At 36.2% G+C, this 122,319-nt stretch overlaps 9 protein-coding genes across 12 annotated transcripts; 7 read left to right on the forward strand and 2 right to left on the reverse strand.

Moving 5' to 3' along the window:
* Nucleotides 1–16,096: 16,096 nt before the first annotated feature.
* Nucleotides 16,097–22,614, reverse strand: LOC122303768 (probable plastidic glucose transporter 1). The gene is made up of 12 exons (XM_043115714.1): nt 22,370–22,614; nt 22,150–22,279; nt 21,097–21,297; nt 19,930–20,029; nt 19,045–19,157; nt 18,442–18,535; nt 18,203–18,359; nt 17,804–17,950; nt 17,634–17,707; nt 17,217–17,305; nt 16,720–16,834; nt 16,097–16,515 (listed from the first exon to the last, which is right to left on the reverse strand). Exons 1-12 carry the CDS (start codon nt 22,554–22,556, stop codon nt 16,318–16,320), a joined length of 1,605 nt encoding a protein of 534 aa, XP_042971648.1. The 5' UTR covers nt 22,557–22,614; the 3' UTR covers nt 16,097–16,317.
* Nucleotides 22,615–24,228: 1,614 nt separating this feature from the next.
* Nucleotides 24,229–24,678, forward strand: LOC122304604 (protein FAR1-RELATED SEQUENCE 2-like). The gene has a single exon (XM_043116863.1). It carries the CDS (start codon nt 24,229–24,231, stop codon nt 24,676–24,678), a length of 450 nt encoding a protein of 149 aa, XP_042972797.1.
* Nucleotides 24,679–24,948: 270 nt separating this feature from the next.
* Nucleotides 24,949–25,815, forward strand: LOC122304605 (protein FAR1-RELATED SEQUENCE 5-like). Its single transcript, XM_043116864.1, has one exon. It carries the CDS (start codon nt 24,949–24,951, stop codon nt 25,813–25,815), a length of 867 nt encoding a protein of 288 aa, XP_042972798.1.
* A 22,482-nt stretch (nt 25,816–48,297) lies between these two features.
* On the forward strand, nt 48,298–52,126 carry LOC122303769 (endoglucanase 11-like). The gene is made up of 5 exons (XM_043115715.1): nt 48,298–49,044; nt 49,170–49,382; nt 49,469–49,669; nt 49,826–50,080; nt 51,420–52,126. The coding sequence occupies exons 1-5, from the start codon at nt 48,799–48,801 to the stop codon at nt 52,071–52,073; spliced, it is 1,569 nt and encodes a 522-aa protein (XP_042971649.1). The 5' UTR covers nt 48,298–48,798; the 3' UTR covers nt 52,074–52,126.
* Nucleotides 52,127–62,888: 10,762 nt separating this feature from the next.
* LOC122303770 (protein NRT1/ PTR FAMILY 6.4) lies at nt 62,889–65,704 on the forward strand. Its single transcript, XM_043115716.1, has 5 exons — nt 62,889–63,053; nt 63,155–63,275; nt 63,359–63,576; nt 63,650–64,197; nt 64,571–65,704. The coding sequence occupies exons 1-5, from the start codon at nt 63,051–63,053 to the stop codon at nt 65,463–65,465; spliced, it is 1,785 nt and encodes a 594-aa protein (XP_042971650.1). The 5' UTR covers nt 62,889–63,050; the 3' UTR covers nt 65,466–65,704.
* Nucleotides 65,705–65,807: 103 nt separating this feature from the next.
* LOC122303774 (50S ribosomal protein L30-like) lies at nt 65,808–68,861 on the reverse strand. 3 transcript variants are annotated; one of them, XM_043115720.1, is made up of 4 exons: nt 68,721–68,858; nt 67,520–67,724; nt 66,232–66,438; nt 65,808–66,143 (listed from the first exon to the last, which is right to left on the reverse strand). In XM_043115720.1, the coding sequence occupies exons 2-4, from the start codon at nt 67,553–67,555 to the stop codon at nt 66,021–66,023; spliced, it is 366 nt and encodes a 121-aa protein (XP_042971654.1). In that variant the 5' UTR covers nt 67,556–67,724; nt 68,721–68,858; the 3' UTR covers nt 65,808–66,020. The 3 variants fall into 3 exon arrangements, with proteins under 3 accessions (XP_042971654.1, XP_042971656.1, XP_042971655.1); XM_043115722.1 differs by lacking the exon at nt 67,520–67,724 and adding an exon at nt 66,523–66,579 and having other exon boundaries at nt 68,721–68,812; XM_043115721.1 differs by lacking the exon at nt 67,520–67,724 and having other exon boundaries at nt 68,721–68,861.
* On the forward strand, nt 68,818–71,463 carry LOC122303772 (glycine-rich RNA-binding protein 4, mitochondrial). 2 transcript variants are annotated; one of them, XM_043115718.1, is made up of 5 exons: nt 68,818–69,098; nt 69,218–69,286; nt 70,038–70,144; nt 70,245–70,336; nt 71,110–71,463. In XM_043115718.1, exons 1-4 carry the CDS (start codon nt 68,969–68,971, stop codon nt 70,326–70,328), a joined length of 390 nt encoding a protein of 129 aa, XP_042971652.1. In that variant the 5' UTR covers nt 68,818–68,968; the 3' UTR covers nt 70,329–70,336; nt 71,110–71,463. The 2 variants fall into 2 exon arrangements, with proteins under 2 accessions (XP_042971652.1, XP_042971653.1); XM_043115719.1 differs by having other exon boundaries at nt 70,047–70,144.
* Nucleotides 71,464–71,615: 152 nt separating this feature from the next.
* Nucleotides 71,616–75,214, forward strand: LOC122303771 (plant UBX domain-containing protein 3-like). Its single transcript, XM_043115717.1, has 4 exons — nt 71,616–72,483; nt 73,606–73,894; nt 74,355–74,450; nt 74,543–75,214. The coding sequence occupies exons 1-4, from the start codon at nt 71,954–71,956 to the stop codon at nt 74,933–74,935; spliced, it is 1,308 nt and encodes a 435-aa protein (XP_042971651.1). The 5' UTR covers nt 71,616–71,953; the 3' UTR covers nt 74,936–75,214.
* Nucleotides 75,215–95,837: 20,623 nt separating this feature from the next.
* On the forward strand, nt 95,838–101,039 carry LOC122303775 (homeobox protein SBH1-like). Its single transcript, XM_043115723.1, has 4 exons — nt 95,838–96,691; nt 97,156–97,408; nt 100,255–100,481; nt 100,747–101,039. The coding sequence occupies exons 1-4, from the start codon at nt 96,416–96,418 to the stop codon at nt 100,954–100,956; spliced, it is 966 nt and encodes a 321-aa protein (XP_042971657.1). The 5' UTR covers nt 95,838–96,415; the 3' UTR covers nt 100,957–101,039.
* Nucleotides 101,040–122,319: the final 21,280 nt, after the last annotated feature.

A 122,319-nucleotide genomic window follows, 5' to 3' on the forward strand; every position in this document is an offset into this window, starting at 1 on the left:
AAATGCTCAGACCATACCTCTTAGTTGAACTCTCCAACCGAAGAGACATAGGCACATGATCTGATGATTTTCGATGTAAATATTTCATCGACACCATTGGACATATATCAAGAAACCTGGTATTACACAAAACCCTATTCAACCAAGCCCAGCTACGAGCCAAACCACCATGCCCATTGCACCAAGAAAATTTGTTTCCAGAAAATGGCACTTCAATCAAACCACCATTAAGAATAAAAGAAGAAAAATCTTCCATTGCCCTTGGAAGTCTCGGGCACCCTCCTCTTCTCTCCCCATCATGACAAATAGTATTAAAATCACCAATAATCATCCAAGGCATCTATAAAATTCCAAATGAAAGAATACCATCCAGAGTTACCTTCTCTCAATATATGTACATTTTGCATAGATCTTCTGTCTTTTCTGCAGTTACCATTGTTATCATATTGTAGTAAGAAAATAATAATTTAGCTAATAAGTCAGACTCTGATGCTATCTACACTTGGTGAGTCTTGGGACTAGCTATTCCTCCTCTATAGTTGCTTTTTTCCAGCGACTACAAGTCAGAACCCATGATGTTGAAAATCTTAATGAACAAATTGTTGTACTCCAGTGAATTATTCAAGAGTCTCACACAAGAGAATGAATCTTTCGGCTTAAGAATAAACAGTTGAAGTCCTTATTAGACTCTTCGTTCCGCTTGTCAGTTCCTATAGATAGGGATAGCATGATATTATATAAAGATAATGAGCGTCTCAAACATGAGCCTAAAAACCTCAAGTTTATGTAAAAGTATTTATAAAAATTCTCTCTATTTTCATTGACTTTGGTATATCTTTTAAGAGATATTCATAGCACGCATCATACATATTTCTCTTCTAATCATGCATAGTCTATCTTCTAGCAAAGGTTTTGTGAAACTATTTGCTAACTGATCTTGTATACTTGTGAATTCTAGTACTATATCTCCTTTCTGTACACGATCTCAAAGAAAATGATATATAATTTCAATATGCTTAGTTCTAAAATGTTGTATTGGGTTCTTTGAAAGATTTATAGCACTTATATTATCATATTTAATTGGAATATGATTATACATGAGTTTAAAATCTTCAAGTTGTTGCTTCATGTAAAGAACTTGAACATAACAACTATATTTAGCAACATATTCTGCCTCAGTAGTAGATAATGTAATAGAATTTTATTTTTTACTAAACCATGAAATAGGTGCATGACTTAAGAAATGACATGTTCCACTAGTACTTTTTTGATCAACTTCACAACCAGCATAATCTGCATCTGTGTAGCTGATTAGATAAAAAAATGGGTGCTTAGGATACCATAAATCAAGTTCAATCGTATCAATAAGATATCTAAGAATGTGCTTAACTACAGTCAAATGAGATTCTTTTAGAGATGATTGAAAGCTTGCACATAAGCATACACTAAAAATAATATCTGGTCTACTGGCTGTCAAATATAATAAGTTACCAATCATACCTCGATATGATGAGTTGCTGAGTGGTCGCAATCTGAGGCAAAGAGCTAAGAGCGGTGATCGATGCTACGGCTAGTGATCGTACGGCCGGCCTTCGCTGTGGAGGTTGCTGTGGTTCGTATGCAAGCTGGGTACTCGTGCCGTTGGGGCTCGTGATGCCGATTGCCTATGGAGGGTGTGCCGCCGGAGCTCATGCCGTGCTCGTGGTTTGATTGTTTTTGTTGGTTTTCTGGTTTTGTGGGCTGTCTGGTTATTTAGTTTTAGTATATGTATATGCTATTGAACTATTTGTTCATAATAATTGTCTCTGCATTCTGCCTCCTTGGAGGTTGGAGGGGCCATCAAGTCTTTGGTCATACAGAGCGTTTACTCTATCTTTTGAGAGTTTTAGAAGTTTTAAGTCAATGTCCGTCACTTTGTGTGCGTGGAAGCTCCTGAGTAGTTGCGTTAGTTGATTTATAGTCCGATTCTCCAGATTTATAAGTCACAGTTGTAATTTCGATTACTGAATGAATGCAATGAAGCATATTTCCATAAAAAAAAAAAAAATCATATCTCGATATACCTTCGAGTCAACTGATTTACCGGTTTCATCGTTATCAAGTTTAGTGAATTGGCTCATTAGTATTCCAATTTCCTTAGCACCTTCCATCACAAAATTTTTAAGTAATTCCTCAATATATTTTGACTGATTAATGAATGTTCTACTTTTTGCTTACTTGATTTGCAATTCAAGAAAGAAAGTAAGTTCTCCCATCAATCTCATTTCAAATTCTTCCTATATACTCTTAACAAAAACTTGGCACATATTTTCATTTGTAGTACCAAATATTATATCATCAACATCAATTTGAATCAAAAGAATATCGTCATTTTTATATTTAATAAAAAGAGTTGTATCGATTTTTCTTCTTGAAAAATTTTTTTCAATAAAAAAACTACCGAATCTCTAGTACTGAGCTCCAAAAGCTTGTTTTGAGTCCATATAGTGTTTTTATGAGTTTGAAAATATGATTTGGAGAAATATGATTTTAAAACCTGAAAGTTGCTCAACATATACCTCTTTATTTATAAAACCATTTAAGAAAGTACTTTTAACATCCATTTGAAAAAATTTGAAATCTTTATAACAAGATTTCAATAAAATGTTTGAATAGTTTCTAATCTTTCGACTGGTGCATATGTCTCATCATAATCAATTTCTTCTTCTTGATTGAAATTTTGGGCTCCAATTCGAGCCTTATTTCTAATAATGACTCCAAACTCATCTTTCTTGTTTCTAAAACCTCATTTTGTTCTTATAATAGTATGATTTTTGGGTTTAAAATCAAGTATCTAAACATCATTTCTTTCAAATTGATTTAGCTTTTCTTGCATAGATAGAATTCAAGATTCATTAAGAAGTGTTTCATCAATATTTTTGGATTCAATCTAAGATAGAAAAACAGTATGATTGCAAATATTTCTAAGAGATGATCGAATACTTACATTTCTTGAAGGTTCTCTCAAAATTTGTTCCACTGGATGATCTTTCACAAATTTTCACTATTTAGTTGCCCCTTCTATTAAATTTTGATGATCTTTCCTAGTATCTCCATGTAAGACTTCATTTACTGTGTTCTTTTTGTTGAGATTGAGACTTTCCGTGTTATTTATACCTCTGTTTCTTCATCAAATACTACATATATAGATTCTTGTACAGTCAAAATCTTTTTATTGAATACTCTTAAAGCTTTACTGTTAGTAGAATACTCGAAAAATATACTTTCATCAAATTTTACATCAAATTTGTCTAAATTATTCCTATAATTCAAAATAAAACATTGGCATCTAAATACATGAAAGTAGCCATTGTTGAGATTTTTTTCATTCCAAAGCTCATAAGAGTTTTTATCTAGTTTAGACCTTAGCATAACTCTATTTATAACATAACAGGTAGTACTTAACACTTCGGCCAAAAAATAACTAGATAAGTTGTTCTCATTGAGCATTGGTCTTGCCATCTATTGAAGAGATCTATTTTTCCTCTCTACTCCCTCATTTTGTTGAGGAGTTCAAGGAGTAAAAAAATTATGGCTAAAACCATTTTCATCACAACAAGTTTCAACATTTTTATTAACAAACTCTTTCCTCCTATCACTTCAGATATTTGAAATAGTATAGCACTTTTCATTTTGAATTTTCTTGCATAATTTGATAAAAACATTATGTGCCTCATCTTTATGAGTAAGAAATATAACCCAAGTATATCTAGAGAAATCATTAACAATAACAAATGCATAATATTTTCCTCCTATACTTGCCACTCTATTTAGTCCAAAAAGATTTATGTATATCAGTTACAGTGGTCTAATAGTGAAAATCTATTTCTTGGTTTTAAAAGAAGTTTTTCTTTATTTACCAAATTAACATGCATCACAAATTTTATCTTTAAGAAAATTTACCTTTGATAAACCTCTTACAAAATCATTTTTTGAAAGTTTCGAAATAAATTCCATGTTGGCATGACCTAGTCTTTTATGTCATAGTCAACTAGTTTTGTTTTGAGCTGAAAAATAAATAACATCTTGTGAGACAATTTCTTCAAATTCGATTGTATAAACATTGTTACTTCTAAAAGTAATAAAACAAATATTGCAATCATGATTATTTAAAATAATGCACTTATTATTTTTGAAAGTAACTGTCAATCTTTTATCACATAATTGACTTATGATCAAAAGATTAGAATTTAAACCTTCAATAAGTAGAACATCTTCAATTATGATAGAAGACCCATTACCAATTTTACCTATTCTCACGATCTTCCCTTTCGAGTTGTGTCCAAATGTTACGTGTCATTGTTTTTTAGATTTAAGATTAAAGAACTTAGTCTTGTCTTCTATCATGTGTCTTGAACATCCACTATCTAAAAACCATTTATTTTTACTTGTGAAGGACTTCATGTATACTTATAAAAATAATTAAAATGATTTTTCTTGGTAGCTAAGTTATTTGGATCTTTCAGTTATTAGTATTAGAAAAAACAAGATTTATAGGTACCTATATGACCCTAATAGTTATTGTATGTTTTTTCTAATAGGACAAATATAATAATTATGACAATTTCTATTACAAAAATTACAAATAGCATGTGGCATATATAAAGAACTTGAGTGATTATAATAGTATCTTTCTTTGACAAAATTATTTTTATGAAAAAAATTTTGAATACTGGACTTTGATGTAAGAGGATTATTAAAAAAGTTTTTATAAGATTTGTATTTTTGTTTTGGCATGTATCCCAAGTCTGTCATGTTAAAAACACATCTTTAACTACTAAGAAATTTTTTAAAATTTCTTTTTTCATTCATAAAGTTTTCAACAATATTTTCTAAAGAAGTTATTTTCTTCTTCAACTTAATATTTTCATCTTTCAAAACGATATTTTCTTTTCTTTAAACATCAATTTCGTTTGTTAAAGAAAAATTTTTCTTTTTCAAAGTAGTATACTTGACACCAAATTTTTCAAGTTCCTCATATACCTCTTCCAAAATATTTTGTAACTCTTCATATGAAAGATTTTCATATTATCGAGATTTGTTACCTCAAGGTCATCTTTAGCCATAAGACAAAAATTTCCTGATTTTTCATTGCTTATTTCACTGTCGGAGCTACTTGAATCATCATCCCATATAGTTTTTATTGCTTTGTTGCCATTGTTTCGATCTTTCTTTGGTAGAGGACAATCTGCCTCGATATGTCCAGACTTATTGCATTTATAATAAATTAAAGAGTCATTTTTACCCGAATCTTTCTTAGAAAACTTTTTGAACGATTTCCTTGGAGGAGTTTTATTTTTCTTTATGAACCTCTTAATTCTTCTTGTTATCATCGCAACTTTTTTATCTTTGTCATCACTTTCCTCATTTTCATCACTTTCACTTTCATTAGGAATAACTTTAAGTGTTAAGTACTTATTTGACTTTCCTTCTTCTCCTCCTCTTTTTAATGTGTACTCATGGGTTGTAAGTGACCCGATGAGTTCATTTATTTTGAACTTCTTGAGATCTCTACCTTAAAGAATCGCTGTTACTTTTGATTCCCAACATTTTGGTAGAGAGTTGAGAATTTTTCTTACTATCTCTACTTTGAAATAAATTTTTCCGAGAGTTGTCAAGCTGCTTATGATGTTAGTAAAATGAGTGTACGTATTAGAAATAGATTCATCATCATTCATTTTAAACATTTCATATTCATGAATTAGAATATAAATTTTTGATTCCTTGACTTGCGAAGTTCTTTCATAAGTAACTTTCAAGTTATCTCAAATTTCCTTTACCGTAGTACAAGCCATTATTCTATTGAACTCATTTCCATTGAAAACATTATATAGGAAATTCATAACCATTAAATTCAATGTATAAATTAAATCGTCTTTACGATCAAACTCTTCTTTTTCATTTTTGACATTTACTCTATCAACCACTTTTGTTGGGATATAAGGTCCATTTACAATACATTTTCAGATTTCTTGACTTTGAGACTAAAGGAATATTCTCATTCTAACTTTCTAAAATGTGTAATTGTCTCCAGAAAAGAGTAGAGGCCGACTGCTAGATTGACATTCACCAAATGTAACTGCAATGTTAGTCATAAGATTTTAACTTAAAAGATAGTTAATTTTACAACAAAGCCATTGCTCTTATACCAATTGTTACCCAAATGACTAACACAAGAATGAGTGAATTTGGTTGTAAAAAAATAACAATTATAAATCAAATAGACAATATAAAATATGAACAAAATACAAAACAACAATAAATATAAAGAGTAAGGGTAAGAGAGAAGCAAATTCAATATGTTAACGAGGTTCGGCCCCACTGCCTACGTCCTCGCCTCAAGCTACTCTTTGAGAATTTTCAAATTTACTATTTAACCTCATTCATGTGGAGATAGAAACCTATTATACATTTGAACAACACTGTTACAAAGAATCTATGTAGAACACCCTCTACACTTACAATCACCCAATATATAGTGATTTAACTATTCTCTATATAGAATACATTCTACACGTACAAGGGTTATACACACATTTCTACTCATACAAGAGCTGATAGTGGGTAGGTTATCAGAGAACACTCCTCAATGAGTGAAATAAGAACAATATAACGCAAACTGTATCTCTTTCAAAATGAACAAGGGTTAAGGCTCAATACTTAGAAAAGAGAGATTGAAAATTTTGAATGAATGTACAAAACTTGCAATGATATGCATATGCTATTGGTGCTGTGAATTTGAAGATATTAATTGAACTATTTATAGGCATATGAAACTTCATAAATCAATTTTGAAAAGATTCACGTGTCAAAGACAACATCATTCACTTTTCAAAAAATTCAAATAAACTTTTTTTTTTCAATTGTTAAAGACAACATCATTCACTTTTCAAAAATTTCAAACCTAATCTTATTAATTTTCGCATATATGACAAAAGGAGTATTATTTACTTTTCAAAATTTTAAACAAAATTATATACCTTTTACATAAGTCAAAAAGAGTATCAATCACTTTTGAAAATATTCAAATAAAATATATACATGTGAAAGATGACAATCAATCATCTTTAATATTTTCAAAATTTAAACTTTTAATCATGTCATGCACATATGAAGGATGACAATCAATCATCTTTTAAAAATATTATGTACATATGAAAAATGTAATTTATTGTTTTATGAAAAAATATTCATTTTGAGCCTTAATTCTAATTTTGATTTTTTCAAGAGATATATAAAATTACTCTATGAGCTTTAATGTGAACTTATTCCCTTTCTTGGTCATGCTTAGTTCATTGATGTGCTTGGCTCCATTTGTATAGAAAACTTGAGGTTGAGACTTCTTTATACTTGAATTCATCTGTTATCATCAAAATTCATGTGTAGATATATAATTACATTAAATTTGAAATCTTGGGTTCAACAATGGGACTAAGCCTTGTCCCCCACAATTCATGCCTTCTCAAGAAGCATCTACACCAACTCTAAATCCATAATATATTCTCTGGAACAAGAAGGATCAATAACGTCTAAGTTGGATCAATGCAACTCTAACTGAGAGTGTCCTTTCCACTGTGTTTTTTGGACTCAATACCTCACGCCAAGTTTGAATTTCCTTGGCCTCTCGGTTTGCTTCTCACTCTAGATCTAGAGTCAATAATCTAAAGCGACGACTTCAAACCCTCAAACAGGATTCTAAGTCCTGTACTCAATATTTGCAACTAGCCAAATTTTGGGTAGACCAACTTGCTACTATTGGCAAGTCTGTGGATTATAAAGATTTAATATTATTCATTATCAGTGGATTGCATCCTTCTTACACTCCACTTGTCACCTCATTGTCCTTTGCAACTCAAATTGATCCAATAACCTTTGTTGAATTTCAAGCAGAATTACTAAACCATGAAATTCTACTTGAATCTTAACACAAAAGCACATCACCTAAAGCTGGTTCTTTTGCATTTTTTCACAAACAAAGGCAATAAAACTTTCAATCCTCGAAAGTTTAAATAGTCCACAAGTTCAAAATCTTTCCCTTCAAAGCAATCAAATTAGCAAATTTATCCAAATTCTTCCAATCATTCTCCTTCACCAAAAACTGCATCCATATTTCAAAGCAATACTTGAGTTCCGTATCAAATTTGTGGAAAAACTAATCATCAAGCACTTGACTGTTTTCACATGATGGATTACTCATTTCAAGGTCGACATCCTCTCCACCAGTTAGTAGCAATAGTTGCTCAAACAAATGCTTAGGTTGAAGAAACTGATCCTTGGTTTGCAGATAATGGAGCAAATCAACACATCACTACCTTTCTTGAAAACTTGAGTTCCCAATAGCCTTTCCAAGAAAATGAATTTGTAGCTGCGGGAAATGGATCTAATGTTAGCATTACAGACATTGGTTCTGTCAATTTTCAAGCAAATGGTGCATCTTTTAAATTACAGCATATATTATACTGGCAAAAAACTTCTGCAAATTTGCTTTTCATTCAACAATTTTACAATGACAATGCTTGTTTCTTTGTTCTTACCTCTGATCATTTCTATGTTAAGGACATTGCAACAGGGAAGATTCTTCTGCAAGGAAGGAGTGAGAATGGCCTTTATCCAATCCACATGGGCAGAATTTCCAAAAACAAGACCAGTCAAATCACAGTTTTACTTGGCATCAAAACATCCACTTCAGTATGGCACAATAGAGTAGGCCATCCTCATATTGATGTAACACAAAAAATATTGCAACATTTCAATCTTCCAGTTCAGAATATCATTAATAAAATGGCTTTATGTTCATGTCAATTTGCAAAGCACAAACAGCTTCATTTTACTCATTATACTCACCAAACTTTTGCACCACTTAGTTAATACATTCAAATGTGTGGACATCACCCATTCAATCAAATAGTGGCTGCAAATACGTTGTTCTATTCGTAGATGACTATTCCAGGTTCACATGGTTGTTTCCAATAAATAAAAGTAAAATCTGATATATTTGCTAGTTTAATCAAATTTAAGTGTCTAGTAGAAAATCTATTATCGCATAAAATAAAAATCTCGCAAATAGATTTTTTTTGTTGGGGGGGGGGGGGGGGAATACACCTCTCATTAGTTTAAGATTTTTCTTGAGAATCATGGGATTCTTCCTAGAATATCTTGCCCACACACTCCTCAACAAAATGGTGTGGTAGAACACAAGCAGAGACACATTGTGGAAACTGGTTTAGCACTCCTAACCATTGCTGGCCTTCCAAAATCCTACTGGGTTAACTGTTTTCTCACTTCTGTCTATCTAATCAATAGGCTTCCCACTCAAACACTGAATTTTACTTCTCCATACATTAAACTACTAAATAAGGATCCAGATTATCTCATTCTTCGAGTTTTTGGTTGTGCTTGTTTTCCTTTGTTAACACCTTATAACAAGCATAAATTAGACTTCAGAACAACAAGATGCATATTTATTGGTTACAGTTCCAATAAAAAGGATTATAGATGCTTAGATACTTCAACCAACAGAGTTTTCATTTCCAAGCATGTGGTCTTTGATGAGAATTCTTTCCCAGCTTGAGATGCAACCATTCTCTCCTCCCAAACAGAGAAAGAATCTTCCTCAGGTAATGCTCTTCTAATTTCTCCACCATCTTTCAGTGTTCTCTCTACTACAGTGTCAACCACCTCAGAAGTATCCTCTCTAAAGCCCACTTTACAATCTAATCATCACAAATCTCCTAAACCTCCTATTCAACCCTCTCATCCAGTGGTAACTCAAGCACAAACTAGGACATCTAGACCTAAATCCTTTCCTGGCTATCATCTATGTTATTCTAGCAAGCACCCAATAATGGTTCTTCATGCCCCATTGTTGCTAACTGAACCAAAAACATTCAAACAAACATCAAAACTACCTGAGGAGGTTATTGCCATACAATCTGAGTTCACTGCTTTGCAGAAAAATTCTACATGGATCTTATGTCCAAGACCTTCCAAACAACATGTCATAAGCTGCAAATGGGTGTTTAAAGTGAAGCAAAAGTTAGATGGATCACTAGATAGATATAAGGCTAGACTTGTTGCCTGAGGGTATGAACAAAGAGATGGTATGGGCTACACTGAAACATTCAGTCCAGTCATTAAATCAGCCATCATCCGTGTGGTTTTGGCAATTGTAGTTCATCATCAATGGCCAATCAAACAATTAGATGTCTCAAATGCCTTTCTCCATGATCATTTAAATGAGGAAGTCTTCATGGAACAACCACCAGGCTTTATAGATAAGCAGTTCCTAGATCATGTTTGTAAACTAAAAAAGTCCCTCTATGGCATTAAATAAGCTCCTCAAGTTTGGTTTCACAAACTTTCTGAAGCACTCACTGATCTTGGCTTCCATGAATCACAAGTGGATCATTCTCTCTTCACTTTTCACTTTAACTCCATTCATATATTTGTGCTTGTCTATGTAGATCATATCATCATCACATGAACACATTTACATCACATTGAGTAGCTTATTTAGCATCTCAGCTCAAAGTTTGCAATGAAGGTCTTGGGTCTTTGTCATTCTTTTTTGGCATTCAGGTGATAAATGACAATGATGGCATTCATTTAAGTCAAGCCAAATACATAATGGCGATTCTCAAAAAAGCCAAAATGGTTGGCTTGTCATCCTACCCTATTCTTCTACATTGGCTTTACAAAACAATAAGCTGTCATCTGTAAAGAAAAGGTGGGATACCCTCATTTGTTCATGAGCCATCGGTACCCCATGTATTAACTCCTTCTATTTAGCTTTGCATATCAAATTACTTAAAGCTTCAGCACACATTATGAAAAGGTAAGGTGATAGGGGATCACCTTGCCTTATGCCTCGTGTGGGGGAGAAAGTTTTTTGAGGTTCACCATTCACCAATAAAGAGTAGTTGACTGTTTCAATACAATGCATCACCAAGTCCACCCATTTTTTGCCAAAACCCAGCTTGATAAGAACTGCTCTCAAAAAACACCATTCCATTCGGTCATAGGCTTTACTCATGTCTAGTTTCAAAGCCATATAGCCTTCCTTGCCTGCCATTTTACATTTTATAGTATGCAATGCCTCAAAGGCGACAATAATGTTATCTGAAATAAGTTTGTTAGGTACAAAGGCTGATTGAGAAGCAGATATTATACTAGTGAGCACTTTTTTCAATCTGTTCGCTATAACTTTTGAAATAAGTTTATAGAGGACATTACATAAGGATATAGGCCTGAACTCTGTCACCTTTGTTGGTGCCCTCTTCTTTGGTATCAATGCAATGAAAGTGTTGTTGATGCTTCCCATGCTATCCTTCCCATTCAACACATTCAATACTGCTTTACATACTTTAGGTCCCACTATGGACCAGTGTTTTTGGTAGAAAATTGCTAGAAATCCATCTGGTCCTAGCAAGCTTAGCCCATTCATGCTGAAGAGAGCTTCTGCCATTTCCTGAGTACAGTAGGGTCTGGTGAGAAACTCATTTTGGGACTCAGTCACTCGGGTCTCTAAGGAAGAGATGCAATCAGAAGGTTGAGTGGGGTTTGAGGAAGAAAAAAGGTCAATGAAATAGCCTTGGAACATTTCACAGATTCCTTTTCTCGAGGTTACTATTTGGTCATTGCTATCCACTAGCTTCTTGATCAAGTTTGTTTTTCTTCTCTGTGATGCAGCTTGGTGGAAGAACTTAGTGTTTCTATCACCCTCCTTTAGCCACCTTTGCTTGGTCCTTTGTTTCCACTTAATGTTATTAGTCTCTAATATTTCCTCCATCCCTCTTTGTTCTCTCTTAATTTCCTTAGTTAGATGGCCTGTGTTTCTGTCCTAAATGTAGGATAGATGTGCCAGCTGGTCTTGGATCCTTCTCTTAGAGTTACCAAATTTTTGTTTGCTCTACTGAATAAGCTTCTGTTGACAGTGCTGCAGGCTTTTTGAGGTGAGGTTCATTGTGTTGCTAGCCAAGGGTGGGGCCTTCAGGTCATTGCTGTTCTTATGGCCCAAAGTTGTGTTGTGGGCCTTTCCATGGTTAGTGTTCTCTGGTTTGCAGCTAAGGGGTTCAAATACCTCAACACCTTACATCAGACAAGCTTCTGTAGGTTGAAAAGGCTTTTCTGGTATGTCCCAAATCAGACTGCCATCTGTTTCCTTAAAAGGTGTCTGCTTGCACTTTACTTTTTAGTTGATGGAAAGTTCTAATTTAGTTGCCATATTGGAAGCTGAGTTGTCCCCATCCCGCAAGCTAGCTTTCTGACCCTCTGTACTGGTCCCATGCTTCTTGGATGGAGAGTCATCCCTGACCTCTCTCTCTCTCTCTCCTCCCATGGCTGCTTCTCTGGTTCTTCAGGTGAGCCTTCTGAACCATATTTCTTAGTTGAGAAATCACTTTCTCTAGCTGCTGGGGCTTGGAGCCAACTCCTATATTGCAGCTTGTTGCTGCCTGAGATTATAGCAGAACATCCCTTTTGTGCATGCTTGATAACCCCACACTTAAAACAAAATGAAAGCAAACGTTCATATTTGAGGGGGATCCAAGTTTTCTTACCTTCAAAAAACAAGAAGAGGCCTCTCTGGAGAGCTTTTGAAATATCCAACTCCACCTCTATCCTCAAGAATTTGCCCCAACCAATACCCCTTTCGTCCGCTTAGACCATTAAAATTTTTCCAATAGTATTACCAATCCTGGTTCCAACATCCTCAGTCATGCTTGCTAAAGGCATGCCTGCACCCAGAATTTCTCTGTGGAGAAAGGAACTTCATTAATGGAGCTATTCCCTTCATACAGGTTTAGACGTAATAGCCACCTATCAAAAGACCATGGCCTTCCACGTATAACCTGTTGGAGGTCCCTCTCAAGGTGGAACTCTACTAAGTATTTGTTTGTTCCCACTTCTGTAAACTGAATCTAGCTCTTGCACCTCCACACCTTAGATGTTGTGGTTTTGAATGCTTCTCTATTCACTGGTCTTCCAGCAATGATCATGACCAAAATATAGAAATTGCTTTGTTTCTTTACTTTGGCTGCCGAGTTTGAAGGCAGAACAACCTCCCCTTTTTCCTTCTCAGTTAAACTGAGTCTTTCCCATTGTCTAGCTAAGTCTTCCTCCATGTTTCCTTTTCAAACCAGCTGAAGACTAGTTTAAGAGACTAGACTCTCCTAGAGAGAAAAAACCTCAACCTTCAAAGGAGAGGAGTTTGGTTGCTGTTCGAATCTGAAATAAATTATTCGAACATTACATAAGAAGTAACATTGAAATAAATATCTCATATATTGATATACACCCCATTCAGGATTGTACTTAATTAATATATGTCCCTATTTATAAAGAGAAATAATATTTGCAGTCGTAGTTGTGCAAACACCGCGCAGTCTCTTTGAAAAAAGTGAATTAATACGGAACTCACATGAAAAAAACAAACTTTTTAATTGTGGACCTCACTCATTTTAAAAGCGATTGCACGACGTTTGCACATTCCACGATTGTATATAGTATTATTCATTTATAAATGAATGATTACACTAGAGAAAAAAGTTGAAATACAATAATCAATTATACTAACTGATACCAATTGATTTACACAATAAATTAAATATAGTAAAGAATAAGTCATGTTACCATACATACTAGAATATTATGAATATATTCTATAATAAGTAGTTATACTTTTTATGATTTGCAATAGTTAATTTGTCTGAAATGCCAAACTTTTTTGAGGTTTCCATCAATTTTGATATTAATTTGATGATCTTATCGAAGTTTACTACATATTTTAATCTTGCATCATCTTCCTCTTCAGCCGGCCTTCTCCCTTTTAAGAACTTTTGATGTGTATCTTTTGCCTTGTAAACCTTACCCCACCCTAGTAGTGGACTCAAACTCGGTGATCATAGATCAGGTTGAAAGAAGGAGATAAGCAACCATCAAGCCAACTGGAAAGCCTCCCACATGACCTCATCCATTATGTACTCTCAAGGGTTCCTACATCATCTTTGGTTCAGTTCAAGTCTGTATGCAGAGGTTGGCGCATGTTAGCACAAGATCTCGATGTTAATAAGCATAGCACATGCATGGATGAGAACAGTCCATGCCTCATTTCCATAGTGATTGTACCACCAGAGACCAGCTTTACTTTGTTGACTTTCCTGCTTGCAACCACGAGGACAAAAAGGTGAAAAGGTTTCACGTGCTTTTGGAGGAGGCAATGCCCGAGTTTAATGTGCTAGGCTCATCTAATGGCTTGCTATGCCTATCTGATTCGTTACAGAATGATGCACTCTACGTATACAATCCTTTTATCGGAAACTACCAACATCTGCCCAAGTCTGCACAGTATCGGGATCAACGGGTGGTTTTCAGATTCGGGTTCAATTCCACAACCAATGAATACAAGGTGCTTAAGATAATTTACTATAGGAAAGCATGTACAGCCTCTGGATTTAATGGTATAAGAGATTCAGAGGTTCAAATCCTTACTCTGGGTAGCTCCACCTGGAGAAGTCTAGGAAAGGCAGGTTACCACCTTTATCAGTGGCCATCATAGGTCTTCATTAATGGAAGACTCCATTGGGTGACTTGGCCACGCAGACTCCACCGAGGGACCAAGATCATCTCGTTTGACTTGGAAAACGAGCAACTTCGGGAGGTCCCAAGCACAACTTTAAAGGGGTATGATTATCATCTGGTTAGTCTAGGAGGATGTCTTTCTGCTGCAGTTTATTTTAACCATTGCAAATTGGAGATATGGGTAATGAAAGAGTATGATGTGGACGAGTCTTGGATCAAGAGGTTCAACATAAAAGCTTACGTGCCTATGGGACTTGAAGAAGAGCCAGCAGACCAATTCTACAAGAATTCAAAGATAATTGAGAAATGAGAATTTGTTCGAGTTTTATGCCTTTTGAAGAACGGCGAGATCTTGTTGGAATACGAAAGCAGAGCTCTAGTATCTTATGACCCAAAAGGAGGAGAGTTTAAAGACCTAATGTTTCAGGGAATCCCAAGGTGGTATCAAACAGTTGTGTATATGGGTAGTTTCAAGTGGATTGATACCTTCACTGATGCATGAAGCGCCACAATGGAAAACGTAGATGCTTCTTTCCTGGTGAGTTTGCTTAATTCATAATGAAATCAAGCATTTATTTTTCACATAATTCCCGCCTCTTCTCCTATGGTTTTCGGTTTCCATCACCAGAGCCCCGAAGGTATGTGGTTGTAAACATCTTCTACATGTGAACTGAAGTCATAGACTCATATATTTGTAATTCGATTGTATTTGAGAAAATCTACCGGTGCTACATCACCGGAAAGTGAATTTCCTTGTGCTTTTTATGAAGATCACCACCTTTATCAGTGGCCATCGCTGATGTTGGTTGATGGAGACTTCATTGGGCCACTTGGCCATGCAGAGATCACTCAGGGAAATACATCATCTCATTTGACTTGGCAGACGACAATCTCGGGAGGCCCCAACACCATTTAAAGGATTGTGATTAGCATCTGGTGGTTAGAGGTTGTCTTTCTGCTGCATTTTATTGCAGCTATGGGAAATTAAAGGTATGGGTAATGTGAGAGTATGATGTGGAGTCATCTTGGATAAAGAAATCCACCACAAATGCCTTAAACGTATGTAATTGTGAATATCCAAGGTGATATTAAGTGCTCCATCATTGTATTGAGTGAAAATCTGCATCATCACTGGAAAGTGAAATGTTTCCCATAATGCATTTTATAAAGATTTAATACATTAAACCATCCTATTGAACCACATCAACCGCCAAACCCAATGAACAGGCCATAGGTCACAAAATTTAGACCATCATTCTTTGTGAATGGGATATTTTGCAAGCGTTAAAGATGAAAGCCAGGGTTGATGCTTCTTAGCAACTAAGATTTTCCCATGTTATGAAAGCAATTAGGTACCATATATTATGTTATGAAGCTAAGGATTGAGGTTAATCTCTTTTCACAGCTTATCTTGTAACAATTTGGTAAACAAGCCACGGACATCATAAGAATGGCGGTTGTCAAGAACAAGAATGGAAAGTGGGATGCAAAATTTTCTGTTTACTAGATATTCAAATATGTGAATGATGATGGGAAAATAAATAAATAAAAAAATTGCTTACATACAGTCAGGAAGAAAACATCCAAGGTCACTATCTGAAAATTCTCGTCACAGAATACGAGGGATCTTCCAAGCAAAACCAGCACTGCAGTTAACTGCATGACAGGTTTAGCTTTGCAGTTCTCTTGGGTCTGGGTCGTTCACTTGTCTCTAGCCTGGAAATTGGGGTTCAACGACATTTCAATTTCCTCAAGAGAACGCCCTCTAGTTTCGACTATGAAATATTTGGCAAATATTGCTGCTAACAAGGAAAATCCACCAAAGCTAGCATAAACTGGAGCAACACCAAATTTCTCCACCAGGTCGAGGAAGAAAAGACCCACCAAGAAATTGCAAACCTGATCAAAAAGCATGTAACATGTTAAAACTTGTCCAGAATTCAGTAGAGCCGTTATGAAGCAGATAAGTGAAACAAAATATGAACATACAAACATTTTAAAACACAAATAGCATGAATCAAAATGACCACAACTGACACTGTTAGATGACCATGCAGTTCTTAAGGAAATAAAAAAGTGGACTACACTTGTTTTAATACCTACCCAATGAGATGTAAAACTGAATCCCATTATCTTCCCACGCATCCTAGTGCTGCTTAGCTCCGGTATAATGAGACCAGTCACTGGGCCAGCTCCAATTGCGAAGGTAAATATGTACCTAGAGAAGGAACAGACGCAAAAAGATAAATAAATAAAAAATAAAATAAAATCCATGAGTGTCAATTCTGAGTATTTTCTAGATAACAGAAAAAGCATTCACTATCAATTAGAAAGAAGAAGAGCAAGATGAGTTTGGTGACCGACGCTGGCCCCATGAAGGTGCATAAGTTTGGTGGAAGAGCAAAAGTAATCAGATAATGAGTATAAGTTTGGTAATCATGATATATTTCTCTATCAAAAGTGAGGGTTTTAATAAAATTGGAGTACCATCCTCTGCATTTAAAAAAAAAAAAAAAAATCACGTTTGACTTTATCTTTTTTTTTTTATTGGTAAAAAGGTTTGCCTAGTCTTAAAGGTTGCAAAATGAGCAAATACTTACAGTACAGTTCCTAGTATTGATAAGTTGTGACTGAGTGATTCATCTAATGGAAAACTGATTGCGTAGACTACAAGAAACATAGAAACTGCCTGCATGGAAACAACCCAGTTGTAGCCAAGTATCATAAGCCATATGGAAAAACTGTCGTAGAAATTTGATACAACTATGGAGAATACCAAACATGAATAATTTTCTGTGACAATTTTCAGATCTCAGGAAACAAAAAAAAAAAAAAAAAAAAAAAAAAAAACTTTCTTATCTCTCAAAGATGTAAATAAACCACCACCCCACCATCCCCCATCCCCTCCCCTCCTATGTGCAGTTTTGTTTGTATGTGACAAAACAATATCGTCTCTCACTCCCCTCCCCAGGAAGTCATTAGCCTAATTTCTTGAATAAGTGCTTATGCAAACTAACCATTCCTAAGTAGCTTCCAATCAAGAGCTTCCGTCTTCCTTGCTTATCGATCAAGTATAAAGCAGTGAGTGCACCTGGAGATGATCAGCAAATGAAAAAGAATGAGAAGCTGTTCTAATTAGATTGTTATTCTAAATGCAGAGACATGTAGATGCAGCTTAGATCTCAACCTGCAAGATTGGTTAGTCCAACAACCAAGCTTGCTAAAGCACCATTTGTAACTCCAACATCTTGAAAGGTCAATGATGAAAAATAAAGAACCCCATTTATGCCTGCAAACTGCTGAAGTACAAATAGAGCACCTCCAATAAATGCAACTGCAGCCAGACAAGATGAGTCTTCCATAAATGAGGATTCATTTGGGATATAATGTAATGCTAGGATACAATACCACTTTCAAATTAAAAGGGGAAAAAAAAAAAAATTCATAACAAGCTAGCCAGTGTACCAAATATTAAAATGTGCTTATATTTCTCCCAACTTGACCCTCAATTAAAATAATTAAAATGGCCAATTTTGATGCATGACTTTAAAATTCCTTTCATGTCTAAACACCACCTTGCTACAACCTCTAGAGTGTGGCTCTTCCAGGAGTTCAAACCATCTGCTGTTCAAGTCACATCCATCATTTTTGCTGACTGACTGAAATTCTTTAACTGCTTTCTCAACTTCAGATGCCCCCCAAAGGTCACATACAACTGATTTAGCATCATCCAATTTCCCAGCCTTCATAAACAACACAAGGCAGTACTGAGAGAAGCCCAATGAGAAATAAACACAAGATTGTGAATAAATGAACGAGTCCTACTTTACAAAGCCAGCGGGGGCTGTCTACGGCAAACTGCATGCCAAGTGTAAGAATAAATCCAGGGACACTTGCAATGTAGAGCATCATCCTCCACCTGAAAGGTATATTATTGAAGTTTATCCAAAAGTTCCCCAAAGACACAAATTATATGCTTTAAAAAGTCACATCCAGACTCTTCAATAACAAATTATTATTTTTTGATAAGTAAGAAGATATTTTATCGATATGAAATAGGCATAGCCCAAGTATGCAGAAAGAATACAAGAGAATACACATATTTAGGGGATCTTCATTAAAAATTCTTACTTTCTGCTTTGTTTTAAATGACATACAAACCATAATCTGACAAAAGGCATGCCTTTATATGCGGGGTAAGAAATAACTGGTGAAAAAGCATTCACATACATGATAAACTGATAAAGAAGACATCGGTATATGGATTCAGAATCATAAGTGGAAAATCCTAGAAGTTACTGAAACTTTTCAGAACCCCGATTTTATTCTTTAAATATTCTCAATTAACAGAAAAATGTCAATATATGCAAGTAAGATACAACAAGAAAATTAAGAATTTCCCCAAAACAAAATTTATCAGAACCTCACCAATGTGGATCATTGTCAGAGGGAATTGCCAGAAACAGTGACGAAATAATCCCAAGGCAGGTTCCAATTTGACACAAGGTTCCTAGTGAACCTCTATATTTTGTTGGAGCAACCTACCACAAAGATAGACAAAAAGAGATGAGCAAAAAGAATTAACTTTTGCTGCCATTTAAAAATTGCTAAGTCCACATCCGCAAAAGATGCAATGAGCACACAAAAGTATGATCACTGTGTAACAACAAGAAAGAAAAAAGTCCATCCTAATATTAACTTTGTGTTTGAACATTATCTAGGATAAAGTCACAACCCTCCAGAAAAGGTGTGCAGAGCCTACTAATTTTTTTTTATAGGTAATCAAGAATAGGCATAGCCAAGTACACATGATGTACACATAAGAAATACCTAACTAGGATTTACAATCGAAAAGGAAATTCCTGAACATTAAGCCCATTAAAATCTACCGCCCCTGCCCAAAGGAACAAGATTTCAATCCATCCATTGTCATCTCGCAGTCCTCAAAACTTCTATCTGCCTATTATTTAAGATATTAGTTGTATCAAAGGCACTGTTAAAACACGTTATAAGGAACTCACTTTAAAGCATTTTGGAGAATTCCAGTCACTTCATCTCATTGTTTCCAACCACGTCAATCATTAGTTGCTTCCCATACTTTTTCTAATATATTCTGAATAATAAATGCTCAATATAAGGCAACCCATCATATCTAGAGAAAATATATTGAAGTTCTCCTATGCCAGACCTTCTCCAGCTGCCTAATTTTAAAAGGAAACCCATTATAATTATGATTAAGTTCAAAATTACTAGAAACTGCGTTTGGAACAAATGAACCTCGAAGATATAGCATAATTAAATACATAATGGCACCTCAGATATATAAATTGGAACAAGAACTGTGTTCACGCCTATACCAAGCCCAACAAGAAATCTTCCCCAAAGTATTTCATCCACAGAGTGGGCTTGTGCACTGTAACAAATGTAAAAGAGTCAAGATCTTTTCTGATAGGTAAAAGAGTCGTAAATTAAAAGTTGATTGTAGTGGTAAAGTCAAAATGAAGATTTGAAAATTCAGGGAAAAAATTGTTTATTGGGTGTAATATGCACATATGTAAATCATGTCATGCTCAACACTACATGTTTGTCACTCAAGATTGCCAAATTGCTATGAAGAGATCAGGAAATGCATCTAAGAAATGAAAAAGGGGAAACAAACGTTAATAATTAGTAACATAGTCAACAAGTACCCGTGATACAGTGAAGTTCCAGTATATACTTGTTGAAAAGAAGGTAAACAGCAGGTTGAAAAGAATGGTATTTCAGTGAAGGCATGAAGACAATGATGGGAAGAAATCTTCTCTAGACAATGGAACTTGCCAATGAAAGTTAGAACAACAGCAATTATAACAACAAACCAAATAGAGCAAAGTGGGTTTAGATTATGCTGATAAATATTGATTGAGGCCTACTAGAAACCGCGCTGTACTTAAAGAGGAGCCACCCGGGGTTTATCAGCATATTCTTAAGAGAAACAAGTTTCGAATTCATTTTTGCAATGAGAACAATCCCGCAAACTCAAATATGTTCAAAAACTTAACAAGAAAATGTGTAAATAACGACAAGAGAATAGAGTGAAAGAAGCAAGAGGGAAATAAACTTGGATTCATTTTCTAATCTTTCTCACCAGGTACATGTTTCTACAACCAAATTGATTTGGCTTCCTAATTGATGTTGTGTTGCAGAGTTCGTATACCACTAAGAAAATTTTAAAGCCAAACTTATAATTGGATATAATGAGCTTTAGAAAATGATGGTTTAGAAATCCATAGCATGTGATCCAACATATATATGGCAATAAATTAGGAGAACCTATTTCAATTGAACCCATCATAGAAGCTTCAAAAAGAATTCACAATAAAAATAGACTTGTATGCTTTGTCTAGAGGTTCACAGCCAAACCTAGGCATTCCCTGGCTAAAAATCAGAGATCAAACAACCAAATTGGGTCCTGTAGTGATATATATATATATAGATTACCTTAATATTGCACCAAGAATCAAGGGTATTGTGTCAATTTGAAAAGTGCGTCGACAACCAAGTTTATCAACCAACGAACCAGAGCTTATGCTTCCAACAAAGGCACCAGCAATAAATATACTAACAACAAGGCCCTCAAGGATTGAGTTTCCCTCAAAACCAAGCTCTCGTGCGATAGAAACAATAGGACCATTCATTACTCTGCAAAACACACGTCAAGTTTATCCACTGATTTTCCAATTTTCTGTTGATAACAATTCAAACACTGGGAAACATTCAGTCTAAGTTGATTGAATTTAATTGTTGATCTAATAAACCTTAAGCAGCTATGATCAGTTGCGTTCCCAGAAACCTAATAAAAAAGCTCTCAAGTGTCAATATTATCATAGTTGAGTATTTCATTATCTTAGATACTGTTTTTCAGGAAGGAAAAATACTGTATTCATTTGATATTGTTGTACGATGCTTGCGAGAATTATCTATTAAAAAAGAAAAGAAAAGATAATATCAGTTCTTCTTACTACTATGGTTATCATTATTCCTAAGCAAATCGACAATACTTTATGTCCCACAAATTCAACATAAGAGCAGCACACAATGAAAATTTTTTTGTCTGAACTTAACTAAATGGAAGTTAAGAAATTAAAAAAAAAAAAATATTTGTTAGCTAGATGGCTATCATTAAAATAAAATTGAAAGAAAAGAGCATAATTTCTTCCATCCTATGTATATATTTCCATGTAAACAAGGTTGGGGGCACTAACCAATAGAAAAGCAAAGATAGTGTTATTCGCTCAATTTCTGCGCACTTCTCTTATTTAGTCATCATCGCGTCCACTTGTTTCATCTATTAACTTTAACTCATAATTAACGTGCACAAGTGATGTGCAGAAGAGGTGTAGACCAAAAAAAAAAAAAAAAAAACAATTTTCATTCATCTGAATCATTTGCTTCATGGAGTTGAGTCTTTCATTCAATCACAAAAGTGAAAACAAAAAAACCAAACAGCAAGTTCGCCCAAAACAAAAAGGAAAGAGAGAAAAAGAGACTGACCCTATGTGATAACCAAATAGGAAATTGGACATGGAAGCGATCAACACGTGAGGAAAAGCAGGTAGCCATCCAAAATCAGAACCTTCACCGTTCTTTTCACTTGCTGAGAGCTTTTCACTCTCTGGAATATCTGCATATCCAAATAATGAATACAAAATTAGTAAATATGATATTAAATCAATCATAAATGAACAAGATTGTACGAGGTGAGTGGGATTACCTGGTTCCCGAGTTTCCAAGTCTCTGAGCTGCTTTTTTGCTGCCGGAACCTTTAACTTCCCAACCCGAAAACGATCGTCGAAACGACAAGATATAGGTGCGGAAAGAGAAAGGAGAAGTTTCGGGTTTCGGCGAGCGTTTATTATCGCCGGAAATGGACCCACCGGATTCACAGTAGCCACCCACATCGGGTCACGGCGCGGGGGGGGAGGGAGTTGTCGAGAATCGAGGAGTTGAGATGATCATCATCATCGAGAAGAATCGAAAATGTAAGCCACGTGGAGGAACATGGTGGACCAGCCACGTGGAGGAACGTGGTGGACCAGCAGTAGGATCCACAGCTGACATAATGGGGTAGAGTACCAAAAATCTTACACGTTAGAGTCCGGATGGATAAGTGCGGGGTCCACTTACTTAACAAATTACGACGAAAACACGGGCGGATGTGTTGACTGGGCGGCGTTAAGATTCAGAATCTTGTCTCCTATGGCCGCGCTCACCTTTAATTATTGCAGTGTTTTATATACAGTCGCCGGATGTAATTGAGATGCAGTCGCTGCGCCACGTCAGCCTTTATTTAAAAAAATAAAAAATAAAAAATAAAATACAAAATAAAAAGGAAACCAAAACCAGTGCAGGTTGAAAGCATTTTTGAAGGGATAGATTTCCCGCTTCTTCCATTCGCAAGTCTCCCAGAACTGAAAGGAGGAAGACATCCGATCGGCATGGGTGCAGAGAGCTGTTGTCGTTGGGTGGGTTGATTTCGGGGTGGTCCGGTCTGCATTGGAGTGGGTCAAAGGCCAGATCTTGTTTGGGTCAGGTTGGTTTCAATTGAGATTGGGTCAGATCTGTGGGTTATCTGCTCGGGTCCTGTCTGTGGGCCATCAGCTCGGGTCAGCTGAGTGGGCCATCTGCTCGGGTCAGATTCGCGGGCCAGCAGTTCAGCCCAGCATCTCGGGTCAAGGACGTGGGTGGTCAGTTTCGTGGGTCAGCACCACCACGACCAAGTTCTGGTTATGACATGGATCCATATCTGCATGCTTCAAAAAAATTGAAACAGATTTTCATAATTTGTTTGATATATATGTGGCTCTGTTTTGTGGAATTTGAATGAACATGGTAAATATATATTGTTGAACGTGAATCCATAGAGGACTTTGAAAATGTTGTATACAAATGTGGTTTGGTTTTGCTCGAGTTTGTGTCGTGTAGGAGGCCAATGATATTGGTTTGATGTTGTTTTTTACGTTGGTTGATGACTACAAAATGTAAAGTTGTGATTCAAGTACAAAACCGTGGCTTTAATATTCGGTTATTGATGGCTTTAATATTTGGTTAATGATTTGAATATATATAAATTTTTTTAAAGAAATATTTGCACCATTTTTTATTGGCACTTTTCTGTTGGATATGATTTAGTTTAATGAACTTGTTATGCAACTACTTGGTTAAAGGAGTTTATGTTACAGATTTTACTTGTTGATCGCCATAAGAGAATAAATTTTTGAATGGAACAATGCAGATATTTAATCAACCAAGATATAGCTTATTTCATAGGAAAGTTACTAATTCCTCATCGTTTACTTCCACTACCTAAATTATAAACTATTAGCTTCAATATATAGATTTGATTACCTCAAAAGTGGGCTGAATACATCAATCTCTGGTAATGAGTTTAATGAGTTTCTATTGTGGTGAAGCTTACATACAAAATTTTTATTTATTTGGTAGTGCCATAAAATGATACCAGATTTATTATTTTGTTATGGTCAATTTTTGTTTTTTTTTTTTTAATTTAGTATGCGATTACCAAGTGTTTTTTCGTAATGTGGAGATAAAAGTGAACAACTTTTACAGGGCATGGGAGAAGGGGAAGAACATGCATTTGATAGACCAGAAGAATGGGAAACTGAAGATGGCAGTCCAGGTGAACGGGAAATCGACGATTGCACTCCAGGTACATCACATGTAGTGCCATCGCCGAAAGGTGATGATATGATTGAGGAGCCAAAGTCGGGCATGGAGTTCAATTCATTTGAAGATTTGTTTAGCTATTATAAGCAGTATACTAAGAAATGCGGGTTTGGGGTGATGACACAAAGGAGTGAGAGGTTAGAGGATCAAAGTGTCAGATATGTTACTCTTGGTTGTGCACGGGGAGGGAAGGCACGGATTAAGACATCCAATGTTGCCAACCCACGTCCGACAGGAAAGACAAACTGCAAGGCAAGGATAAATGCGTTGAGAGTCGATGGAAAGATGCGGTTGACAACAGTCAATAATTCACATAATCATGTTATCAGCCCATAGAGATCTCGCTTCTATCGATGTAACAGAGAAGTGAGTGAGACAGTTAAAAGAGTCCTTGACACCAACGATTTAGCTGGTATCCGACTGAACAAGAGTTACGGATCTCTTGTAGTTGGCGCAGGTGGCTTTGAGAACCTGCCATTTCTGGAAAAAGATTGTCGCAATTATATCGACAAAGCCCGTCATCTACGACTTGGTGTAGGTGGTGCTAGAACACTTCGTGATTATTTTTTAAGGATGTAGTACCAGAATCATGGATTTTTTGCATTGATGGATTTAGACGATGACGGGAGGTTAAAAAATATTTTTTGGGTAGATCCACGTAGTCGGACAGCCTATAAGTATTTTGGTGATGTCGTGACATTTGACACCACATACTTGACTAATAGGTATGGGATGCCCTTTGCACCATTTGTTGGTGTAAACCACCACGGGCAGTCGATTCTTTTGGGAGCTGCGTTGATTTCCAGTGAGGACACGGAGACATTTATATGGCTTTTCCAAACCTGGTTGCAATGTATGGACGGAGTAGCTCCAAAGGTGATTATTACTGATCAAGACAGAGCAATGAAAAATGCAATTGCTATTGTCTTTCCGGAAACTCGACATAGATTTTGCCTATGGCATATACTGAAGAAGGCACCTGAGAAGCTTGGGGCATATGCTGCATATAAAAGTGGGTTGAAAACTGAGTTGATGAAATGTGTATACGACACACAAACTATTGAGGAGTTTGAAAAATGTTGGTCCGTGTTTATTAATACATACGACTTACATGAGAATGTGTGGTTGAAAAGTTTATATTTGGAGCGTGCGCATTGGGTACCGGTTTTTCTAAAAGAGCATTTTTGGGCGGGAATGAGTACCACTCAGCGTAGCGAGAGTATGAATGCTTTCTTTGATGGTTATGTCCATTCAAAGACAAACCTGAAAGAGTTTGTCGACCAGTTCAACAATGCGCTAAAAAGGAAAATTAAGAATGAAAATCAAGCAAAGTTTCTTTCCTTTAGTGGCACCATTCCCTGCGTATCTAGATCGCCAATTGAAAAGAAATTTCAGGTGTTGTACACGAACGCAAAATTTAAGGAAGTTCAACAGCAAGTTATCAGTGTGCTTGATTTGGATCCATTTTTATAGACAATGGATGGTGTAATGAAGAGTTATTTGGTAGAAGATGAAGTTCGTATTCAGGAGTTCACAAAATAGGTTACATATTTTGTAGATTTTAATGTCGATGACTGCAATGCAAAGTGTTCGTATGGTTTATTTCAGATGAGGGGGATACTGTGTAGGCATATTTTGGCTGTATTCAAGACAAAGGGTATAAAATCATTGCCAGATTAGTACATTTTAGACCGATGGCAGAAGGACATCAAGAGAAGATACACGTTAATCCGATCTAGCTACGATGCGCAGGATGAGAGTCCAAATGGTAATAGACAATCAATTCTTCTGAATATGTGTTATGAGATGATAGATTATGCGGTGGAATCTGATAAGGACTTTGAAGATGCAAAGAAGAAGATACATGAGATGACTGGATTATATCGTCAGAACCATCGACCCTTATCTAGTGGCCAAACAGGTTTAGGCCACCAATAAAATTTGTTTTTGTATTTATTTTTTTATTTTGTATTTTGTATTTACAATTTTGGATTTACAATTGCTATTTATTTTGGAATGACACAAAGTGTTGCTTACTTTTTTTATTATATTTTTGCAATGCAAAGTTTCGGAACCTGGGGTTACAATACTAGATGGGGCTGTAGTTGGTAGCTCACAACAAGTCAAGAGTCCACTTATTGTCAGAGGAAAAGGAAGACCTCCATCTCTTAGAAGAGCATCCAGGATGGAGACAGAAATGCGGAAGATTAAAGCCAAACAAAAGAAAGCACAAGTGGGAGGAAAACGCAAACAGGTGCATGTTTTAGCAAGCTTTAATAAAAACTGGTCTATTTTCTTTGGTGTCATTATGATAAAGTTTCACTTATTTCTAATGACGTGTTATAACTATTTACTCCACTTTTAGTGAGATGACAATCATACAGTAGCTATGGGCACATATAGGAATTTATTTGGGCCATCAGAAGCAGATATAACCAATGACGGACAATTTACGGTATCATGTTTAGATATAAGCAGGATTGGCATATTTTTTGAAGGAGGTCAATATTTGTATTGTGATAAAATTCACTTATTGTTTAACAGGTCATGGACAGTAGTGGACCACGCAAAGTGTTCAGCCTATGTTTTTTAGTAGTCAAGAAAGAGTAAGATTTCTCACTTATCTAGGCCATTTTTGTAATATTATTTATTATTTGATAAAGATTTGTTTATTTGGATCGAAATAGATTTTTCATGATTGGATGACACACAACCAAAGCTCCCTGGGTGGAGATGGGTCAAACGCATGGATGTAATGATTTTGTATATTTCACAAAAGAATTGTATTTACAAGAAGGAGGCAAGCTGGTGCATATTTTGTACATCACATGATGTGGTCTATTTTTCCCCTTCTTACTTATTTGGGCAAGTTGCCTGTAATTTGTATAGAATGAAATCATATTTTGTATATTTGATCTGAGAATTTAAGTGGATGAAAGGAGGAGGCAAGCTGAAAAATGTTTGATGTTAGATTCGGATGTATATATATATAGATGACAGGAGAATTTGTGTTTTCTAGGAGGACATTATTTGATGCCAAAAGAATATAAGCAGTTATTTTTTTGTTGATGTGATCAAACGGTATAAAACTGATTCTTCACGTCTTTTGACTTGGTGCAACGTATGATTCCATGTGTATCCAACAGGTGCTTATATTTTGCAATCTTTGTTAGGTGATGCCCAGTAATTATTGTGGTGAAAGATGATTGGGCAGGATTTGTCTTATAATCGTTGGTCTATCAGGAGTTGTCTTATATGCGTTGGTCTATTTTCAGTGTTATACAAGGTAATTTGTAATGAGAGGCCAAACGTGTAGCATTGTAGTTTCTTGTAATCTTCTGTTGCCAGCCGATATTGACTACTAAGTATTCAATTGTTGTCAAAAGCTGGTATCCAATAATTCACTGCCTCATGGGATTTGGATTTTGCAATATGCTGATTCGAAACCCAAATAATCATGCTAAAGATACTGGGACCACATAAAGAAATGGTCTATATACATACAAAAGTGGTTAAAGTCCCACAAAATTCACCTGAAATTTCAAATACATACACAAGTCCCAGGAAATTGGAAAAGAAATTTTAAATACATACAAAAGTCCCAGGAAATTGGCTACAAATTTTAAATACATACAAAAGTCCCAGGATGAAGAAATTACATATGACACATCTAATACATTAACTGATCAAAGTGTCAAATACATCAAAAGGGGTTGAGTTACATGAGTTGAAGCATTGGCCGAGAGACATTACAACCATTGAAGATGGCAAAAAATACAGCACAAACTATTACAAAAAAAAAAAAAAACATGAGACTTTTAATACTTTCAACGCTCCCTTGTACTTCTTCTCCAATGCGGTAAATTTGGCTTCCTCCATGCGCAACGTGTCATGAAGTACCCTTTTGTGCCTCATTTCAGCTAACTCCAACGCCATCTTACAGCAAGTGTTTTGCTCACTTTGAAGATCAATCCACTCAAAAAAGTCACATTGTTTATTCATCTTATAGTTTGGACAATTGAAAAATCTTCTACCAAAAGATTTTGCTTTTCCAGAAATCCGTAGTTTCGCTTGGGAGCCACAATAGCAAAGTGGTCTCTCCAAGCTTGACCCGGAATGAGAAGCAGAACTCATTTTCTATCATAATATTGAAGTAAAAACAGCCCCTAGTCAAGAGTATATATTAAACAGTGTATATATGCATGGGAGAAGAAATATACACGGGAGGTATGGCATAATATTTTGCAAAGAGATAAATTGTCTAACAGAAATATGTATATAAGATTTTGCAATTGGGTGATAATTTTACATGGGAGGATATGGCATATTATCCTGCAATGAAGATATATAGTAACTGATATTTCCATCCTAAACAGAAAATAATATATAACATTGAGCATCTGTTACACCAACATGTCAAAAAATACACAATATATAGTGGCACCATTCCCAATTTAATGTGCTCATAAACCCATGCACTTCAGTTCACAAAAAAACACCACATTCCAATTACCCACCAACTTAACCAAAGTGTCACAATAGACCACATAACAGAGCACATAAACTAAATTTCACAAACTAGGAACAGATATTAGATTCAACGCCTCTACATGGTAATTCAATCCCACAAAAATATGTATATAAGATGTTGCAATTGGGTGATAATTTTACACGGGAGGATATGGCATATTATCCTACAATGAAGATATATAGTAACTGATATTTCCATCCTAAACAGAAAATAATATATAACATTGAGCATCTATTACACCAACATATATGGCACCCAATTTAATGTGCTCATAAACCCATACACTTCAGCCAGTTCGACAATGCACCACATACCAATTTGGGCCAACTTAACCAAAGTTTCACAATAGACCACATAGCAGAGTACATAAACTAAAATTCACAAACTAAAAACAGAAATCAAATTCAACGCATCTACTGGGCAATTCAATAACACAAGATGAACAAAATTATTAAAAAATTATAGATCTATTAACTGAACAAGACTCATTATACGCATAAAAATTAAAGTACCATACAGTATTATGATGAACTAGTGGACAGAGAAATCTTACCTGAATGCGAACAGACCGAATAGAAATGAATTTAGGGTTTCCACTTCTGAGGGGTGAATCGATAGAGAAGCAGAGAGGGAGGGAAACGTGAATCCATACCAACAGATTCCCGTTCGACAACCAACAAAAATAAATGACAACCAAACAAAAATGAAAAGTTGTAAGCAGAGGGATTTAGGGTTCGGAGTTCTCGGGATGAATTGAGAGGGAGTTTTGAGGGAGGAATCGAGAGACAACTAGACCAATCGCAGAGAGTGAGAGAGGGAATCGAAAGTGCTTCGAGAGAGGAGAAGCAGTCTAGGGTTTGAGAGATCTAGGGTTCTAATCGCAGAGGAGAACCAACAAGAAACTGGTTCGAGAGGATCTAGGGTTCCAATCGCAGAGGAGAACCAACCAGAAAAGCCATCTCTAGATCTAGGGTTCCAATCGCAGAGGAGAACCAACCATAAAAGCCATCTCTAGATCTAGGGTTCCAATCGCAAAGGAGAACCAACCAGAAACTGGTTCTCTAGATCTAGGGTTCCAATCGCAGAGAGGGAGAGAGGGTCTCGACCAGAAACTGGTTCGAGAGGATCTAGGGTTCCAATTGCAGAGAGGGAGAGAGGGTCTCAACCAGAAACTGGTTCGAGAGGATCTAGGGTTCCAATTGCAGAGAGGGAGAGAGGGTCTCGACCAGAAACTGGTTCGAGAGGATCTAGGGTTCCAATCACAGAGAGGGAGAGAGGGTCTCGACCAGAAACTGGTCCGAGAGGATTTGGGATTCCAATCGCAGAGAGGGAGGGTCTCATGATGATCTAGGGTTCGAGAGGATTTGGGGTTCCAATCGCAGAGAGGGAGAGAGGGTCTCGAAAGTGGTTTGAGAGAGGAGAAGCAGAGAGTGAGAGAGACTTAGGGTTCCAATCAAAACGGTGAGTTCTGTTTACAATCAAAACGGTGAGTTTTGATTTCTCATCCATGTCAGCAGCCGACTGCACGCCGTTTACACTAGGCGACTGCACTCAACATTTTTCTAATTATTGTTTTAATAATTTTTATCTTTTTAATATTAAAAATAGTTATATTTAATTTTTGTAATATTATTTAGATTTGTGATGAAAATATTCTACTCTACTTGAAGAAAATATTATACTTTATAGCTTTGGATGAGGGAACAACTGGATGGCTCAAGATCATCACAGAATGCAGCGGAGTCGTATGGGCTCGTTTGCTAGTTCCCGGCCCCCCCGCCCTGGGGGGTGACGACAGTACAAACTAATAAAATATTATATTATAGACAACAATACAAACTAATAAAAGAAAAAGAAAACGAGATAAGAATTTCTTTTTGTTAGAAAAGGATTGACTTCCGCTCCAATGAAACGCCCAGCAAAACCGGTGACCATCAGGGTAAAGGGGAAGAGAGGAGAGAGGGGGGGGGGGGCGGGAAGGCGGGGGACGACATGGATGGTCACATCTCGACGATATGACGATATGAGGTGGATGAATTAAATGGAGTGGTGCATGAACCTCTAGTTGTGTCTAAAATGGGCAACCCATGAGGCCCACACGCGTATCCGAATGATGCAGACTCCTATTTAGTTTTGAATGAGTCATGTTAAGAGTCATCGCTTTCTGGAGCTACCGTTAAGTTTTAGAATATTTTTTTAGTCAAATTATTTTTTAATATTTTTAAATATTTAAAAAAATATAAAAAATTTATAATGATATTAAATAATTTTTTTATTATTAAAAAAAAATCAACCCCAATGAAAACTAGTTTGCGCTGGTGGCCTATGTATTTCCCTTTATAATAATATATGGGCCCTTGGAATCTAGTGGTAGGGCAATATATTAGCCCTTTCCTACTGTATCAAAGTAAAAACAAGCAAGTGCTAAATTCTAAAATAGTTAAAAAATGCATAGTGAGAGAAATTCTCCCTTCTCTCTAAGAAAAAAGTTCAAGGAAACCGTTTGAGGGAGGTATGAGTCCCGGCTCCTACCTGTACTTTTTCTCCTTTCCAGTTAGCACTAGGATGGTTTTATCAGTGTTGTTTTTGTTTTTTCAATTTGATAATAAAAGTTGTGACCGTGACTCTGATGGGATAAATGGCCTTTACCAGGCCGGGTTCCTGAATCCTTAACCTCTATTATTCATGTGGTTGGGTAGGGAGGATTTACACGTCGGTGGTGGAGGATCTCAGTTGCATTCGGCAATAGTTTTGGGCAGTTTAAAAACCCATGACCCAGTCTAGTCCCTGACCGATTAGTATTGGGTGGTTTACATGACGGGGATGAGCTAGCTCTCAGACGTATAAAATGAAGAATGCATGCTTGAGGGATGCATGTGGGGATGAGCACGATCTGGTGTTAGCTGCTAAAAGGATGGTCTACTGAGGGGACGGTTTTGGAGGATCTACGATGGGAGCGAGGTTAGTGCGGCTTGCTCTCAGAGGTGATGATTTGCGTGTGGGTTTGGGATGCATTCCGGCGTGGTTAGAGGACTCTGTTTCATCCATGAAAAACAGAGGAGCCTTTCGGTTTGCATGCTAATGTGCATGGGGGGATAAAGCGCTTCTTCGAGGTGGAGCCTAGCCGTAGCTCATGGAGTTTTTCTTCATGGATGGTAGTCGGAGAAGGGGATCGGCGACGGTTATTTACAGTCTAGTTTTAGTCCCTTTTTATAATCTGTTTTATTCTCTATTTTTTCATTTGGTTTTACAGTGATGGGCGGTAGTTTTCATTCTGTTTGGTTTTCTGGTTTTTATTTAGTTTGGAGGTGGTGCAGTCTTCCGTTTTTGTTGTTTAGTTTTCTGGGTTTTGTTTAGTCTGTAAATAAGTGGCTTCCGGTGGTTGTGTTATGGAGCTGAGTACTTTAGTGGCAGTAAAGATTTTATGGCCATGAGCTTTTCGGTGGCAGTAGTTCTTTCCTGTGGCGTCCGTTGCATTCTGAAGTTGGCTCGCATTCTGCTTGATTATGCACGCTGCATGTATGCTGTTATGAGATAGTTGCAGGACGAGTCAGGAGGGAGAGTGGGCTAGGGTAGTATTCTGTTAGTTGCTCTGTCATGTACGGGCAGAAGGACAGTGGGGGACAAAGTGGGGAGCCTAGGGTTTTTTTGTTTTGTTTTATTTCTTGTTTTGTTACGTGAATAATTTGAAATAGAAATTCCCTTTCCTCTTTTGGATGAGAAGGGTAGTGAGTCTCTATCCTCCTTTAGAGGATGAGGATGGAAGATCCCCCTCCTCCTTTGGAGGGTGAGGGTGAAAGGTGTTTGTTTTCTCATAGACAAGTCGAGATGGACATTTCTGTTTTTATAGAGCCTTCCATCTCATAAGGGTTGTGTCGTTAGAAAGTTTTAGAAGTTTTTAGACAGTGTTCAGCACAATGAAAGTTGTGTGCGGGAGTTTATAACCAATGAGCAGTTTGCTAATTAATCGGGGTTTGTACTCAGATTTTTTTTGTCACAGCTGTAACTTCCTTCATTCATGAATTGAATTGAAGTCTATTTCAAAGAAAAAAAAAGTAAAAACAAGCAAAAGCTTATCTTTAAACCTTGGGAGGAGAGACGGGAAGGTGCAGAGAGGGAGAGAGAAGCATGAGCTCCTTCCCAACTCAAATCGACACAAGAAATGAGTTGTTTCAAGTTTGTATGGGTTTTTACAGGGAGAAAAGGGGTAGAGTGAGAGAGAGAGATATGATGTGCCATTTTTAAGACTGTACATCCAACCTAAATCGAAATACATTGTTCTAACCCGAAAACAGAATCAATGCCAAACAGAAATTTCTAAATTTTCACTCTTACATGCAGTTTGTTTAATAAACTGGTACTCATATATAGTTATATACATGTGAATTCATATACCCTTCCAGATTATTCATTCAAGATGATCTGACCTGTGATGGACCAGAGGTCCAGGCAATGGAAAATTTTTCTTAGAAATTTACTAATGTCTTTCATGATCATCTATGATAAAAGCAACCATTTCACTAGCATTTGCCACTAGGAACATCACTTGCATTAGCCTTGATCTTTTACAAGAGACAAGCCAGTAGAATATCAGTAATATTTCCAAATTACTTTACCCAAAAAAGAAAAGACATTAATTAACCATAATGAATCAATGATCATTGTTTCATCCCACTAATTAATACAACCCCCACATCCCAAAATGGTAGAAGAAAATCGACCTTACATAGCAGAGCACATACTGCAAAGACAACACCAAAAGAGCCTTATGAGTCAGTGTATTAATAGCAAGATATGAACACTGCCAATCACCATCATCCCCAATATTTCACTACATTACTTGCAAAACTCCTCCCTCCACCACCACAAAACATTATCGCTTCATCATCCAGTATGTCAAACGACTCACCAAGTGATGATCATCATCCTGCATACCTCCTTGATACCAAAGCTAATCATGTCAACACATTTGTCATATTACCATTTCCAAGATTATCATTTTAACTACAGCCAATCAGATAAAGCAAGCATCATTAACAATTTAAAGAACAAAGCATCATGCAACAGAACTACAACATGTTTTCAGACCATAAGGAAAACAAAAGCATGTGAAAAAATTATAAGAGTATTATAAGAGACTATATCTATTGGAAAAAGAGATATTATAACACTAGCCCTGGAGATCGGAAAAAAGAAAAAGAATGATTTTTCAGAAGCAATACAATGAAGTCATGCATCTAATTGTACAAATCTGCCCATGTAAAGCTTTTGGAGTAGATGTTAACTTTTTCTTTCTTGTAAGTATAAAGCCTAGAAACTAACTTAAACTTTACATACCATGATCAGTTGTTTGCTGGAAATACTATATTAGCAATGGACTTGTACTTGAAGCTATATTTCTAGACAACACACATAACAAAGGATGTGGAAATACCTCGTGTTCTTCAATTGTCTATATTCAAAAAATTATTCAAAATCATCTCTACATGAAGAAAAAAAATTATGTTAAAAACATAGTTATTAAAAAAACACATGAAAATATATGATATTTCAAAATAGGTCTTACCATTTTCTAGTTTATAGCTTTCAGCATCTTCTATCAAGTCTTAGGAGTCATAATTAATGGAGCGAGCTTTCAACCAATGAGTGCAAATAAGAGTTTCAACTATTTTTGGAGCCAATGAGCTTCAAAATGAATCTAACACATGACTCCCAATGCTGAATGTCGATTCAGAAGCAATAATAGAGATGGAAATAGCCAACACATTCCGTGCAATATTGGCAAGGACCAGATATTTGCTTGAGTTCACCTTCCACCACATTAGAATATCAAAGTTGGGTGTTAATCCTTCAAGGCCTCCCATGAACTAATTATTCAATTCTTTTTTTTTTTTAAATAACAAAAGGACTTTTTATTCATCAAACTCAAACATTACAAATTTGAATCAACCCAGATAGCTTGGGAAATATATTCCGGATTTGAGTCCCACCAAATAATAAGATCATCAATGTTCCATGCAAACCTAGCTAATGCATGAGCAATTCCATTAGCTTCCCGTCCCTTATGATGAAGAGACCAAGTCGGATACCTTTGGAGCAAGTTTTTGATTTCTTGAACCAAGCCACCCCACAAAGTTGTAGAATATCCTTCTTTTTCCAACTATTGGACTGCTAACAAGGCATCAGACTCTACTCTTAGATTTGTAATTCCAAGAGGTATACACAGTTGCAAGCCCCTTAAGATAGCTAGAAACTCAATTTCCAACGAATTAGCCACAACAGGTTCTGATTTACTAGCAGCAAATAGCACTTTCCCTTCATGATCACGTAGCACAGCACCAACTCTAGACTTACATTGAGCACTAAATAGGGAGCCATCAACATTGAGTTTCAACACACCTACAGGGGGGCTGCCAATTGCACTTGTTTTTTGTTGAATCTTTATAGCCTCTGCTGCTGCATTATGTTCCTAATAGAGAGTAAAAGCATGCTCCATGACTTGCTGAGTTGATAGAATATTTCCTTCATATATTCTTTGAGTTCTTCTATACCACAGCCCCCTAGCTAGAAGGGACAACCTCTCCAATTCTCCTGCTTTTCTTCTTTTAATAATATATATATATATAGTCATTTGTGTAAACTACATCCCGGTTGTTGCTTCTTTTATCGAAGGAAAAAACTGCATCCAACAATCAATGGTATAAGAATAATAGACCAGTGCATGGTTTAAATCTTCATCTTCTGTTTGACATCAATGACAACTAGCCTCTTCTATTACTCTTCTAGTCTTTAGATTCTTAAAGGTTGGAAGGATATTTTTACACACTCTCCATGCAAAAACCTTGACTCTTTGAGGAACATGCATTTTCCAATTCTGATTTGAACTCCACAATACATTTTGATGCTTGATATTGGTGATAGCTACTAAAGAGATCATCCAAATCAACATAAGAGGTGTTGCTTTGAGTCTCACTAGCACTTGATTGGCCCATACTTGAATATTGATTATACAACCACTCAATGATTCCCCTTAGTCAAGCAACAAGCTCATATGCTCGCTTGGGGCCAAGAAAGTCAATAAAACAAAACTCCAAAACTTCCAATTTGGAGCATGGGTCAAGCATAGTTGCAATGAACAAGATTTTGTTCACCTTCTCAAAATCACCACAAATTTGTAATATTTCAATAGCATCCTCTCTAACATGGTTGTCAACTTCTTCTCAACACTTTTAGAAAATTTGTTCATATGATTATATAGTGTAGCAACTTCTTTAATGAACAAATTTGAAGTTACATAAGTTGATCCTAAATCCATAAAGTGACATCATAGAAAATCTTCAAAAACTGTACAAAGGCCTCATTCTAAATTGACCGTCTTCATCTTGCATTAGGTCAAATGTTGCATGATTCTTCAAAGTCGCAGTTAACATCGGATTTGTAGAGTTTCACCTTGTTGGAACATTAAGACAAAGTAGCCCGCCACCCAATATATTTTGCTTGTTGGCACACAACTTGAATTTATCAAGTCTTGAGAATGAAGACTTCACATACTTCATTGCATTTCATACCTTCACAACCGATGCATCAACTTCTTTCAACCCTTCATTGATAATGAGATTTAAAATATATGCACAACATCTTATATGCTCAAACTCATTATCTAATATAAGACAATTTTTAACTTTGGCCCTTCTCCTCAAATAATCGATGGCAGTTTGATTGGAAGATGCATTATCGATAATGATGGTAAATATTTTCTTTATATCCCATTGAAGAATAGATGACTCAATCTCTCATCCTATTGTTGCCCTTTTATGATTATAAACTTTCATAAAATTTATTATTCTCTTATGTAAGTTTCAATCATCATCAATGAAATGAGTCGTTATGAACATATAGTTAAGATTTTGAATCGATGTCCAGAAATCAATAGTGATGCAAATCTTATTACTAGATGTGAGATGAAGAGTCAAGGAGAGGGAACTGAGCGTTGTGTGTCGGGGACTGAGAATGAGAGGGAAGAAATGAAGAATGAAGATTGAAGATGGGGAAATGAGAAGAATGAAGCATGTTAAATTACCTTTCAATTAACGGGTAATTACTCGACCCGAACCACTTTCAAACAGTCAGAAATGGAAATACCAATTTTCAAATTTTTTTCGGGTCAGTTAAAATTTTACGAATCGGACTGGAACTATCTGGTCGGACCAGGTGGCTGGTTTAAATGTTCACCCTTAGCCATTTTTACAACCATATTGCTACTGTGCATGTCCACACATCATCATAAGCTGGCGTCTCCCAGGCGCTACCACCCAATAACAGTATATCTTCTGCATAATTATTCTTTAACTTATCTCTCCATTTTTAAATGTCTCTCAATTGTAATCATTATTTAATTAACCTATTAAGGGTAGGTCTGAATAATGAGTTGAGTTAAGATGAAATGAGATGAGAGTTGAAAGTTAAATAAACTATTATTAGAATATAATTTTTTAATATTATTTTTATTTTGATATTTGAGAAAATTAAATTATTTATTATATTTTGTTTGAAAATAAAAAAAAAACTAAAATAATTAAATAAAATGAGATGAATTGAAAATATTTGAATATTCAAACCACCCCTAAATTAATTTTTCATATCAATATGGTTTGGGTTAAAATGAATGCGATAATTAAAGCCCACCAAATAGTTCATAGAGATTGACGGCCCAATATGCAAGGGTATAAAAGAAAAATGGAGTTAGGGAAAGTGACCAACTAAGGCACAACTAAAAAATATATACTAGTATGTAAATATAAGCATTTACAGAATTTAGAATGTATAACAAAATATTTTTATTTTCAGAATACAAAATCAGAACTTGTTATAAAAAATATTAAAGTGAAAGTTCATAAATATTCTTATTCAAAATTCTTTTGACATAGCATAACTGAAATATCACATCAGAGCATAATTCCAAGTTTAAACTCTGTGGTAGGATTGTGCAAACTCTGATGACCAACCGAGTAGAAATAGAATGTAAAATATTTCCCTTATTATTCTCAAAGTCCTACATGTGCACATAAGAAAGACTACGTAGAAAACTACTTTGCTTTCAAAGTGGGTACAACAGAAATAGAAAAGTTGGTTCCAACTCAAATAGATGTCACAGTTTTACATCCGTAGTAAGGTTAGAGCAGAGAAGAAACAGAACCATATACAGAGTCAGAATGTCATGCCAAAAGTTCAAATACCACATCTTATCAAAATAAAATACTAAACAGAATCATATCATCTTCATAATCAAAATAGATTCAGAGCATCTTCACATAATCATGCATAAATTTCATATTTGCTCTCTTTGCACAATTCAGAAACATGATGCCAAGATAGTTCATATCTACACTAATCATGACAAAAATACTTTTCTTTTTTTATACAAATTTCATGACGAATGTAGAACAAATAACTGAGTTTGTTTCAAATTTCTTTATTATAAAAAAACTTGCATGTCTTTTTTTTTTTTTTCAAAATCAATCTCAGATTATTTTTTTTTTATGCAATGTCTAGTATAGAAACCTAACTTACCTGTCTCTGAATTTTTTCACAACAGTACCAAACGAAATCAATCGTAACCTATAAAATAGATATATAACTTTCTTAAATCTCTAATTAATCATATATTTTGATGTTTAAGCCTGAAATGCTAAAATAAACCATTTTCTTAAAATTCTAAAATTCTCATAAGCTTCAAATAAATTAACAACTACTTAATATCTCCGACTATTACATCAAAAATCTAAATTATTTTCCTCTTTCAAGCACCTAATTTCTCCTATCAATCATATCGTAAAATATAAATCCTACACTCTTAACACTTTTTGGCAAGGTAATTTAAACAAGTGGCATTTTTGTAATAACGCTAAACTTGGCATATAGAGTTATATTACAAAAATAACCCAAAAGGGAGTATTGTTTTTTGAGAATAACAAAGTGGAGAGCACCACGCTAGGAGGTCTTAGACTCACCAAGAGAGCAACACGTGTGGTGTCAGCTTGGGTGAATATCGATGACGGCGCGGTTGGGAGTGGTCACTAAGCACTGTGTAAGGAAGAGAGAGAGAGAGAGAGAGAGAGAGAGAGAGAGAGAGAGCACGACATGAGGGAAAGAGAGATTACCAAGAGATAGCAAGGAGGCGTGAGATGGGTCTGGGGTGATGGGAAGCTTTTGGCGGCAGTTTCTGTGGAGTTTCCGACGTGGATGGTGGCTTAAGGGTGAAGGGTTGGTTAAGACCCGGTTTGGATTCAGAAATGAGATGAGATAAAATGAGATAGTTTTAAATAAAAAATAAAAATTAAATAAAATATTATTATTATTTTACGATTTGAAAAAATTGAATTGTTTATTATATTTTGTATGAAAATTTAAGAAAGTTGTAATGATGAGATCAGATGAGTTAAGATCACCTGCCAATCGAAACAATGCAACTAAACTACTTTATTTCGAGGAGCGAAAACAGAGGCCTTTAGTGTGTGCCACCTACTTAGATTTGGGTGATGGCGATGGATGTGTGGTAGGGTGCTAAGGGGAGGAGATGGCAGTAATGTGGTGGGTGAAGAGGGCAGCAATGATTACAACGTGATGGCTAGGGGAAGTGGCTTTGACTTCACGTGGGAAAGACGTTCTCAATAGTAATAGCTTGCTATTGCAACTGAGGTCATGCAAGGGGAGGCTTGTCGTGTGTGGGGTTGCAGCATGGAAAAGCTTGACAGTGGGGCTACCTTTCGATGGTGGTGGTACAGGGACAGCAATAGTGAAAGGCTTGACTTTGGGGAGGAGGCTACGGCTAGAAGATGACGTTGTTGAGCATAATAGAGAAGAGGTCTAGAATGCGGCAACCCTAGTCCTTGGTTGAAGATGATTTACGTGCAAAGAGGGTGTGTGTGTGTGAAGTGTGTAACGTGTACATATATGGTAGAACCCTAGTAAAAGTGAAGACATGCATGGCATGGAGCTGTGCATGGTGTAGGGTTAGATCCTTAGTTCTCACTGGCTTTGGCTTTTTACGTCCATTCCAAAGTATCTAGGCCCACGTCTTGGATAGTATATGTGACACCCCTGACCCCCACATATGGAAACTTGGGAATCAAGGCGTCCGGGATGATAACAACATAGGTCACGCATCACATCGCTAATTGAAAAGTGTGTATACATGCAATAAGTGTACAACGAAAACAATGCAGCGAGTAATAAAAGTTAGTTGACTAAGTACCAGAATTTGTTTAAACACAATCTCACTTAAACACAAGCGTATCAAACTATTACAAGTTTCTAGTAATATCATAAAACCAAAATATATAATTTAAAGATAAAGAAATAATTTCCAATAAATAAGCAAGAGCACCAAATCAATTATCCGGTGGAGCCGCAACCTCAGGTCCAACCTTCTCATCATTTGTATCAAAATCTACGGTACCAAGAAACGGTACCTCAGGTAAGTAATAATCCAAGAAACCCACAAGATAAAAATACATTCAAGCAATAACAATATGCATGAACATGATGCTATATGCATGAGATCCAAAAAATACACATTTTTCCCAAAAATAAATATTTTTCAATGCACACCAAAAATCCAGTCCATTAAAAAAATCGCCATTTTTCTCGAAAATGGCCCAACACAAAATCTACAATTTTTTCAAAAAATGGTCCATGTAAATCCAATTTATCAAAACCCGTCATTTTCTCAAAAAATGACCCATCATCCAATTTATCAAGACCAATATCCAATTTTATATTTATGCACCATGATCTCCCTAAAGATCATCCGCACACCCTGACTCTCAATGTCACACCGCAGGTAACGATTACACATGTGACATCATAACGAGTGATACCCAACTCCGCTCCCAGCATGTACCATGACCAGGCATCGTCTAACCCCCACCAGCAGATGAGCCATGAAGTCGGCATGATAGCATTACCGTATCGTCCGAATCTGTTGTCGCCCAGCGACAACTTAGGGGACATCACTTAGTATATTTCACTCCCAAGTGACCAAATGAGCTCCACCGAGATAATGCCACATCTCAACTTAGGGTCGTGATACACACGCACCTAAAAATCTATGTAACACATGAAAATTCAGTTTTCATTTACAAACATGATCATGAATGCACTATGCAATGCATACGACAAGATACAAAAATATCCAACAAATCTCAATATCAACCAAACATACAAACAACTCCGTCCTCTAATCCATCCAACTCCCGAACTCCTCGAGCTCCGCCACAACAAACCAATCACAAAGTATTATTAAAGCAAAAATATATTTAAATTTTAAAGGTCATTTGGGAAAACACTTACAGCGCTTTAAAGACAATATTTGGAAGACTACGCACCCAATTTAACTCCCAAAAGGTAACTTGAAATAAACCACCAACAATTACAATTTTTGGGGCTAAAATGGGTTTTCGAAAACAATGGGACTAAAATCTCGGCACAACTAGAAACTACCAAAAGAAGAGAAACCAGAAAAATAAAAATGAAGAGAAAAAGGGAGCAGGTGCGCTGCAGGAGAAGAAGAAAGGAAGCAACAGCCGACATAAAGAATAAGAAGATTGGAGCTGAAATAGAGGAGAACAAAATGTGAGGAAGAAGAGTAGTCGGCGCAGGGAAAGAAGAAGAAATTTAGTTTTTAGGGTAAAACAAACGACACCGTATTGAGATAAAAGATGGGCTTGGCTTAACTGGCTACGGGCTAGGCCCAAATTGAGATGATTTTGGCCCAAAAACAAGAGTAAAACCCATTAGGAAGAGCTTAGTTTGAAAATTAAAGAAAAGACCCAATAAAAACATTACAACTAAACATTAATAAAATAAAATATTTAAAGCCCAAAAATAAATTTAACTAAACCAAAGTGCAATTTAAATGCAAAATAATAAATAATATCAAGCAGACCTTTTAAAATAAATTTCACAACTTAAAATCTATAAAATAAATCCAACAAATATCACATTAAATTTAAAACAAGAGAACTAATAATTATAATTATTTAAATAATACTCCATTAAAATACACGTAAAAACAGGATATTACAGTATATGGAATTAATAAATGGGTTGGGCCAGTTAGCATAGTCCAAATAATCTATTGGGTTTAACCGTATTTTCATGGGTCGAGTATTTAACCAACACTAATGGGTCCTAGTTCAGCTTCTAAAGTAATCCATCTTGTCCCATAAATTTTTTGGACCAATTCTCACTTAGTCCATAAAAGATTTTAACCTAATTATCAAACCTAATAAAATCCATACTCTGCCAAAATAAATTTGAGGCTTGTAGCCTATTCTAAAATTACTCATTAAATCTTAAGTGAGATTTTCATACATATTAATCCAAATAAAAGAAATTTTTGAACACGAGCTACGTGCTGAGCTCGGGTGTTACACCATAAATAAGAGTTCTGAACACATTACCGTTGCGAACTATCATGTGAGAGGAAATGGTCATCCGATCATACATACAATAGACATTCAATAGTAAACAAAAAATGCATCAACAAATACCATAGGAGATAGTCTTGCCTTCACATTAATATTTTCTTTTGTACCCCAAAAGATAACACGCGTTCAGACTCTCTCTCTAGAGAACAAAGCCCGATAGTCCTCCCAAGAGGGGGAGGCCTTGGCCTCCCCCTCCCTCCCATCTCTCCGTTTATTTTAGGTTGTTTAAGTACTAAAAATAAGGCTTGAGGTGGTTGTTTTAACGGTGGCTTAAGGGCTGTTTTGGTGTTTCTCTCACGCAGTGGATCTAGAAACCACCTCTGCTCCGGGGTGGTGGTTTTTTGTGTTGGCGTTTGGTAGGCATTTGAAGCCAGGTTTTGGCATAAGCTCACGAGCTCTGTTTTCATCTAGAAAACATAGAGGACTGTTACACGTCCTAGACACAGGAGGATGGCGGCACGAACAAATTGATCCAGCCAAACCAAAGCATACTACCAGCCTTTCTAGGATGGTGGTTTGCATGTTGGAGTTTGGTTGGCATCTGAAGCCGAGTTTCAGCATGAGCTCACGAGGTCGGTTTCATCTAGAAAAACAGAGGGCTATTTTACGTCCGGGACGGAGGAGGAGGGCGGCATGAACAGATCGATCCAGCCAAACTGAAGCACTCTACCAGCCATTCTGAAGCATGCTATTGGTCAATCTGAAGCCGTCTGCGAGGGGTTCAAGAAGCACATACGCCAGATTGCTTTTGGATTTCTTGCGCAGCGATCCAAAACTTCGTCTGGGGCAAAAACAGGGCAAGAGACGGTGGCATGCTCAAGTGTTGGTGGAGGGGAACTTTGTAACCGGGAAGATGTAAAGGAAAAATGAGAAGAAGATGGGTGGTAGCGGCAGAAGAAAATTGGAAACCCTAACAGGCTAGGCCCCCACGTGCACACAAGCTGGGCCTTTTGGCTTAGTTTGGACCCACTTGTTTTTAGAGCCTATTTCCATTTTATTTGTTTTATGTATTTGCAATTGTTGTTTTTGTTTTAGTTTTTAATAATAAAAAAAAAAATAGGTTAGTGTCTCACTCCTCTTTTGGAAGAACGTGGGAGGTTGTCCTACTCCTCTTTTGGAGGAAAGTAGGAGTTTGTACTCTTCCTCCTCAGGAAGAAAGAGTGTGGTTGTACTCCTCCTCCTTAGGAGGATGGAGCGTGGTTGTACCTCTCTTCTTTAGAAGAAAGGTCGTTTAGCTCTGTTTTGACATAGCGCTTTTTCTACTGACTGTTGTCAGGAGAGAAGATATATAAGTTTTAGACAACGTCCGCCACAAAAAAATTTGTTGGCAAGGGAGCCCCTAACAGATGAGTAGTTTGGCTGATAATCTGGATTTTCCTATATTAATTAGTCATAAATGTAACTTCGGTTTCAGTGAATGAAATTAAATCTATTTCAAAAAAATATATATTTTCTTTTGTACCCAAAATCTTGCTCATTGAGAAAGTTTTACTTTAAAAGTAAAAAATGGGCAAGTTGGACATTTCATTTGTATTTTTTAAAATATATTTGGGATACATTCTCACCCACCCTGTGTAATATTTTGCTTTGTAGTAGTAGAATGAAAATTGGCTGGGGGTGTGGGCCCGTTCAATTAATTGAATTGTGTAGGGATGAAAACTAATAGGTTAGGCATAGTTTCGGTGCCAAATCGACGCCGCACCAACGTTGGAGAATGGTGCTTAAAACCAGCCAAAACTGGTCGATTGGGGGAGAGAAAACCAATAGTCTCGGTCTTGACGTGCATCGGTTCGATTTTCTGTTTGTCGTTGGCATCTCTGTGATAGAGGAGGGAAGCCATGCCGTCGTCTGTCATGAGTCTGGGAAGAGAGTTGCAGAGGAGAAAACCTAGGACTGAGGAAGAAGAAGACAGAAAGAAAAAGAAGAAAGGAGGTGGGGATGGTTTATTAATCGTATTTTGAAACGGCATCGTTTGGCTTGTGTCGTTCTTTTATATTTTTTTTCCCTGTTTCTAGGACCTAAAACGACGTCGTTTCACTCATTTAAGTAAAATGACACCATTTTAATATTGGTATAAAATGGAAAAAAGTAAAAGTAAAATTGGTCGGCGGTTCAGCGGTTTTTCACTGGGTTGAACCGAGATTGAATCGGCTGACGTCAGTTTTGCTTATTTTCCACCATCGGCTGACCGGTTCTCTACTGGTTTTGGCTGGTTCCCTGCTCCAGCAACCGATCTAAGTCAATTACGGCCGATTTTCTCAGTTCCCGTACAACCTTAGAATTGTGGAAAGAAAAAAGATAACAATATAACGCCTGAGACTCTAGAGATGTGATCAATAAATAAATTACTATTATCACTAGGCTTTATTCATCATTAAAAAATAAAAAATTTTACTTATTATTTTTACGCTACATATCACATATTTTTTTTTTTTTACTAAATATATAGTGGATTGATGATGAGTAGAATAATTCCTTTAGTTTAGCAAAAATAAAACAAAAAAATAATATAAAAAAAAATAATTAAGTATGATATGTAGTGTAAGAATGATGAGTAAAATGACTCTTAAAAATACTCTAATCATAAAAAAAATTACATAAATAATAGTGCTTAGTGAACCGATGATTATGTCTCCTAGATTTAACCAATTGTGTAATTTTATTTATTTTTTCTTAATGAAGTGAACATTAATGAATTTATGTATTTTTTATATTTTAAAATTTTTTAAAAATATATTTAAAAATATTTGAAATAAAAGTTAAAAAAATAAAAAAGTTCAATTGCATTTATGGGTCAAAACTAGAAGCGTGCGATCTTCAGTCCTTCTGGCAGTCTTTATATAAAAATAATCATATAAATTAATATAACTTGACATAGTTATTTAATTATAAATTTATTTGTATTATAATAAATCTAACAAGTCATATAAATAATTATCAAAATATAAAATTATTTTTAAATAATTTTTTAATATTGTAACACTTATCTTTCTAGCCGCCAGGTGATAGTGTCAATTTTGAAATTACATATCCGTATACACGTAACACATAAATTAAATTAACAGTTATAAATCTGAAACCCAAAAAACAGAAAAAAAAAAACAAAAAATCCAAATCGAGTGTGGGCCCGTAGAATGTTTTTAAAATTACTTTACACTTGAGATATGTTTATTATAAAACTGGAAGATATTTAATATAGTCATAATATTAATACGAACTTCATATTAATTCAGACAGTAGGGTAAGATTAACAGATTTATGCGATTTGATTGCTAATGTTAACATCAATTTATAATAATGTTTTAGGGTCATGCAGGACACTTTCTTACCATCATGAGTCGAAATTTAGAGTTGACTTAATATCATTATTTACTGAAATTACCTACCGACAATATCGTTTCTACTGTCTCCTTATTAATTAATTCATAAAAAGATCAGCTTGCTCAATGTGTCCAACTCTTGCCACTGATTATGTTCCGAGCAACATCAAAGACTCAAAAGGCTGGCCAGTGTTGTTAAATATTCAATAAGAAACTTTAATTAAAAGAATAAATTTTTTAATTTCATAAATTATTAGAGTAATGTTAAATCTAGTCATAACAGCATACAAGTCACGTGAATTTCATTTAAAAAGAGTGAATCCAATATTTAAAAATATGTTTTCATTTTTCATGTAAATTCTAAATTTACTTTTATGTTAAAATAAAATATGCGAAACTTATGCATTTTACGACATTACAAATCATTTGCGTTATAATAAGTGACATAGATACTATAATATATTTTAAATATAAATTTCTTATCAGTTTTTCATATAATATTAAAGTACTAACAAATATTATTATTAGTATATAGTCTATTTTTTTTTTTTTATTGTTTCTTCCATATTCTCTCAACTTTAAAGCTCTGCTAGAGATTTGAGGAACATCAATTCGTGGAGAATCCATAGACTTAATTCCTCACACGCGGTGGTTACACCGACAATGTATGTAATATCTCAATATATTGCATGTGGGGTTAAGGTATCATTCAACTGAAATTCGACAAGTGTATTTTATATTGGAAAATAAGATAAAATATTTAGGTTTAAGGTTGATTATGTTATTTTAGTTTAGAAAAACGAGAATTTCTAAGTTAATATGAAATAGAAATTGAACTTTAGTTTGGTGGATTAGCTTAATGTCTGAAAATATTAACGACAAATCGCTCGAGGCAGTATATGAATACGAAGCTCAGCCACACTGCTCACTTCTAAGAATACGGCCATCTACTTTTAGGTACACGGATGGTAAAAAGTTTTGAAATTTTCAATGTAACCACTGTGCCATAATTGCATTGCTTTTTACTAATCCGAGACCATGATTATGGCAACAATACCAATCTTAATTGGGTTCATGATTACTATAGGAGAAATTGAGAATTATCATGAGGTTTTTTTTTTTTTAATTTTTTTAATTTTTATATATATATTTCTTTTAATCCTGAGGGTGGGCCAATTCATAATGTATTAAATTATGCTTTTTTATTTCCAAGATCAGCGATGAATAAAAATTGAGAAATGTTTTATTTATTTAGATTTTATAAAAATAAAATTACAAATTGACATGATTCGACGTGAAATATTAGATTAAAAAGTTATTTTTATTATAAATTAAATCTAATATATTATATAAAATTATATTTATTTGTGAGTTTATTTTTATAAAAAAAAATTTACCTAATACTTATAAGGATTTTTAAGTTTTTATTTTTATTTAGATTAATGATCCTTATATATATATATATATATCGGTCTTGGGTTTAGGAGTGTGCAAAACTTCCAACAATTCATACTCTGGCCAAAGTTTAACTTCCTATATATTCATCTATTCCTTTCAAACCCCATGAAGTTTTCTCTTCCCTCGTTTTCTACTTCCTTTGTTTTCTCCTTCTAGTTGTTTTCTCTCATCCAACTTGCAAAGCTTGACGAAGGCAAGGGAAGGAGTGCATATACCAACTTTTTCAATTGCAAGGCTGTTGGATGTTGTTGATTGTTGTTTGGAACCTTTGGATGTTGTTTCAATGATGGGAAAGTGGTAAGAAAATTGAAAAAAAAAAGAAGAAAGAATACAACTCTTAGTAGACTAAAGCTTTGACTTTGACTTTGACTCCAACATCTTCAATTGAAATCAAAATCCGCTCTGATTAGAGGTTGGACATTCTAACTCCATCATAATTGGAGCCCAGCCCTACTCAGCTGTAAATCACAAGAATAAAGAAGTTGAGGTAATGGGTTGCACAATTGAGGGTAAACACCCTTTCCGTATTTGGAATTTGTATTTGTTTTTCATTTAAAAAAAAAATCCCTAAAGTTTAAAAAAAAGTGTTAAAAAATGTCATTTCATCTACATGCTATCTCATATTAATGAAACGCCATAATAATAACAAGTGTCCTCAAATCAAATCAAGTGTATGTTGTTGTTTTCACTCGAATGGAATTATGATCTTCGAATATTTATTTTTGATTGATCAGACTTTGCACGGATTTTCCTTTATTTCATTTCCGAATCCAAGGTGTTTGGTCCCGTACGTACGTAGTCGGAATTCCCGAGATCGGAACCAAAATAGATTAAACATTGTCATCAAATGGTGGCAAAGGCAGCAAAAACGATCTCTGCTATCAGTCTCGATCTGGTCATGCATTTTTTTACTTTCAAATCTTTTCTTCCATTGCTCAAATGTTCTACTAATTAGAACGATCGGCCTGTCAACATAGTATCTTGCATACGACTGACATTTTGGATTTGATACCTTAACCCCGCTTCCCTTAAACCTCAATCTAACCTCTGCATAAAGACAGAATGGTTTACGTGAAAGAAATTAGACAATCTGCTGCCACGAAGCATTATAAATGGAGACAACTTGGGAGGCAGGTCTCTTCCAAGATGTACCCAAAATTAGTTGGAGAAACTTCTTAGCTATAAGCTATGTCCCGGCCGGCATCACCTAATCTTTGACAGCAACAAATCATGCCCCATTTTGTAAACCCTTTCATATCTAAGTCTCTGATCAAAGTAACCTCGAAAAAAATCATTGGCATTTGGGTTTACTTTTTAGTTTACATTTGTCGGTTTAGGGATCATGGTTGGAGAGAGCTAAATCCCAATCCCAGAAGGCCCTGCCACAGTCCAGTACACTGTTTTCCATATATTCAGCACAGCAAACATGTTAAAACTGTGGTCCGGTGCCAAAATGGCGCTGGTGTAGGACAAAAAGTACTGAGGGGAAGAGCTCCACATTCTCATGTGTGAAAGTCACAGGCATAAGAGACATCTTATTAGTCAAGTAAGTTTTTCGAAGTAAATACACACACGCACGCGTATATATAGCGGTGAGATAGAGGCCACTTTTCCTACTCCCTTCACTCCTAAGAAGCTCTTTAGGAGGGAAGGGACTATGGAGGAGGAGCATAAGAAAAAGCTACACCATTGTGGAGCTCCAAAAATTCCCAGATTTGCACAAAGTTGGTGTCTTCTACTATCCATCTTTGCCATTTCTGCCGGTGCTCGAGCTTTAGATTATGCAGATGCTCTCAGAAAGAGCCTGCTCTACTTCGAAGCTCAACGCTCCGGGCGGCTACCATACAACCAAAGGGTCACTTGGCGCGATCATTCTGGCCTCACTGATGGCCTAGAACAAGGAGTAAGTTCTCGAACCCCAATGATCCAAAATTGATGCATTCAATGTCTGCCTTTTAAGTTAGTTTTGTATTATGCTACAGGGATTGAAATGTGGTATTTGGTTTTTATTGTTTTATTTTTGTATAGGTGGACTTGGTAGGAGGATATTACGATGCAGGTGACCACGTGAAGTTTGGGCTACCAATGGCATTCACCGTGACAATGCTCTCCTGGGGTGTCATCGAATACCGGCAACAGATTGCCGTTGCCGGCGAGTTGGAGCATGCAATGGAGGCCATTAAGTGGGGAACAGATTATTTCATCAAAGCACACACTAATCCTAATGTATTATGGGCAGAGGTACGCATATAAGTACATGTCGACCATAATTATGATGAAATTGAAGCTGTTTCAAATTCATGACATCATATATATCCCACATGCAGGTGGGTGATGGCGACACTGACCATTATTGCTGGCAACGCTCAGAGGATATGACGACATCAAGGCAAGCGTACAAGATCGACGAGAACAATCCTGGGTCGGATCTAGCCGGCGAGACAGCAGCAGCCATGGCAGCAGCATCGATAGTATTCAAGAGAACAAACCCACATTTCTCACACCTGCTCCTGCTCCACGCCCAGCAGGTACACACACCAAAATCTCTATTTTGAATACAGAGATCTTGTGGGGTTGTGCTCTGATTATGGTAGGATTAGTTCTATACCAAAAATAATATACCATTTTAATGTGTGAAGTTATATAATATAGTGTTACGAAAATGTGTTTGGAGGATGTTGCAGTTGTTTGAGTTTGGAGACAAGTATAGAGGAAAGTACGATGAGAGCCTGGGGGTAGTGAAGAGCTACTATGCGTCGGTGAGCGGGTACAAGGATGAGTTGTTGTGGGCAGCTTTGTGGTTGTACAAGGCCACCGACAATGAACAGTATTTGAGGTACGTTGTTGACAATGGTCATAGCTTTGGTGGCACTGGATGGGCCATTACAGAGTTCAGCTGGGACGTTAAATATGCTGGTCTCCAAGTTATTGCCTCACAGGTAAAATCCTCCCCCCCGGGACCCTCCTCCTTGTCTCACTCTCTGTCAATATATGTCTCCCACGTACAAATCTGGAAATTTTACCTTAATTTGTTTGGTACATGCTAATTTTCGTGCATCACACCGACCATTGGGTTTATAAATATCTCTCTCTGTTTCGTCTTCCCCCCCCCCCCCCCTCTTCCCCCTTTTTTTTTCTTTTTCCAATTGGAGTGGACTAGATTTGGGTGTCGTGATCCTACTCTCCCTGATCTGTTTTGGGATTTTGCTTTTCCTTAGATTCAAATATGTTATAATAATTTTTACAGCTTTAAATGTTATTTTCTTTAAGAGGTGGTGGATGAAGTATGTCCTAATTAAGGTATCATCAATAGGGTGAAAAAAGAGAGAGAAACAGAGAAAAAAGAAAAAAAAAGTAAAGGGTAATCTGGAGCACAAAACCATGTGGAGCTGATGCTTTGACATGAATGATGAAACTGCTTTCCATGTGGCATTCGAGTCAAATCAGTGCCACTTCTCACAAAACACATGGTTGTAAAAGCTCCAAATGCAAGGTTATTCCATTCGAATATTATAGCACACGTAGTTAAATGAACAAGGCGAAGATTTTTTTTTTTTTTTTTTTGGGGGGGGGGGGGGGGTTAGTATGTCTTTTGAGGACCACTCAATTTTAAGTGAAGCATTTAGATTGATATGTATTTCACACACACTCAACTCTTATGTCTTTTAGGTCAAGATACGCAAAATTTTATAAAGACAATATCACAAATTGAAATAAATTAACGTAATAAATTATAAAATTCTTATATGATATATAAGATTTACACATGTAACATAAAGAAACATATTTATTCTGATAAAATTTCTTTTATTAATGAAACAGTTCTGTTAAAGTCAAAACTAACGCCAGACCAGTCCTTGATATTAGTGAGATTGACATCAGAGTACAAATCTGGTGTGTAAGTTTCAGGAGACCTGTCAGTCATGCATCATGTATCACTGACGATCTTATTGGTTTTTGTCTGGGCTTTCTTTGAAGTGGGACCTGATATTTCAGTGTGGCCCACTTGCTTAAACCTAGTGAGCGGATGCAGTTCTTTCATTTATGGATGTTAGATGAAGCACAGCTTCACAAGTTCGTTTTATTCGTGTAGAGCCACACATGGTGCACATGCCTGGTTTTGTACCAGACCAACCAGTCACACGTACCATTGGGCAAGAATCTGAATATGGGTCCTTTCTTATGCTTCTAATGAAGATATGATCAACTATTGGTGGGTTAATTCATTTTTTAATAACAACTATTATACATTTTGTCTTGGATCAAAACCCTTTGCAGTTGCTTATTGAGGAAGAAAAGCACAAAGTGCATGCTCACATACTCGAACAATACCGATCAAAAGCCGAGTTCTACATATGTGCATGCCTGAACAAGAACAATGATAGCAACGTGGAGCGCACCCCGGGGGGTCTCTTGTACATCAGGCAATGGAACAACATGCAGTACGTTTCAACAGCAGCTTTCCTTCTCACAATATACTCCGACTTGCTCCAAAACTCAAACCAAAAGCTCAAATGCCATGACAAAACGGTGGATTATGGAGAAATCCTGAGCTTTGCAAAGTCACAGATTGACTACATTCTGGGCTCTAACCCAATGAACATGAGCTATTTGGTGGGGTATGGCTCGAACTACCCCACAAGAGTGCACCACAGGGGGGCCTCGATCGTGTCATACAGAGAGAGCAAGGGCTTCATAGGCTGCACCCAAGGTTATGACCACTGGTTTAGCCGGCAGGAGCGTAACCCCAATGTTCTGGTTGGGGCCCTGGTGGGAGGACCAGATTCCCACGATAATTTTGTGGACCAAAGAAACAATTATATGCAGACCGAGGCCTGTACATATAATACAGCACCACTGGTTGGAGTTTTGGCTAAGTTGTTGGAATCTGAGGACCAGAATCATACCTCACCTTTGCTTGCTTCTTTTTAAAAGATTTATATCAAATGGATAAAAAATAAAAAATAAAATAGTTTTTGATTTTATACATCAATCCCTCTCTCTCTCTCTCTCTCATCATTATATATGTTTGGATGAAGTAGGTGTACCATTCCCCATGTTTACGTTCATTATTTGGTAATATTTTTAAGATCATACAGTGATACAAGTAACAAAAGATCAGAATTTCTCTGCCTTAATCTTTTAAGGACACTGCTACTATGTCGTCCATCGGTGACCTCTAAGTTTGTCCCTTGTGTAAATTATATATATGTGTATATATATATGTACTACTTTTTTTAAATATCTTTAAATATTTTGTAAAAAATAAAAAAATACATCAATACACTAATAATTATTTTTTTAACCATTAAAAAAAATAAATAAATAAAAATTAAATATATAAACTGTCAAAATAAGGGAGCAAAACCATGAGACATATTACCATTTTCCATCTTTTAACTTCGATATGCTAAAGTCATAAATAATGGACTAACTTGACTAATCTATATATTTCTATACTACATAGTTTTTAAAAACATAACTCTCATGAAGCCACCATATCTTCTGCTTTCCCATTTTATTATTATTAATGAAAATTACTTCTATATATAAAGCCACACCATCTCACCAATTGTATTATTGTTATTATTAAACAAAGTTAAATAATGTCTGCAATTAAGCGAAGCTTATTAAATGAACAATAATAACTCTAATTAAAGCAATAATTTTATTTAAAATCAAATTCTTAAATAGATAATAGTACTATATTATTACTCAATTTACTAATTTTCACTTAAAATTAGCATTTAGCAGTCTTTTAGCTTAATTTAACACGCATCGACTTTTAATTAAAGAGAAAAATATACGTGACTAACTTTATTATACGATGACAATGCAGAAAAATAGAGTTACTCTACTTGCAAGTTGGTGTGAAAGACAGTCTAATTGTTTATGTGGTAACATTTATAATATGAGATGAGTTGAAATGAAAGTTGAAAGTTGAATAAAATATTATTAGAATATTATTTCTTAATATTATAATTGTTTTAGAATTTGAAAATTTTGAACTATTTATTCTATTTTATGTGAAAATTTGAAAAAATTATAATGATGAGATGAGATAAGATAAAATATTTATTGTATCCAAACGGAACATTAATTTACAAGATTCAAACTTTTTAAATTTCTATTATAAATTAATTATATATCTAATGTGAGTATTATAAAATGTGTCATTCATACTAACTTATAAATATATTTAATTATGTAAATAAGATCACAGAGATAGGATCCCAACGTTTGCAATGAACCTGTTTGGCTGTTTCAAAAATATATTGGCCAATGCAAAAATTATCGAAGGGAGAGAATTTTCTCTCTGTAAACAATTTTTTTTCCCGTACACCTTTTTTTCATGTAAACTCGTTTTGATTGTGATCGTGGATGCTTGAGTGTGTGAGTTTGATCATATGGGAAGGAAAATGGATTTTTCAAAAGCAGTTGTTATAGAACTAAAAACATTTGAATGTGTTAAGGTAAGGCTGATGGCTAATCCTTACTAAAAGAGGGCGGAAGTTTGTGAAAAATATAAGATTGGAGTTAGCCACGACACGTTGGTTCACCAAAGTTCTGGAGGATGGTGTGAATGTTGGGAGAAAGGGGTTTTATGTAGGCCATCGGGAAGGTGATAGGAGCTTTATAGCGCAGAGGTGCTCAAACTCCCAAGGAGTGTTCGTGGCATTGGTAGAGCACTGAGGGGGTGGGTGCCGAAACTGTATTTTCATTCCTGAAGACAAAGATGGAATGAGATGATGAAAACTGGCAGAGGTGCTAAGGGAGGTTGGTCGAGAAGGTTGTTTTGTTGGGTTGGAATCACCAACGACAACAATAGGGCCATTTCAGCTTTCTATCCAGTCGTACATGAAGGCTCTCTAACAACCAAAATTTTTAGACATGTCCCATCAACATGTTAGGCAAGATGCTAGTTCTGAAAGTGGTGCCTCTTCTGCAAGGACATGAGGGTCGAGGCAGGGGGAGTTGTTGGCCTACAAAAGGAAATGATCCTTCAGGCTATGACCAAGATGCAAAATCAGCTGGGTGATCTGCAACTTAATTTAAACTACATGAAATGGTGCGTTGAGGAGGATAGAGGGGTGGGAGTGGGCTCGGGTCTGGGTGATGGGCATTTTAAATGAAAAAGGACACTCTTCATCTATGGATAAGTAGAACACCAATGGAACTTATAAGGGGACAAATGCTGGGCCACAATACAATGGGCCTAATGGGTTGTCTAATAAAGGCAAGGAACCCGTGGGTTTAAATTTGACCCAATAAAAAGGGCCTTATAAGGGGACATGCATTGGGCCTTCTAAGGATAAGCAGATCTCTAACGGGCACAAGCCTTTCAACATATTGGATGGAGACCTTACCCTTCGAGGTCAGGCAAGTAGACCCAATGGCCCTGTTCGAAGGAAATGAAACCCACATGCCACAGTGGGCACTATCGTAGGTGGTGGGTCTTAGTCCCCTATGTCGATAAAGAGGTAGGGGGCCCTAGCGAAGGTAGCAGAACCACTGATGAGGGCTGTGTAGTCAGAATCTGAACTTGCAAAACCATGTGGTGCAGTTTTTCATGCCATTCTTGCCTCCTACATGCTAGTTCTAGAACAGATCAGTTTGAGGGAGGAAGCTAGTCCTTCGACTACAACAATAGCTTCGTTCCGATCATTGGCAGTTGTATTTCCAATTGAAGGAGTCCTGATCGAAGCTTTGCTCGAGATGGGTGGTCAACCATTGACAAAGGAGATCACACGGGAAAAAAATGAGTTAGGCCCTCAGGGAAATCTTGCAGAGATGGACAAGGAAGACCTTGAGTTGGACTTCAATCAAGGCCCTGGTTCAAACTCGAGTAGAAGGGACTCAGAAATGTTAGTGGCTATTTGTGACAACAAGCACCCTGGGGAATAGGATGATGAACCAACTCCTTTATGCACACTTCACCCTAGCCCTAACCCAAAATTGTTTGTATTAGAGTGGGTGTTCAAGAAGGTAGGGGAGATACAAACATGCATTGGTGTTTCTTGTGTAGGCTTTGAAGAACAGTAGAGTTCTCCTTGTAGCCAGTGAAGATGGTTGCTTGAAGTCAACAACAAAGCAAGATAGGGAACTCAAAAGGTTCACTTGTTCTATTAATTATGAAGCAAATGAGGGGGGTAGAAGGGATAGATTGAAAGGAAAGGGCACTCTTTGTACTTATGAAGCCTAAGATCCTTTCGTGGAATGTGCAAGGGACTTAATGATCACAATAGCATCTTTGCATAAAATTCTTATTGCAGTCTTGGAAGGTCGATGTTGTGTGTTTTCAAGAAACAAAATTGCAGATTGTCGATAGAAAAATCATCCGAAGTTTGTGGGCTGTTCATATGTGGGTTGGTCCTATTTGGCCTCTTTGGGTGCTTTCAGTAGTGTTCTTTTAATGTGGGATAAAAGTGTGGGAAATGTGTTGGGAATTTTTTGATTGCTAGTTTATTTAAAAATATTGTAGATGGATGGGAGTGGGCTTTTGAGGGCACATACGAGCCAAACTTGGATAGAGAGATAGAAGAAGACTATGTGAGGAGTTGGAAGGTTTATATTATTTATGGGAGGTAGGGGTGCTACCCGCATATGCGGGGGCGGGATGCGGGAAAGCGGGGCATGGTTGAGCCCTGCCCGCCCCCCACCCCTGCTTAGTGTATTGCATGCGGGGCGGGGGACCGCGCCCCGGCATGTACGGTGCGGGGTACCTCGTCCGCCCATGCGGAGGTGGGGCGGACAGGGGCGGGGGGCAGTCCCCCGTTGCCCACCCCTAATGGGAGGTGTCGTTGTGTATGGGAGGAGATTTCAATATTATTCGCTTTCCTAGTGAGTGTTCGAGGAATTATTGCAACTTGTTAGCCATGGAAAAGTTATCTAAGTTTGTATTTGATTTGGACCTTATGGATCCCCCTCTTCTTAAGGGCGAGTTCACTTGGTCAAATAGCCAAGGATGGTCAAGCTTGGATAGGTTCCTCGTCTCACGGTCGTAGGAGGCCTAATTTCTAGAGCTGTCTCATAAGCGGTTGCCCCGAGTGTGCTCAGATCATTTTTCTATTGTGTTAGATTGTGGAGGCTCTATGGAAGATGCGAGTATTTCAAGTTTAAAAATATGTGGCTATCAATTGATGGTTTTGTAGAGATTGTGCATTCTTGGTGGTCTTCTTATCAGTTCACAGGTACTCCTAACTTCATTCTTACATGTAAGCTTAAGGCTTTGAAGCAAGATCTTAAGAAGTGGAACTTGGAAGTATTTGGTAACATTGACAATCAGAAGACTATCCTTATGGAGGAATTACAGAAGCTAGAGGGAAAAGAAATTGATAGGAGACACCAAGGATGAGGCCTTATTGAGGAAGAGTTCGATTGTGACTAAACTAGAGAGGGTATTATTGATGAAAGAGACTTTGTGATGACAAAAATTCAGAGCCCTTTGGTTAAAAGAAGGTAATAAATGTACAAAATTATTTCATAAAGTGGCTAATTTACACAGACTCAAAAACGCTATTTAGAAACTTTAATTAGGTACTCTAGTACTATCTTTCCTTGATGAATTAGAAAATCATATTGTGCATTATTACGAGAACCTCCTTTCGTAATCAGCCTGTTGGAGGCCGAAACTTGATGATTTGTTGTTTGATTCTATTGATTCATAGACTCACAAAGTGCGAGTTGGTTAAAAGACCTTTTGACAAAGATGAGATTTATAAGGTCATTTGTGGTATAATTAAGGACAAAGTATTGGGCCAGATGACTTTTTTATGGGATTCTTTCAAGCTTGTTGGGATGTTGTGAAATATGATGTTATGCAGGTTTTCATGGAATTCCACTCTTTCAAGAAGTTCGAGGAAAACCTTAATGTGATGTTCATCGCTCTTATATCGAAGAAACATGGGGCTACAACAGTTGAGGATTTCCGTCCCATAAGTCTTGTGAGCAAAGTATACAAGATCATCTCGAAGGTCCTTGCTAATCAACTTAGCCTAGTTTTGGAACAAATTATTTCTAAGTCTCAAAATGTATTTGTTCATAGAAGACAAATCCTTGATTTGGTTCTTATTGCCGATGAGTGCTTGGATCATAGGTTGTAAGAAGAAGTCCCAAGTATTCTTTGCAAGCTTGACATAAAAAAAGCATATAACCATGTGAATTAGGATTTTCTTTTATACTTGCTCAGAAGGTGTGGTTTTGGTGATGGCTAGATTTCCTAGATTTGACATTGTGTCTCTATCGCTCGCTTTTTGGTGCTAGTTAATTGTAGTCCTATTGGATTTTTTAACAGTTCACATGGATTGACGCAAAGGGATCATTTGTCTCCTCTTCTTTTTGTTATTGTTATGGAGGCAGTTAGCCGTATGGTAAAGGATGCTGTTAAACGATGGTTTATTTCCAGTTTTTTGGTGGGTAATGACACTAATAGCTCTAACATAGGTTCACATCTTTTTATTTGCAGATGATAGACTCCTATTTTGTGAAGTGGATCATGGCCAATTCAAACTTTGCCAGTACCTTTGTTATGTTTTGAAGCAATGTAAGGGCTTAAGGTGAACCTTAGTAAGTCTAAGATGGTTGCGGTGAGTGTGGTGCCCAATATCAACAGTTTGGCGCGTCTCCTAGATTTTAAAGTGTCTTCTTTACTTATGAAATATTTTGGACTCCCGTTGAAGGCAACTTTTAAGGCTCGAGCTATTTGGGATAGGGTTGTAGAGAAAGTAGAGAAAAGGCTTACTGGTTGGAAACAATTGTATTTATCAAAAGGGGGCTGACTCACTTTAATTAAGAGCACTTTAACCAACCTCCCCACCTATTTCCATTGCCTGCAGGGGTGGCGACTATGACTGAGAAATTATTTCAGGCTTTTTTGTTGAGGGGATTGGGGGAGGAAACAAAATTCTATTTTATTAATTGAAATAAAGTTTGTTTCCCAATTTCGTACAGTGGCTTGGGAGTAAGCAATTTGAGGACTTTCAATAAATTTTTGTTGGAGAAATGGCTATGGAGGTACCATTTAGAGGGGGATTTGATATGGAATGAGATTATTGACTCTAGACATAGGCGTTCTTAGGGGTCTGGTGCTCCAATGAAATGCGAAGGGGGGGTATGGCATGAGCTTATGGAAATTTATTAGGAGGAGATGGCATAGTTTCGAAAGTCATATTAGGTTTGTGGTTGGAGAGGGTTCCATAATCAAGTTTTGGTATGATGTTTGGTGTGGAGATTGAGCTATTTATAAGGCATTTCCAGCACTCTATCGTATTGCAGCTAACGAGGAGGCTTCTGTAGCAGATATGCCGGTATTTTCTTATGGTTCTTATTAGCTGAATATCCTTTTTAACATGGATATTCATGATTGGAATTGCACACCGTTTTAGAATTTTTGCAATTGTTATACTCTATGGGAAACACTATGGCACAAGAATATAAGATGCAGTGAAAGGCCAATGGTAGTAAAAAAAATGTACAGTCAGGGTATACTACAAGATCTTGATAGTACAAAGTCATGTTTCATTCCATTGGAAGATGATTTGAAGGTCTCATGTGCCTACTAAAGTAACTTTCTTCATATAGGTTGATGTTCTTGGAAAGATTTTGACCACGAATAACTTGAGGAAGATGAGACTCATTGTGATGGGTTGGTACTATTTATGTAAAAAGCATAAAGAATATGTGGACCACTTATTATTACACTATGAGGTGACAATGGGGTTGTGGAATGAGATCTTTAGAAGAGTTGATGTTGCTTGGGTAATGCCATCGAGGGTAGTGGATTTACTAACTTGTTGGAAGGAGATTTAAGGTCGTTCTCAAGTGGCAGCAGTGTGAATGATGATTCTGTTGTATATCATGTGATATATGTGGTTGGAAAGGAAAGAGCAAAAGATAAGAAGCACACAATGGTTCAGAATTTTTTTATGGACACTTTAATGCTTTGGTTCTCAGCCATTGTACTTTATGAAAACAATGCTCATGACTTTTTGTCCCTAATCTACAATGTATTTAGGTGTTTTTTTGGATCTTCATGTATACATGATTATGCATATTTTATTCATATTAATAAAATCTATTTCTTACATATAAAAAAAAGTTATTGGCCATCTGCAACCAATTTTATGCGGCAAGTTAAAGTAGTCCCAAATGGTCTCAACAAAAGAATAGAAAAAACAATTGGAACCAAAATATTTTTGTTTGATGAAAAAAATAGAGTAATGTTAATATATTACTCACGCTCCCTTAACATGACATCACAATGTGGTGCCACGTACTTTATTAAAAATATTTAAAAATTTTAAAAATATTTATTCAAAATAAAATAATATTCGAAAACACAAAAATAAGAAGACTCTCAATTCTCTCTACCTTTTATAATTATATTTTAAATTTTTTTAATAAGTCCCGTAACACCCCACGTAATGTTACGTCAAGAGGACAAAATAAGTGAATAAATTAGGGGACTTAGAAAAATGACCCCATAAAGTCATGAATACTATATGTACGGAGATATTGCATTATTGGCCATAATATATGCAATATTTTCTTTTTATAGATGACTTACTTTTTTTGGTTGAAAACATCAACCGCTAGTGAGAATCTCCCTAACACAATTGACTATACATAACATATTCTATATATTCAAATTAATAATGATGATAAAAGGAGAATCCATATTTCAAAAAGATCAACTGGGTTGAAATTTTCCAATAAGATTGAAACATAAAAATCAAAATGCCGTTCTACACGTGATTGTCGATAAACTTCTTTTTTTTCTTTTTTCTTTGTTTTTTTTTTTAGTCACATTTGTCAATTGCAATATTGCAAACTTTTCTACCCAATCAAAATGTGGTCGGTTTCAGTATAAATAGTAAACTCGATATAACTCTTGCCTATGATTTCATAGCTAAGTTAGCTGATTAATTAATCAACCCTCGCACTAAATTAATTATTAGAGTTAATCTATTCTAGCTTATTTAAATTATAAGAATCAAATTTTAAAATTTATTTTTCAAATTAAATAAATAATTTTATTTTAAAACTTTTACACCACACATTATATACGTGAAATAATTTAATTTGGAAGATAAATTTTAAAATTTAAATCTCACAAATCAAATTATGCCATGTAGATGATATGTGCTGTAAAGGTCTTCGAATAGCATTATTGTAAGTATTTTATTAAGTGTGTTCTTCACACTAACTTGAGAATAAAAATTTTCTAATTATTACTCAAAAATAAAAACAGGAAAAAAAATAAAATAAAATGTCTCGAACCATCTCCTTCAAGAATATAACAAAACAAAAGACGCCATTTAGAAAACCATCTAATCTAGCAAGTAGGAGAGCGTCATTTCCCCGTCCCTTCTCGCCCACTCCCATCGTCATCTTCCTTCAACAAGCACCAATTTCCGATCTTTAAGACGCGATTAGAAGGAACGAGGCGTTGTCATCAAACTAGCAAATGGGGCTCACATTCACGCCTTTAACATCATCACCATACGTGGTCACTCGAAAGCTGCTTTGAATTGCTTGGTTCGATGCTCAAAGTTGTTTTGGAGTTTGTGCTTTCAAGCTTATGGAAGTGAGCACAAAAAAGGGTTCACCATCCGTGTTTTTTGGAACTGAGCTCTTGTCGATCGGTACAATTCTGAGAAGACCCAAAATGACAAATGTCCGAGTGTTCCTCTTCCCAATGCGAAACTCCAATCTTGTGGCCAAAACTTTGGTCATTTCTCACTTTTTTCTTGTTCATTGGTGGAGGAGGAGTAGTAGTGCAAAATGCTGGATCATGTACCATTGATGGGTATGTCTTGTCAATTCCAAGGTTATAGGCATTGGTGGGAGACCTACCAGCTTGCTCATTCTGCCAGTACAATCAATAACATTACTCCTGAACAACCTATATTCACAATCAAATTGTTTGGTCTAATTCTGCCAAAGTTCAACCTAATAACTTTAATTGTATCCATCCATGTTCTGATGTTACAACTCTACTTTATAAACATTTTATTTATTTATTTATACATTGGGAGAGGGGGTCGAATCCAACATCTCCATTTTAGAGACTTGAATGTTGTGTCATGGCATTTGGCTATTAAAATTGTTAACATGAATTAATACCTAAAAAGCCGAATTAATACCTAAAAAGCCGAATTAATGCCTATAAAGCCCACATTTGTATTAATTCACCTCTTTTGTTCCTCCTAGTGAAAATGTCAATAAATTTTATCTACTTTTTATTTTTTTTCATTTTATCGATCTTACTAGACAGCATTTGAAGAAGCTAGTTACTAATTTATGGTAATTGGAAACAAAAACTCTATATAAAGTCAGTTTTGCATACTCGTTGTATACTTCATTAATATGATTGGCTGCATTTCATTTTTTAATATAAAATAACTAATTTAGTTAATCACGTTAATAAAATGCAAAAAAAATACGTAAAAATGACTGTAAATTGAACAACTCAATTGAAAAATGTCAGCTGTGAGTCACAAGAAAGGAATTTCATACACACCATTATGTCTTGAAGATCATTATTAGTGTCGTTTTGGACTATTGAGTATTCAGAGTATACGATAATGACAAATCAGGTAATTACTTGTTCCACTTTGCAAACTAGAGAATGAGAAATGTATTTTTAGTTTCTTTTATTTTCCCCAGGTCCCACAGGTCGGCAACAAGTTGCTCTTAAATGTGTCCAGAAAGATTGACGCTTAGGTGTTAATGAAATAATTGTGAAAAAGAATGTATTACCACTTTTTAACTTTCAATTTGTCTCTTACAATCAAATGAATTGTAAATATTCTGTCTCTCTTCTTTGAAACGAGGGGCGCCTCAGGTTTTCTCGATGCTAGAAATTTTTTTTCTCTCTATATTACTACATCTCAAGAGTCAATAATATTCTATATGAAGAGCTACTGAATTCAATCACTTGCTGTCGTTCCTCTTTAGTTTTCTGTTGGGGTCAATCCTGTAGAGATACTCAAATTGGATCAGTGATCAATTTATAGATTTCAGTATAAATCATTGGTTACTTCCAATTACATAAATCAATAGTTTAAACTACTTGAATGTAGGGCATTTCTATGTCAAGGAAAGTATTGAACTAGTCATTTGTTTCATAAATTCTAAAATAATGATATGTTTTAGAATTCTTTCCAATTTAGTTATCACATTATACCTTTCTGTTGCATCAGTAACATTGATTGACAATTATATGAATTGGCAATTATATGTTTTAGGGGACCCTTTAAAGCTGATATTGGACAATATAAAGCATTTATCCCTACTTCTGAAATGGTATGGTAATATGTGTTAATGACTCCAAATGTATTGTCTCATTACACTTTACAACATTTGTAAATATCAGAAAAACCTCTTTATAATCTCCAATCAAACAACCAAAGATGGCCATATTACTATAGGACAAAAACAACTCACCTCCATCTATCATGCAATGCAATAGGGTTGATAAGATCAGCCCCACATGCATGACTTTGCCGTCCAAGTGTCGCACACTGTATACTTTATTGTTTTAATAATGGTGATAAAGGGATATGGGAGTAGAATTCTTATGAAGGAATGTCACTTTCAGTTGTTTTGTACAATTACTGCAAGCACCAAAACCACAAGATGATATTGAACTTTATTACTGCAAGCACCAAAACCACAAGATGATATTGCTCCAAAAGTTCACATGACTTACATCTGTTCATAACATCTTCCTTCACCACAAGTTGTGGAGGCTATGCCAAGTTCGGTCCTAACCATGCACTTCTAGAAGTAGTTTTGCTCCCCTTTTAAACTCTACTCCTATTGCAGCACCATTACTCATTCATTTCCCTCTCTCTTGCTATTTCTCTTTCTCTGTTCTCCCCGTGGTCACACCCAAAAAGAGGAGAAATGGTGACTCTTTTCTGGCAAAATTCCAAAATTCAGACCATGCTGCATTCTTTTATCATTTTTTTAATGGCTTCTCTCTTTCTTCATCATTTTAACTTTCACAGGTTTTGGTTGCTGCACATGGAGATAAAGATGGTGCAGATGATGGAACTGTGGTTGATTTTCGAGGGAACCCTGTGGACAAGTCCAAGACTGGAGGATGGCTTGCTGCAGGACTCATCTTAGGTGTTCATCACTAATGTTGACATCTTAAGTATCTCAACATTATTCTTAAGGCCACTTGCTAAACCCAACCATTTTTTATGCAGGAACCGAGCTCTCTGAGAGGATAATTGCGATGGGCATATCCATGAATTTAGTGACATATTTGGTTGGAAGTTTGCATATTTCATCAGCAAAATCTGCAACCATTGTGACTAACTTCATGGGCACTCTCAACCTTCTTGGCCTACTTGGTGGTTTCTTAGCAGATGCTAAACTCGGTCGGTACTTGGCGGTTTTCATGTATGGAACCATTACTGCTGTGGTAAGCTTTGAGCCATAATAAGGAACTGCAAGCCATCTATAATATTAGTGTTGATATATGTTGCTTGTGCCAGGGGGTGATCATGTTAACTTTGGCAACAATCATTCCTAGCATGAGGCCCCCTCCATGCGACAACTACAGAAATCAACAACATCAGTGCATTGAGGCCAATGGCCGGCAATTGGCTTTGCTCTATGCTGCACTTTACACCATAGCACTGGGTGGTGGAGGAATAAAATCCAACGTCTCCGGCTTTGGATCCGATCAGTTCGATGATAGAGACCCCAAGGAAGAAAAGGCCATGGTCTTCTTCTTCAATAGGTTCTATTTTGCCATTAGCATCGGGTCCTTATTCGCTGTAATAGTTCTTGTGTACATACAAGATACTGTGGGAAGAGGCTGGGGGTATGGAATTTCAGCAGGTGCAATGGTCATTGCTGTTGCTATATTGCTCTGTGGGACACCATGGTACCGATTTAAGAAGCCTCGAGGAAGTCCTTTAACTGTAATATGGAGGGTGATAATCTTGGCATGGAAGAAAAGGGGTCTTCCTTACCCTTCTCACCCCAGCCTTTTGAATGAATACCAGAATGCCAAGGTTCTACACTCTGAGAAGTTCAAGTAAGTATGCCTTCAGAACATTAAGTTAAGGGAGATAATGAAGTTTCACCTTAATCCAGACATTTAATAGCACCTCTTTTCAGAATTGTCTAACTAGTTTTGCAGTAAAAAAATAACACATCCTTCCGGGGGGCCTTCCACGTAGAAGTTAAAAGTTTTACCTTATTTTGGAGTTCTCCAGAAACCCTTGTTTTTTTTTTTTTTTGCCCTTGCGATCAGTCAACTTCAGCACTAAGAATTATGATACGCTGAACTGGATTGAACCTCATAATTTAAATAATACCCAATCTGCAACCCATATGTATGAACTCTTCAGCAATATTTTCCTTGAATTTGACCAAGTGTAAAATTTCCTGTGCATGTGAATGGTTAGATGTCTTGACAAGGCTGCAATCCTAGATGACCATGCTGCTGCCACTAAAACCAAAAACAGCCCTTGGATAGTTTCAACAGTGACCGAAGTAGAAGAGGTGAAAATGGTACTGAAGCTCATACCCATCTGGTCCACATGTATCCTCTTCTGGACAGTCTACTCTCAAATGACTACCTTTACCATAGAGCAAGCCACTTTCATGAACCGTAGAGTTGGGTCCTTCACCATTCCTGCAGGCTGTTTCTCCGCTTTTCTCATCAGCACCATTCTTCTCTTTACTTCCCTAAACGAGAAACTCTTTGTACCTCTTTCCCGAAAACTCACCCACACATTACAAGGAATCACATGCCTTCAGAGGATTGGAGTTGGGCTCATCTTCTCGATTGGAGCTATGGTGGCTGCTGCGATTATTGAGAAACAACGGAGGGGAATTACAGTTCAACATAATAGCGAAATAAGTGCCTTCTGGTTGGTCCCTCAGTTCTTCCTAGTGGGTGCCGGAGAAGCTTTTGCCTATGTTGGACAACTTGAGTTTTTCATTAGAGAGGCACCAGAGAGGATGAAATCCATGAGCACAGGTCTTTTCCTAAGCACCATCTCGATGGGATTCTATGTTAGCAGTTTGTTGGTTTCGATTGTGGATAAAGTGACGAAGAACAGCTGGCTCAGGAGCAATTTGAATGTGGCAAAGTTAGAAAACTTTTACGGGCTACTTGCGGTGCTTGGGACACTGAATTTCTTTGTTTTTCTTGCCTTTGCAAGGAGACACCAGTACAAAGTTCAAAACTCCATTAGAATGAATGATGATGGCAAAAACGAGCTTAAGACTATAAATGATGTCACGGTGGAGAAAATGGAAGAGAAGGCCAGTATTCCAGCAATGGAGGGACCCTAGTATGTGTGCTTTCAAGGGGACTGCAATTTATTAGGTCCTCGATAGTAGATATAGCTCAATAGTTTTGTAGTACGTTACAAGAACACGAAGGAAAAAAAAAAAACTAATAATCATGTTACATGCTCATGAATCATCAGATGGTTGATAGTCATGTTCTCTTGCCCCTATTATTTTGTAAATTACTGAAAAAGGCCACATTTGTGACCAGTAATTATGCCATAGCCAAGTTTTCAACTAAATACCTTTGGACAAACGAAACCAGTCAATGAATTGCAGATACAAATACAAGGGCACGCGGTTGCAGGTTTTCTTCTGAGTAATTTAAACGCGATTCATGATCCCTGATGAGAACCACAATAAACATTTGGAGCCAATCATGATATAAACTTTAATATGTCACCAAGTCCATTGAGAAAATTATGCAAACCAAGAAAAGCTTCAAGCTTACTAAATTGGCAAGAGAATACATATCTGGAAATATGTTCCTTAAATAACAAACCAGATATAAGTAGCTTAAAGCTGATCTCAGAACAGGGAATGTGCTCTTGAAAAGAATCATTTAGCAGGAGCAGGTAAGTGACTTATGACCAATGGCGGACGTAAAGCGCAGTGGTTTGCATCCTTTTGCCTGCGAGCCTTGTACATCTCTTCTGTCTCTATCACTACCAATCTCTTGACCTAATCAGATCATAAAATTTACTAATCAGGAACCAAGTACCGGATTACACATTTTAAGTAATGAATGAATTGCGGGCTACATTGAAACCTGTTGGAGCATTCCCCTGACAGTAGGAGTATTCCATCGCATGACGGTTCGGTTGCACTTGCGCAGACGCAATGCCTCTAAAGTGCGCCTGTGAAGTCTCCTGGTCCCTGGAATGCCCCTCACCAAACTTATATACAGATTAGGGCTCCATGCAATTGGGACGCAGGCCTTGTAAGCCTTGAATGCATTCATGTCTTCACTTAAGATCTACAGAATCCACAACAATCCCAGAGCATTAATCCGATATACTTCTCTTTGTTCAAAATGAAAAGGAAATGAAGAAAGCCTTACCAACCAATTATTTTCAAAATTATTCAAGTAGAATTTTTCTTCTTACGTGTAAAATACCTATTAAAAAACCATTTATATTCAAAATTAGTTTACCTTTGTTTATAAGTAAAAACTTTATTGATAGAAAAAGGCATAGCCCAAGTACACAAGAAGTATACACAGAATACACCTAGCAACCAATAAGCACCAGTGATGGATACAAGCAAACTATGAAGACTATCCCCATTACAAACAATGATAGGAGCCCAAGAAAATAGTGTGTTGAGAAAGAATCGCTTCAACTTGTCCAGGGAACACTCCTGGTCTTCGAAGCACCATTTCTCTCCATTCACAAGCACCACATAATACAATGAGGAATCATTTTCCACACAGCAGCAATGTGAGTATTGCCCCTAAGGCCTTTCCAACACTAAATAATATCTACAACCCCTCCAGGCATAACAAATGCCACACCAATCCAGTTGAAGATATCATTCCATAGAAACCTGACCACCTCGAAATTTGACAAAAGATGATCCACAGTCTCCCCGTTTTTCTTACATAAGTAACACCAATCTATATGATAAGACCCAAATTTTTCAGATTGTCAACAGTGAAAATTTTCCCAAGGGACGCAGTCCAACTAAGAAAACAATCTTGGGAGGTACCTTGCACCTCCAAATACTCTTCTAGGGAAAGTGGATACTATGAGTTTCCACTTTCCATGAGTTTCTGTCCTCAATGCTCTAGTATTAGAATTTTTTATTTTTTATTTTTATGTTAGGGAACCTCTCCAAGGCAAGGCCCTTCGGACCCACCCTTACAGAATAAACCCCAATCCCATGCACTGCAGAAGAGTAGTAGAATGTATTTAGGTGTTTCTCTTGTATACTTCCTGTGTACATGGGCTTTTGCCTATTGCATTCAATGAATAATATTTTACTCATTAAAAAAAAAAAAAAAAAAAAAAAGTAAGTGGATACTATGATGACCCAAAAGAGCCTTGTAAAAGTATTGCCTGCGAATCTTTTACTTCCACCTGAGTCCAAATCATCCCGTCCTCCACCACATTACCAATATCATAGATATAGAAAACCAAGAAAATCAGCAAAGGCTCCAAGTTCCCAATCCTGAGCTGCTCTCATGAAACAAACATTCCACTAAGTAGAGCCATTGGAGCAATCCAACAAATCAGCCACCATAGCCTCTTTATCACTTGCAATCTGAAAGAGAGTGGGGACAACACACTTAAGGGCCCTCTCACCACACCAAACATCATGCCTGTGATAAACACTAGAGACTCTACCAAAATTATTTTAACCACATTTATGTTCATTTTATATATCTCCTTGTGACCTCAGAAACCATTACCTAATATATTATTTTGGGATAAGTATTGCCTAATACTTCAAGTTCAAACAAAACATAACCAGCGGTCTTCTCCGTTCAAAATTTACTTTTCCATCTAGACTTCGTTAAAACTAGTAGCCAGTTACAGAGAAAAATTCCATCAAGGAAATCCGAAATATCCTCATCACAGCCTACAGTTATATGGACATATCATCCATAACCCAACTCTAGACTCAATAAGACATAGGGGGAAGACAGAATCCATTTGCTACAAAAATGTTTCTTTCTAGAACAATGAAATCTCATAATGTATCATCACCCACTTAATAACTCAGTTAACCCATCAAATTTACACAGTAATTAGTTAAAAAGATACCAAACCAATCTTATTGGCCTAAGAAAAGTTTCCTCACAAAAATTTCATTCAAATAGAAATATACATATATCCCGACTTACGGCAACACATTAATATGAGAAAAAAGGAACAAGAAAAAGAAAAGGACCCAATTTTGTTCACACAGCTCAGCCTCGTGAAAACATTGAGTTCCCTTAGTTTTTCACGGTTATCCATTCCATGATTTCAATTAATCCATCCAATTTATATACAAACACCGAGAAATTAGGTTAGGGTCTCGGATTGAACCCCTAACCTAATCAAGGGTTTCTATCCGAAACCCTAAAATGTACATTGCATAAACATCCAAGGAGAAAAATCGCAATCCAACTTCACATCATCCATAATCCATAATATAATCCCATCGTCCATCGTCCATCGTCCATTGAACATGATCCCAACCTCCTTCGATTTCAGTACATCTATACGAATGGACCGATTTTAAGATTATTTGTTTCGGTTTCGAGCTACTTACGATGGAATTGACGGCTACGGCGAAGGCCACTGAGTTGAGAGAGAAGAAAGAAACGGTGACTGAGACCGAGACGAGAGACGGGAAGAGACAGGCGCGCGGGGAAGGGGGGAGAGGGGCGTTCTAGAAGTTAAGTCTGGTTCTAGAACGGCGTCGTTTTGGAGAGATAAAAACGACGCCGTTCAATTAATTATATTTCTTTCTTCCTATCGACTACCCACCCGCCGGGGAACAAAGGAAACGACTCAACAATGAAAAACGCGACGGTGTTCCTTGCTCGAAGAATAACCAAGGTCACCAGCCCAGTCTCGACGCTACGATATTACTGTTCAAATCCCTCTCCCTCCTCCCCTTCCCGCAAGAATAGGCTCTTTGTTGGAGGTTCATCTCTCTGTCCCTCCAGAAACCGCATCCAGTTTACATTTTTCGGTTCTATTTACTAATTCTTTCGGCATGCAGCATGCTCATACGATGATGATAATGGCTTTTGGGTGTTGCAGGCTTGTCATGGTCTGTGGACGAGAAGTCCCTGAAGGACGCTTTTTCTTCCTATGGGGAGGTCACTGGAGGTAATATCTGTAAAAACATTGACAACTAGGATGGAACTTCATTTTCTTTCATCGTTCGTAAGTTATTCGACTAAAGGTCCGAACGATCTCTAAAAGATCACTCTTATGTGAAAGGTTCATCATTTTTTCATTACTACCTAATGAGAAGTTTTCCTCCGATCCTTTTAGTGTATCAATCAACTAATCAAGTACGTATTATATTTCACTAACGTTCGCATTATTCACGAATTGCCCACTAAAAGTGTTCCAATTAACGTTCGAGCCGTTTGACAGTCAAGAAACCTAAGCACTTCATGGATTCGAGCACGCTTGCTCAGACTTGGGCTTTTAAGTGCTTTCTAGATATGTGAAAGGAGCATCAATGGCCTCTTTATATGGGATTTCTTACTTACACGATGGAGTTAAGTACAAAATGACTTTGTTTGTCAATTTAGTCTTTCGCTAATCAGGGAAGAGGAAACTCATTTAATTACTCCAAATTTATCTAAAAAAACTACTCCAATTGTCTATGATAGAGACACCTAATGCTTTATCTGTGGTCATCCTAATATCCAAAATACAAACATATGCGCTTCTCATTGTGTACAGTAATGATATCAGAACTGTTTCCTTCAAATGATTTAGACAGGTATCTTGAGGAGTTCATTCGACAATCTCTTACAGCTTCCTTTAGATTTCTATACAGATTATGGCGCATTTTTCAATCCATATTAATCGCAATTTCTAAATCATGCTACTGGTTTATTTTTAGTGAATATAGTGTATGACAAAGACTCCGGTAGGTCTAGAGGCTTTGGGTTCGTTGATTTTTCAAAAGAAGATGACGCCAGATGTGCAAAAGATGCCATGGACGGGAAGGTGAGTTACAGCTTATAATCATCGTATTCTTGAAGTGCACATTCCAGTGCATAATTTTTTATGCTAAGTGATAACTGCTACTGATCGGTTTTGGTTGTAGGCACTGTTAGGCAGGCCACTGAGGATAAGCTTTGCTCTTGAAAAGGTTCGCGGTGGACCTGTGGTAGTTCCTCGCCTTACTTGAACATCCTGGTAAACTTTTAAGTGTTTTTTTTTTCTAAATATTTTTATTTATTTATTTATATTTTGTTTTGCATTGAAAAGTGCCACAAAAAAAAAAAAAAAAAAAAAGAAAAAAAAAAGGAGCTAAGATAGCGATTTAATAGTGGTTTTGGTTCTTGTCCATCTCCCTGTCTCTGTGAACGCGGTATCATTGGCCTGGCCCCCATGGTACCCCTTCAGTGGTTGTGGTCTTTTATCTTTGACTCTGTAAACCAAACCCCCACCACCAACACCCACCCCCCCCCCCCCGGCGGGGCGGGGCGGGGCAGGGCAGTGGGAGGCAGTCACCTCATAGGCTGAAAGCCTATTATCCAGTTTAAGCTAATCGTGGGTTTTGGTCAGGACAATTTCGCTGGGCTTGTTGTTTCTGCAGCCTTTATGTGTAACTTTAAAAACACCTATAAATTAATGAGATCCAATTGAGCCACTTTTAGGCATGTTGTTGTGTGTCCAAATGCATGCTTTCTTGCACAGAAGGGAGTTGGTAGTCTGTCACTTGATCTTCTAAATCATGCTGCTCCAGTTGATTTTAACATGTGATCATTGCTGCACAAATGCTCCAAGGCCTTCTCAAAGTGCCAGTTTTCTTTTAGTTTCTCTGTGTGTGCGTGTTCCCACACGTGTCTTCTGTACCTAGTGGAAACAAGTTTCTCTTCATTGCTACACTAATAAATACACATTGCTTGGTTCTTTGTTGTACTACTTGTGTAATTTTTGCCATGTGTTTTGAGACTGGTTTACAGGTGAAAGTTATGCAGGGGATTAATCTTAGCCGGGGATTTGGAGTATGTCGAATTTAAAACTTCTGTTATACCTCGTTCATTCACACAGAGAATCAATAAACTGGATGATAGGCTTCCAAGTTCCAACCTTCTTAGTTCTAAACGTCTGAGGTTTTAAGATGTCGTTTTATCTCCTATTTTCATGTTCTTTTTATCTTAACCCATGAATTTATTGTTTCTCAAGGAGGAGAGATAGAGAACATTAAGCTTTCTGATACTACGTTACTTGTATATTAATGCGGAAGGAATTGTAAGAATGTGAATCTGCTTTGATTCTTGGGGGTAAAACCATTTGAATACATGTATGTTCCTGAATACTTTTTGTTCTTTATACCATTAGTTTGGACAACTATGGGGTAGGCCGAAGTTAGTAGACTCGTAGTTTGCAAATGGCATCTTGAAGTGCCAGCCATTCACTGCCGTTGATGATGGAAAAATAAGAGACTCGGTATTGGAGGAGGTGAATGAAGCCCTGTCTGTCCTACTTGAAGTTTTTCTTCTTGGTTATGACCCTATTAATCCTAATATGTTAAGATAATTAGAAGATAACACATAATTTTCATATATCAATGATCAAAACCTTTTGTAAAGATCAGGAGGATTATATTAACCAAAACGGTGTCGGTGGACTACATTACGACACCGTTTAATAGAGTCACAGACTCCATCAATCGTATATAAAAGAGCTGGAGGTAACGTACAAGGTTCTTTACCTGCCTTTCTATTCAGCTCCAACTTCCAAGCAATCCGATTGTCGATTGAAGGCTGAAGAAGGCTCAGAAGACTCCCGTTCTCTCGTCCCACCATGGAAAGCGAAGCTCAAGAGCCCAATCCAAACAGCAATAACAACAACGAAGGGCTAGTCACAGCTTTCTGTGAGATCACCTCCTCGTCCAGAGAAGAAGCCCTTTTTTTCTTAGAGAGCCACAATTTCGACCTCGACGCCGCCGTTTCCACCTTCCTCGACGACCCCACCAACAACGAGGAAGACGTCGTCCACGCTAACGCTGAAACCGATGCTGTCGTTACGCACCCGACCGTTCCCCCTCGCTCCCCGTCGCCACAGTCGGAGCCGGAGTCGCCCGACTACTCTCCCTCGCGGTCGCGGTCGAGGTCCCGATCGGCGTCCCCGAAGCCGTCTAGGGCTCCGTACGACCTCCGGTCGAAGCGGGGAAAGAAGAAGCACAAGAAGAACAACAGGCCCTCCCGGAGCCGTAGCACTACACGTGGCAACGTCCGTACGCTCGCCGATCTGAACCGACCGGCTCCGAACGAGTTTGATATTAGTGATGACTCCGATGAGCCTCAGGAGTACTACACCGGTGGCGAGAAGAGGTACTCTTTTATTTATTCGTTTATTTTTATGTTCTTCCTACTCGATTTTTTTTTGCTGATTGTGAAGGAAGTTCAAATTTCGACTCTTGCATGAGAATAACCCAAAATGCAACACCAATTGCAAATATATTGAGAAGATAAAGGATGTTGATAAACAGAGTCCATTGTGCTTGAATAGATGACAACGATTACTATATCTTCAGCTAAATAATTGGGTTTGGTTGTAGGTGAAGATTTTTTATCATATTGATGGAATGGTCGTGTTTGTGTTTTCCATCGTTTGAGTTGACTCTCAGAATCCGTAACTTTGAGGAGCTTAGATCTTAGATCTGCTTTGGATCAATGTGTATATAAGCGAGTTTATTTTATTGTGTGGAGACTCGTCTTGTTGATTATCTTAAAAAGAAATATTCTTGTGTGAAATTTTGATGAGTAAAATGTTGTAAGATCGAACATGGAATTGGCATTGTAGTATGTATGTCTTTTGCAGAAAAAGAGAATAGAAGCATAAGCATCCGATGAACTATGAATTGAAGTATGACTTAAAGAAGAACCCCAAAACCCAACCCCCCCCCCCCCCCCCCCCCCCCCCCCCCTCGGGGGGGAGCTATGAGAAAGAGAAAATTTTTATTATCAGGATAAACCTTAAAACTTTCTATTGAAGAAAATCCAGTTCTATATTCATTTCCACTTCCTGGTAGTCAAAGCTATCTGGTATCAAACAATTAAGTTCATGAAAGGTTTCATCTGTGTTTTTTCACTTCTGCCTGTTTATAGATGGAAAATAGGTCCTGTGAAAGATTCCATGGAACCTTTTTAGCCTCATAACCGCAATAAGAAAACAAGCTTTACTGGACCCAATTGGTGGTAGTTTAATATTGACTGTAGTTTATGGCTTAGTTTATTATATGCACTCATAAGTGTAGTAGATTCTGTTGCAATCAAGCTGGTGTTATATCCTCTTTTTCTCTGACCAGAAATATTCATATTAGGTTTGTCAAGTGCAATTTCAAGGCATTTATTAACAAGATCAGTATTGTTTTTGTTGCTAAATCTAAATATTTTTGTTGCATCTTGTACAACAGTTATTGCTAGGTTTAATCTGTCCACTTCTGGTTGCAGTGGAATGCTGGTCCAAGATCCTACAAAGCCCAAGGGTAATGATGTGGATACAATTTTCAATAGAGCCAGACAGGTTGCTATTGAAGAGCCTGCTGATCACCTTCGACCATCTTCAAGCTCGAAAAGTTTCACTGGAACGGCACGATTACTCTCAGGAGGTACAGTGTCATCTGCACTTCAGCCACCTGAAGTTGTCAATCACACTATCACTTTTTGGAGCAATGGGTTCTCTGTGGATAATGGTCCTTTGCGAAGGTTTGATGATCCTGCAAATGCATCCTTCTTGGAGGTATTATTGTAATGAAGCTCCATTCAGAGTGGTGTTGACAGATATCAGTCGTAATACTTTATGCTTTAATTTTGTTTTTGTGCTATTATGGTTCTTGAGAGTTTGATACTCTATATGCCCTTGTTTTAATAGCTATTATATGATGCCAAAACCCAAATTTTTTTTCCATCAAATTTTATCAAAAAGAAGTCCAAAAACTTTTTGGGATGAAAAGTTGCATATAGAATTAACTTATTAGGGTTGCTGATGATCTGCATGTTTTTCTGATCCATTTTTTCCCTTGTATTCCCATTCGACACTTTCTGCCTTGGCGTCTTATCTTTTAAGAGATCCTACTTATTCTACAAAATCTAAAATGAATACAAATTGTTTTCTTATGGAAGGTCTCATTTGTACCGTTTTGTTAGCAATCTATTCTAGTAGAGATGTTTCCTTGTGATCAATTGTAACTCAATGCCAGAGCATCAAGGAGTCTGAGTGTCCAGAGGAGCTTGAAGCCCCAGATAGCAGAACTGCTGTACATGTTGATCTTGAGAAGCGGGATGAAAACTACCCTGTATGTCTCTATTTCTTCCCAGATCTCCTTTGTTTTTGTTTCTTTCCGGATGTGTTTCTTACTGTTCTGTTTGTCCTATTGCTTTACTTCAGGAGCCGGCAAAGCCAGCAAAGCGTCGCATACCTTTTCGGGGAGTAGGGAGAACTTTAGGTGACACAGCTACCACCCCTGCAACCTCTGAACCCACTGTTGCTGACACTTCCTCTAACATTACTCAATTGCCATCAATGGGTTTAGTGGTCGATGAGTCATTGCCATCAACTTCTATTCAGCTAAGATTGGCTGACGGTACACGCATCGTTTCTCGATTCAACCTCCACCATACTATCAGAGACATCCACGATTTTATTGATGCATCAAGACCTGGTGGAGTTGGAACGTACCAACTGCTGACAATGGGATTCCCTCCAAAACAACTTGCCGATCTGGACCAGATTATAGACCAGGCCGGCATTGCTAATTCAGTTGTCATCCAGAAGTTCTAGCTGGTTTCGTTGGTGCTAACCTATTTTCCATTATCTCACATACAACCATGATAAAAGACCTTCTAGTTCATTGTTGTACATAAATTGTTTCGTCAGGGATTTGATTCATAAGCTCTCCCCCCATTGAATACATCTCCTCTGAAGAGAAGATCCACCCATTTGCTATTTCATCCAAAGTGGTTGACTGACGGGTTGATCATTCTCCTCCTGGTTGGGGAAAGATGTGAGATCCTTTCAGAATTAGTAAATAGTAATAAATGCTTGGTACTAAGTGATAAATCCTTGTTGGCTTGCTGGGGCAATCGGGCAAAAGGATGCTGATTAGGAACGTACCCCTTGCGGTCGTGCCATTGTGTGGGTTTAATTCTCCTGGAAATATATAGGTCCCTCTAAGACAGGCTGCATATATGGCATAGGCTGAGAGAAGAAAACCCCATTGGTGATTGAACTTGAGCCCACCTTGGTTGTCGCAAATGGATATCAATTGGAAAGGATACAGCCCACTGCAACGCTTAGATCGCTAGCCTAATATGGCAGCAAGAAGCAAGATACAGAAAATATACGTTTTGTGCCAAGTGCAGTTGATGAGAGTTGCATACATCTTGGGCAACTGTATTCTTCTGTCCTTTACGGATATTGTTCATTCTTGATGCAAGCCTCCATCCTTTCTGATTACGGTAAGGTATATCCTTTCTGATTACTGTAAGGTATATTAAAATGGGTATTGGCCGAACCACCAAATAGATAAGATACAACAATTTGATTCAATAAAATAATCCCAACAGTTCATTGCCTTCCTCAGTTTTCAATGGAAATGGTAGTTTGGTGGTGAGACTCGAATCTCTGTGTATGTAGCTTTTCTCGTAAAGGGTTTCTCCTCATTTCAACAACGTATATATCCGAACAAATGCATCTCCGAAATATTCTTTCATCCCGCTCGAGTTTCAGAGAAAGCCCAAGTATCTACTAACTCCTGGTGGCTGAAACTGGCGGTTAAAATTTCATTTCCGAGCCCTCAAGCCCATATCTGTTGAGGCCCTTCTTCTTTCCATTTTGAAAAAATATAATTGCAAGCATAATTATGTATTAATTTATGCACTAATATGATGTGATTAGTCAAAAAGTAAATTTTATTAAAAACAATATTAATTTAAATTTTAAATATGAATAAATCAGTATTGGTACACAAATTAGTGCGTAACTATGCTTGTATATAGTAAAATCCTTCCATTTTACACCACATGAGTAAATTATCTTGAAAAATTCTAGTTGTAAATATACTTGTGCACTAATATGTACATTAATTTATTATGATTGGTCAAAAAGTATATTATATTGAAAATAATGTTAATATAAATTTTAAGTATAAAAGAATCAGTATTGGTACACAGATTAGTACGCGACTTTGTTTGTATGTAACAAAATTTAATTATCTTTCCTTCCTTCTCAACTTCGAGTTTTAGAAAATCTATGGAATTTCTCAAATGCAAATAATCAAGATATTGTGAACGACTTCGAATGCTATTTGGCCTATTCAAAATAACTATTTTATTTTAATAGTTAAGAAAGTGATTAGTAGTGAATTTTTAATCTTTTTAATGGTTAAAGAAGTTTAAAAAATTATTAAAAAAAATCTATTTATATTAGCATGCATATTTGGTGAAAATACTTGATAGTCACTCTAGTATTATTATTTGTTTTTTTTTTATCATAAATACTTTTGAGTCATTTAATGCTACATATCATTAAATTGATTGGAAGAATTAAAAATAATAATTACTTTTAAAAGATTATGAAAATTATAATAATTAAAATCATTGGAATACAAATTCTTCTTTGCCCTGATCTTTTTTGCTTATACGGGTCTAATAATCAGTATTTCTTGCATCTCGTCATCCATAACATCATCTCGGCTGTGTCTTAGGTCTCATTTAGGCCGGTTTAGGTCTCAATAGGCCGGTTTGGATACACGGATAAAACACAGATGAGATGATAGTTACACGGTAAAATCATCTGGCAATCCAAACGCACATTCCTGTATTTAATCTCACCCACGTCCCATTAACTTCTTCTCAATACTGTTTACTGACAGTACTTTCACGGACTGTACAGTGAGGTCTGTCCCAGAACCAACCCTCCGACACTACAGATTTTGTGTATTAAATATCAAACAATGTAAAGTTTACAGGACCAGCTGGTTTACAACGAGCACAAGATTTTTTGAAACTAATAAATTGGAAAAAAAAATATACTGTCCAGAATTTTTTAATATAAAATTTTATATATTTTTTAATATATATATAATTACAATAAAATAATTCGAATTTTCATATATATAGAATGATATATAATTAATAATTAGAATAATATATTTTATCAAACAAATTGTTATTTTTGAAAATATTGAATAATATCAATTTCGACAAAGTAGAAAAAATAAATTTTGAGATTTAAATATATTTACAGGTATTTAAATTAATAATAGATATTACTTACTTTTTAATATATTCATAACTATTATCTAATAATTAAAAATATTTTTCAATCATTGGTAGGAATTACTTCTTTATTAAATCTCAAAAAGTAAAAACTATTTCATTCTATCTTATCATCCAAATACATTTTTTTACAAACCATCTTATTTCATTTTAACTCAAAAATTTCACTACTATTTAAAATATCTCGTCTTATTTTATCTGAACTGCACAACTAAACAAAGTCACAGATGGTCTCAATTCATATCTCATCTCATCTTAATATATAAATATCATTTAAATATAAATACTTTACAATTTTAAATTTTTAACTTTTTTATTTAATTATTTATTATCTAATCATTACAACTTTCTTAAATTTCTAAACAAAATATAAAAAATAATTTAATTTTTTCAAATCTTAATACAAAAATAATATTAAGAAATTATATTATAACAATATTTTTATTCAACTTAATTTTCTCTCTTTTTTTCAAAAAACCTTATAAAATATCTTTAATTCAAATTATTTTATTATTATTAATAAATTTTTCATCACCTGATTTCATGAGAAACTATACATGAGAACTATACATGAGCTTATCGTCAATGTTACGCACGGGCGGCAGTAGTACATGATAAAGTTAAAACACAAGTGCAACTGATAGAGCACTACCAAAACAGTAATGAATAGATAAAAATTTGAGCATAAGAGATGACGTGTGATTTAGATATCCAGTTTAGGCAAGCACTAAAGTTTGTTCCTTTCAATGCCATATATGATGAGTAGATAGAAATGTTGCATGCATGTAATCACCCCCAGCCAACTGCATTCTCCACTACCATCATTAATAGCGCACCATGTATAGATATATATTGCTTATATATCGATGTTAATCATTTAGAGTCTGTCTAATCACACTCCTCTTTTTCATTAATAATAGAGCTAAAGCGTCAATTTTATGAGTACTACTACTGTACTTGGATTAATAATTGGTAATATGTCATCGTCGGCCCAATGGATATATATGTCTTCAAAAATCAACAAAAAATGTTGAGACAAGTAACTATTTTAACACACCGTGATTCTTTTGAGAAAGAGATAAAGATAGAGTTGACTTTTTGTTCTGTGATATATTATATAGAGATCTTGTACCATATATAATTAATTAATTAATTAGTTATTATTCCGAAATGTCAAGAAAAACAAATTACCCTAGAATATAGATGCTAATTGTTCCCTTAAGTGGGTTCATTTGCGACATCCCATTTAGATGAAAATCCAAGATATCATGTGTTAAGGATCATGAGTTTCGCACCCTCATGACTGCACCCATGGCCACTCCACGCCAACCACTTGTTCGCTCTTGAACATGGCAAGCTAGCATGACCCTCCTCTCGTACATTTGATGTTTAAGTTAGTGCCTATTGGAGTTACCATAATCTACTGCATGGAAGAGAGAAATTAAACGATAGATAGCGATCAACGAACCTCATGTAGATCTTTTCCGTTTTGCCTTTTGTATATGCCTCACTAGTACTCCTCTAGGGGGTCTCGTGACTCATCTATTGTTTGTTAGCAGTCCAGTGGTTGATCTTTTTCCAGAGGGGACAAACCACGACATTTAATGCAGTAATCCCTCTAGATTTCCAAGCCATTTCGGCCTATCCCGGACTCACTCTTCTGAGTGGGTGTACCTAAGCATTTAGTGGAACTCTCAGACTAGGATCGATCGATAGCTTCAAGGACCTGGCCAAGCAGTTCTTAACACAATTCATGCCCAGTAGAAGGCATTGACACCCAACGGTGTACCTCCTAATAGTTAAGCAAAGAGAATAATAGAATATGAAGACATACCTCACCTGCTTTAACAAAGAAAGGTTAATGATGGATGATCAAGACGAGAAGATCACCCTTGCCATCCTTTTGGGAGGAATTTGGCCATGTAACCCTTTCATGGCTGAACTGGCCAGGATGACCCCTTCCACTCTGAGAGAATTTATGGACATGGCGGACGACTTTGTTAACACTGAAAATACACTACAAGCCCTGGCAGACCCGAGGAAAGGAGAACACAAGACAGAGAATAAGGCTAACCTAGGCGACGAGAAGCCTACGTCTAACCATCATAATAGAAGACAGGAGGAGAGGCCAGAGCACAGCATCAGATTAATGCACAACAACATGAATGTATAAGAGAAAAAGGGAACAGATAAAGAGCATCGCCAGTGTAGAACTGGCAGTCGTTATTGTAAATATCATCAAACAAGTTCGCATTGGAAGGAAGATTGCACGATTATGAAGAAAAGAGTCACTGAACTAGTGGGCACAGGAGAATTGGAGCGAATTGTTGCAGAACATTCGAAGCTTAAGCGGCAATACGAGCCAGGAAACAATTCAATAAGGAGTAACAGTCCCGACAAGTGATAACAGCATCAGGAAAATACTCATGGCAATGATAGGAATAAGGCACCCCCAAACAATGATAGAGACAGGGTACCCATAGGGGAAATTAGGACCATTGCTGGATAAGGCATCTCTTTGTCCAGTCAAAAGGTGCACGCACGAAGGCCAAGGTATGAAGAAGTGTATGTGGTGGACAGGTCCCCTAATTACCAAAAGCTTGGCACTCCAACGACTGTATCCTTTGGGGAAGAAGACCAAGAATGAGTATTGTACCCGCACAATGATGCATTAGTGGTAACTCTCCCAGTTGCCAACTATACAACTAAGCCCATACTTATTGATAACGGTAGCTCGGCAAACATATTATTTTGGGAGGCCTTCATGAAAATTGGTATAAACACGGCTAAGTTGAGACCTTCTCCAACACTGCTGAAGGGGTTTTCTAGGGATACAATACAACCAATAGGTGCCATCACCCTCCTAGTAACAAAAGGAATAGGTACACGTACGACCACCACCATGACTGATTTTTTGGTCATGAAAGCCCCATCATCATATAACATTATACTAGGGCGGCCAACACTCAATAACCTCAGGGCAATCACGTCCACCTACCACCTTCATATAAAATTCTCAATAGATGGTGGGGTAGGGGAAGTGTGATAACCTGCTTATTTTTTATTCTTTAATTACGAGCGTCGTTTTAAGTGCAGAGCCTTGATGGAATTGTTTAAAAGATATCAAATGGATTTTAAAGCAAGCCCATTATTTTAAAAACTTACGGATATTTTAAATATTTTTGAAATATTTATATGTGATATTTCCAATGTTATTGGACTAAACTTGTTTTTAAATAACACAATTATAATATTTTGATGAGTTCTAAAAATATTATAATTGTGAAAAATTAATTAAATTAAAATATTTTAGTCATTTAAAAATATTAAGAGATTTAAATTTACGTTAAAAACTCTAAATTAATTTAAATGGTTTTATTATCATCGACTGATTAACGAAACTTCATCATTTTAATTAATGATGAAGAAATATTATTTTATAAACTTTAGTTTAGAAAATAATATTTTATCTTAATTCCTCTCATTATTTTATTTTAAATAAAACACTTACACGTTTTCAAATTAATATTTAAACTCACCGATAGATCGTTTTGAAGATCCCAAAACGAAGGTTCTAGATTAAATACATAACCCTCTCTCTCTCTCTCTCTCTCTCTCTCTCTCTCTCTCTCTCTCTCTCTCTCTCTCTCTCTCTCTCTCTCTCTCTCTCTTTGAACCCGACATGCTGCTCCTTTATCTCCACCCGTGCGCCTTCTCCTTCCAGCCGACGCCACTGCCAACCACCCAGCTCCACCTCCACCACTGGCAGCCTCCTTCCCCGCCAACAAGTCCCTCCTTCCACCGGTGAACACCATGGCAGGCTCCTTCCCCTCCCACGGCATCCAAAATGGGTTTCACACCCATTTCTCCACCGTGGCACCACCATACACGGCCAGCTTGGCCTCCGACCACCACCAACGAAATCCTCACTCTATGGGCTTCATTTTCATAGTCTCATTTCCCCTACCTCTCTCTCTCTCTCCCCGATGGGTCACACACACACACACATACACAGTTTCACCACCATGCACTGCCATGCACGGCTACTCACGCCACCTTACCACTACCACCATGATCCTCTCACCACCACGACCTCCCACAGCCATTTTCATGTCCAACTGAGTTACCCATAGCTCTCACTCTCCCCTACTCTCTCATGCACGGTTTACACTATTCATGGCTGATCCGCCACCATGAGCCACCGTCCAGCCACCACCTTGCCACCCAGCTCCACCACACCTCCCTCAAGCTCCTCCACGCCCAGCCAAGCTCCTATAGTTCTCCCTCTCCATTTCCTAGTTTAGCCATACTCGGCCCAAAACACCTACACAAACCATTGTGCCTACTCCTTGTGCCACCTCAGTACCGCCATGAGGTCACTACTTTAGGACCACGACCAAACCTTTTCCCGCTCAGATCCACACCCGTAGCCACCCCTGGTAGCCCAAATAGCCACTGTACGCAGTGTTAACCACTCAGATCCTCCGACGTCTTGATCATGATGGGCAACAAGCGACGTACGAGTTATTCCATTGATGGTATAACCCTTTATCTCTCGTTATTTATGATATATATTAGTTAATAGGTTGTGGATTGTGTTTTTAGTATTGTGGAGTTCATTGTGAAGTGTGGCTATGTAGTAAAGTGTTGGGCATAATTATGTAGTATTGTAGACTGTGCTGTGAAATATGGTCATATGGTATATGCCGTAATTGTGATGCGGCGTGGTGTGAAGGGAGTACGCATAGAGCATATATACTCCATGTAGTGCAGTAACGCACCGTGTGACGTGTGTCGTATTGATGCGTGGTGCAGTGTGAGTAGAATAGAGTACACATGGCGTGTGCTCTATGTGGTATAGCGATGCACCAGAAGGCATGTCTCATATAAAAGGATGGTTTCATAGTTAAAGAACGTAGAGTATATTGAGTAGCGTTAGGAACTGTATAACAGTGTCCCGAAGTAGCTGTGACGTAACCTATAGTCTGAGGTGATGGGTGTCACCTTATAGTTGACTTATGGCTAAAAGTATGTGTGAAATGGTGGAAAAAGTATCAGAGTAGTGCAACGGAAGCATGACAGGCGTTGTGATGTGATTCGGGATTAGTCTCGAGCTATGTGATGTGACAGAGATGCATTTGTGGATGCAGTCCTCTTATTAAGTGTCGGGACGAACTTGTATAGGGCCGGGAAGTAGGAAGAATCCTATCGACTGGGTCTGAGCAAGTTGGCATCGGAGTATGGAGCTTGTTTATCTAAGCGGACGTTCATTGGACTATACGTTGATCTTAGGTGATTAAAGGGATAAGATACATGTGCCTCTAGCGAGACACGTGTGCCGGACAGGTTTACTGTATGTAATAGATAATCTGTCTTCAGCATGGTTGCATGATGTTTCAGGCTCAAAGTTGGCTTAAAGTCATGTGGCATGTATGGATGAGAATGAGGATTGAGTATGCGCTAGGATAGGTGAAAGGTAGTAATGGGTATATTGTTTAGGATTTGGATGCGTGACTTAATCAGTCTGAGTCATGCGTCGACATGTGGTTAATAGAAGAATAAGACGGATGCCTTAGTGTCTTAACCTTAAGGTGGATTACGAATGTTCACTTTAAGGAATAAGATCTCAAAAGTTTTAGCATAGTAAATGGCACGTAAGAGCCCAAGGATGGATGAAGGGTGTTCCAAGTGAAGCATAGTTCTATTTCTAGTATAGTTGCTTATGCATTAGATAGAGAATAACGTAAAGTTATGTGTATGCATGTAGGTTGTCATCTGACATGTACACGAATGAACTGCATGGAATGAGTATGGTATGAATTCTAGGTAAGTATTGCCTTTATACTCTTCTAGAGTTTTCTAAATAAATGAAGACGAAAACAAAAGCTTTTCCTTAAAATGATTTATAAACTGATGCTTTTCTCTACGAAACACATTTTACTGAAAAGAACGCTAAGCATGAGTTTTTAAGTATAAGTAAGTAACGGCTCTCATTGGCAACCCATTTTCACGCACCCGAAGTAAGTAAGTGTATGCATATGGATGGATGCTATACGTGGTATGTATTGTATGTATGTTCATGAAAGGAAACGAACTGATGCTTTAAATGATGCACGAACTTACGTTTTAAACGATGTCACGAAATAAAACTATTTTAAAATGTTCCATGTTTTTAAAATGACATTTTTTATGAACGAAAGGACTGAAGGACTGTAAAAACTGCAAAGAGCTAAATGAAAGGACTGTAAGAACCGTAAAGGACTGAACGAACTGAAAAGGAAGGAAATGACTGAAAAGAAATGAATGGACTGAATGCTTAATGTATGAAAATATGTAACGGCCACATAAATGGAAAGGAAAAGGTACCGAAGGACCGGACTGAGCAGATTACAATGTCGAGTAAGTAGTACTGGTAGTGCACCCAATGCTACAACCTGACGGAATGGATTCCCAACCCATAGCCACGAGCGAAATTAGGTCCAAAGGACCGCTAACCCTAGCACACGAGGCGTAACAGTGTGCAACAGCCAATGAAAGCGATAAGAAAGAAAGAATGTATGTATGTTAAGAAAGAATGCATGTATGTATGAAAGGATGTATGCATGAATATATGTAAGAAAAGATGTATGCATGAACAGACTCTTTAAAAAATGAAGGCAGTGAGGCGTGGGGAACTGTTTTACAAGAAGAAAACGTTTTTAAAGAAAAACTCCACCTTGCAATGTTTTAAAATGAATTGCATGTCTATTTATGATAAGTATGATATGTATAGAGTGATAAATGCATAACTGAAAACCTATATTCTTATATGTTAACAGTATGTAGTAATGCTTACGAGTCATCGACTTATTTTAATTTTTATGTATGTCCTCCCAAGAGCAAGATGAGCATAACATGTCAGGACGGGCACAGCCCAAGGGAAAGAACACGAAAGTCTCGGCATGATGTTTTGTATGAGAGACTTTAATTATGAAATTTAATGTTTTCCAATATAACCTTTTAAATTAAGAAGATAAATTTTATTTATAAACATAGAGTCTTTTGTATCCTATCACGAAAGGAAAGAAAATTTCAAAAGGAACAATAATGCCCTTCTATTTTCATAAAAATCATTTTCTAAAGGACCCATCACAAGGACATGTGTTATAGGAAGCGCAGGAGAAATAGGCCCTAGCACGAGAGTGTTATGTGCAGGAGTTAAGACGTAATGGGAAAAAAGTGTGCACTGTTACAAACAGTGACAAAAAGAATAGTCAGGGAGGCGGTCAAGAGACCTAACTACCACCCTTACCCTCACTTTTAGCAGCTTCCTTAGAAAAGGGAATGGAGGTCAGGGATGAACAAAATCTACAACAAGCTGAAGTCAACGAGCCGTTGGAAATTGTGACATTGTATCCCAACCACCCTAACGCCACAACACGCATCAAGACTCGAGTTCCCCTAGAGAATAAGAAGCCCTAAATTAGTTGTTGATAGAATACCAGGACATATTTTCCTGGAGCCATGAGGAGATGCCGAGGATAAATAACAGTATTATTGAGCACCGCCTGTGTGTAGACCCCATGCACAAGAAAGTACACCAGAAAAGAAGATCGTTTAGCATTGAAAAATATGTCGCCATTGATGATGAAGTAGAACGCTTGCTCGCCACCAATTTTATTAGAGAAGCCATTATCTTGAGTGGCTATCCAACATTGTCCTTGTGAAGAAGGAGAATGGAAAGTGGAGAATCTATGTGGACTTCATCGATCTTCAAATCCTGCCCAAAGGACAGTTTTCCCTTACCAAGGATTAATGTTATCATGGATGACACTGGAAGGCACAAGATGTTGAGTTTGATGGACGCATATTCAAGTTACAATTATATCCAAATGCACCTAATGGATGAGGAGAAGACGTCGTTTATTACGGATCGAAAACTTTATTGCTACCAAGTCATGCCATTTGGTTTAAAGAACGCAGAGGCGACCTACTAAAGGCTGGTTAACCGAATGTTTCAAGAGTAGATAGGAAGATCATTGCGAGTGTATGTAGATGAATTACTAGTAAAAAGCAAGGAGCCCAGCCAACACCAAGCCGACCTGAGAAAGGCGTTCACAATTTTACGCTAGTATTAAATAAAGTTAAATCCAACGAAATGTGCATTTGAGGTAAGATCAAGGAGGTTCTTAGGCTTGATTGTATCCAAGAGAGAAATCCACATAGTCGGGTGGTTTATAAGGTTAAGCGAATTCGACATAGAGTATCTACCTCGAAATGAGGTGAAAGGGCAAGCATTGGAGGACTTTCTCACCAAATTCTCAGATTTCTCCCAAGAAACGAAGATAGCCCCGACAGGGAAGCCATGGGAACTCTTCATAGATGGCTCTTCTTGCCGAGCAGGAGAAGGGGTAGGAATCCACATAGTCAACCACGAAGGTCATGAGTATTATTACATGGCAACATTTACCTTCAAGATGACCAACAACGAAGCAGATTATGAGGTGTTGGTTGCAGGGTTTTCAGTAGCCATAGCTTTCGGCACAATCGAGATAGATTTGAAATCAAACTCATAGGTGGTAGTCAATCAAGTATTGGGGTTATATGCCACTAAGGGTGAGAAGTTAAAGAAATATCTGGCTTAAATTTGGGAGGCGCGCGACCGGTTTTTGTACTTCAGCATATCCCAAATACCTAGAGAAGAGAATACATAGTGGACAGACAACCACGCACAGCATGAGGGATGGATGAGGCACCCCTCTCCTGGCAGGTTGAAAAGAGAGTCGTTGAAGCTCCAGAGATTGGATTAGAAGTATGCACTATAGGCTCAGGCATCCCCAAATGGGCCAATGACGTGGTTAGTTATCTTGACACAAGCAAGCTCCCAGAAAGAAAACAAGAAGCATGGAAGACAAGAATGAAGGCGGCAAGTTTTATGCTTATAGACGAGGTCCTCTACAAAAGGGGTTTTTCCGCCCTTTACTTCAGTGCATCTCTCCTAAAGAAGCACAGTATGTTCTGGCTGAAGTGCATTAAGGTATATGTGGAAACTATTTGGACGGGAAGGCCCTAGCCAGGAAGGTGGTAAGAGCCAGATATTATTGGCCTAACACACTCAAAGATGCCCAAGAGTTTACAAAAAAGTGCATAAAGTTCCAGATGTACACGCCAGTCTCCCCCCCCCCCCCCCCAAAACAAGAGGAGTTAACTCCTATCACTACCCTCTGGCTGTTTGGCCAATGGGGGGTTGATTTAGATGGACCTCTCCCTCCCAGAAAAGGAGGAGTAAAGTTCATGATTATGGCAACTGATTACTTCACCAAATGGTCAGAGGCAGGGCCCCTAGCGACCATAACAAGAACGACCATGACAAAATTCTTGTGGAAGAACGTGATCTGCCGATATGGAATTCTACAAAGTCGAGTCTCAAACAACGGTCGCCAATTTGATTTAGACCATTATCAAGAATGGTGCGTCAGGCTGAAAATACAAGTCAAGTATTCCTCTCCAAGGCACCCGCAAGCAAATAGGCAAGCAGAGGCGACAAACAAGACATTATTAAAAATTCTAAAGAAGAAACTCACAGAGAAAAAAGAGGAATGGGTGAAGGAATTACCAGGAGTATTATGGGGTTACATAACCTCAATAAGGACACCCACTAGAGAAATCCCATTCACACTGGCATATGGGTGCGAGGCCATACCCCCAGTAGAAGTGAGGCATCCAAGTTTCCGAACTCTCCATTTCTAAGTGCCCCAAAACAACAGGGCTATGGAAGAATATCTCAACCTTCTGAAAGAGAAGAATGAGAGGCAGCTGAGGTTAGAATGCTACATGAGAAGAAAAGAGCAGAGAAATACTTCAACAAGAGAGTAAAGTCTAGAATCTTCAAGATAGGGGACCTGGTCCTAAAGGAGGATGGAGTCACCACCAAAGAGGAAGGCAAGTTAAGGCCTCAATGGGAATGACCATACATGGTAGTGGCTAACCACAGGCCAGGGTCCTACTGCGTAAAGGATAGTCAAGGCAGAGAATTACAACATCCCTGGAATGCAAAGTACTTGAAGAGATTTTACGCATGATAACATTTTATTTTCTACTCTTACATCATTTTATTTTTCTATTCCTACAATTCTTGATATTTGTGGATTATTTGTTGGAATTTCGTTATTGTTTTCTCCCATTACGAATTAAGTGCTCATTCTAGCTCCATGATGTTCTTGAGGTTAATAGATCACTCCACCCCTAAACAACAATGTCGAACCTAAACGACTCATGGTGCCATGAAGAAAAGTCGCAGAGATCATAATGACCACGCCACTCTTAAACATCAATGCCAAGCCAAAGCAACCTGCAATGCCATGAAACGAGGTCACAGAGGTCATCAAACCATACCACCCTTAAACACCAATGCTGAGCCTAAACGGCTTGTGGTGCCATGAAACAATGGCGCAAAGATCAGTAAACCACGCTATCCTTAAACACCAATGCCGAACAAGAACAACTCGTTGTGCCATGAAAAAAATGGCACAGAGGTCAGCAGATCATACCACCCTTAAACACCAATATTGAGCCATAATAACTCACGATGCCATGAAAAAAAATATGAAGTTCAACAAACCACGTCACCCTTAAACACCAATGCCGAGCCTAAACGATTTGTGGTGCCATGAAAAATTTCGCGGAGTTCAACAGACCATGCCACCCTTAAACATTACTGCCAAGCCTAAATAACTTGTGGTGCCATGAAACAAGGGCACGAAGATCAGCAAACCACACCATCCTTAAACACCAACGTCAAGCAGAAGCGACTTGTGGTGCCATAGAAAAATGGCATAGAGATCATTAGACCATGCCACCCTTATAAACATGACATGGAGGTCAGCAAACCACGCCACCTTTAAATACTAATGTCGAGCTAAAGAGACTCGTGGTGCCATAGAAAAATGGTGCGAAGGTCAGCAGACCACGCCACCCTTGTAAAAAGGGCTGTAGAGGCTAACTAACTACCCACTCTTGTAAAATAGACATGAAGGCTAACCAACCAAGCCGCCCTTCGAACTCAATGTGCACAACAATAACAATAAGGGGGAAAAAGAAAACAAAGGGGAGTAAACTACATCACCCAATGCCCTCCCAATGACAAAAAACCGTGAGGAAAAACAAGGCAATCGATCATGAGAGAGAAATCACAGACCAAGTAATACATCCAAAGCTAAATGATTATAGTAAAAAATCAAAGGGATTTTGAGTCCCACTCAGACGCTAGCAGCCCCACTCTAACTCTAGCAACCCCAAGGCAAAGTCGTCTCTGACTTTCACCTCCCTGGCAAGACAAAGTTCATCACGAAAGTGAAAAACTTCATCTTCGAGGATTTCTAGGTTGCCAGGTAGAGAGCAGGCATGCCATCAGGCTGCTCCAATGCTACCTCCATCTCCAACCTCTTGGCCTTCCACCTCTTAAATCCCGCCTTGGCATAAAAGCCAAACTTACGCCTCTCCCGAACTTCCTCCTTTAAATTAGCCCAATTTGCCATGATCCAAGCTGCTAAGTCATCGATGCCCTACAAAAGACAAACATCAAAACCAAATAACCAACAAATACAAAAACAAGTAAGGAAAAGGTGGGCCATAACCAATGAAACTTACCCAGAAAGAAAGGCCCTTAGTCAATCAACCATTTTGGCGATGGCTTCACCTTGAGCAGTGGCTAAGGAAGAGGACTCACCACCTTGAATCTCTTCAAGACCAAGACTGCTGCCAAGCAAAAAGACTCCAGGAGGGGGCAAAACACCTAACCCTTCAAGGGGGCTAGTAGAAACTCCCAACGAGCGAGCAACATTATTATAAGCAAGGTTTGAGTCGGCCAAGCAAACGCCTTAGCCCATGAGGCCCCCAAGGGGATGCCTCCTTCCAAAAGAGACAAACCCGTATCACCTCCAAAAGAGGAAAAGAAAGGGGAAGGAATGGAGAGGTGCTCACCGCTCGCGTCGAAGGAGGGAGTCTCCCCTCCAAAGATGGTGGTCGGTAAGGAATGAGGAAAGGAGCTTCCCACCCCAACATCTTCATTAACTTTCTCTACAAGAAGAACTCTATCATCATCCTCGCCACCCTGACTATCTGTGTTGCCTAGCAAGACAAACCTTTGACTCTTCTCAGGGACAGTATCTACCTCTCTGCCTAGCCTAGCATTCACTTCCTTGTCACGCCCACCAGCATTCACCTGGCAGGCAACTAGCCCCCAACACCAGCCTCCTCCACAGCAGAATGAAAATTGTGGACAGCTGCAACATCAACACTCAACTCTTCGTCCCCCACTAGATTCTTGAACACATGGAATTTAAAGACGGGGTTGAACGCCAAGGTAGGCGCCTGGTGAGGAATTCCAAATTGAAATGTGGCAGCTAAGTCAGAGAGGGCTTGACTTACCAAACCCTCAACACTGCCATGGCCTGGGGAAGTAGCACGTGCAGGCGAGATGTTGCGTGTGGAAGGTGGGGTACTGAACGGAGGAGTAGTCTAGGAAGAGCTATTGACCCCCTTCCTAGAAGCTTTTTTCTTTTTAGCAAGGGAGGAGGCATCTTTGGAGTGAGTACGTTTCTTCAAGCTTGATCCAATGAAGGGGGCAATACCACATCCTTAGTCAAGAATAGACGACCTTTGACACGTGAACAATCAGGTGCTATCAAGAACTTATCTGTGTTGGCAGGAGTTAATAAGTATTCAGTCCAAAGATAGTTTGGGTGGCCATCTGCACATGCGTGAATTGTTTCAATTCAGGCCAATTCCCTTTTGGACAGGGGTTATAGGGCTACTAACAAGCCTTTCTCCTCAGGAATTTTGCCCCAATTGGCCCTAATGGGAAAATCCTATTGATAAGTCTCTAAACTCGTGATAACCCAACCCTTACCAGAAATTAAAAAAAAAAAAACTTCACTATCCAATTCTTAGCATTCGAATGGCGGGTCTTGAATCGGGCTAGGGTTTGTCCTTTTTCTTTCTTCCAGAAGCTCAGAACGTTGCCCTTAATGGACGGTTGCAGATGGTAAAAAGTCAAGAACTCCCTGGTAGTTAGATCGGGGTACTCTTCCTAGTGGGCTCAAGACCCATGCGAAATACAATGCATGAGCAGAAAAGAGTCCTCCACGCATAAGAATGGAGTTGGGCAAGAGCAATGCGAAGAAGGTCTAGGAAGTCGCATATGGGGTGACATAATGGGAGCCTTAACCCATGTGTCAGAGCGCAAACAGTTAGGACAACTTTGCCACTAAAGCCTTCTTCATCCACACAATCGCATTCAGGGATCTCTAAAAGAGCAGTGTACGGGATACAAAAATCCTCACGGAGGCTCTTAAGATCGCACAGCTTGAGAGAGGAACACCACCCGTATCCTACAAAGGTTGGGACATCCAAGACATAGGAAGATTGTGAATTGGTGAGGTAGAAAGAAATGTCTTGTTCAGCCATTGAGAGTCAAGAAAGTAGTAGGATGAGGAATGAAAAAATTGCAAGAAATTGCGGGAAAAGAGAAGCTAGAAAGGAGAAGTGAATGAAAGGAAAGACGAGAGAAGAATAAAGTCTGCAAACTGAATGGGGAATATGAGGGGACGACGACTCTAGCATCATGACCTAATAACATGATGCAATGTAAGGGGAACAGTTGCACGTTACCCAGTAATCATCACCATGTCATGGACATTCAAAGTCCCCTTTTATTGTTCTTGAAAATTGAAAACGGCGGGAGGAAATGTTTAAATGGGCTAGCGGGTTGGCCCATCAGGTCCAATAAAGAAGCTAGTGGGCTAGTTAGAAGGCCCTGAATCTAGCCCGAGCTATTCATAGCCCGAAAAGTAAATTTTCAGCTTTAGAATAAATCAGCACAATCATAAAAATATATAAACTAATAATGAATTCCCTATGCCTATGAGCAAGGGAAATTAGCGGAGTAACTAGAGAGTTCAATATTGGCCTAACCTTGAATACGGATGTTGATAATGGGTACAACCCAAATTGCGGACTGGAGGCCCACGAAGGTCTGATACCCTTCTGATTAGCAAGATGGATAAGCGATAGTATGATAAGTGAGTAACTCCTATTTATTAGAGATAAGCTTCATGACTATTTCACCATGAAGATAACCAAGTCACATTAATGATGATCTTATACAGCTATACACCTATATATATGAGTACCAGGTAACTCTGAAACATGATCTAATCATATAGTACTTGAGTTATCATCCATCATTTTTACTGACTTAAGCATCGAAATGGCTGTAGGCATCCATCCTTATTTGACTGCAGGTTAACGATTCTGGCTCGGTGGTGGAACAAGTCCTTTACAAAGAGTATTTCTTTTTTTAAAAATATATATTTCTGTTTAATATTAATGATAGCTCTGTTCCATTTTTCAAACCAGACAGATTAATATCTGAACTTTAAAATGAGATCTTAGTTGCACTAAATTACAAATTGCAAATAATTGGTATAAACAAGATAACTGGTGGAGGAGTAAATGGAACAAGTATTTACGATTTTTAATCTCCACTTAAGTGTGAATAAATGATGTAAGGAAATTACAATATATGGGAGTTCTATGACTATAAGGTCTAACATTTGTAATTTTTTTTAAGAATAAGATTTCTTCAAACTAAAAAGAAAACGAGAGAGGGGGCCACATGTTCCTTGAGGAGATCAAGAAAATGATCATCGCGAAAAGGCAACCTTGAATGCAAAACCGCGTAGAATTTGCATGATCATTACAACAAGAAGCCACGGTGGATACAGCCATGCATTCTAGTTGACAGCTCCCTACATGGAGGCGTATCATGATAAAGTTGTTCAAATCCTAGAATTAGAGATGAGAATTACTAACAGTGTCTATTCTGGCAATAGACAGAACATGATTCCGTACGTCTCTTTATAAAGATGGAGAAAAAGAATCTGAGAAGCGTCGGTGTGAATTAAGTTTAATTCACTTCATCATCCAAAATTCATGTGTACGTATTTTATGGACGAAAAAATTTAATTATAAGGATAATTGTGTATTAATATATATATTAATTTATTATGATTAGTTAAAAAATAAATTTTATTAAAAATATTATTAATTTAAATTTTAAGTATGAAATAATCAATATTGATACGTTATTAGTACGAGACTTTGTTTATATATAGTAAAACTCTTTATAGATTGATAGATTTCTGAGTCAGATTAAGTTCAATTAGGTGCATGATCGATCACATATAAATTAATTAGTTTAATTAAGAGCTGCAAATATTATTACTTCGACCGCGATCGAGTGAGTCATCACAGTACTGCACGTCATGAGAAACTGCATGCATGCTGATAAAAGCTAGAGATTGGCAACTGTTCCCAATTAAATCACGTACGCGGCTATTTGTTCATCAGACCGGACATATATGTTCCTAGAAGATCACCTTCCCGGCCTCCAGTTGTTTAATTAATGTACGTGTTCTTTGCTTGCAAACTATAGGTCAATAAGAAACCCTAATTTTCCAACGAGAGAAAATGCAGCAGTCTATGATCAGTGAGATGTGGAGAATGGTTTTTTGTCCCCCTTCTTCCACGTAATCCTCATCTTGATCTGATCTCTCATTTGTGCTTGTTTAAACTTTAAACGATGTTATTTATATTTTTCATATACCAGATAACCCAATATTTCATAACCATAAATTTAAAACTTTCAATTTTTAATTTGTAAAAAGATAATATTTTTGTTTTAATCTTAAAACATAAAAGTCCATTTTGTGTTTCCCACAAAAGTGCATTGCATAATGCATTACCCTGTCTGATCCCATATAGGGTTGAGAATCAGACGGTCCAGACCGGATAAACCGACCGGACCGGCCACTTTTAGACTGGACCAGACCGGATCGAAGGTTCGATCCGGTCTGGTCCATTTAAAAACCTCCGGACCGGATCAAATAGAAATTACAAAAAATTATTATTTATATATATTATTTATATAATAATTGTATATACTTAATTATATAATTATATATGGTATAAAAAATATTAATAGTCTAATATAGACTATAGTTATACTTATACTAATATATAGTTATATTAAATCACTATAACTAATATTTCAACAATAGCTATAGTGACCTATACTAATAGTCTACTATTAATACTAATATACTATTATATAATTTATATAGTTATACTAATCATAATAAATTAATAATTAAATCACTAGAAATATAACTATATATATTTAGTATGAATGTATTATTATATTCTTTAATATATAACTATAATATGTAGTACTAGTATATATTAATATATTATAAGAGTTATAGCATAAATATAATATATAAATTATAATATACTAAATCACCACAACAGTATAACTAATACTAATATATAGTTATACTAATCACTATAATTAAAACTAATATATAGCTATACAACATACTTATATAGTTGTACTAATATTATTAGTCTATTATATAGTCTAAGACTCTCAATTCTAATATAGGCTATATGGTTATAACTAATACTAATATTTATATTAATACTAATAATGTAGAATATAGTTATACTAACTTACTGATTCAACATAACTAATATTACTAATATAATATAGCCAAATTGAATTACTGATAGTCTAATACTAATACAATTAAATAGTTATACTAATCATAAATTCATAATAACTAAATCATTATAAGTCTATAACTATATATATTTAGTATCAATATATTACTATATTCTTTAATGTATAACTATTAACTATAATATATAGTACTAGTATAACCGATCAAAAATATATATATATATATATATATATAGTACTAGAATATATATTAATGTATTAACATATTATAAAAGTTATGGTATAAATTATAATATATCATATATTTGTAAATTTATAATATTATTAGTATAGTTAGCTTAATATGTAATATGTTAGAATTAAATCATTATAACTATATAGAATATTAGTAATAAGAGTATTACTATTATTACTATTATTTAATATAGTATTACATATAGTATTACTATCATTACATATAGTTATTAGTTATAGTATTAGTATTAGTATAGTTATTAGTACTAATAGACTAATAGTATTAGTTATTAGTATTACATATAGTTACATATATAGTTATCACTATTACTATTATTACATATAGTTATTAGTTATAGTATTATTACTAATAGACTAATAGTATTAGCGTTTTACTAATATATATAATAGTATACTATATGTATATATATTAAATATATTATAATATAATTACATAAGTATTAAACAAAATGTCATTAAATAAAATAAAAAAAAAAAAAAAAGTCAACAGTAGATCAAATGAAACCGGACCAATCTTGAGGGAGTTTGATCTGATCCAAGTTGAGAAAACTCTAGACCAAATAAGTCCAATCCGATCTATAAAATCTTCTTGAATCGGATCAAATTCACCCCTAATCCCGTATCTAGGTTTTTTTGAAATAGATCCCATATCTAGTTGAACTTCGAATCCACCATGGATTAGCACTTCAATGAATTCTCGTCACTGGCATAGGGTGCTGCAATAAATTGCTTTGCAGACGAGAGAAGACTCGGATGATCAGTCATTCGTAGTGTCCCACCGTCTTTCTTTCTTTCCTTTTTTAAATCAGTCTTCTCTTTTTCTATCACAGTTTCCCTGACCTACCTTTTCTCCAATCTTAATTATTATTGATTAGACCCAGATGGCTGAGAGTTGAGAACTGTATCCGAATAAGAAAAGAGGGAGACGATGCCGGCCGTTTGTACGCATCCAGCTCACCAAACGGTGTCGTGTTTCTAGGTTTGCTTTGTTGTTATGCCCTAGATATAAAGTGTTTTCACTCCCAAAAGTGAAACACGAGACAATAGACAAACGTGAGTGCGAAAGAGGGGCTGAGATTGAAAGATTACCATCATCTAGCGAAATGAACGGGTGAGATTGATTGAGATTAATCTCCAAAGCCAACACCAGCACAAGTCTGATATGGTAAGTTGTTGGGATAAAAATTAAAAATTAAATAAAATATTATTTTTTAATATTTAAAAAAATTAAATTATTTATTATTTTTTATGTTAAATTTTAAAAAAATTATAATAATTAAATAAAATAAATTAAAATGAAATTGAAATCCAAAATGTCTCTAAATTTCCATCAATCCTATTGGCTTATTATATACTTAGACTTGGTTTGATTATTGCGATTTTTCATTTCAAATATAAAATTATCATCTTATTATTATAATTTTTTTAAATTTTTATATAAAATACAATAAATAATTTAATTTTTTCTTAATTTTTTTATATTTTAAAATAATAATAATATTTAAATATAATATTTTAATATTTAATCTTAAAATTTAAAATTCTAATATCAGAAATCTCAATTAGAAGCATAACCTAACGATCGTTTCCATCTCTCTATAAACATCATTAAGCACTCTTTCTCCCTCTCAACTCTCTCTGTCCCTGTGTGTGGGTGAACCAGTAATATTAAGTTTGATCAGTGGCAGTGCTGCAAACGAGGTGGTCATAAGAGGTCGTAGCTTTCATCGGGAAGGGAAGGGTCTCAGACTCTCAGTAAAACTTGCAGAAGCGCACGTTAACCCCGCCTGCAACGTTCTGTGAATCTTGACTACTTTCTCTCTCTCTCTCTCTCCATCCGCCTCTCCCCGGCTATGCTTGATATCTCACTCGGAAAGACCGAGATAGAGACTCGAGAGAGGGGGGGGGGAGGAGGTACTGTTTATGCACAGGAAGAAAAATAAATACCCATTTCCAAGGGAGTCTGAATCGACCTTTTACAGAACAGCCAAGAAAAAAAAAAAAAAAAAACCATTATTTTCTGGCTACAGTCTATTCTCTTAGGATTTTCTGTAAAGAGACTGAAGTTTTAGCTTAAAACCCGGGAGTTCTCTTTTGGGAGACATGTTTTTATGACAAGTGTGCAAGACATAAATATGGGCTTTTAGTGAGATCACGAGAGACAACATGGAAGCAGGAGCTAGCAGTAGTGGCGCTTCTTGTATGATGGGCTTCAACACCGATATGACGATGTCTCCAATCAATTCTGATGTAGAGGCAAATAATAAGTCGTGTCTTTCTCTACCTTCGACCGACAATTCCTTCGGCCAAAGGGCCTCTGCTTTGATGCCGGAGGATGGTAATGGCAACCACATGGAAATCAACAATAATTGTATGAAGGCTAAGATTGTGGCTCATCCTCTCTTCCCTCGCCTCTTGGCCGCTTATGTCAATTGTCAAAAGGTGATGAATTCGAACTGCTAGTGTAATTCGGGCAATAATCCTTCTCCAAATCAACTCTCTCTCTCTCTCTCTCTCTCTCTAGTCCGATGTCCAGTTCACGGAACAGAATTTCTAGTTTTCCCTCTTTCCCTGAAAAATTGGTAGAAGTTTCGGTGGTCCACGAAGGAATAACCAGGACCTGTTCTCAATTTAACCCTCGACTGTCCCTTTCTCCATGTCAGTTTTAATTCTCTTCCATCCCCCCCCCCCCCCCCCCCCCCCCCCCCCCCCCAAAATAATAAACAAACAAAGAAATACACGCTCCTTTCTATAATGAACGTTTCCTTGAAGATTTTGATGTGAAAGGCAAATGTCCCATTTTTTTTCCCTTGTGTATATTTTATTTTCTCAACCCTTTTTGTAACTTTTTTACTAGTTTGCATGGCCTTATTTTCCTGATATTAGAGAAACACTAATGAGCGTAGGTTGGGGCTCCTCCTGAAGTGGTGGCTAAGTTAGAGGAGGACTATGCTAATTCTGAGGCTGCCATGGGTGGTAGGTTAGGAGCGGATTGCATCGGTCAAGACCCTGGACTGGACCAGTTTATGGAGGCCTATTGTGAGATGCTCACCAAGTACGAGCAAGAACTCTCTAAACCCTTCAAAGAGGCCATGCTTTTCTTCTCAAGGATCGAAAGCCAGCTCAAAGACCTAGCAGTTTCTTCGTCAGATTTTGGCGGTGACATTCTTAATTCTCATATCTCATTCATCTTCATTTGATGTTCCTCAAACACTATTAATTGCAACTTAAACTGTTTTGTAATGGATTGCATGAGTGCAGCGAAACGTACATGGTTATCACAGGGAGAGAGATACTTGTGTCGTGTGACCCTTCATGGAAAAGAAAGTCCGGACGAATAATTTGAGTTTGATCAGACTATATAAAAGGAAATCATTTGATTGGAGGCTAGAGAGGTACTAGATGGCTAGCCAGATCGTATCTGTGGATTTGGTTCTCGATCCTGTTTAGTTGTGTCTGGAATTGGATTTTCGTCAGCTTAATGCTAGTCTTTTTTGGCCTTAGGCATCTGAACTCCGAACCATTCCAGCCTTTTAGGGTTTTTTTTTTTTTTTTTTAAATCTTGATATGTTAGAAGTTCAGGAACATATATTTTGAACAGAAAAAAAAAAGTTTTAGGTTGGAGAGGGAAAATGTCATTTGTTGCTCTCCATCCAATATGTGACTCTGAAGGGTAAGATATTATAAAACGGCAAAAAAAGAAAGAAAAGAAACGTTAAGAGTCCTTTCCATGTAAAGACCGTTTGTATGATATTGAATACGTGTGGAAATTTCTTAGTTATAAGAGGTTGATGTTCGCATAAAGGACCTACGCCATGGAAGAACAATGGAACCTCGTTTAATACATTAAAAAAAATTGGAAAAGCCTGGCAAGTTAAGGACTAATCATGATATAGTCTCCTCAGTTAGCACATAAGGTGGGCTTGGCATTGCTTGGAGCAAAGAAAAAAGACATCAACTTAACTTTTTAAGAGCAATCACGATCTTGATATGTATGAAGAAGACAATGGGCCTCCTAGAAAAAAATAATGTGTATGATAGGTAATTAAACTCGTTCCTCATCGGTTGTTTTTCAGGACTCAGAAACTTGTATCGTGTAGTAACTAATTTTCATATTCTTGCATGAATTGTACTAGCTATCCATTATTAATATTGTAGACTCATCGGACATATATTACAAAAGAAGGCCTTTTAAAACAATGCGTATGATTTGTTGAATTCCACATGGTATCTGCATAATGAACAATTAATGTCTTTCAGCACTCAGAAACTCATGTCTCGGGATCACGTACCTTTCCTGTACTTGCAGGAATCTTGCTTCTGTACTTGTTTTCCTCATTTATAGATGCTATTTTTTTAATGTATTATAGGTCTGACGAGTCTACCATGATAGATAGTAAAGGGTCTTCTTTTTATCGTCCACTAGCAGCTCTTGCTCTCCATTTAGCTTTCCATGCTTGTGTAAAATTTTAATTGGTTGAATATTCAATTTAGTAAAAGCAAGCTGTGTTTTGCCCAAAACGGATCCCTACCTATGTTCAGGTGGTACCGTGAATCTCATTCATGAAACTGTAATTTAAGGTGCTTTGTTCATTAAATGTATTGAATCTTGCTTGCCTTTAGCTGTCAATTAAGATTAGCAAAACAATGTTGAAGTTTCCATCACTAGAGAATATTGTCCATCAAGAAACTACAGTATAGGATGCATCGGAATCTAATGGATCGAACAACATTATATGAGGTCCTCCATGGAACACATTCGTTATTCTTCTATTGCCCAATGGTTCCTGGTTATTCTTCAGTGGTAAATGAGCTGTGTCAAACAGAACATGCTTAATATTGAAAGTGCATTCGATTATTCAAAGTCTTAAAGACTACCGAACTCCTCTCACTCCAGCTACCTAGCTTAGAATTGGACGGCTCTGACCTGCTTATGATGGATTGATCTACAAAACCTGATACAATCCTAGGATTGTTGGAAGAGTTAATTGAGATTCTGCTCATGGATGTCTTACTGGTTCCAAAGATTGGTATTTTAGTTATATCACTAACCTTCTCACTGCAACGGTTCCAACTTTAATAGCCAATCCTGATATCACAAAATCCTTTTTATTTTAGATGGTGACTATTTGACAATATACAGAATTGGAATTCTTTGTTTTTTTATTATTTAGGCCTTATAATCTTTTAGTAAATGATATATATATGTTTGAGAAAATATTCTATTACCATATAACACTTTCTCAGTTTTCTGAATAATATTTCACATACTTTATCATTCAATTATCAGTACTCTAACATATTTAATGGGTTTAAATATGTGCAGGGAACCTTATTGAAGTCTGAAAAGAATATAGAAAGGCAGAATGTTCGAATTTTAACAATCCTTAAGTATAATAAACAACGTTTTCAATTAAATTCAATTAGAACACACACTCTCTCTCTCTCTCTCTCTCTCTCTCTCTCTCTCTCTCTCTCTCTCTCTCTCTCTCTCTCTCTCTCTCTGTATATGTGTAATAGTGAATATTCTTTCTTAGGATTAAAAAAGAACAAGAATCTACCACCTTAATTCTAGCTTTCAGAAATCTGTATAATAGAAGTGTCTCTTTTATTTCATATGTTAGTATTCTGGTATTTTCAACTGACAAGAAGGGGAAATGAATGACTAAAATGAATTTTTCTTATCGGTTTTTGGTATACTTAAAATTGGCTATATGAGAAATTCTCTAAATATATATATATATATAGATAAAACGAGAACAGAAGAATCCCGATGTCTTCACTGATCTATCTTACTCGGTGCCATATGTGATTTTCAAGTGGCAGTTGTCTTCCTTAAACCTATAAGCATTTGATAGGAGTTGATAAAATCAGTTGTAATTTATGACCTTCAGATTCCTCTGTTGTTTGGTAATGGTATTTGTGAAACGAACCTTGAGAGTTTTCTTAAAGATTTGCACGGTGATTAGGCAATCTTCTTAAATTTGGCTTTCTGTGATTTGTAGGTCAAAATGGATCTTCTGAGGAAGAGGTCGATGCAAATGACAATGTCGTAGATCCTCAAGTTGAAGATCGGGAGCTGAAAGTTCAGCTTCTGCGCAAGTACAGTGGATATCTGGGCAGTCTCAAGCAAGAATTTCTGAAAAAGAAAAAAAATGGGAAATTGCCAAAGGAAGCTCGACAGCGGTTGTTGGAATGGTGGAGCAGACACTACAAGTGGCCATACCCATCGGTATCTATCATCAACATCCTTGTCGAGATACATTAGTTCTCTGAGCTTTAGGACTTTGATGTTGTTTACTTTTCATGAGCTGTTTTCCTTTAATCATATGAATTGTCTGAAATGGTGTTTGGTTTTTTATGATGTTTCGATAATGACGCCATGCATGCATGTGCACGGTAACATGGGATTGTTTTGTGACGAGTTACGTAGTAACTTCTGTACTATGGGTATTTCCTTCTTTGATACTGCAAGTTTATCATGCTTAATTATGCAGGAGTCACAGAAAGTGGCACTTGCAGAATCCACAGGTCTAGACTTGAAACAGATAAACAACTGGTTCATCAATCAGCGAAAACGCCATTGGAAGCCTTCAGAGGATATGCAATTTGTTGTAATGGATGCAACTCATCCCCAGTACTACTGTATCGACAATGTCATGTGCAATCCCTTTCCAATGGATTGCACAACTTCTATGCTTCTATGATAATATTCTCCAGTCACTGTAATAATGCAAACTATTTTCAGAATCTAATATTTATATTGAAGCGCTTGACTATTTAGGAGTGATATCTGAGTGCATGTCCCAAACTTGACTTCATTATATTATCAGATTCAGGGTTGGTCAAATGTGGCATTGGTTTGCTAGATTTGACACAATTTGAGCAGATAGATGTTTAGAATGCATAAAGTATAGGTTCAGACTTGGATTTTGGGCCCTTGTACCAGTTTAATTCCTTTTTGTCTGAAGTTTCTTGGCATCTAATGACTCGCGCGTGTAGCCATCTGGTGGCCGGCAAAGCATATTTGGTTTTACACAGTCAATCCCTTCTATTACATCGGGAGGTAGGTCCCGCAGGGGGGAGGCCAGAGTTGATGGCAAAAGCTTGGACAGCCGACTGATTTTGGACGTTGAATTTGAGTGCGCGCATGCATTTTGAAATTGCGGTGGGTAATATAATTTTTAGCTTTAAATTTATAGTTATAGAACTTATGCTACTGTTAATAAGTTTTTGGTGGCCATATGTCAAACACTTCGATATATGTCAAGAAAATTGGATAATTATTACTATTTATTTTTTGTCAAAATGATTATTTTTTATTAAAATGAATCTCCTGTTAAAATGACTAATTTTAGCAGAAAATAATTATTTCTGCAAAAAATAAATAGTAATAACTGTCCAGTTTTCTTGTAGTGTGTTATATTTGGTAGTGTCATGTCTGTTGTAAGATCAAAAGGTATATATATAATTATCTGAAAGTTGTACAAGTATTTTTGTTTATTGATGTATAGCTCTTTTTGTACTCTTTTTTATATTGGAACTATGTTTCATATTGTCAGAAAAAATTTGAGGAAAAGCATAAAAATAATATTTTTTTAAAGTATTTTTTAACTTATTTAAAAATTAAAAAATGCTTTAATTTTATCATTAAACAACTTTTAAGATTATTTAAACACTTTTTAAAATTTTTAACTCAATCACAAACAAACTCTGAGTGATGCAAGTGAAAAAGTGGGGAGATCAGAAAGCTTTTATCGCTTAGTGTTACATTTACCACTCCAAAAATGTAGATGGAAGATGGTTTTGCTATTATGTCCTTATTTATGGATTTATCACTCTGTGTTATACAAATTCAAATTGATATAGGATATTGGGTTAAGATTTTATGTTAATTGTATTGAACTATCTTGAGAATGTAAATATACGTAAATATGGTCTAAAAATAATAATAATAATAATAATAATAATAATAATAATAATAATAATAATAATAATAATAAAGCTTAATCTTCATTGGATTTGAACAATATTATTTATTTTATTTACATTCACTTTTGTATTCTTAAAAAATATTTCATTTGAAGTTTTTGAATTGATTTTGATTTTGATTTTTGGTTAAAATTTTGGCAAGATACTTGTTTATTTAGGTATTTAATTTTCATGTAATAATTTAGATTTTCTTTTTTTACAAATTTTTTATAATTTTAAATTTTGAAACTATTTAAATTTGGCTTGTGGGCCTCATAAAAGAATTTTAGATTTTATTATTAATTAATATTTTTTGAAGTTCTCTTTTTGTTTAATATCTTTTTCTCTGTCTCAATCTCAAATTTCTGTTGATAAAGTAACCATCATAATAATTCTAATTCTGCCTAGCATTAGTGTGTTTCACCTACCATGACCAGAGTAGCTTTTTAGTACCCCTTTATAATCTTTGTTTAGGGCAAAGGGATGCAGAATAGGAAACAATGTGAGGTGGGCTTTCACCGAGATCAATAAATTTTGAATATATTGAAGATGGTGTCTCAAGATCCACTGACTTGGGCTCTCTTCGATCTTCTTCTTCTTTCTTTTTTATTTGAAAGTTTTCTAAATTCTCAAAGGTTTGGAGCACTGCTTCATCCTTAGTGAGGCTACCAACAGAACTGATGATGGATTCATCAATGGGACAAAAAACTTGGTGAGTGTAGTTGCAAAGTTGACTACAAAAATGCACCTGGCATTAGGGGTGAACAAATAAACCGCTTACCCGAACCGGCCGATTTAATCGACCCGAACCGAACCAAAAAACCCGAACCGTTCCAGTGTTTTTCGGAAGTGGAAATGGCCGTACCCGTTTCTGACTTAATCGAAAATTACCCGATACCCGTTTCTCTCACTCTCCTTCTTGCTCGTAAACCCTAGCAGGCAAGCATTTCAGTGACCATTAGCGAGATCTAAAAATACATGATGATCTGAAACCCAATGGAAGTCACTTCAAAAAAAAATTCGCAAGATCTCAAATAAATACGAAACAAATGAGCTCGCGTATTTCACTCAAAAAAATTCTCAAGATCTCAAACGGACACTCAAATTTACACTGATTGTTGTATTCCATAAACAAGGGACGGCTTAAAAAACGTATATGAAGGGGAAAAAAAAAACCCCTATTCGCGGATTAAGGAGAGCTAAACAAGCCAGTAAGAAGAAATAATTGAGAAAAATTGAAGAGAGAGGTGGCTTCACTATTCGCAGATTCTCCCATGAAGAGGCCTGATTGTGCTGGAATCTTTGCTTCCACTCTGCGACCCAAAGAGATGCCCAATCCCAACCCTAGCTCAAAGCCAAATATTCTGACATCTCCTCGGTCCTTCGACAACTTCAACCCCAACAATGAAAACGACACCTCCTTAGTCCTTCGACGAGGGTCCCACGGAGACCGAAGATGAAATCGCCATAGCCCTAAGCCTACGAAGAACACTACAGCCCCGCGTACAGTAGAGAGAGCCATCTGGATTCGGCTTGAAAGCGAAGAAGAAGGTGAACCATCATTTGGGTTCGGGTATTCGAAGACAGAGTAGTACTGCCGGTGTGAAATGAACCACGTATGTTATAGCATACCAAAACAATTAAAACGGAAAACCCGAAATAAAAACGGGCCGGTTAATCGGGTAACGGGTAACGGTTCGGAACGTCCTATTCTGTAGTGGAAACAAAACGGGTCGGTTCGGAATACCACTAATCCGGTTCGGGTCGGGTCGGGTGAACAGCCCTACCTGGCATGATGAAAGTTGGTTACTCTATAAGTACCCTCACCCACGTAAGCCGATAGCGCCGCCGAACAAATTGGCAGAACTGGGTTTTGTTGAATCAATTACGTGTATGTCCGAGTAAATCTAGATATAGTCATGAGTTGTACAAATGTTGTGCATTCTTTTTTTTAAAAAAAAAGAAGTTAGATCCACCATTAAAAAAAATTAAAATTTTTATATAGGTCTTATATTTATTCACTTTTTCAAAATGAGTGTGCATCGTTTGCACACTTTGTGACTGTCAATATCATTTTTCTAGTTAAGATAAGCAGCATGTTGTTTGTGATTACTAAAATGAGTTGTCATTCTCGTGTTTTTCACAAATCAATTTTTTGTAGAATCCATTCTTAGATTAGGGTAAGAATGTGAGATTTGGGACAATAACTAATACACTAGAGGATTTGAAGGTTGAGTCAAGCTACCCAAGCCTCCTCCATTTTATCTACACCGCACAAAATTGCTTATATGTATTTTTTTTCCTCAGTTATTCAAATTCCCCCTCCCCACCCCCCCTCTTTCCCCCTCGTCCCTAGGTCCCCGTGTTCCCCTCACCACATCGCCACCCTGCCCCCTTGTCCTCACCCCACCGAGTCCCCACCCCCAGCACTCCCCACCCTGTGTTTCTTGCCCCTTTCCCTATGTTGGACAGAAGCACCCTGCCTTCTCCCTTTCATTTTCCTACTCTCTTGCATTCGGTCGGAAGCCCCTTGCCTGTGCCAATCCATGCGAACTCCTCCCCCTCTAGTAAGTTTGATGTGCCATTCATTTTTCTAAAAAATTGCTGCTCTTGTAAGCTGTATGGGTAAGATGTTGATGATCATCTTATCAATTTCATATTAGTTGTAGATGCCAAATATTAGTATATTATTTTGGAAATTGATTATTAATATTTTAACAAATAATTATTTATTATTTATGAATCAAATTTGAATTTGCATCTACGAGTAATGGAGTTGTACACTTCTACATCCTACGGGCTAGACCCAATTATGTATTCATAAAGAGAGCAATTCTAGAGCTACTACCGACGTTGCTCATGGTCCAATTAAAGAGAAATTAGTGGGTTGAAATAGAATTGATTGTAAGATTGACGATGAGAAAAGTTATGTGTTTGAATGTTTGAATTTTTTGCTTTACAATTTGTTGCCTGTGATTGAAGTATCTTTAGCATATTTATTGTGTGGGAAGAATCATGTTAACCATGGGAAGCAATGATTGTTGTTAATATTTTATTGTGTGGGAAGAATCATGTTGACCATGGGAAGCAATGATTGTTGTTCTAAATATTAACAAGACTAACATTCCTACGTGTATACTTATTTTTTATGATTTGCGGGTTTGGTGCTGCTGAGAATGGATTTTGTCAAGAGAGGCATGATATGTTTAGAAAGATTTTAACTAGTGAGGAGAAATTGCATTTCCCTTTTCAAGATATCTCCTTGTTTACTTTATTTTCATAGTATGATATGTAGCAGATCAAGTGATTTCATCTGAAATCACTGTTCAATCAGAAAAATCATTCCAGTAAAGATCTCGTCGAAGACCAGGAAATCAATTATGCTATACTTTCATGTAACCGAAGATAACACAGCAATTATTCCATGAGATTCTTGCTAAAATATAGAGATAATTGTATAGCTGTATAGACATTTAAATTATCGCAAATATTTAGGAAATCAGTTACAATTATTTTTATATATACTACTATAAATTACAAGCTCCATAATGAATCAATATAGAATTCATTCAAATATTTTCCATCTTGTATTTCTTTACATGGTATCAGATGAGCGGTCAAAAGACCAATGTCTACAAGCCATGTCTTCCTCTTCTTCTGATTCGTCTACCATCGTTAATATTCAACACTCTCAATCTCCCTCTATTCTTACTATGTCTAACATAGTAACTGTCAAGCTTAGCCCCAATAATTACATTCTTTGGAAGGCACAAATGGTGCCATATTTTCTTAGCCAAGACCTCTTTGGATATCTTGCTAGTACCATTCCCAAACCTTCTAAATTTGTCACTGTTTCCCATCCAAAAACTCATGTCATCTCCGAAACACCCAATCCTGCCTACTCCCATTAGATGCGCTAGGATAATCTTATCCTTAGTATCCTCATGTCTTCTTCCATTGAAGGAGTGCTTGCTCAAGTAGTAAATCATACTACTTCATTTGTTGTGTGGCATGCTTTGGATGAAAATTTTTCATCCTGATCTCGTTTACATACTGTGCAGATCCGAACCCAACTAGCAATAGCCACAAAGGGTAGCAAGTCTACCACATAATATTTTCTCTTTATTAAGAAACTAACTGATAAAGTAGCTATTGCAGGACAACCTATGAGTTGTGAAGATGTCATCACCTATGTTCTTGCAGGAGTAGGCCACAAATATGACAGCTTTGTTGCCTCAATCTCAGCTCGCACTGACATGGTAACAATGGAGGAAATTTACTCGCTTTTGCTCACCACAGAAGCCATATTTTCTTGTCACCAGATGTCATCTCCCACTCAACCTACCTTTGCCAATGTTGCCCAAAGACAATACAATCCATCTCAAAATTGTGGCAAAGGCGGCTCAAGTGGATAGGGTTGTTCCATCCCAATTCAGTAATCTGACAGGTTTGTAATAAACTAGGATACTCAACTCAGAAATGCTATTTTCGGTTTGATCTATCTTACTAGGATCCAAAACCAAAAAATAAACAAGCTATGGTCGCTGCTCCTACTGGCACTTGGGACATCGAATGACATGCTGACAGGTGCCACGTATCACGTCACTAATGATTTCAACAATCTGAACCTTCAAAATGTTCAAGTAGGCAATGGCCAAGGTTTGCAAATCTCAAAAACTAGTTCCTCTAACATTTCTATGTCCAATTCTACCTTTTTTCTTCATCAAGTGCTTCTAGTTCCTGAAATTCATAAGAACTTGTTATATGTCCAAAATTTTTGTATTGATAATCATGTCTATTTTGAGTTTCATGAAAAATTCTTTCTTGTGAAGGATTACTCAAGGAAGGTCCATCATCAAGGCCATCTCATTAATGGACTCTACCAATTCACATTTCAGTCTTGTCGTCTGGAAGCTTTCTCTACCACTCGTGTTTCTCATTGTGATTGGCATCGTCGTCTTGGACATGCCTCCACACCAGTTGTCAATAAAGTCCCCTCATTCATCAATGTTCCAGTCGAGTCCAATAAAAAGCACTCAGTGTGCCCCAAATGTCAAATGGCAAAAAATCATGACTTGCCAAATGTTAAAATTGTGAATGTTTCTTCTTATCCTCTTGATTTAATTTTTACTGATGTATGGGGCCAGCAATCCCGTTGTTTCTTCTATTGGTGCTAAATATTATGTTAGTTTTCTTGATAATTATTCCAAGTTTGTGTGGTTATTTCCAATGAAAATCAAACCCAATGTTGAATCAATATTTCTTCAATTTCAAGCATATGTTGAAAAACATTTTGAACGCAAAATTAAATCTGTCCAATCTAATTGGGGAGGTGAGTTTCGACATTTGTACAATTATTTTCAATAAACCAGAATAAATCATAGACTAGCATGTCCTTACACTTATAAGCAAAATGGTTCTATAGAGCGCAAACACTATCATATTGTTGAGGTTGGCCTAAGTATGTTAGTTCACTCAAATTTACTCATGCTTTATTGGGAAGAAGCCTTCCAAATCACAACCTTCATCATAAACAGGCCACCAATTATATGAACCCCACCAACAATTATGATGAAACCCGATAACAATGATGGTTTGGAACCCCAAGATCATGTAGACAAGAATTGTTGAACCTCGACCCGTCACCTAACTAGATGAGAACTAAGACTACGAAGGATTGAAATGCTATATCAAGAAACCTAAGAATCTCTCAAGAATAAAGGTGATAAGTTGGTTGTTTGAACACTACAAGATTAACTTGATAAGTTCAAGAGTTCTTTCAAGAATGAAGAGGAATACAAAACCTCACAATGATAATAATTTTTTGAAAAACCAAATCTACTTACAAAGTTCGTACATCCCATGCTATATACTTAGAACAACCCTCCAAAAATAAAAAATAAAAAGTCATAACTCAACTTTAAAAGCAACACAAACATCAATATAAACAAGTCCCCACGTTTTTAGGCCTCTTGGACTTCTAAAGGCAGCCAAAAATAACTAAATGACTAGATTCAATGTATTTAACATAATCAGCCAAGACCATTAGCATTCCCCTATTTAATATCCTTGAAACTCACAAGTTCACATCCTTTAATAGTCAGACCATGCTAGTCACGTTTTTGCATGCTAATTAGCCTCTTCAATTGTTTTGATGACATGGACTTCTAAAGGCAGCCAAAAATAACTAAATGACTAGATTCAATGTATTTAACATAATCAGCCAAGACCATTAGCATTCCCCTATTTAATATCCTTGAAACTCACAAGTTCACATCCTTTAATAGTCAGACCATGCTAGTCACGTTTTTGCATGCTAATTAGCCTCTTCAATTGTTTTGATGACATGGACTAAACCTTGATTATTATTTGAGCTCATCTTGATCTTTTTAGAATTAGCCCAATTCTCTTGGATTAACCCATTTAGTACTTCCTTGAAACGTTTGACTCTAAGTCTTGTAATTGAGCCACTAAAAAGTGACAAAATGATCAGCTCCATTCCCACATGTATGATCATCATGTCTAGCTCCTTGGTTTGCATCAACCAAAACCTATTTTAAAGCAAAAATCTCAATTTGAAATTCGTTATAATCGCATGCCAGATTTTTCCTTTATGTGTATTTTTGGTTGCACGTTGGCCTAATCTACACTCTTACAATTCAAACAAGCTGAACTTTCACTCCAAAACATGTCTCTTCATTGGTTATAGTCTTGGTCATCAAGGTTACACATGCCTTGATTTATTTACTGGTAAAATCTATGTCTCAAGGCATGTAATTTTTTATGAGAATCTCCTCCCTTACACCATCCAATGCCTTATAAGATCAATATCTCCCCTTCTCTCAGTTCTAATGATTTGCAATCTAACCATTGTCCTATTAGAAATGTTTCTGCACCTTGTTTGTCTCTTCCTACAGGTCCAACTAAAGCAATCACCAATCAGGATGCCACGGTTCCACCGCAACATACAGACTTGCTTCAGATCTACCGCAAAATAGAACATCTTCACCATCCGATGTGTCTACTATTTCCAATTACCATCCAATGACAACGAGATCCAAGAACAATATTCATAAACCTCACAAGCATTCTGATGACTATATTCGACATTTTCTACCTCGAGCATTGCTGGCTGAAAGCTCCACAATCGAAGAACCAATATGCTTTATAGAAGCATCCAAATCAAATTATTGGAGAGAAGCCATGAACAAAGAATTCAATGCATTGCTTCAAAATGGAACTTGGTCCTTGGTTCCAAATTCACCACATGCAAATATTGTTAGTTGTCAGTGGTTTTACCGAATCAAAAGGAAAGCTGATGGGACTATAAAGCGTCACAAAGCTTGACTAGTCGCCAAAGGTTTTCACCAACAAGAAGGTATTAATTTTTTAGAAACCTTTATTCTGGTTATCAAGCATGCTACAATTAGATTGGTTCTTTCCATTGCAGTTACTCAGGGTTGGCCTATACAATAAATTGATGTGCAAAATGCATTTTTGCATGGTGATCTACACGAGGAAGTCTGCATGACACAACCACAAGGTTTTCTAAAACACAAGGTTTTATTCATCCTCAATTTCTAAATCATGTATGTAAGTTGCATAAATCATTGTATGGATTATAGCAAGCTCCAAGAGATTGGTTTTCTAAACTCTTAGACAAGCTCAAATCACTACATTTTCATGGAAGCAAAGCTAATACATCATTGTTCATTTTTAAAACAAAAACTACCACTGTTTATGTTTTAATTTATGTCGATGATATATTAAAAACTGGATCGAGTTCAGCTATCATCAATCAAGTCATTCAAAACTTGAAGACAAACTTTGCTATCAAAGAATTGGGGCCACTTAATTACTTTCTTGGTGTTGAAGCTCTCAGATGCCATGAAGGTATCTATCTCACACAAAGGAAATACATAGTTGATTTGTTCAAAAAGAGAAACATGGATCAAGCAAAACCATGCTTTAGTCCGATGGCTTCAAATTGCACTCTCACTACCTCAAATGGCAAACCATGTGCTGATGCGAATCTTTACAGAAGCATGGTTGAAAGTATGCAATATCTTGCTTTTACAAGGCCCAACTTAGCTTTTGCAGTTCACAAAATTAGCAAGTTTATGCATAATCCTCTTGAAACAGACCGCAAGCCGTCAAGCCAATACTTCACTATCTCAAATATACTGTTTCAACGGGCTTGTTAATCTTAAAAGCTACAAATCTTGATCTTCATGCTTTGTCCAACTCAGACTGGGCAGCAGACTGCGATGATAGAAGATCAGTAAGAGCTCATTGCATTTTTCAAGGACCAAACTTGATCTCATAGAGCTGTAAGCAACAACCAAAAGTGGCACGTAGCAGCACTGAGGCTGAATACAAAACTTTAGCAAACACTGCAGCTGAACTAATGTGGATAAAATCAATTTTATATGAGCTAGGATTTCCACTTCAGCAACCACCTACTCTTTGGTGCAACAACATTGGTGCTACATATCTTACATCAAATCCAGTATTCCATGCCAAAACAAAATACATAGAGATTGACTTCCACTATATTCGAGATCAAGTTAATCAGAAACAATTGAAAGTTTAGTTCATTTCAAGTTGTGACCAGCTTCCAGATGCACTCACAAAGCCTTTATCACCAAAGAAATTCACAAATGTCAAGAACAATCTGAATGTCTATGATCTTCCCTTCAGATTGAGGGGCTGTGTAGAAAATCAAGTGATTTCATCTAAGATCACTGCTGAAGATCAGGAGAATCATTTCAGTAAAGATCCTGTCGAAGACCAGGAAATCAAGTTTGTTATACTTTCATGTAATCGAAGATATCATGGCAATTATTCCACAAGATTCTTACTGAAATTTAGAGATAATTGTATAGCTGTATAGACATTTAAATTATCATGTTGCAAATATTTAGGAAATCAGTTACAATTGTTTTTATATATATTACTGTAAACTTTAAGCTCTGTAATTGAATCAATACAAAATTCATTCAAACATTTTCCATTTTGTATTTTTTTACAAGATAGAACCAAAGTTTGTAATATTATTCCGTAGAATTTTATGTTGTTATTATTATTATTTATTTATGAAGCTTGCTTAAAAAAATGTTAAATCAATTTATATGTGTGCATGTGTGTGTGTGTGTGAATGTATGGCCATGCTATTATATTGTATTATTAACTGTTGATTATATTGTGTTGTTTACAGAGATGTGACGGTGCTGATCATGTATAATTAAAGACGTGAATGCAAGATTGATGTGTCATTACATAGAGGATCATGTGTACCAATATTGGTTTTTGAGTGATTTTTTTTGTTGGAAAGATTGTACCAGTGTTTTGGTTGAGAAGTTGTGAGGGAGTTTTTACCCCTGCGTTTGGTTGTAAATGTATAGATATTGTTGTGGGAAAAAAATCTCAAACTCCATACTGTTTAGATGATTGTTTGTTGTGAATGGAAGGGGATGAATTTTGTATAATCTATTGGTGTATAGATTATATCCTCCCTTTAATCCCTTTTCATATTTGATGGCTTTTAAATTATACTTATTTGATTGTGGATTGTGAAAGTAGACATGATTGAAGTGCAAAATTTACATTAGAATCTATTGAATTAGAGAATTTTGTGCAGGAAAATTAGGCCAGATTTTTTGGGCAGACGCTTGCTAATTAGCATGAATGAATTTGCAGGATATGCATTTCTTTTGTACAAGTAAACTGTATGTAGGAGCTGAAAATTTTGTATTAATGCAACTATTTAGGAAAATTTGTTGTCAAGGGTGAGAAAAGAAGTAAGACTTAAGGAAAGAAAATTTCTTCTAGAAAATAAGTAACATTTCTACATTTACCATTTTCACAAAAGTATTCCTTCTCACAAATTGAAAATTTAACATCCATTTAGCATTACACTTGTGGTTGAATGATCAATTTGTAACTAACAGTAACACCATATATCTATAGTTCGAACCAACCATAGATCATTACAATAGATAAGACCCAGTACAGACACAATAACATACGTGCACATGTATTCTCGACAATCCGATTTTGAAGTTAGCGATTTTGCTTGTGAAGCTCAATCTCTCTCTATTAGTTTATCTTTTTGTTTTTGAGCTTCATACTTGCACAATAATACATCATATTCCATCTTTTGCACTGCATTGTCTCTTCTCACCATGTTCACCTCTACCAATTGAAGTATATCTACACATATAAAAAATTGATATCTTGCCTCTCCCTACATTAAGGTCAAGAATTTCATAGTTAAATATGAAACATTCAAATGCAATTAAAAAAGCATGAAAATATGACAAATTAAAATTACCGTGTTATACATTGGATAAGCATAAAATTTCTTTCTAGGATTTTTGTTAGTTTGGGTGGTGTTTAATGTCAGAAAATTACCATTCTGAGACACCTCATCTTTTAGACTATAGTCAATAAGCGGGTAAGTGTTTATATAGACACACACACACACACACACACATATTTGAGGATGTCACTGCCTCCAAAATTACCTTCTCTTTAATGAAACTTGTAAGATGAGATTGGGGTGGCATTCTTTGGACTAAGTTGTTCCTCAAATGTGTTATTACCCACAAAGTTAAAAATCCTAATTGTTTACTTGTCCAAATACATAACCCCAATAAATCACAAACCACATAAGTTTTATTGATCATAACATTAAAAAAACAGCAAAAAATAATGCGCTACCATACACTTATTTTTATATCAAATCAAAAAATCAATGTTCAAACAATACACAAAAATCAGGCATAATCCTAACAAATTGTGCTACCACTGCCTAAAAAATAGTAAAATAAAAATAAGAGTAAATTTAGGATAACCAATGGAAGCATGCTTACCGAATTTGAAGGAAGACACACAAATAGGGAGAGGGGCCAGATTTGCAAGGCGGGGGAACAGTGCATGGAGGAGGAGATTCCTACAAAGGAGGATAGCCCATGGTGAGATTTAGGGTGGGGGAGAGGAGACCTAAGAGATCAAAGGGATGTACAGGGAAATTTTTTTTGAGGGAGTGGAATTTGATGAAAGAGAAGATCCAAGAGAAAAAGGAGATCAAGGAGGGGGGTATGGGAAATAGGGAGAAGGGAAAAAGCGTATAGGAAAATGGGGGAATTCGAAAAGAAAGAGGAAAGAAATAGGAGAAAAAAAATAATACATCATATTCATGTGGTGTAGACAAAATAGGGGGAGGCTGAGTAGATTTATTTTTTGAAGGTTTAAACACTCACTCAAGCATAGTACAACTTTAGGGCCCCTCACTTATATCTGGGCACATGCATGTTTGCCGTCTGTGTCTCCTTCATCGCCTTAATTTCTATGATTCGGTCATTAATCTTTTTTTTTTTTTAAGAAAATGTTAATATAACAATATCCATCAATTTTGAACTTGTTATTTTATACAAATTACAAATTATATATATCACACTACTATCCTACTTTTATCCCACTATATAATATGTGACACATTTATCATCATTAGATGATCATTTATTAGATAATTATTTATTATCCAACAATGATAAATATGTCATATCTTATATAATGAGATGAAAATGTAGTATCTAATATTGCTTTATAAAAAAATAATTGATATAATTGTTAATGAATAGTAATACATAGTAGGGGGATAGCATATATCATAACTCTCTTTATAATCATGGTCTTCGCTATTTATTTATTTATTTATTTATTTATTTATTTATTATTATTATTATTATTATTATTATTATTATTTTGCACCTTCTAAGTTGTTAGGCATTGAGGATTTCTGGCTTAATGTCTCGTTTGGAAACCACAAACTTAGGATGGCAATTCATGTTTGTGAGTTGTGTTTGTGTTGTGTCAAGTTATGGACATTCAACTATATGGGTCAATCCAAATTCGATCCATTAAACTAAACTTATAAAACTCTCAAACCATAATCTGATTCATTTAAATAATAGGTTGTATCGGATCACCCGTCTTGATCTATCATAATTAATTAAAAATAAGTCAACACGACATGACTCATTTTAACTCGTTTCATGTAAATAAATTGAATTAACACACATAATTCATTTGACTTGATTAAAATAATTTCATGTTGAAGTTAAAATCTGTATTTATTAGTAGTCACAATATCTAAAAATACAATAAGACTATCTTTTTAACAAAAAATATCAATATTTTTCAAATTTTAACCTATATTAAAACTAATATTACAAATCCTACCATACCAAATATGAGTATAAGTCCATAATTACTATTAAAACATAAGTATATTGAGAAATACAAATATTACAACCAAATGATAATATAATTTTAATTTTAAAATAAAATCTAAACAGGTTATTAAGGATTGATTTCAAGTTAAGCTAGTTTGTAATAACTCAAGCCCACCAAAAGCCCAGTCCAACACCCCCCCCCCCCTTTTTCTTTTCTCCCCCCCCCCCCCCCACCCCCTCTCCTTCCTTCTCATAACTCCCCCTTTCTCCAAGTCTCTCTCACGACAAACCCCCTCACTCATTTCGTCTCTCTTTACCCTCCTCAAACTCATTTTCTCACACCTCTCTTTCTTTCTCCGATTCTTTCTCTCAACTAACCCCCACCTCTCTCTCTCTCTCAATCCCTCCCACATGTTTATATGTGTATATATATATATATATATCTCTCTCTCTTTCTCTGTGTAATCTCCACCTACTGCCACTACTCATTGTTAGTTGAAATAAAATTGTATTGCTCATATTATTTTATTAGAAATGTATTCACTTTCTTATAGTCAAGAAATTGTCAACTCCCACACTCCCATTAAATTGCTACTTACTAAGTACGTGGCAACTCTCCACTTCATTTCATATATTTTTCAGAGTTGTAGAACGTTTATTTTGTTAAAGTGATAACTTTTGAGCCAAAGATTCTAAAGTGGATTTGGTTTAGTTGCTTGAGGTTGGAAGTTTTGGGAATTGATGGTTTTGTTATGTGAAGATGGTTTTGATTATATAGAAAGTTCTCTTATGGTCACATTTTAGTTATTTTACAGTTTTTTGTTAGAGTATCTATATTGTAATTATTTAGAATTTAATGGCTCTAGTCAAACTCGTGGATGTATCTTTGAGAGTTATTGTATTATAGTTGACAATAGTGATTAGTCTAAAGGTTGTATATTTGAAATATATTTTTAAACAGGAAGAAAGTTTTAAAAGTATAGGCGATACTATGTCCATTTATGATTTTGAGTTTGGGTCATTACAGGTAGGCTTGTGCATATAAAGCCCTGAGCCGATCCATCCGCATGATCTAAAATTGGCCCACTTGATGAAAGTCGGGTTCATCAAATCAAGTTGAATAATGGGTTGGCTACACGTACATTCGATCGAAACCAAAGACTGAGTAACATGTTTGAATTGAGCTCTTCTCCTCAAACCCTAGTTTTGTCGCCGTTCGTCATCTCCATTCTTCGTTGCCCTTCTCGAACCTTCAAAGAGGAAAAGCCCCAACCTGTAGTTGGCAAATCCAACTTGCTCTCCCGCTATGCCTACAACGAGTTCAACATGCACTCCGAGGACACCATTGGCATCGAGTTCCAAACCCAGGTCTTGGACATTGACGGCAAGGAGGTCAAGGTAAAATTTGAAGTATTTTGTATACAACCTCCAAAACAGCCAAAGTAAAATTTTCTTGTTCTATTTTCCTTTATTCTGCAGATCAAAAAAAATTTCATCTATTCTTCTATATTTCTTCAGATTCTCTTTTGTGTTGCATTCTTGATGGTTTTATCTTCCAAAACAAGTGGGTTATATGCAAAGGATGAGCACAAGGTGGATGGCTTCAACAATACTCTTGGCTTAGTTGCTGCTTCATCTTCTTTCCCAAACTCAAAGTTTTAGAGTAAGACACAGAGTCATAGACCTCAAACCATTCTCATAAATCATTTCATGTTTTAGTTTTCGAAACTATGGCAGTGGAATTGGTATTTGTTGGGGAAGGTTTTTCATGTTTTTAGCTTTTGTTGAAATTTTTCTGGAATTCTTCTAGAATTTGAGTTTGAATTTTGCATAGTAGTTGGTCTGGAGGCTCCGACCAGCCAAACCCGACTCGAATGAAGCGGGTCGGATCGGGCCAGTTCCATTCTGTCCTATTGTCGGGTCAGCCTAAAATTTGCCTGGATCTAATCAGGTTACAGGCCTAATTACAGGTTTACCCGTTATTGACTCATTTATTAATTGTATCTTGACAAGTAAATCCATTTTGACCTGAACCCATTTGTATCAAACCTAAACCCACTAATTTTGTGTCATTTTCGCATTAGTTGGTTCACAAGTCATGTCACATATTATAACAGCATGCTAGAAATTTAATGGTGAAATTTCTATAGGCTTTAGGAAACTTGTGAAAACTGCATAAGTTTTCATAAATCGACCCATCACATAAATTTTAGTTTGTCAACATAGTCAGTGTTATCACTCATTATAGTGTCAGAAATACGATTTTAATTATCTGAGGTAGTTAGAAGTGTTAGAATGCATTATGATCTGCGTCATTAGACTTAGTTGATTGTTTAGAATTTCATGGCAAAATAACCCAATTTCATATTTTCAAATGAAATGTTTGTTCGAAAATGTGAATGTATTTTTAGGGACACTTCGAGATCGAATTTCTGTAAATGATTTTAGCTGTTAGTTATATGAATATTTAGGAATTTTCAATACTAAGTTTATTATTCTTTTTTTGAGTGAATAGTAACCTCGATAAATGCACCAAGTGCAGTATTTTTAAAATTACAGTGTAGAATGTTCAAATTAGATTAGAGAAATTATTTGGATACTTGAAAAAATCTTAGCCACACATTATGAATAGTGTTAGATACTTTGCACATTGAGTAACATTGATGGATTTAAAGGAATCAAGATGTAAGATCATGCCACCTAAGTAAAAACCCTATTCCATCCGACCAATCAAATTATGCCAAACCAAAGAGGGTTTATACCCTAATAAAATCCTATATGGTTGAAATCCGACTGAGAACACAAAAGCATGGTTAAAACCAAAATCCTAAACGGTTTTATCTAAATCCTAAAGTTGACCTCAAAATCCAAACTGAATCAGTTTCTAGTATTGTATTTAATCACTTGATTAAATTAATTTACATGCCATTAATTTTTTAAATTTCTGTTAGAATATCATTATCCAACCTTTTTAACTTTGGATATTTGATTGGACCAAGAGAAATTAAATTTGGGTTTGATAACAATCCAAATCCTCTTAAAACCCCAAATTGACTCTCATTTGGGTTAGAACCATTAAGGCACACGAATTTGGCCTCATTAGCATTACTTTTTGGCTGAGTTTTGTACCCCCACTTGGCTAATCAGATCTTTCAAAAAGGGGTCCAGAAGGATCTAGAAGGGATAAGCCAAAGGAGCCACCTCACTATTCAACTCAACACTCCACCTTGAGGAAATATCTTGAGATAGTTTTATCCACTTTTTTTGGTTTTTCAAGAGCAACACTCAAGCTCACTCTCAGTACATTCCTCTTCCTTCACTTATCCAAGAAGTCTTTCAGCCCATTTCATAATCATCCCATATCTTTTTCCCACATTCCTTATAAAGAAAACCAAAGACCTTCTCAAATAGTTTTTCGGAGTTCTTTTGTAGGCTTGTTTCAAAGTTTGTGTAAGTGTTTTATCAAATTCATTCATAAAATTTGTTCTTTTTTTTTTTTAATTTAGTTTACGTGGATATCTTATTTGTTCCATTTTAAGATCGTTTGATTATTCAAATATTGTTTAAACCTTAGAAAGGTCATTCTGAGTAATAAATTGGAGGGTATGTTATATTTTAGAGTTTTTGACCAAGCTAATGGATAGATCTTGGTCCAAAATTTTTATGGAGTATTTTTAACATGTGTATATGCTTATTGGTTGAGGATTTGTTGTATGATTAAATGTTTTGATGAAATATTTTCTTAGATCTAGAAACATAGAAACTGAAAGAGGAAAAACAAAACAATTTATGTTTTGATAAAGTTTAAATCTTTTGACATCTAAACCTATTCCAATGGTTTTGATAATTTTATTAAAGGACCCTAAGCCTCTTATATACGTGTTAGAATATTAGTTTGAATATATTTGATGTTAGACTCAAAGGTATAATAGGCAAAAGTGTTGATGCAGTTCTTTACTAAATTTATGTTTTGATTGATTTTTAACCATGTAATTTTGAAATTTAAGCTCATATATGTTTTAGGATACCTTTTCGAACCATGTGATATTTTGGTTTGAAGATCAAATCTTTATAATTCATGGATTAAAAGGTTGATCAAAACAAGTTAGAAACAAAAATCTATTTTTAGAACTTAGAAAGAAATCAAAAAGTTCCAAGTATTGTTTTAGTGATTTTGATGACTTTTATTGATGATTCAAAATATGATTATTCTTATAAATATGTTATGAATATGTTAGAAGAAAGATTTATATTTTTGAAGTTCTTAGAGATGCTTGGAAATACATCAAATCATTTGATTAAATGGTTTGTCTTTTTAGTTAAAAAGTTTGAATAATTTTTCTAAAAGTTTGGTAGTGATGATTAGCATATTTTTAGTGGGTGTTCTAAGTATGTTTTTAAACTTAGGATATGAAGATCTTTATTACAAAAATTTGGTTTGATCATAAGTTTTGAAATTTGAAGAATTGCAACAAAAACCAAAGAAAAAACATGCATATGCAAGTTTTGGTCTCTATAGAGTTTTTATGGTTGTGTTTAGTTTCAAAATTTTCTTTTAATTTGATATTTGAGTTTAGGATAAAATTTACATGATTTTTGGAGTTAGAATGTAAAATTCTTAAATTATGGGTAAAATGGTCATTTTCCCACATGTAGAAGGTAAAATGGTAGTATTTGCTCTAAGGTAGTATTTTTTTCATATTTCTAATTGTTAGTGGTTAATTTCTAACATTTAGAAATTAATATTTTCAGTTCCACATTGCGCTTAAAATTGCTTAGAAAACATAAAGACCGAAGTAAGTTATCTTTTAACTTACTATCAGTTTAATGTGAATGGGTGATAAATAAAGGAATTATAGTATATGTATGTATGTTATCGTATATGCCATGACATGCCAATTTATCACATATTTATCTGTTATAGAGAATTTATTCTGTCATGAATTATTCATCTATTACACAAGATATTCTATCACGTATTATACATTACAAGTACATTATGTTAAGTATGTCATCTATTACATGTATTTCATGTCATGTAATATTTACTGTTGCAAGTATATCATGTTAAATATGTTATCTTTTACATGTTTATGTCATGTTACGAAATGTTTCTATCTCAAATTAGTCATGGCTTTCAAATTACGTTCAAGTCAAGTTATATTACGTCAAAACTTTTGTCCTTTCGTATTCCAGCCACATTTTATTTCGAGTACAGTTTGTGTATTTTGAGAACAATCAAGTTAAATTATTCATATCAATTATGACCCTAAATATTAGGATGGGGTAATATTCTAATGAAACTCTTTTGTTTACGCTGGAGTATCTAAATAGATGTGAAATTTTCTAAATTGACGAAATATTGTCAACGGGTAGCGGGCAGTGACCTAACTAGCTGGTCATCGGAGCGAGCCAGACATTAACGTTGATGGAGCCAAATTTCACTTCAACAATTGATATGGCCACAACAACTATAAAATATGAAGTATGAGGTCATAACAATTGTGGTGTATATACTATGTGAGATACAATAATGTGATACGTAGAATACATAGGGCCACACCGACTATGGAGTATATATTAATGCACTCACAGCTGGTCTAGATACCTATATTGTGATGCAGTAATCGGTAAGGACACATGGCTCTAGAGGACCCATGTAGCACCCGAGAAGTTGAGTTTAAGCAGTTAAAAAAATAAGATTCTAAGTTCATGTTAAGTTAAGTTTCAAATCAAGTTAATGTTAAGTGAAGTTTCAGATCAAGTTTATGTCAAGTCAAGTCTCAGTTTAAGTCCAATTCAGTTTAAGTAAGTCAAATTCAGTTCACGATTTAGTTTGAGTTATGTCAATTATGCTATATTGTATGTCAAGTTATACTATGATTGCTTATGAATTTGATTATACATTCATGTTTTTACTGTCATACATGCATCATTAACCTGTATGGAGGTTTTTTGTTAAATTTTTTAGATTTGTAATCAAATCTCATTATGATAGTCCCAATTACCATTTCCTCTAAATGGTAGATCTTGTTATAGGACCTAAAGGAGAATCAGAATCTGACCAACTGGACATAGTCGATTGAGTGACGGTACGATATCAATGTTAATATAGTATTTAACTTAAATTATTACTTGTACTGTAGAGTTGCATCTCCAGTATTCTTTTGGATCATAGCCATTTTGCAGTAGTGTTGTAATCTTAATTGTTCAATATGTCTTTATATATGAAGTATGTTTTAAGCATTTGAGATATTTTTAATTTGGTGCATAAGATTGCTAAAGAAAAAAAATATCCGCTGTAAATATTACATAATGTTAGATGTATGTTATAAATGTTGTATCTTATATGTCATGAACGAGGGCAGGTAACCTTGTGTTGCATGCCTTGACGCTTCAAATGTTCATTTGATCCCAAATGAAATTTGGGGACATTAGACATATTGCCACCCCTACTGACAAACCATCTAATCTCATTTTAAAATTTTTTATTATTTACTTGTAAATATTACTACTTACTGAGTACGTGACAGTTTTTCACTTCATGTTATATATTTTTCAGAGTTGTAGAAAGTTCATTCCATTAAAGTGATAGCTTTTGAGCTAAAGATTCTAAAGTGAATTTGGTTTAGTCACTTGAGGTTGGAAGTTTTGAGAATTGATAGTTTTGTTGCATGAAGATGGTTTTGATTGTGCAAAGAGTTCTCTTATGGTCATATTTTAATTAGTTTACAGTTTTTATTGGAGTATCTGTATTGTAATAATTTAGAATTTAATGGCTCTAGTCAAACTTATGAATATATCTTTGAGAGTCATTGTATTATAGTTGACCGTTGTGATTAGTTTGGAGATTGTATATTTCATATATATTTGTAAACAGGAAGGAAGTTTTAAAAATACAGGCAAAACTCTGTCTGTTTATGGTTTTGTTACATGTTGATCCGTTATTAACTCGCTTATTAATCGTATCTTGACAAGTAAATCTGTTTTGATCCAAACCCATTTATATAAAATCCAAACCCACTAATTTTGTGTCATGGTCGTATTGGTTGGTTCACAAGTTGTGTCACATATTGTCATCCTTATTGACAAACCATTTCATCTCAAATCAATTTTTTTCATTATTTACTTCCAAAATATCACTCAAATACAAATTTTTTTAATTTCAAATGTTTGAATTTTTCATCTAATCCTTACGGTTTTTTCAAATTTCCAAACAAAACACAAAAAAATCAATTTTATCAAATTCTAAAACAAAAATAATATTGTAGTAATATTTTAACTTTATAATATTTTTATTCAACTTTTTCTCTCTCCATTTCCAAAATGCAATAAAACATCTTAACTCAAATTATTTTACTACCATTCACAAATCATTTCATTGATATTCATAAATTTCTCATCTCATATCTCCAGATGAGACACAAAATTATCATATGATCTCATTTTATCTCATCTCGTCTTATTAACAAACATAATTCAAATACAAAATTTTCAAATTAATCATTACAAAATTTTTAAGCTAATCATTACACAGTTTTTAAATTTTTAAATAAAAAATAAAAATAATCTCAACTTTTTCAATTTTTCAAATAAAAATAATATTATAAAACTATATTATTACAATATTTGAATTATATAATATTTTTTATGTAATTTTTTCTCTATCATTTTCCAAAACTAAAAAAAAAAAATATTCAATTCAAACTATCTTACTACTATTTACAAAATATATCACTACATAAAATTTTTATCTCATCTCAATCCCCCCACCTCCCATTAGGCTTTCAACTTTAAAAAAATTAATATCTAGGCTTCAAAAAAATTTCAATTAGGTATTGACACGCGCCATGAGCACAT

Source organism: Carya illinoinensis, chromosome 3 (genome assembly GCF_018687715.1).
Source record: "Carya illinoinensis cultivar Pawnee chromosome 3, C.illinoinensisPawnee_v1, whole genome shotgun sequence".
In the NCBI taxonomy this organism is placed as follows: domain Eukaryota; kingdom Viridiplantae; phylum Streptophyta; class Magnoliopsida; order Fagales; family Juglandaceae; genus Carya; species Carya illinoinensis.

Coding starts and splice junctions, on each gene's coding strand:
- LOC122303768 (XM_043115714.1), bottom strand. CDS start 22,556: ATGTGGGTGGCTACTGTGAATCCGGTGGGTCCATTTCCGGCGATAATA. Junction 20,030..21,096: donor ATTCTTGGTGCAATATTAAG/GTAATCTATATA, acceptor CATTTGTTACAG/TGCACAAGCCCACTCTGTGG. Junction 18,536..19,044: donor TCTGACAATGATCCACATTG/GTGAGGTTCTGA, acceptor TATACCTTTCAG/GTGGAGGATGATGCTCTACA.
- LOC122304604 (XM_043116863.1), top strand. CDS start 24,229: ATGGGAGAAGGGGAAGAACATGCATTTGATAGACCAGAAGAATGGGAA.
- LOC122304605 (XM_043116864.1), top strand. CDS start 24,949: ATGGATTTAGACGATGACGGGAGGTTAAAAAATATTTTTTGGGTAGAT.
- LOC122303769 (XM_043115715.1), top strand. CDS start 48,799: ATGGAGGAGGAGCATAAGAAAAAGCTACACCATTGTGGAGCTCCAAAA. Junction 49,383..49,468: donor CTAATGTATTATGGGCAGAG/GTACGCATATAA, acceptor TCCCACATGCAG/GTGGGTGATGGCGACACTGA. Junction 50,081..51,419: donor TCCAAGTTATTGCCTCACAG/GTAAAATCCTCC, acceptor AACCCTTTGCAG/TTGCTTATTGAGGAAGAAAA.
- LOC122303770 (XM_043115716.1), top strand. Junction 63,276..63,358: donor TGCTGCAGGACTCATCTTAG/GTGTTCATCACT, acceptor TTTTTTATGCAG/GAACCGAGCTCTCTGAGAGG. Junction 63,577..63,649: donor ATGGAACCATTACTGCTGTG/GTAAGCTTTGAG, acceptor TGCTTGTGCCAG/GGGGTGATCATGTTAACTTT.
- LOC122303774 (XM_043115720.1), bottom strand. CDS start 67,555: ATGATTTGGACTCAGGTGGAAGTAAAAGATTCGCAG. Junction 66,439..67,519: donor TGGAAGTAAAAGATTCGCAG/GCAATACTTTTA, acceptor TGGATTCTGTAG/ATCTTAAGTGAAGACATGAA. Junction 66,144..66,231: donor TCAGGGGAATGCTCCAACAG/GTTTCAATGTAG, acceptor TGATCTGATTAG/GTCAAGAGATTGGTAGTGAT.
- LOC122303772 (XM_043115718.1), top strand. CDS start 68,969: ATGAAAAACGCGACGGTGTTCCTTGCTCGAAGAATAACCAAGGTCACC. Junction 69,099..69,217: donor GAATAGGCTCTTTGTTGGAG/GTTCATCTCTCT, acceptor TGGGTGTTGCAG/GCTTGTCATGGTCTGTGGAC. Junction 69,287..70,037: donor CTATGGGGAGGTCACTGGAG/GTAATATCTGTA, acceptor GTTTATTTTTAG/TGAATATAGTGTATGACAAA.
- LOC122303771 (XM_043115717.1), top strand. CDS start 71,954: ATGGAAAGCGAAGCTCAAGAGCCCAATCCAAACAGCAATAACAACAAC. Junction 73,895..74,354: donor CAAATGCATCCTTCTTGGAG/GTATTATTGTAA, acceptor ACTCAATGCCAG/AGCATCAAGGAGTCTGAGTG. Junction 74,451..74,542: donor AGCGGGATGAAAACTACCCT/GTATGTCTCTAT, acceptor GCTTTACTTCAG/GAGCCGGCAAAGCCAGCAAA.
- LOC122303775 (XM_043115723.1), top strand. CDS start 96,416: ATGGAAGCAGGAGCTAGCAGTAGTGGCGCTTCTTGTATGATGGGCTTC. Junction 96,692..97,155: donor CTTATGTCAATTGTCAAAAG/GTGATGAATTCG, acceptor TAATGAGCGTAG/GTTGGGGCTCCTCCTGAAGT. Junction 97,409..100,254: donor TTCTTCGTCAGATTTTGGCG/GTGACATTCTTA, acceptor TGTGATTTGTAG/GTCAAAATGGATCTTCTGAG.